This window comes from Phaethon aethereus, assembly GCF_964289735.1.
Source record: "Phaethon aethereus genome assembly, chromosome: 8".
NCBI lineage: Eukaryota > Metazoa > Chordata > Aves > Phaethontiformes > Phaethontidae > Phaethon > Phaethon aethereus.
This window is the reverse complement of record NC_138584.1, coordinates 14,558,402-14,672,413: the sequence shown is the minus strand read 5'-3', so window position 1 is coordinate 14,672,413 and position 114,012 is coordinate 14,558,402. Positions and strand designations below refer to the sequence as shown.

Below are 114,012 nucleotides of genomic sequence, written 5' to 3'. Positions count from 1 at the left end.
ACATTGTTTCACTTCAAAGTGTGCCAGTCTACCTGATTTTGATTAAAAATGCTGTCCCAGCATTTCTCTGGTAAAAGCATTGGTTAATAAAAAACTAAAAAGGAGAGATAGGAGTAGGAAGAAATGTAAACATAAAAGCTGGTTTCCAAGCATACCACCCTGACCAAAATTTAAAGCATTCCTTTTTAAGTGACAGCAAAACAAACCAGAAATAGTAAAGTCAGCATTTAAATGTTTAGCCACCTTCTAGAGCTCCACAGTCCACCCACCCTTCTATTTTACATCGTCAGACCCTGCTCCCTTCCCCATGCCACATACATGCTGCCCACCCATAACCTCACAGATAGATCCCGTGCATAACACTACGTACAGCCTGACCTCCCAAGCATGGTTTCACCTCCCAACTTGCTACAGAAAGCTCTGCTTTTCCAGGAAACTGGTCACCAGACAGGTAGTGCCTGTCCATCAAAAAAATTTTTAAAAAATACTACTTAATATACAGGTTTCAGTTGCCTGGGGAAGCTAAAATTAGTGCAAGCCTCTCATCAGAAATACTGAGTTGCCAATGGCTTGTCCTGCAGCTGCAACAGAAGGTTGTTATAGGTGCAGCCACTGCTGGGCACAGCTCTCCAGCAAGGTCCAAGGCTCCCACCAAGGAACAGGTTAATTCTTTCCACATGAGGGAGAAACTAAGAGCCCTTAAAGAAGCCATAAGTATATAAAAAAAAAAAAGTAGTCACCTAGAAATATCACATGCAAGTCAGATTCTTCCAGTAGTTCTTGGGGGTGAAAAAGTGCCTCATAGCACTACATCCTAATATTCAAAACAGTATGATAGCTTTATTTTGCTAGGCCTTCACCTGGCTTGAATCACTAAACAGATAAAGTTCAGGTTGTGTTATTCTAGTATAGCTGATTCAAATTATGCACCAGCAAAAAAAAAAAACCACCACCATAACTTTTTTGCTGGTCTTCCTCTTTTCAGAGCAGGAAACTGAAGCTACTACCTCATACCGAGGCACTATGGTAGTAATCAGCTGACTTGCAGCCTCTAAAAACTTGGTGGCTCCCAGTCTGAGTGGGTAATAATCTCAAATTTTAGGACTTGTCAGAGATGGATACCTGGAGAGCGGAATAGTAGATAAGAACAAATAAATTTAACTATATTACACTTTCTTTATGTCTCTCCTGGTTTTTTTTGTTTGCCTTGTTCTAGTGGCTTGGGTTTTTTCCCTTATATTTCTCCTGTTATTTGTTGGTTCTGAGGGCAGGAGTTACCCTTCACTCTTATTTTTAATCTTCTCAAAGGTTCTTAACAGGATACACAAAAAAGTGAAAAGAGTAGGAGAGTGATATGAAGTAGTCACGAGCAGTTTTTGTAACAGCGACAGATTCCTACGGACATTCATCCCCTGCCTTCCCCAATGATCTGTGCTATTAAACTTAAATGATCTACGAAATGCGGCAAAAATGCTGCTACCAACATAATATTATTCAAAGTAGTTTAAAAGAAAGGGGACTGAAGAAAGACTTCACAACAGTGAATGTGTAGTAAATCTACAGGTGAAGTTCACTACCAATACATGAAAAGTATTGTTAAAAAAGTAAATAGAAATAACCTTAAGCATACACAACACAAGCAGTAGCTGTTACGTTGGTGTTACAAATCTCTCAGCTAGGAAGCAGAACACCTTGGCATTATTTCAGATAGCCCTTTGAAAATACCGACTTCATGCCTAGAAGCCATGAAAATGATGCGAGATTTAGGACTTACTAGGGAAGGCATGGGGGAAAAAAAAAAAATCAACATACAACTGTGTCATAGCACTTTGTATTTACAACTTGAGTAGAATTTTGTCAGCCCATCTCTGAAGAGACAAATAGAGAAGCGTAATGAAGATAATTAGAAGTGCAAAATAGCTAAATACAGCAGCAGCCATACAGGGAAAAAGACAATAAAGAACAGATATGGAAGACCTAGAGAACTGTGATAAAGGCAGAAAGATAAAAACAAAATACACGTCATTAAGCAATGATACAGAGAAGCAGGCTTAAAACAAGCAGCACTTTCTCACAATGATTAATTAAAAAAAAAAATCTATTAATTGTTTTGCCCTCTCATTTAAGCAATTCATTGCACACTTCATAGATAAAATCCAGTTACTATAAAAGTTCACGGTCCAGCTGCAGTTTCTAGCTTAGGACATCCTTGTACAGATTCTGGAAAGTAGCAAGGAGACCTTGGTGGGAAGAGAAAATATCACTGCAGTCTTGTTACATCTCTCACTGTAAGCTGTCCTTACTACCACTTCTGGAGACAATAGTGGGCTCAGTAGATCTCTGCTTTGCCATGTGGCAATTCTAATGTCAGGTGTACTAAAACTACTCAGTTTGTGCCAGATGAATCTGAACTGTCCCACACTAATACATTAGCTATGTAGCAGCACGGGTATGGGATCACTAATTTGAAGGAACAAAGACACAAAATGGAGTATTCCGGAGCTGTGTGCTTCTGGGAAGCAGGGATGTTCGTCATCTGAGTGCTGCAGTCCCAGAGCTTTCCCCACATCCCATATCAACCAGAATGGAATTACAAAGCAGCAAATAATCTTTCTCATGGCAGTACAGATGCCATGCAAAATTCTAATTCATCAATAAAGCTGACTGATTTCTAAGCTCCAGCAAGACAAAAGTCTCCAAAACAAAGCCAAAGCTGGACTCCTTCTTAGTGCAGTATCATTTGTTCAAGATGACTATCATAGATACCTGGTTCAGATTTTGTGGTTTGCAGGATATAAAGCCACTTCTGCACTGAACGAGGCAGACCTGCAGAAGCTATACAGTCATTGAATTAGCTCATGTATGCGCTAAAACAAGTGGTACCAAGTACGTTCTGAAGCACTTGCCATGTGCTAGTTCTGCTGTGCCACTCCCTCAGGTAAGTGAAGGCAACAGCTCCCCCCTTTACATATACCCCTTAGAGAAGTTGGGATCAGACTGATGCGAGGAAAGAAGTTCTCAGAATTACTAGCAGATCATCCCTCAACCATCCTTCTACTCACTTGGAGTCTTTCTTGCTTCAGCCAGCACTGAAGGTCTAAAATCACCAAGACACTAACTTCTGCACTTAAATGCAGAAGACTGCAGTTTTTCCTCGGTGATTGCCATCCATCTTAAGTTGGTTGTACCCACACAGAGCACAGTTTACACACATGACAAAAGAAAACAGGCTGCAACTTTTCAAACAAAAGCTCAAGCTTAGATGTCAAGTAAACACCCATTTCATAATGTCTATCTGTATGAACTGGCTTGAATTTAAAGATTAAGTTTCTTAATAAAGCTTGAAAATCTTTCTGACTAGTTCATCTAGGAACCCTTCCTGTTTTGGACGTCCTTTATGTCTCAGCCTCTCAGTGAGAGATTATAGCAAGCTAGCAAAATAAAAATGCTGTTATTTGAACAAGAGCGCCACGTAGTGTTACAAACCACAATGGAAAACAAAAAGGCAGGCAATCCCTCAAGCCTTCCCAAACCTGGGTAAAGGAAAAACATGGACATTACACTGAATATGAAGTCTCATCATCTTGTGATTTTTGACAAAACTGAAAATAGTGTAGCTTTCAGTGTAAGGAAGAGAAACAAAGCACAACTTTTCGTAGTTCATTCTCCAGCCTAGATGTCACACTAGCAAAAAAAAAAAATTATTTCAAGTAAAGCAAAGTAGCAGTGAATTCCATTGCATCTGAGCTATTTGCATGTTAGCTTTTGTTCAGAACATATGCAAGAAATATAATTTGTAGATAAATCAAGAGTAGATGACCAGTATTTGGAGGCTGCACCTAAGAACTCCATCAAAAGAGTAGATCACTTGTTGTGAGACTGATCAAAAGTTTCTACTTGACTGGGAGTGTTTGCCTGTCCAGAAGAACCCAAAAAGAAATATGCTGATGTCGATTTGTCAACACAAGCTTAATCTGACAGTAAAAGAGAACAATGAAACCTTCTTGATCTCTTCTTGTGAAGAAGTTTTCTTGACTTCAGTAGGATTCCTTTATGAAGCAATGCAATGGGAATTTTCTTCTATATAATATTTTATCATCCAAGAAAAAAAAAATATATACAGCAGCCATCATTGTCTCTAGAACCAAACTGCCTGTGACCCATTTTCCTGCTGATGTCAAACATTTCCATAGACTCTTTTCTTCTTTTTTTCAAAGGAGTACACCAGAGATTTTGGAAGTCACTAGAATACAATGACACATTGCTTCCTCTTACTAGTCATGCAGGAAGGGGGCAGGGGTGGTGGTGTGAACAAACATTGCACAAAATTAACAAGTCTTTCCATAGAATAAGTTACAATACTGCACATAAGGCCTCACAAACTATGCAATATTGCTAGCAGTGGGAAGGAACAAGTTATCCAAAGAGCAGCTGACAATTTTGCCATCTTTAAAACCATATTAGATGTGGAAAGAAGGATCTCCCTCCCACCCCCCCCCTTCTTGAGGAAAAGAAATCCTGCATTGCAGAGAGAAACTATTTTAATCTTCAATTTCAGTAAGAGTTTCTCCAGGAAGCATTTAGATAGCTTTAATTTGTAAAACACCATCTACAAAGAAAACTGATGATTAATTTTGCTGCTAGGCAAGACTATTCTTTTCTATGTGGTAGTGTTTTCACCTTACTAAAAGAGGCAAAAAACTTTTAAGATATTTACATTCATGTTTAAAAACCCCATGTTCATTGTCACATGCAAATGAAGCAACACATAGTACAGCTATTGTATTACAGAAAGAATCCAGCATTGACTTTAATTTAGACATCAATTGTACCTAGGTTGAGAGATTTTCTTCTATAAACTCATGGTATACAAAAGAGTCCCCCAAAACTTTAGCACTAGATGCGCCTGTGATTCCCAGGCTTTTGAGATCAGAGTTCTCTTAAACACACACAAACCCATGCAATTACTCATATACTTCTTGCCCTTCAGCCTGGGTTTTGCCATATTTCTTCACAGTCCCCCTTCCCTAATCTGCACAACATTTACAGCTTCCAGGAGGAAGGGGGATGATTCAACTTACACTCACATGCAGTCTGCTGCCGCCAGTGCCAAAGGGATTAATCCCAGCTCTAGAAATGTCTTATAGCTAAACGAGTTACTTGAGCAGCCAAAAAGATCAGTGACTACAAACAAACTTGTAGCTTTCTGGCTGTGATTTGTCCCTGCAATAGGCTGTGCTGTGGATTTGGGGAGATGGAGGAAGAGACAGAAATAGGCAGCTTTAGTAAATGGAGAACCACTACCCGATCCACATGTACAAGTATTTCAGAGCTAGCCATCAAGTAGTAGAGAGATGTTGCTGTAATAATCTATACAAAGCCAGGCCTATTTGCTATTCTGTCCAATACTTCAACACCTTTATTCCCAGCCAGCTTAGTAGCCCTAGGCTGAAGATATATTTTGAAGCATTACAACTAGAAATCGATACTTTCCAGTATCAAAAATGAAGAAGTGTGGAAGCAAACTATCCAGAGCTGCAAAAAACAAATGCAAAGCACTGTACTGCATGGCATATTAAGGATTCATTTCTGAGATGCCATTTCAAGAGTGTCCTTCTATACTTGGGCAAAAAATGAACCAAAAAAGTTAAACAATATAGTCTCTTTCCATTCCCTGTGCCAGTTCATATATTTAGATAAATCTTTTGTTGACTAAAAAAATTCCCTCCCATATTCTTATGAAGATAGGTCTGTCTCCTATATATGCCAGCTCAAAGGACTCTCACTTAACATTAACAGAAGCTGCTTTTCCTGAAGTCAAACCAACCCCTAATCTACATTTCACTCAATAGTGCGAATACAACTGCAACATGCCTGAGCAAATATTTTCACTTCCATTGAAGCATCACGTGGCATAAAGCCATCTTATTCACAAAGAAAAGTAGTTCAGAAGCCACAAGCAACTAAAGATAGCAAAACCCAGAAATCCATATGCACAGATAGGTTCTTCCTGTTTGAGTTTTGGATAACTACAACTGGTTTTAATGCACTTGTATTGCAAACACATTTTCTCTTTAAGGTTTAGAGGGACTGAGGGAGATGGGATGGGACAGCACAGTATTTTGAGTGAGGCAAATGGTGGTTTTACTAAAGGACTGAAGTTCCCAAACTCATATGCTTGTCTAAGTGTACTGCTCTTAGAGCAGAGATAATATTTTTTGCATTTAACTGCAAAGATAGACAATAGCATTTAGCTCATGCATCAACCTGCATTTGTGACAGTTTTTCACTAAGGTTTGGGTTTTTTTAATGCACAAAACTGTCATGAGCAGGAAATTGTCACATCACATGCCATTAGAACACAGTAAAGTGAAGTGAACAGATATGATAGATTCCAGATCAATCTTTCCAGTTTTCCCAATAATATTAACAAAAAGTCTAGGTAACTGACTATCAAAACAGCATTTTCAGCACATCTTCTCAGTCATCTTAATCTATAAGCTTCAATCAAGTTAATTACTGCACTTAAAAATAGAGACTTCATTCCTTACTCAGGTGAAGACTCCCATTAAAAGTCCCATCAGAAGACAGCTTTTGCAGGACTGCAGCATCCTTCTATAGATTTGAATTCAAGTTCTCCCTAACACTGAGCATGACGCACATGTGCTATTATTCTTCAATTACATCTTCAGGGAGGTGTTGAGGGAAAAGTTGTAATAGGAAGCATTCCTTGCAGACTTTTCAACTGCACAGTATTTCATCGCTAAATTCTGAATGACTTATTTCATATTTGATTGATTGCTGCCAGGAAGGCAATGAGGAATACCGTATTTCCACAGACATAGATAGTTAACACAATCTGTTTAAACAGACGACCCTGCAAGAAAAGGGGAAGAAAAGCCATAGATATGTCAGTCTTTTTGTTTAAACAAAGAATCATCCCATCTCATAGCAGTTATTTACAGAACTGTGACTTACCTCTGCTTCTGCAGATGTGAGTGACTGCAGTATCTGTACTCTGTCATCCTCTATCACTTCAACTGTTAGTGGGAAGGAAAAAAAAAGTTAAGTCAGCTCTTAAGAGGAAGAGGTTTTTCATTTTAGTACTGCAGAAGTGTTGATCCTGTGACTAAGTCTTAGACAGCATCAAATTTGAAAAGCACTTTGAAGCCTCATTTGACATTGTATGGCCTGTGCTATCATGCTCACAGCACAAGTGAAAACTTATTCTGGAGCTGACCTACAAAAAGTAACTTCTGGACATTGAAGTGGCAAAACATTTTGTCCCATTTGCTAGAGTGAACCATCAAAACACTGAGTTTTGAGCTGAACAAAACATCTGTTTGATCCAACACCTTTTCCGTTTAAGATAACTAGATTTCCTTAAGAAGTATTTTCTATTAGCCAACATGAGAACATTCATTGTTCAGATATTTCAGGTTCATTTCTCTATTTCTAGGAAGTAATTACCGCAATGAAATTTAATTTCACATCTTTTATAATCACTCCTTCTCCACATGCCACCTTACACAGCCTCTTAACTAACCATGCTTCTTCAATTCTGCAGATGTCTCATCCCTGCCTTAGATATAGGTCATTTACATGTGACACTAGCCGGTGAAGCTAAGAATTTCCAATGAAGTTACTACCAGTCGCTTCAATAGACATATTGGAGTCAGGACTTCACCTTCAGTCCCCTGTTCACTCAAAATTGCAAGCATTTATGCTCAAGTTTCTGATCATTTTGCTCATGCAATAACAGCCATACATACCGGCGATTTGTCACAATAAAATGCAGACTAAATGTGCATCAATTAACCTGGACTTCAACTACCCACCTGGGAACAAAATCACGGCAAACGGTGATAGATTCTTGGAAAATACACATTTCAGTCTGCCCTTATGAACTGTGGTTTGAGAAATAAGAGGCTAATACTTAAAATGCACAAAACCAATTTTTCTAGAACATTTGGGTATTGAAAACTGGTTTATTCCCATATTAATTTGTACAGAAAATATGACACTGTTACTTGAGAGTTATTCCCTTTCGGCTTCCAAATTAGAGGCCAAAGAACACCTCTTGAAATTCAATCCACTCTGTTACATTTGTTGCACAATCCTGACCAAGCCAAGTAACAAGAGGAGTTTCGTTGGGTTTGTACCTTTACGTACGAGACAGTAGCTGTGTATTTCCAGAAGAACATCAATAGCGACATGCCAAGCTACAAAACCAATCATTGTATAGGTGTCCCATGGGTCTGGTAGGTCAAGTGCTGGTAGATCCATTCCCAAGAACATAGTCACCACTAGTCAGTAAAAACAAGATAAAAAGACACTAAGAGTGCTGTGTCAGGGTAATTAAAAAACCACTCGACACCTTTGGCAATAGTTTTCCCACGAACTGCCTACAACTACTTGGGGAATGAGGTTAGAAGAGTCCAGGCAAAAAAGCTTTTTTTTTTTTTTTTTGGCAGTGTGAGGTGGAAGGCAGGGAGAAAAGGAGGTGGCCAAGATAGTTTTCATTCTGCTCAGTGCTCTGTCACATCCCAGTCACATAAACACTAGCATTTGTGACTACCAACAAGACCAAAGTCACAACAACATTGGTGCTTAAGCTGAAGCTGCCTGTGGAAACTTGTCACTATTAATAGAACTAAGCACAGCTTCTGGTTCTGTGAGTTTCCCCTCTCCCATTAAATAACATTGAACTATGTTACTTTAAGAACGCTATCCTCAAATCTTCCAAGACAAAAAGAAATAACTCAAAATAGGAGCAGGTCCTCATTAAAGAGATATTTCAGATTTGTCTGTAATCTCTTTGGTTTTACATAGTCATTTTTTCTCCCTGAAGCTGTACCTGATGATCCACTTAAAACTCACACAGGAGGTGGCCATCAAGAAAACAAATCTTCAGAGATGCCTGGACTGGATGTCCATAGATGTTTTAGACGAGCAATAGGCCCAGACAATGAACAAAGTTCCTTTAAATCACTTAAAAGGGAGTTACAACTATTACTCCTACTCACCAGCTAGTATTCTAGCTGTTGTACCAGTACTCCAGTGAAACCAGTTAAACCACTGCCTCCTACAAAACAATGAAACACATTTATTACATGGCGGGGGGGGGCTGTAAATAAAAGAACACTGTTACCTACTTTAAAGATATCTTTTCTATGTAAAGAATTTTTAAAGAAACAGGCATATTTAATTCCTGTGGTTGTAACTTAATGAGTTAGTTGCGAGTACCTTGGTGCATGACGAGATGGTCTGAAACCTGCCATAAGTGGTTGAAATACTGTCAGAGCCATCACAGTACAGCCGAGATAAGGATGAAAACCTGCTTGCTAAACACAGGACATTTTTCTTTAATATCATATCTACATAAAGATATAGAAAAAATACCAAAAAGTTGATAACTTTATTTATACTTGTATTAGTAAGTTACAATGGTGGAACAGCACTGTGTTTAGACTGGCAGAGGCTACAGGACACAGTAAGCTGCCCTGCAGCTCGATGAAGATGGTTTTCTTTGGCAACATGAGACACTGGTAAGTCTGTCCATGGTTTGTGCCACCTTTTTGCTGTATTTGGAAATTCTACCAGCTGAAGAGCAGAAAGCACTATGACTGTAGAAGCTATGCTACAAGCTCTTCATCCTCAATCCTGCGTCTTCAGAAGAGGCCAGTTTCATAAGTCCTCCCAGCACTGGTCTCCCCTCTCACCCTATCTGTTCTAATCTTAACTCTAAAATATTTTATTCAATTTCCCTAGCTTCTAGCTCTACCTGTAACCACATTCTCCCACCTTTAATTCAGATACTCTCTAGAATTTCCAATATCTGTTATCACCCTGCACCACATATTAAACAGGTGACAGCAATACATATACAACCTGTATCTATCTAATGTTCCGGACTAAGCTTAATCACTGGATACAGTTACTCAAGTCCAAGTTAATAACAACACTTACTCCCAGAGGGTTTACCATGTTAATGAGTCAGCAATCCCATCCTCATGCCCCTCCCAAACTCAAGTTCTCTGAGGAAACGGGAAGAAGCCTGATTTAGTACATAAACTACAAGCAAAGACTTTATTTGTGAGAAAGAGGAAGGAAAGTACTGAGGTTTTTCAACTGTAGTTAAAGGAGGCAACATTATTCTTCTGTGTTGCTAGAATTTGAAATCAGCCTACCTAAGGACAGCTTTCTCAGCAATTTCCTTGGCAATAGTTGTAACACATTAGTCATCAGTGGACCTCCTTCTCATTTATTTGGCCCAACATTTACATTTGAGTTAAACAAAAGCACACACTTACTTGGCTCCAACCTCCTCGATAGATAAAAGGCAACACAAAAGAAATGCTTGTAAGCGTGACTGTGGTCAACATTAGCATACGATGCACCTAGAAAAGTTATGTTTGCTTTTAGAAACTTTACAGCTTTCTTAATATGCCAATACATTCAACAGATCTACAGTTAAAAATGTTCTTGACTTTGCTGTTACTAGTAAAGTAGGTGAACTTTTGATTTGTAATTGTTCCATTTTGTAAGATTAAAGAAAGATAAGAATTACACCAATCTTAATCTCCTGTTTCTCGTATCTAGTAGGTTTATAATTCTGCTTACAATAAAGCTAGAAAATACAGCTGGAGATATGGGGAGATTTTGCCCACCTGAAACCACATCTCTTTTCCAAACAGGAATGAATGAGACCAGACAGGTTTGAAGAATCGTGCAACAATAACACCAATACTAACTGTGGTAATCCAAGCAACAAACATTAGCGCTCCTGAAAATTGAAAAGAATACAAGGTAAACGTGCGTAATTTAGCTGCATATGAATACAGCTTCAAAGAGTGTGTAATAGTTTAAGTCTGTACACATATGGTCAGACTTTACCAGCGATAAGTTTTTAATCACCTGGTTCAGACTACAACTTCATAGAATTTATCTTGCTAGAGGACAGAGACATCCATATAAAAGGTAATCACACTATGCCCACACAGCATGACAGAGCAGCTCTGGCTATTGTGCATTTCATATGTGCCAGTGCAGTCAGTACATGCTGGTGAGAGATGCTGTTCTGTCACCAGCCTAGATGTCAGAGGATGAAAGGTGACATTGCTTACAATTTGTTTCACAAAGAGTGAGTGATAGATCTCTCATGGGCCGGCTTTAAAGTCTTTAAAGTGCGAGACAAAAAAAGTCTCATTAAATTCAACGGCTCTGGACTGTCAGTTGAGGCGTTTCTCATTTCAAATAGAATTAAACCAATAATGCAACTAGAACAAATTAAACCAGAGAGAAAGAGGTAAGCAGAAACAAGACCCTATTATAAATTAAAGAGAGTGCAAATGAAGGTTCATTTTCCTGAGTAAAAGTTTCTTAAATGAAAATTAATAACTTTACCCCCTCTTCACAGTTTCAGATCTTGCTAGCCAACAGTATATACAAGATGAGTGCCAGAAGGACAAGAGGAAATACATACTCTGCAATAATGAGGAAAACTTGACACTCCAGACTCAGCAAGACTAAAACTGTAAGACAAAACTAGAAGTCGCAGTTTACCGTGAGCCTTGATTAGTCGTGGGGACCGGGAACCTCCAATATCCTGAGGAAGGCCTGTGACATTGTATATTCCATTGGTGATCAGAGGCTGACGACGATGTTTGTATATTAGTCCACCTAAGCAGTGACATGAAGTGGTTTATTTATAGCTGATGAAAACCACTGCACTTGTAAGTGTACCCACTCCTTATTTATGAATGCAAGCCCTGTTGTGACCACTGAGCATAATCATACAAACTAAATTTCTGACACACAAGATAGTAAGAACCTAAGATGTCATCTAAGCTGTCTTGCATACTTAACGTACAAGGACCAACTCACCCATGCAACAGAAAATAGCTTTCTCCACTACACACACAAAATAAGAGTATTTCCCATCGATGCTAGCTCCATTTTAAAAAGGTGTGGTTAGCTCTCAAGAAGCTAACAGTTCCTACCGTCAAGGGGGCATACAACACACATATATGAGTAAGTTTACTGTAACTTCCAAAAGAAAACCCATGATCCAGAGAAGCAGTAAAGATGACTGGTCTAAGTGCCTCAGACATTGGGAACCATAGTTCAGATAGTAATCCTTACGTAAGATATGGTTTGGCTGAGAATTAGTAACTCAGAGCTGTTCAAAGAAACGCAGCCATATGTAACTCAAGTTTACCTTCACTAGCTTCCCCATCTGCCAGCAAGATGTAGTAATAGGCATCCATATTAAATCTCCCTTTATAAGCAGGAAGACGAATACTCCTTCTGAAAGAACATTGCAGAACACCATCCACAAGCCTCCATGACACATCTTCAAGGGCATTCTGTGAAACAGGAGACATGTAATACACAGTCTTTTCAGACTGACAGAGTAACTGGCTTAAAAGTAACCCTGCAAAAGACAAGAGTGTCACTGTTGCTCTAAGAACAAACAGAGATAACTGTGGGGGAGGCAGGGTAGTGGAATAAAAGTCTCTTGCAGCTTAGAAGGTATGTCAGTAAGCCAACACAGCAACATAAGGGCTGGACTTATTACCACCAATTTTTCCAGCTCATGATGATCTCACCTTCCCACCTTTAACACAGGATATACTGATTGCAGCTACAGCCCTAGCAATGGGCAAAGAAATAATGGGAACAAAGTTCTTCAGTAGAGTAAGCTCCCACCATGTGACTTATTTTTAAAAATTAAATTTAGACTTCCAAAGGTAACAATTTTACCATAAAGTAAGAGTCCAACCAATCTTATCTTAGAGTTACGGATCCACCTTACTATTTAGAGCTGCGGTGCCAAGTAAAAGCACAAAGCAGCAGCATACCATTCATCACTGCAAACCTACGTTTGTGGAAGTATCTTAGTTGTTTTCAAATGTACCTCTGAATACAAAACAGGAGGACTTCGCCCCTTCAGATAGGCAGTGCTTACATGGACATGGTGGCCCTCATTAACACATAGATATGCATCATCACCACCCTGGAGAGTTTAAAAAAAAAAAAAGGTATTTACAGCCCAATAAAAACCACTCTTGTAAGTCTTAAAAAGCTCTTTGATTTAATATATGCAATAAGACTTGAAACAGATTTCTCCAGCTGTCAAGCTATTATTTCCCAGCTTTCAAACACTTCAGTATTAAAGAGGAACCACATTAAGTAAAACAGATTACACATAGTAAGGCACATTATGATTTACACTCCCGTCATCCCAGGGTAGCAACCATATTATCAGAAGTTTCGTTAATTATTCAGAATTTACTAAATTAACAAGACAAGACAGAGATGGATGTTGATATTATTTTAAAACCCTCTTTAGTTAAATGTTTTTTCTTATAGCTGTAAGGACAAAGTATTGTTAAGAACTAAGTGTTCTTGCACTAGGGACATGAATATAAACAGCATCTCCTTTGTGCAACAGTTAGTTTATGGATTATGCATTTGTCAACAGCATCAGCCCTTCACTTCAACACCAGTTAGAAAAAAGGCTCTCTAAACACTTCTTGAGATTGAATGGAGTCACTCCTCTACAAACAATGATGCAATGCAAATAGTTTTCAGAAAGCATAGCCACTCAGTTGCAATAGGTGAGGGGTTTTGTCCGGGTAACAATGAAAGATTTACCTAACCAGGAATTCCAGCCAGCTACTGTGCAATAAGACAGGCTGAATTCTGCTAAGACAGATATTCACAGGGAAATTCTGCTGCAAATAGTCAGTCCTGAGATAAAGCTGAATACCCACCTATAAAAGGCAACCTGTGCTTCAGCACTGTGGGAGAGAAGTTACTTTGTGTGACATCTAGCAGCATTTCAGTGTTCCATATGCATGTTTTTCTAAAGCACCATTCAAACTTTACTAAGATCACAAAAGCAACTAAAGAAGTAAAATAGGACACTCACCATCCACTGGTCATTGGACAATGCAAATGCTAAATATCCTTCACTTGGACCACTCATTTCAATAAAAACTGAACTCTTCTCTTCTTGGAAGGATAAAAAAAAACAGGAAGCACTCTCAGGATCACAGTTTGAAGGGTTCCTAATGCAGAACTTCATACTTCCACAACCTGATGCATTAAACTAGACAAGCAAACAAACAAGTCATAAACAATGAGAGTTTCCCTCTTCTTCCCACCTTGCTACCCCATTCTAGAATCAAGCATACAGGGAATAGCAAAGAACTGCCATCTATGTCTACACACCAATCTCTTAACCCATCCCTACAATTACCCCAGAACTAGTAGGTAAAATGACAGCAAGTTCCAAGCTGTGCTTTTAATCAACTTGAATTTTCACCTTAAAAACATGATAATAGAGTAACTATGAAAAGAAAGTAAAAAAACTTTAGAGAAACTTCCTTTGGTTTAATTTTCAGAGAGGTAGTATCAGCTGTTGGATGAGGGAGAAAAGAAGGGAAGACCAGCTTTTTGTTTCCTTTTTGAAGTAGGAACTCCACTGATACACAATGAGAAAACACATGGATTAAAAGTCACACTTATTCTGGATCAAATAGTGATGCTTCATCAATCCATTCAAGAATCAGTAATGGAAGTCAGTAACACACATGAACTCAAAGAAGGAAGTTTCTGAGACTGTAGTTACTAAATAGGAAGCTGTTAGTCAAGACCAGAGCAACTCTTTTCCCATCTTTCTTCCCAGGTATGCATAGTATTTTCTGACCATTAAGTTCTAAACGTTCTATCAACCTTCTTACCTGCATGTGGCATGACAACTTTAAATCCACACAAGTTCAGGCAACTCAATTAACACAAGAGGGTAACTGTCTGATATCCACATCAGTCTCTGATATGCAAGTTGCTCATCCATCGTCTCTCCTTTTCTGTCAATAGGCTATATCAATGCGATTTCATTGAATTCCATTGATCACAAGCGTTAGACAGCATTATTTACGTTTGTAATTACTTACTGGCTTTGATAAGTAGGAAACCGGGTGTGAAGTTGATATAGCCTCTGATGTTGCATGCAAGGGTGGTGTTGTTGACAGTGCATTAGGCTGAGAAACAATTGGACCAGGAATCTTCACCCAGAACGTCTTGTATTTCGTCACAACTGTGGCTCTTAAACACAACACACACGGTCATTACTAGATACATCAACTGCTGATTGTTACTTAAAAAAAAAGGAAAAAGGAAACACTTCTATAGTTTGAACAACTTATTCTTATGCAGACCTCTAACATTTTAGGTATTAAAGTATGAAAATATCTGAAATCTCAGTGGCAAAATAAAACATACTACTGCATACTCTACTGGATAGAAGAAACATTCATGCCTGTGGCACAGATTACAACTTCAAGAGAACAGTTGCATAGCTTTTATCCATTAGTTCCCAAAAAGCTAGTAGTATAAAAGGAGGGCATACATAACATTTTGTTAGGTACAAGCACAGAAAGAGATTAACCCTGTATATTACAGGCATGAGAACTAAAGAACTACTAAAGAAACTGGCCTCCAAATCCCCTTCTACTGTCCCCACAAAAATCAAAATCATCATCTCCAAAGTTTCCCTAAAGAAAATGTCTCTGCATTAACATAGACTTTGCAGCAAGCAAGAGGTGTTGACTTTTCAGGCCATTAGTCCCAGGATATTTTCCAGTTGCTGGCCAATATTTGACAGCAACAATGGTACAGGTTTACCTTATTTGCATTTTAATAAAATAGAACTAATATTAGATTTACTTACAGAAACTGTACACGTTTTGGTGCATCGCCAGGAGCAATCCAATAAACTTTTATGTATTTCTTTTTTGCTTTACTTGTGTGACTGACAGCTGAATTCTGAAAACACACACATATCAACAGTTACACAGTAGATGCGCAGTAAGGAGATTTCAGCTAACACTGTCATCACAGGCTGCAGCTAAATTCTGAACAGGCACTGCACTGTTTACACTGCACAGACCCAGTGCAACTGGCTTTTCCTCAGCCAGTCATGATCAACTAGGATGAAGGCTACCACTGAAATTTATACATACTAACAAACTTCAAGGCTAAAAGGAACAACTAGAAATATTTCAATCCAGAAGACTCCAGTGATGAGACAGGGCTCCCTGCAGCGTTTATGCAGAAATGGTGTGATAATACTCCATTTTCTGATAGTAAGAGCATGAAGGGACAGTGCAATGACTGTACAGATAGATCAGAACTAGTATTCCAGAGAACAAAAAACAAAAGTAGTCTTGGAGTCACAGTTATTTGCACACGATAAACAGATCGGAGCACTGAACTAAGTCCTCAGAGCACAGAGGGCACAGCCCAGACATCCCCACAGCTTTACAGCACTGATGAATGCATTAATTGAAAGCCACAGGGGGACAGGTAGTATTTTTTTTTCCTCCACTTCTACATCTAGGCAGATTGAGAACTTCATCCACACCAGCTCAGATGACAATGTACATGTTCATGAAGATCAAGCAGGTTGCTGAAACACTAATCAGAGTTCACATCTCTTGCACAAGGCAGAATCAATTTATCTAAAAAGGATATTGAAGATTGTGATCTAACCTGTTACTAAGAAGGCTCCATTAACAGTAACCAACAGAGTAACAGTAAAGATAACAGCCTATTCTAGCATTTGTTTACCACAATAACTGCCCTAAACTTTCCTTGCTGCAAGAAATTTACTCTGCCCTTAACAAGCATGGAAAATGATTGATGACTCTCTTCTTCAAAGCAAATAGAGCATGCCCTCCTCTTTTTAAGTACAATAACCAGGAATACGCTACATTCATTGTGCACAAGTAAAAATTATGTTATGAATGCTGCATCTTCCTAGAGCAGTCAATAGCCTTCAATCACCAGGATAGTTTAAATGGCTTGTAAGAATAGTCTGACAGGGTTGCAGTGATCCATGCCTCTATACTGCAAGTTGGACCAATTTCCGGAGAGACTTACTGAGCTCAAAGAAGATTACATAGTTTAACTCTGTCCTGTTGCAAGCATCGCCTAGTACAAACATCTCAGTGCTTGATGTCTCATTTTAAGACACTAGACTATACCTTGGTGTGGCCACATGTCAGAAGCTGAGACAGTCTCCGGTCAACTAACACAAAAGAACCAATTGCAGGGCTATCCAGGTGTTCTGCATCCCGGGCCTGTATGAAGAATCCTTCAAAATCTGGTCCAGACAGATGAACTGAAGCAAGAAGAAAAATAAGAGGACATTCTTCTCCAGAGGAAGAATGAAATATTTCAACAATGACTACCAGAAGATCATTTTATCAGTACTAAGTGACTGCTAAACGGATCACCTGAACAAGATTCAACTGCTTAGATAGATATAGTACAGCTAACTGACTAAAGACATGCTACAACACAAAGAAACAGTAAATTAAATTCTTTAGCTGTAACTGAAGAGTTACCTTCTATGTTGTCCCCTGGTTTAAATTCAGTCCCATTCACTGTAATGGTGTGCTCAGGTGACAGCTGTGGAGAGCTACCATGACAGGGTATCATGCTAGTGCAGGCTTTTCTTATTTTTCCACTTGGATAGCCATCCACAGATGCATAGAAGCAAGTGAACATCCAAACAGCAAAAGCAAGGCCAGGCAGCTCCATCTATATAAAGTAAGAGTTACAGGCAATTAAATACTACAAACATTTGCATTACAGGTCATCTTTAGAAAAGTCAGTTGAGTACTAAAATTTCAAAACATGTTTAAAACAAAAGCGTGCATGAGAAGACAGCATTCCCAACTGCAGAAGCTAAAAGCAATGTGCACTTCTGATAACTGCCAGACTTCGCAAGAATGTTCACAGATACCATGTTTCAGGCCATCAAGAGTACAGACAGTAGATGGATCCCTCCATCCACTGGGTGAATTATTTCTCTCAGTGCATTTTGACATTACTTTTAAAATTTCTTTTGCTTATGCTTCTCCCATCCTCTGTCTCAAAAAAAAAAAATCCAAGTCCCTTAAACATCTGCATAGGACAGATGGATCTTGGAACATGTTTCATTGATGTATAAAGGTCCACGGTACTGAGGAACTACACAGCTAGTACCAAGTCCACTCTTTTACTAATGATAGCTCCAAATTGTGCATCATTACAGACTGCCTTTTTGTTTCCACAACTCGGGTCTGTTTCTTCACATATGACAAATAATTCCCAGGTAACAAGTTCTTCTTTCTACAGGAAAACTAAAATTGACAAGTGTCAGAAATAGATTTTATACATGTAAAAGAATGGGAATTTGGTATGAAGATTTAGACAAAGAAATATGCACATTTGTTGCAGACAAGTACAAGACTTTTCCTTTAAACTCTTCCTTTTGGATCTTGGACCTCCAGACAATTAGTCAACATCATTGCTTGTTACACTCTCGTTAAGGGAACAGTATGCATGAAAAACATGTGGGGTAGTAGGACCGAAGAGCCTAAAACCGTTATAAGAATCCCCAATTCCAGCATTCATCATATAAATGTTTTTCTCTGCCACAATCTTGTTCTCAAAAAAGCTGTAGTAATTGTTTTGTTACTCAGCAGCATGCAGGGTTTACAGTTGCATCTTGTTTACAGAACGCCTTCGCCCACAAGAAAAAGCATTTGCATATCTAAAAGGCCAGGAGAACAGAGATAAACTTCATTTCAATCCTTAGGCACAAGAAGTGGGCTCTCAGCTCTAGTGGAGTTGATACCAGGCAAGTAGGTCTGCCTCCTGGAAGAGCCATGTCCATTTTGCAGCAAGTGATAAGAAGTGTCAGGTTATAAAGTTCCCTGACAGCACGTATGGACATGAAGATAAGGCACAGAGGTGTTTCAGGCTGAACTCTGATACCTAAAAAGCAGTCAAATGAAGACAAGGCATGTCATTAGTCTTACACACTCTCTCAGAGTAATCAATATTAACTTGTCCAAAGTTCTCATACATTCAGTGCTAAAAACCCACAATATCCAGGGCAAGTCTACATTTGTACTTCAGTATTAGAGCTCCTTGGCAAACTTTACATCAGTAAATAAAAGAAAATCAGAGGTGAAAGAGGGTTGAACAGTTACATTTCAGGAACTAGAAAAAAACCCAAAACACTCAACAACTCCTCCCAAATATTCAAGAAAACATTACGATAATATCTTTAACTTCTAGTTAAAGTAAGCCTTTCCTTCTAGTTCCAATACTTCTCCAAACTGTCACAAATCTACATCAACATGATATTATTAATAAATTAAGGAAGCCTATAGGAAGCTAAAAATTAAGAACTAAGCTTCAGTACAACAGTGGCATTAAAGCAGCTTTTATATGTACCAGTGAAATCTCCAAAACAAGCTGCTGCCAGAAGAGATAAGGCTGTACACCGCAGAGACAAGAAAAAGAGTAGGTTAGTACTCTAGTTTAAGTAGCAGAAGATGTGGCAGGGATTTAAAACTAAACAAGAAATATTCTTTGTCAGATTTAACTGACTAAAAGCTGGCAGAAGAAAAAGAAGCAGCAGAGACTAAAAGAATGAAAAGGCCAAAGTCTGAAAGAAGTACTGTACTGAAGAGCAATTTTTAAAAAGTTTTTATTTTTTAAACAGGGTTAACTTTAAGAAAGCGATCTTCTCTATGCACATTCAATTATGAGGGCTAAATCCTGTGAAGAATAGTGATTTCCATATTAATTTAGCATTCCTTAAACAATACTTATTCAGTTGCCTTGAGAAGTCCCTTTCCTCCTTTAATCTGGAAATACGTTGTGGGACTCTACGTTCTCTACTTCCACAGCAAAAGAGGCAGAGGGAAAATGGGAAGTGCTTTTATATAGCAAATCGTTCTCTGGTTAAAGATTAATTTTGTATTTTCAGGAAAATATCTCCTAAATGTTATTGTAGACAAAACAGTACTTCTCTAGAAGTCATGCTTTAAGAAATTATTCCTTTATTTCAGATTAAAGAACTCTGGACTTTAACACAAATACTATAGTAAACCCCTTTTTATAACACAGTAGAACTTCATATTTAAAATTGTAGTTTGGAATAGCCAAAAATAGAAGTTTACAATCATTTGCCTGCTGCCCCTAATTCAGCTCAGATCTCACTGTGCCTCCCTACCCCCTTTTGCAGCATACACACAGACACCTTCAGCTTTCGGCCTCGTACCAATCATAATGAGCAAAAAAGACAAGGATGCAAAATCTGAGTATACAGGAAGGAAGAGGGGAAATCTAAGAGGTGTGCAGAACTTCCTCATCTAAGCAGGTTAAGATGTCTCCTTTAGTTCTAAAAAAAGTACCCGTTTCAAGAGCACAAAACAGTTTGTCATGCCCTCATGAATATGACAGTCTGGCCAAGAAAAGGAAAAAGTGAGTTAGTCTGGAAAGCTGAGTACATATCATTAGTAGTTCAAAACCAAACAATATTAAAAAAACACCCAGGGAAGCTATCTAGTTAAACTAATGAACCAGCAATAAGCAATTCTGAGACGGTACAAGAAGAAGTATCTTCATACTCAGGCTGAAGATCAACAAGCAATTATATCCATTCTCAGCCAGGTATTTGCACAGTAGATCATCATCTGCTTAGCTAAACAACAACAACAAAAAAACAGTCAAAAAAACAAGGTCAGCTACTGGCAAGCAAAAAGTCACTCCTATATAAAACAGTCACCTATTCTTCTGTAAGATTACATGGTTTCCTCTTTTCTCCCATTAGATTTCTACAGCCATGATAGTGTTATTTCCCTCCAAAAGATGTTCTTAGGAATGACTGCATTTTTTAGACATTTAGCATGTCATATACACCACAATGCAGAACAGTAATTTAGAATTAGAGGAGTAACAATCTTTCAAGTTTTAACTAATCACAGAGGTAAATGAATAAGGGTTTGTAGTAAGTGAACATACAATAGTGTGTAGAATATACAATGTTTTTCCTGACAAGAGGAATATCATAAAAAAGAAGGAAAACAACTAAATCTCACAACTACATACATAAATACAAGGCCAAACAAAAAGTGTTAGGATTAATGGCACAGAAAGGATTTCTTACAAAGAGGTTAGGTTCAGGAAAGCTGAAGTGTGATATGTGAATCATGCTTAACCTCACCACAAAGGAACAAATGTCTTCATTCTTTAAAAGTAAAAATAAACACAGTTCTCCACCTCTATCAGGAAGAGCCTGAGAAACTAATCAAAGGCATCACATCTTACAGAACTGTAACTCATTCTATCATTCTGCTCCTCCCAGGAACATGGCTGAATTTAACAAAAAAAAAAGTTAATTTGAGGTCTAAGATGAATCAGCAGATCTCTGCAAGATAGTCTTTTCTAGATAAGAATAACATAAACTGCATCAAAACCTTAAATCACCAAGTAATGCCACTAAAACTAGATTCAAAATAAGAATCTATGTCAACCCAAGTTTTCTGGTGTATGAGTTGTGAAATAGCCTGCTATTACCTATAGTATTTGAAAATACTCTCAGTTTCCACTATAACTTATTATCAATTGTAGATTTGCCCTTCTTGACAGATTTTGCTTGCAAGTTGTATTTAGAACCTCTGGCCATAGTGGCTTATTTGTAACCTTTTGAAATACAACAACTCATTGGTGACAGCCTATGAATTAGCAGACAGTCAAGTTCCTTGTACTGAAGGGGAATAGGAACAATTGACTTCAGGACTGAAGCATAATGATGTTTAAAAAAAAAGGCCAACATAAAAGCTATTTCCTGCAGCATTTTTCAACTGACAGTCTCCAATGTTTTTGTCAACTTACTACCATTTGAACAGCCTGGAAGAACAACAGGGAGTTTAAGGATTTCTTCACTATGCAGTGACTTGTTTTCCAAGACAAATGCATTACACTGAAGTGCTTGTGTTAACCAAGGGCCTGAGACTACATATAATCTCCTTCCTCTATCTTGCCTGCATGCCAGCTGCACACCATGTGGTAGCACAAACCAGTAAATGCCCCAGTCAAGGTTACAAGGATGTGCTACAGCACATACTAGCTCCATAGCCAGAACACAATCACGCAGCATCGATTGTTGATTTTACTTAGTCTTGTACTACACACAAACTTTTCAATGTGCTCTATACAACCAAAGACAGCATAAGATCCAGAAGTCCCTTCTCTACAGATATAGGTACTACTGCATACCGCACCGTTACAGTATAAGACAGTTATTCAAGCCACTATGTTTCATACCCTTTTTTGGAATGGAAAAGATACTTCAATACTTGTTAGTTTGAAGCATGACTGCAGATTTGTTACCCCTTCCCTCACCCTCCCTACTTAAATCTTCAGTGTAATACATAAGTCACACCCCCGGCAGGAAAGAAAGCTTCAGAACAAGTTTATTTAAAGAAACTTAATCTTTAATCCACCTGTGATTCTAACAGTGTTTCCAATATAATGTCACTCTTGGGGTGGAGGGAGGGAGAGACTTGTGTACCAGAAGCCATTTATAATACAGCCCTCTAATTAATAGAGGGACAAAAAAATATGGAGCGAAAGTCATCTTCTCATCACCCTTGCCTAAGTCAGGCAAAACACTTTAGAAAGAAGTTAAGCTTTTCCAAGGAAGCTGAGTAATCAGAAAGTCAGTATTTATTTCATATGGAACTTGATTATAACTGTAAAATTCAATTTCATATAGAGATTACTCAATGCTAGCATCTGACTTTTAAATCAAGCATTTCTTGAGCCATACTACCAAGTTATTTTATGTTTGCTGGGCAGATCAGAACTCAAGATAGAAGCAGAGTTTTGGTTTGTTTTGTGGGGTTTTTGGTTGTGTTTTTTTTTTTAAATGAGTGCCCTTTTTTGGGAACTTGCATTGCATAGAGCCCACCAGAAATTTGGAGGAAAGTCATGCAGAAAAAAAATCAGAACAGGGGTCCCAAAGGTACTCTATGCATGGCCAGTTATTCCAACAGTAGCAGGATGCAGAACAGTAGTTTTAAATGAGTCAGACAAAAAAACTCACTGAAATTTTGGAGACGAAGTAGCTACCATTCTTCATAGTTATGATGGAGTATGACAGGACAACACCAACTCTATGATAGTTCAAACATCAATGGTTAAAGGCCAAAGTAATTATCTGTGGCTTAACCTCAAGAGACTGCCTGGCAAGGCAGATTGCAAAGAGAAATTCCGATTTGCTTATAATAATAGCTACCAACTTCTGTAAAGTTTCAATGCAACACAACTACACTTGTCTTAACATTTAGAATTTATCATCCCATTCATTCAGAAGTCATGTCCTTCTCCTGCTAAGGAAAAAGGATGAAAGAATAAGAAATGGTTGGAAAAAATGAGTGCTGTAATTTTAGGAATAGAATCTTCAAAAGCCTGAACCAACCATACCAAAATTTAATGCAAATCTTTTAATGATATTTAATATACATGGGAATGTATTCTCCCAACTACATCTCACAATCTTACAGTAACTGGATTTGAATAAACGGAGAGCTGTAAGTTACCCCTCCTGTGTTGAAAACACTCCTACAATCCCTGCACATATCAACAGCTAAGAAAGCCCTAGTATCCTAATACCTCAAGAGCACAATGTTCACACACAAACTCAGGATCTCTTCACAGAAATTATCTTCTTTCAGCTGTTTAACAGAACTTCTTCAGCTGCAGACTACCAAATCTAAAACTAGTTTCAGAGAGAAAGAAGAGATGAGAGGAGGAGGCAAGGCAAACATATTGCCAATTCAAAAGTACAAAAACTATCATAGACAGAACCCTTCTCCTGAGCACCACCAGACAAGAAGGCAAGCAGAAAAGGAAAATGCCATCTGAAGGAGAGTAAGCTGTATTAACAGAAGGCGTTTGTGCCACATCTCTTTAGAAACACCTCTTACAAAGCAAAAGTGGACAGCCTTACTGTCTAAGAGTCACCTTCCCTCCGAGTTCAGAAACAGAGCTTGGGTTAACATCTGCCCATGTAAATGTCATCATATCACAATAGCTGTATTGAGCAAGGGCAAAAAACAAGTAGTGTTCACATTCACAAACTCATTACTTTTGGAACACAAATGCACACGCACACACTCATGTCCACAAGATGACAAAACATACACACCTCAGCCTCTTGGTCTTTCTACTCAGGAAACATTCAAAGACAACTTCAAGGCTTGTCTGTTTCAAAATTAATTTTTGTAACAGTTTAAGAGTAAGTATTTACCTTACAGCCAGTCCTTCCATTAAAGTGACCAAGTCTGAGTAAAATTGCCATTGGCTTTCTACTTATAGTAAGACAACTTATATCACATTGTAACCTCTTCTATTTGACTTGCATCTAACAGTATTAACCTTTATCATACCCCAGATCAGAGGAAGTTTGTCTGAAAGAAGAAACAGTACACACACAAAAAAAAGAAACATTTATAAGAGCGTTCTTCACTGCGGGCACACATCTTATACTGCTTCCCAAGCGAAGCCTCTAAGACGCTACACTTCAGCTAAAATGTGTGAAGTTGCAACGAAGCACTAAGCCTGCAGCTCCCTTTGCTCTGTCAGACACATACTTCCACAAACCTCAGAAAGGAATATTATGTAATTATTTTAATTACCTCCTGGTGCAGTTAAGGGGGGGGGAACCACAAAGAAAACACAACTTTTGATGCCTTCTTCATCAAAGCACAAGTTGGTACAAATTTGCAGTATGATTTTAAAGCTTGTTATATACATTTATTCCCTATTGAAGAGACGCTTTCTTTTAGAAGAGGGATAAGCCCATCTCACAAAAGAATATGGTTAAGTTTGGTGTTTTTTCCATATATCCCAGCAAGAACGAACAAGAAGCAAGGATCTTGCCCTCGTCAGTTGTTTACTTTGATCATTTACCTTTCTGTTGGGCAGTTACTCTGCATGTAATTTTTAAGGCCCCAACCTTGCAAACCTTTATCTATATGAAAAGCCCAAAGTTGCAGGCTGACCTAAGACCAACGTAGTCTGTCACCCCAACAAGCAAACCCTACTACAGGATCAGCATGTTTCCTGTAACAGTGACCATACAGCCATCTCCTATGCACATGAATGAAGAAACAAAATAAGTAATAGTCACATAACATTAAGAAGCAAACAAGATGCAAGAAGAACATGGTTGGTGCGGTTTACAGATAAAATACAAGTAAAATAATATTAAGGCGAGCAGGCTTAAGAGTTTTCTTTAAAGCAGTTCAGAAATACTTGCATGAAAGGCTGCAGCTACAAGGTGCTTTAAAAGCTTCACGAGATTTTAATTCGCTTTAGGGCTGCTGTCGATATTCTACTAAGCATCTGTAGTTTCAAAAGGCTTGCAGTATCCACACGTTTGAGCACTCACTGGCGTCAGTTTAACCAAAGCGCTCTGGAGCTGCAGCGGCTTCTCTAGGACAGCCCTGCCCGCCGCGCGCCCTCGCTCCGGGCAGCCCCACACGCTGCTCTGCTCTCCCGCAGAAAAGGGGAGGAGCAGCGGCGCCGGCGGGAGAGCGGCGGGCGGGAGCAGCGGGAGGGTCGACCCCTTCCGCTGCTCGAGCCTCCCTCCGCGCCTGCGGCCGCTTTCCTTGCCTGCGGGGGGCGGTGCTGGAGCGGGTCAGAGGGGCGGGGCCAGCCAGCAAGAGGCCGCTCCCAAGAGCGGGGCTGGCCCGCGGCCGGGGCCGCCCCGCCCCGCGGCCGCCCCGCCCCGCCCCGGGGGTGCGCGCGAAACGTCACGTTAGAAACGCTCCGTGTCCTGGCGCCGGTGGCTGCCCGGTGTGAATCCCCAGAAGAGCGGGGGTGCTGCGACACGTGTTCAGGGCAGGTAGTTTCTGTGCGGTCTCCAGACATTGGAGAGGTTGATGAACGTCCCGGTTTTGCAACTATGGGTCTTGCCACGTGGCTTTTCCCGAGAGACTGTCCTTGCCAAGGCCCGCAGAGCTCCTCTGCGGAGCTGTTCGTATGCCTGAAGGTGTTCACACACAGAGGCTTGCAAAATCAGGTGTTTCTTGCCAAGAAAGCAAATGAGTACCGGCTTGAACTGGCGTTTTGCTCGCAGAAACTGCAGTTACTTACACAGGCTTCTCCGAGTTCTGTTTTTCGTTGTTTTGTTCCAAGTCCTCAATCGCTCACAAATCAAAGCGGCACAAAAACGTAATTCTTCAGTAAAAATCCAACAGGAGGTTTGCCCTCCCACAGAATATGAATATTGTGTTTGTGTTAAAAAACACCTTGACTGGAGGGCTCTGGTAATTCAGTTGCTTGTTAGTAGGTCTGAGCAGTTCTAGTGATCTCAATACTATTAATTTAGTCATACTTTCTTAAAAAGTACTGCCTACTAAGATACAGCAGACTTGCAAATGCTCTGTTAGTGTTCTACTGTTTGCTCAGTTTCTATAAAAGCAAAATTAACCTTAGAGGTACTCTATAATAGCATCTTATAAGATGCATTTAACATGAAAAACAACAATGAACTACTCTGCCTAATCAGACAAATTATTTGACTGTTACACTTGTATTATCTCACTCATGGAAGTCACTGGGAAGCTGAGATCTAAGTGTACAGCAACTGAAGAAACATAATGCACAATCAGTAGCTTAAAATTAAATATGGATATTTCCCCCTAAGAAAAAAAAAAATCAGTTTACAACAGCCATTCCTAAAGTCCCCAAAGTATGAGTTTGATAAAATTGTAAGCCCAACCACATACATGCTTTATGAAGTGCTTGTGTGTTTCTAGTTAATTTATGCTGATTAAAAACAGTCTTCCTTGCAGATTCATTATTAGTATGGCAAATACTAACATAAATACATTTACAGTATGAAAACTCTGGTGGCCACAGTGACCAATATTCTTGACAATATTTAGGTTCATAATTTACACAGATTATAGTGTAATTAATATGTAAATATTTTCAAGATCTTATTTTAGGGTCTTGGCTCATTGACAGAATGTGGTGTATAGTTCTGAAACATTGTTATAAATATATGAATATATGCAAGGAATTTCCTCATTAAGACCCACAAGGAGGGATGAAAATGCAAGCTACAATCCTGTTGAAAACTGTAATCAGAGTTTAAGAAAACATCACTTATCTGTGAAAGGTAAAGTGGGTAAGGGAGGGAACACTGTTTTGCTTCTCATTTTATAGCTTCTCCTATTTCAGAAGGTGTTAGCTATTGCCAAAGAGTTAAAAAACAACAAAACCAGGAAAACACCAAGAGAATCAGGAAAAGACAATTACTCTCTTAACTACTGAGTACAAGTACCCACACTCCTTTTGCATAGGCAATCATCAATCTGTCTGGAAGGACTCTTTTCAAACATACTAGTATCCTTAAAAAAAAATAAAAATCAACAGTTCTACAGCCTTAATGAAGGTATTTCCATGAGAGAGTACTGCATGCTGATTTGTTAAGTGTCAATATCCAGTATGTATCAAGGAAACAAAATGCATTAGGATATATGAACAATAAAAAGTCCACAGATGCATCTTCTTTGTAACGTGTACTACAATTATGCTTCTGTTATGTGTTCATAATAATTCTGTATTTATTGCAAAGCAGAAGTTTCTAGCTTAACCAAATGATCAGTTAGAGACGTAGAGGGCTGGGAGTTTGTTTTAATCTTCCTGCAAGACTGAAGAGAGAAAAAGTCATGTAATCTACTATTGAATACATCAGAGGATGACAACATCAGAGTGGCAAATGAACAACATAACATCTAACATGAAAAGAAGCTGGTGGTTTTTTTTTTTTTTTTGCATACTTTGTTACAGGACCTCAAGGAAGTAAGTGAAAGCTTGTAATTTTGAAAGCAACAGTGATTTCATAAGGGCAACTTCATGCTGAATATATAAAGGAGAATTCTGTTGCTTAAGAATTGAGGAAACAATTAAGTAAAATATATATAATTTTGGAAATTAAATATTGTGCATTCCAAGGCATATACTGATAGCTATGCTATTTTTTAAGACCTAAGTAATATGAAAAACAATAAGCCATTGAAGCTAGGTCTGAAGAGTACCTGTGTTATTATGTGGCTCCTTGTAATCAACTTTCCTTTTAGGTATTAAGCTAACCTGGGTATTTTAGAAGGTCAGCCCTTGCTCAAGTTTCATATATGTGTGCACTAGGCAATGGTTTCTCTACGTTACTGGCAAGATTATCGTGGTAAAATATCACTTGTGTCAAATCAAGTGATGTGCAAAAAGGCTGGATCCCTGTCAGATTGTTTTGATGATGGATAACTTGGATCTAAGAAGTTTTTGTTACTACTGCTTTCTATTTTGATGTATTGACATGTGTTTGAAGAAGTGCATTTAGATTTGGCCAAACACATGCAGGATACTCGTCTTCCTATGAAGATAACAGTACTGACACCCATATTTATTCACCTCCCTCTTGTGTATCCTACACTGACAAGACTACAGCATTTTTCAAGAACTTCAGCATTATAGTCTTAGCTAAATATGTATTATGGAAATAATAATAATATCTTAGATAGGAAGTTTTTCCTAACAAAGCAATTTGCACATGATTTTTTCTCTGAGAGGGGAATGTTGAGTCATTCAACTATACCTACCATCTAAAAGGAAATAAATGATGATAAAAGTCACAGTGTAGGATGACAAATTTTTCTCTATAATTAATTAATACTTTCCCCTTGAGCTTTGGCACTGTTTCATACTTACCTGTTTCACCAACTGACTTACATTTATCTAGTTTGTAGGTTCATAGCATTCCACCAACCTCCAGGAATATCGTTTTTATGTATATTTCTCTTTGGTCTCCTCTACTGATCAGCCCTTTTTACTTTCACTATTTTTCAATTTTTTTATTTCACACATAAAAATTCACCCTTGGAAACGTATTTATATGAAAATACTTGTTTACCTAGAGGTAAAGGAAAAACGCATTTTACGGCTTTCAGTCAATTACACTAAATAGCCACCTGGTGGCATTAGCCACTAAGTAAAATAAGGTTTTCCATTCCTCACTACACAGAAGCCGACTTTCTTTTTCCATCTCTATTCTGACACATCAACAGCTGAAGTTCACGCACAATAGCTTTCTAGCAAAATGTGTACCGGCTTTGACTTGAAGATAATTAAAAAAAAAAAACCACCGAACTTCCTTGCTTGTCTGAAAGTAAAGAATTAAGTTTGGTTCCTGATATCAAGTCGAGCCAGGTCTGTATAGGTGCTATGATACAATGACAACCTGCCACTTTCCTGACAAAGTCATAGAATCACAGAACACATGGTGTTGGAAGGCACCTTTAAAGGCCATCTAGTCCAACCCCCTTGCAATGAGCAGGGACAGCTTCAACTAGACCAGGTGGCTCAGAGCCCCGTCCAACCTGACATGGAATGTTTCCAGGGATGGGGCATCTGCCACCTCTCTGGGCAACCTGGGCCAGTGTTTCATCACCCTCACTGGGAAAAATTTCTTCCTTATATCTAGTCTAAACCTACCCTCTTTTAGCTTAAAACCATTACCCCTTGTCCTATCACTACAGGCCCTGTTAAAATCTGGCCCCATCTTTCTTACAGGCCCCCTTTAAGTACTGGAAGGCTGCAATAAGGTCTCCCCAGAGCCTTCTCTTCCCCAGGCTGAACAACCCCAACTCTCAGCCTGTCCTCATAGGAGACATGTTCCATCCCTCTGATCATTTTTGTGGCCTCCTCTGGACTGGCTCCAACAGGTCCATGTCTTTCCTGTGCTCAGGAACTAATTTTCCCATTCTTTTTCATCTCATCTCAGAGGTCCTTTCACAGACAACCCGTTTCCAGTTTTTCACTTTTTTCTCAGCAGCTCACACTTTGACTCCTTTATGGCTTATAAACGCATTCTTTGTTCAGATCTGGTATGTCTGTGGGTTTTGTGGCTGCTCTGAGTTCAGGCACAAGCAACCGTTCTGTAGGGATGATGCATGATTCGCAATGCTGTCAGTTGTAGCAGCATGCTAGTTAGTACAAGCCCAGTACCCCTGTGGGAGAACCATGTGGTGATGTTTGAGCATGCTCAGTAGGAATGCTTGCAGGGAGTTTAGCTCTTATTTTAGGAAGTCTCACCTAAATAAATGCTTGCAGAAACTTTCGAAAGCTAATAAACTGGTCAGACTATAACAGAGCTGGTAAAAGGCATATCCAACATAGGACACGTTCTTCATGTGAGAAGAATAAGAGAGGACGTTGTTTCATACCAGCTTTCAAGTCCTATAAACAGCAATCCTCACTTGATGAGCACGGGGGAATATCAAGAGAGGTGTAAAGTGACCCAGTCCAGAGATGCTATGAAAGCTGCCTCCTGCAGAGCCAGGTTAGTACATAGTCTCTGTACAAGCTGGTACCTCCAAGGACATTCCAAACTTCAGGGAAACCTGCTGCACACCACCTGCGGTGACGCAACAAATATGCCACTGACATACTCAGAGGCAAAATATCAATACTGCACTACTGTATGAGACAGTGATTCCTCCGCCAACAAGAATCCAGCTGGAGTGGAGGGCCAGTGGTTTGGGCAGAGGTAGGATACTCTAAAAGGCTGGGCAGCAGCAGCTTGTCCCAACACACAGCAGTAATTGCTAGCTCCTGTGAGTTCACATAGGAGCTGCTGCCCAGTTATGAGCAAGCAACTTCTGATCAGCAATCCTAAGCTCAAATTCATGGCTAACCAAAAGATCTGATGATACCTTTAAGACAAACGTTAAGTAAGGACTTTGAATTTCTTTAGTGATAGCTCAACTGTAAATGTTGAACTAGGTGCACTGATTGCTATATAGCAAAAGAAGATTTGTCAGTCTGAATTTTAGCTTTGTAGCATTCTAGTACAAACCACTCTTGCATCATCTTCCCTGCTTTTCCTGCTAATTTTTAACATGGTGGTAGAATGCAAAAACTGGGTGAAAAGAAGTCTGGGACTGAAAGTGATTTGGCAATGGGAAATCAGGAATTTGTTCCAAGATATGAAGATGAGGAAGAAATGAAAATTATCTTTTAAAAACAAATGCTTGCTGTAGTCATACTTTGGTGAAATATTCTCCTCCTACAACATATTACAGCACAGTAGACTGTTTAAATTGCTAAGGCTTGAATTCTGTCTGTGCTGAAAGATTACAACACAGGCCACAGACCTCAGTATTAGCTTTCAGATATAACCTCAGGTTATGTGGGACTAGTACATAGTTATTTCTTTGCTTAAAAATCAGATGTCAATTTTATACAATAGACACAAGTCCAATCGCTTGTTTACCATTTGAGCTTAAAGAGCTGTCTAGATAAGATTCAAGAATTATTATTTTAATAGACCAGGAAAATATCCATGGTATTCTCACTGTAGTTTGGTACAGTAGGAAGAAGCATCATAAAGAAAATGGAGTGTGCAAGAAACACTCTTTAAATATTTATTTTTGAGGAGTAAATATAAAACTGAAAGAGTAGATCTGCTTCATAAAACATTACTACAGTTCCTCTAGGAACAGATACTTTGAAGTCTTAAATCTCAGCATATCTCACCAGTGTTAAATGGAACAATTTACAGGACAGTAAATGTGCTGGTGTGATTCGACAAGCTGGTGTAATTCAACAAGCTGGTGTAATATGTTCTTCTTGTAAAATAAAAATTGGCCCAGTACATGTGAATTTATTTTACTCTTAATTAAGTTAAGTGGTACAAGAATACCATTCAGACACTTGTTTAAAATTTTTTTGCCAAATCACCACATTTGCAGAAGATTATTAATAATCAAATTAACGTGATGCTGATTAGCTAAAGCAGTCAAATTTATCTTAGGCAATTATATGAAAAGCTACATTTAACTGTAATAATTTTTTTTTTCATCTGTAGAGATAAATGCATTGAATTTTACAGTTTCCTATTAAAATTTAATAGCAGTCTAACTTTATGCAGAAGTTAAAGCAGAGAGCATTGATTGTTTGAGGCCACACAGGAAAAGAATGACCAAGCTGGGATTAAAAACAAACCAAAAATGTTTCTGCAATCCAGAAATTCATGACGACACCAGGTTCATCCTTGAAAGGTCAAACCAACACTGCCAAGTAACTAGAGGAAAGGGCATTTACATGTTCAACAAGAACAAACTGCATAGGCTAGTGTCCTACTCTCTCCATCTCATTTGATTTCTTACTTATATAGACATTTTTATTCCAGCTTGCTATTTATTCACTGCCTATCAGGCTATTGAAATCTGTTTAGCTATTTAGAAGGGATTTTTAAAAAATAAGCTACAGATGTGTACTGCAATATTCTGACCAGTATTTTCTCTCAATACTAGATTCTAATGTCCAAGGCCATATGTAAATTCCTGCTGGGCACATAATGTGTCTAAGAACAGCACTTGTTTTCAGCCACTGCGTCGAAAAGGTCTAACTCGTAGAAAAGACTGCAGTCTAATCAAATTGCAGAGATAACAGTTTTAAAGAAAAGGACCTTTCTTTCAAAGTCAGGTTTGCGTTTCTGGATGAGATCTCCCCATTAGAAGACAACAGCTAGACAGAAGATTAAACACCCCTGAAGCTTCCTATTGTTTGAACAACAGCACAGTGATAATTCATGAATTTACAGGTCATGAGCATGGGTCACTGAGAAAAACTGTGCTATCACTTCAAATTTTATGAAGTCTCATATCTCCTGCATACAGGCCAAAGGAATCTCCTTTTTATTTTAGTTAGATATTCAGTTAAGTTCTGTCTGTGCTAGTTGGCTTTTTCTGTTGTTACTGGGAGCTATTCTGTTATTAAAAAAAAAAAAAGTACTGCCATATATGTACACTAAGTTCCCACACTTTACAGTCATAACCTATAAAATAGGCATAAGCAATATGACGTGAGTGTGATCTGACACCTAGTGAACAGGGTCCGCAAAGTGTATTGAGGCACTGAGGACACTGCTAGGATAAGTGTTCTGTAATACTGTGTTGCAAAACAGAAGGAGGAAAGGGAGGAACTACTAGGAAGGTGTGTGTAAAAGGACTGAAAAATTCTGGTATTAATATATTTGAAAAAGCTAGAAAATTATTTCCTGGTAATGACATTGATATGGTATCCACTCTTATTTTGAAGCAACTATTGACCTTTTCCTGCTGCGGTATACCGTATCACACACAGAGAAACTGCAAACTGCAGATAAAATGGCACTGTGAAATCCACCATTTAGATGGCAATTACTAGCAAATGCCACCTGTGATTGCTTGTTAGCTGTGTCCTATACAATATCGGCAATGCTAAAATGTAGCACTTGTGCATTGATGCTTTGCTGGTGTGGGTCCCACATACAGAAAGCCTGCTCAATTTACATCTGCTAAATTAACCCAGGCCCAAAGACCAAAGGGATGTGCCAGTGTAAGAGTGATGTTGATGGAGAAAGGATTAGAGCAGTCTCCTCTGCTTTCCTGATTAAACTTCATCAAGGGACCTGCTATATTCATTCAGTATCTTTGTAATAGTAATTTTTTTCCATATTGAATTGAAGGCCAATGAAACGATACCATTCTAATTATTAAGTGATTTAGTAATACTTAAGGAACTTTTTTGCTGTGTAGTGGATAAAGTCCTTTTTTTAGACTGTTGACATCTGTTTTAGCTATAGTCACAAATGTTGGTCAAAGTAACTGCTTCAGGATTGGGAATCAGGAGGCTGTATGCTAGTTTGGTTTCCTAATGATACCTCTCTTGAGAAAAAAATCCTTTTTCATAAACTTGGATACCTTTCAAAACCTGTCTAAATGCATATTATAGTGGAGATGTGGCAGTGCAAACATAGTAATTAGAGTAGGGTGAGTTTCTCTATTAAGTAAGGAAAACAAAAGAGCCACATTTTAAAAGATAGTAGCAGTGGCGAAATTGCCTCCAGTAATACCCTTTTGAGTTTTTCTTGCTTTTCACAAGGTATCCAGCATACACTATGGAGTAACTACCTATGCAAAGGACTTGGCTACATAGATGTTACTTGCTCATGTTAGGGGAACTGCACGAACACACAGGGTGGCTTCTACTAGGAATTTTTCCCCAGTCTGTCTAGGGACCCTAATATTATCAGGGCGCATAAAAGTTGATGTGTTCACTTACACCAACATGAAAATCTTTCTCAACAATACAAAAAAATGTGAACCGTAATGAGGAACAAACATATCTTAAAATGTTCAGAGAGAGGAGCAGGTGAAGGAGTAAAGAAAAAAGAATTAGTTACCAAAAGATAACAAACTCAGTTTGAAATGGGTGGAAGTGTTTCCACGGATATCAAGGCCTTTGGAGTGCCCCTAAGTGTATCATAATTGGATGATGATGATTTGAATTGCAGTAAGACACTGTTAGAAGGGTATGCATGGGAAGACTGGAAGTAAATGGTTAAGTCTAAATTGTTTTGCAGACTCCTCCCAATTCCACAAAATATACCACTTTTGGAAAGAAAAAAATAAGAAACATAGCGACTGTAAATTGAGAAGAACAAATTTTTTTTTAAATGCAGTTCTAGGCAATAAAAATAGACTGACCTTCCAAAGATGCAAGGCTGACCTTTCCAGTGGGGTGCAGTTAATGACTTCAGTGGTGAGGGGCCTGGAGCAACTGCCCCAGGTGTTCTGCAATATGAAGCAATGGTAAGGGTTGTCTGGTGACAGCAGTCCAGACGACAGATGACCCTTCAAAAGAAGGGTGGTGGGGTTGTGGGGTTGGTTTGCTGGGTTTTTTTTTTAAACTACCTTACCTCTTGGTCAAAGACAGCTCCCCGGAGTTTGTAGGCTTGTCCACATACTATAGATAGCACTTACACCCTAGCTGACATCATGGTTTTTCGGCAGCGCAGCCTATCAGACGGGAGCCGGCTGCCTGGCCGTTGCGCGCCCGCGCCGGCCCCTCAGGCGGCAGGGCGGGAACGCTGAGGAAGCGCCGCGCGGCGGCGGTTCCGCACGGCAGGGAGCAGCTGGGCACACAGGCGTCGGCCGGGCTATTTCAGGCAGCCTTTAAGGTCACGTTTTCCTCAGCGGAATGCCCGTTAAACCACGCAGAGCTTTAGTTTCAGGTGCCTGGGCGCCCTCTCGCGCCGGTACGCACGAGCCGTGTGTAAGGCGCTGGTGGGGGCTATGGCTGCAAAGGCAGGGGCAAAAGATCAGGTACCACCACGCTGCGCTCACCGAAAGCCCCGGGGTGCTCCGGGGCCCGAACCGGCGGAGAGCTCAGGCCGCCGGCAGCCGCAACAACGCCGGGAACGGCAGCGGCTTCTGAGGTAACCTCTCCCCGCAGGGCGCGCTTCCCGGGGCGGGGCGCAGAGGGGAGGGGCGGGGCAGACGCAGCCTGGCCCGGCCCGGCCCGGCCCGGCCGCCCCGCACCGCTGCCGGGGCGGGCCCTACGCTCTCGCGGGAGCTGAGCCGGCGCCGCCCGTCTCCGTGCGCGGCCGCGGCGGAACCAATAAAGTTTGTTTCAAAAAAAGCAAGAAAAGGGGAGGAAAAAAAGCGGTCCTGCCGAGTCCGTCGCGGCTGCTGGCGAGTGCGTGAGCGACCGTCCGCCCGGCCAGCCCGGGGCTGCCGCAGCAGGTTAGGGCGGACGGGCTGCTCCAGCCCCCGCCCCGGCTCCGCTCGGCCTCGGCAGCCGTCGTCCTCAGCGGGGAGCTGCGCCTCCGCCGCTCTGCGGGCCCGCTCGTGAGTATGGTGGGACGGCTGAGGCGGGCAGCGCTCCCCCCAGAGGCAGGGCGGTGATAAGGGGCCTGGCGGTGACTCCCGGCAGCGCCGGGGCGAGCGGAGAGAGTGACAGGTGTCAGGCTCCCCCCCCCCCCGGGGGCGGCTCGGGCCGGGGGCATCTCCGCTGGCGCTGGCCGCGGGCCGGGCCGTGCTGCGGAACGGGGAGCTGCTCTGGGGAGCTGCCGGTGGCGGTCCCCGGCCAGGGGAGGGCTGAGTGCCTCCTGACAGTTCCTCATACCCATCTCTCCCGTCTCCCTGCCCTGCCGCGCCTCGTCTCCTCACTCTCCTGGGGCTGGGGAACATGTAAGCGAGAGCGGCGGCGTGAGGCGTTCCCAAACGGCCGCCGTCCTCCCGGGGGTCGCCGTTGACCTGTGGGTTTTTGTCTGTCTTCCCTCACGGCAGGGCTCGCTTCTCCCTCCCCGAAGTGAGTCTCCCGGCGCGGGAGCAGCGCCGAGCAGGCGGCCGCAGCCATGCCGAGCGGTAAGGAGACGCGGCTGCTGCACCTCAGCGAGATGGAGAAGCTGGACAAGACGCTCTTCAGGCTGGAGCAAGGTAGGGGCTGCGGCCTCCACAACCTCCTCTCCTTATCCTGTTCTTCCTACTCAGCAGGGAGTCCTCGGGGCCCAGCGGGAGAGAAATGGCCAGGAGCTTGCCACCTGTTTCGAGCAGCAACGGAAAGGGAGCTCAGCCTGCCGTGGTGGTGTTTTGGTTGTTTGGGATTGTTTTAACTTTTTTTCCGTGTTTTAATATGAAACAATTGCTGACAATCTCGCTTCCACTGCAGAGCTCTATGGGCTCCAGTCATGGCTCAGTCTGACTCATAATAATTTTGAGAAATGAAGAGCAGATCAGCTAGGAGCCATCAGTCTTCATGGGAATGAACCGCGAAGCATTTTTTGGACAGGCCCTGCAGGACAGGATCTCTCCTTTTACAACCTGTGCTTCAGTGATCTAAAAAAAGTATTTATCTGCAATGTGTTATGCAGCACCCCATCTTTAATATTTTAACTTTGAAATACATCAGTCATACTAACATTTTGCAAAGCCTGAGGTAATATTTCAGCACATGGCATCTTTAGCTCCTCCTAAATCTTATCTTGCCTGTCAGATTTCTTATAGCTGTGCTATGTTAGTATTCTGGCTGTGTACTTCTAAGAACTTGACATTATTTCTCTCTGAAGGTGTTGTGAAGTCTATTTGAAAACAACCAACCAACCAAACCAAACAAAAAAAACCCCACCCCACTAATTGGTCTACTATTATGCTGGTCAGCAAATTCAGACTATAAAACTAAAGCCACTGTCTTTAGAAAACACTTTTAATGATGCAACAATTTTTATTACTCATGAAATGTTGTGTGTTTTATTACTTTGTTACTGTGATCCAAGAACCTTAGTATCAAAGTGGTTTAGTAGAGGAGCAAAATTTTTGTTCTGGAGAATAAGAATTCTCTTCAACTGTATTGATTTCAAAACTTTCTGACAGTCTAATCTAAGAAAATGTCAGTAGTGAAGAAGGGCAGAGTTGACCCTAACCTCCGTCTTTAATTCATCCTTCCAGTTCTGTAAATTTTGTTGGCAGGAGCCACACAGAAGTGCATGGCTATCAAACATTCAAAGTGCCTCTACTGGTAGCAGTCTCTGAGAGGGCATAACTAATTTTGAGCACAGCATTCCTGATGTCAGTATAACTGTTACAGGAAATAAGATATCAATGACATATACCCCTGTGCTCTAATTTTAGTTATGCCTGTAACAAAATGTCAAGACAGTACTGGGGAGAGTATACGTAACCTTCCAAAAGTGATTTTTTTCATGTAAGATTTTTTTTTTCCCAATCAAATGAGCTTCATTTTACTTGACAGACATTCAGATCCTAAAACCACTGCTTTACATGGTGGTTTTTGGTGCAGTAGTGATTATGTTAGTAAGAGAAACTACGACCTTGGTGAGACTTATATTTAAATGTATTCTGACACTGAATTCTGGTATTAGAGTCCCCATGATTCTACTTAATAAGCAAGTGGCTTTTTTCAACTTAAGATACTAGAACTTGACATTGTTCAGGTTTTTTTACACTTTATGATTCATTATCTGTGTATGAATTATCTGTGTATGAATAACTAACTTTCTTTACAAATACTCAAGTTTCTTTTAGTCCCAATCTTGTAGACTGCTAGGGTTAGTAGGTGGCTTACTACATGATTGAAATTTAATTTAGTAAGTTACTGTGCAAACTCTTATACTAGTTTCAGTTACTTGAAAGGACCCTGTAATTACCATGCACATGATAGTGGCCCTCATACCTGCAAGTGGAAACGTATTCTGAAACCTGTTGACTAAACTGCATTTTTCATATCCAACTGAACAGACCACAGTATCGTTTTAGGTCCTAGTATTTTTAACTTAATTTTGTTCTCATTATCATGGGTATCTTAAGCCTAAATACTGCTCTTTCTATGTGTGTGTGACCTGCAGCATATATGCAAAACTCCTTTTCGTTTGTTGAGCTCTCTGCAAGTTTAACGATTTGTTTGTACATTGTAGATTACACACAAGTATATATCATTTTACAGTTAAAAGCATAAGGAATTTAGTGTTCTTTAGTGAACCCTCAATGGAGAATGAAGGGATTTGAAATATTTTCTGTTTTAAAATGTGTTCCTAATTTTTTTCAGATGTTTTCATGCGTCAGCTTAATATATAGACTTGGTAAACCTAAATACTTAAATACTACATAATCCAAAATCTGCGTAGAATTATGTGTAGTCTGATGATTTGCTGTATTTTGGTTTTGAGACTTTTTATATAGTAAAGAAGAACAAATTGCAAAGGAGATGAATAGTGCCGTACAAGTAAAGGAAAAGGACTACATGTGAAGTGTGCAAAGAACAACGTTAAGAAAGTAGTGAGAGATGATGCTGCAGAAATACATTCTGCCAAAATTCTTGGCAGATATTTGGGTGCACTTCCTTCTTAACTTAATATTGAATTATGATTTGTAATTACAGAATAGAAATATCGGGTCCTCCTGATAATCATTTTATCTTTATTTCTTGAGGTTTTGAACTACAGTTCCGGTTGGGCCCAACTCTTCAAGGCAAACCTGTTACTGTGTACACAAATTATCCAGCTTCTGGAGAAGTGTTTGATCGCCACAAGTTCAGGACACTATTGTGGCATAATCCCACAGGAAAAGAAGATGATTCTGACAAATACTGCAAGCTGGATCTCCAAATTTCTGGGTCATACCAGTACTATTTCAGTCTTGGGTAAGTGAAATTCTATACTTAGAGGCCAATGCAGCCTCCTCCCTTGGTTTACGTTTTAACCTGGAAAAATCACTGTTAAGAATAACAACATTTTTTTCTATGCTTTTTTCAAATTGCTACCATGGGGCCTATCTGAATTTGCTAACGAAAGACAGTAGCTGTGGTGGTTGTTTAATGCTTTCTGATGCAGAGATATTCTGGAGAATATACAGAACAAAGTTCATCAATTTCTGGTGAATGTTGGAAAGGCAAGCCATTTTTACAAGTTTTCAGTCATCAGCGTTTTGAGTATTTGAATGATTAATTTGTACTTTTTTTTTCATCGACTTTGAAGGTTGTTTTCTGTCTTCCTAGCACAGAGGTTCTGGCATTCTTTACTTCCTCCTTTGTTTCAACAGGACAGTACAGAAGAGAATGCCAGTATCTGTAATGATTGTAGTTTGGTGTTCTGAGTTTCTGGAAGATGGGTGGTTAAATTCCATCAGGCTTAAGAGGGTGTTTAGTTCAGGTGTCTTCCTGAGTATGGTCCTCCAAATGGAGGTTTTTGCATAAAAGATGCGCAGTCATGCTTTCTTTGTTTCTGTCCATATCCTAAAGGAGGAACCAGTACTCTCTCTCAGAAAATAACAAAGGTATCTCACTTTTGCAAAGAGTTTAAAGCTCTGTATCTCAATTGTATTCTTGTAAGTCCAGTAGAGGAAATTATGCGTAAGAGATGAACACCTCTTTGGTGTTTCCTGTTTTCTTCAGGTGCCCTGCAGTTCTGTTCCCCACCTGTCCCTGACCGCTGTAACTGGGCTACTGTGTCTTTGAAATAGCTGTGCTTGTTGCATTCTCTTTCTGAAACTGGCTGGTGAAATGGGTGTTTACAATACCAATGAAAATTAATTTTTCCTAGAAATGAAAAAAGTGGTGGAGGTTACATAGTTGTGGATCCTATTTTGCATGTTGGAGCTGATAATCATGTGCTACCTTTGGATTGTGTTACACTCCAGACGTTCCTCGCCAAGTGTCTGGGACCGTTTCATGAGTGGGAAGATAGGCTTAAAGTTGCAAAAGAAACAGGTAATGCCAGTACACATATTAAAGAATATACACTTTTGTCTGATGATGAAAAAACAAAGTTACACTGAAGAGCTTTAGTGTAAACAGCTCACTTGTTCTTTAGTTTGTAGACAAAATATTTTCCACTAGATTCAATTTACTTAACAGATTGAGTCAGTGAAATCATTAAAATATTTGCAGAGGTGCAAAAATTCAGGGATTTCCTAATATGAGAAAGCACTTTTGTTTTATTGTTTTGATTTTAGATAGACTTGGAAGTTTGTAAAACTGATGGGATGATTTTTAAAGCTTGTGTTATGTAGAATTTCAAGGGGCTGATTCACATTAATTTACCCTGGTTATTCTGAACACTATCTTTAAGTACATGTTATAACTGTAACTTATTATGCTCCTTTCAATTAGCTTTCACTGGAATTTGTTCTTCTTATTAAATAAATGGTTTCTTATTACGTAGGTTACAACATGATTCATTTTACACCATTGCAGAAGCTCGGACTGTCTAGATCATGTTATTCACTGGCTGATCAGTTAGAAATAAATCCTGAATTTTCAAGCCATGATAAAAAGTGTACTTGGAGTGATATAGGAGCTCTTGTGGAGAAATTGAAAAATGAATGGAATATGCTTTGCATCACAGATGTAGTCTACAATCATACTGGTATGATTTTTGTGTGTCTTAATAAGTAGATTTGGTCCTATAATTATATTTCATTATTTCCCTTAACTTCCCCCTTGAACCCATCTTTTTAGTAGCTGTTTTAAGCAACTTAGTTGTCTGTGTCTTTGAATCTCTTAAATGCAGGACAACTCTTTACAATTACAACTGATATGTCTCCATAACAGGTGTAAAAAAAATTTAGTATTATTATGGAAAGAGTGACTAGAGCCCTTCTTGGAGAGGGTTAATGAACTCTGCATGTGTCTGTATGTTCATAATGTGCTTATTTTTATGATCTGTGGTGTGCAGCTCCCACATAAATGAATGGAATCTGCATTATTAACTATTTGGTGAACCGAAACTGAGTACATTTTTGTTAAACAGAGTATTATGCCTGTAGCTGCTTAAAAGTAACTGCTTTAATTTGGATTTAACATGCAGACAACAAACAAAATAGGGACAACAAGAGGCTAGGTTAAGCAATGGAGGAAATGTTACAACTCAGTCTGTGGAGAAAAGTTTGAGGGGAAAAAAAAAGATAGCTTTGTGTTTGAGGTGAGATTTTTTTAAGCCTAGACATGCCAATGCATTGAATGCTTTACTTCTCTCAGTTGCTTGAGGGACACTGGGTTTTATTCAGCATGATCTGATGAAATTTAAATTACAGTACTTCATTTGTAATTTTGCTGATTATTTGGGTAATGAGTTTACTTTGATTATGTTTATAATGCAGTTTTCATCTTATGCTGTAATCCTAAAGACACAATTATTAGCATTGTCATAACGGAGAGTACAACAAACAGTTATGTATGCTGATGTTACAGTCCTTTGAGGCTTAAAAAAACCCTACCCACAGATATCTCTGAATTTCAAGCTTTATTTGCTTTAGTTCTTTGGTGTTGACTGCTGCCAAACATTCCTATCCAAACATTCCTATCCAATTGGTCTGCAATGCAGTGTGGGCCCTGTTAGTTGAAAAGTTACTAAGAATAGTTATTGGCTATGTGTCTGAGGCAATTAGGCTATTAAACATTCTTCCAATTTCGGATAAAAAATTTCTTGCACTTCACCAACTAGAAGTCCAGTTTCTCTCACACGTTTGAGACCCTGTCATCTTTTTACTATGTATATTTGCATGCTACAAAGGAGAATGTTTTTATGGACGGAAATACCTAATTCTAAGCTAACTATTAGACTCCAAAATATATTTGACAAGAAAAAGTCACGTTATTTGGCTACATTTGTAGAAGGACTTTTTCAGGTTACATTCAAAGTCCAAAGTAATCCTCATTGGGATGGATGACTAAACATTTATACTATGGTGAAAGGATGTTTAGAAATGTCTTCTAACAGGATAGAAAGTCAAATGACCATGGTCCTGACTTACATGATTAAGCAAGGTATACTTGATGGCTTTGTTTCCTGCTTTCAAACTTTTAAACTCAATTTTTTTCCCCCTTCTTTGTTGTTCATAATCAAGACCTCTTGATTTACAGCTGACTCCCAACTTTGTTAAATGCCAAATTTAGCATAAGCAGGAAGATATGTTGATAAAGGTATGAGTAAGCAATAATGTTGTATATGCCTGTGGAGTTCTTTTGGGGGCTTTTGAAATAAGAAAATAGGCAAATGGTTTTTAGGGTTCTTTTTGTCTGGATCTTGCTTAGATGGAAATTTAACTGTACTTTTTTTCTTGGTATTTTAATTGAACAGTAGCTAAATGTAATTTCTAGTAGTTAAATTAGTTCATTCCTGCACATTAGGGTGCAATTTAATTTAATTTAGAATTAAATAACTCTAAAACGTGTTTCACATGCCCATTTGAAAATAAAAGACACAAAATGTATAGTCAGTTATTTTGAGCAGGTTATGGATAGTTGCACATCATTGTTAATTCTGCAGCATGTCTGCATTAAAAGCTTAAGTTGTCTCACAGTAAATCCTCTAATGCTGGTAATTCTAACAGCTCATGACCCCTCAGCTTACAGCAGTTGTATCTGTTTGTAGTTTCTGCTTTCTAGCTGAGACCACTGTATAAAAATGGCAATGCTTCCCCTCTGTTCCTGTTGTAAAGACAGGCAGCTCACTCTCAATACTAAGTGGTTAAGCTTAGGTGTTTGGTTTTTACACAGGAATGGAGAACAAGCTGCTTGTGCAGTAAAGAACAGCGGGAGATTTTGACGTTAGTGTCTCTGTTAGGCTCTAATGAACGCCAGTATCTATGGCCTGACTTTAAAAGTAGAGTAGATGCATGTGCTAATGTTAATTATAGATCCACCTTTGGCATGTTAGCAGGAGTATCATAGATAAACTTGCAAACCTGGTTTGGTAACTGGGTAGGTAGGCCTTTTTTGGACTGCCTTTTCCTTCAGGGTATTCAAACACCTTCAAATAAGAAATGTTGTGTTTGCTGGCATTTACTTTTCACCAGGAGATAAAAAAAGGAGAGTTGGTTTTTTGTTGTTGGTTTTTTTTTTCCCCTGAGCTTTCAGTGGCTGTAATAAATCATAAAAAGTAATAAAAACAAACTGAAATAAATTATATCTTCTTTATCTTTCAGAAGAGGCTACTATTGAATAATTGCAATTTAACACTTGAGTAAATCCTGCTTCCGAGCACTTGACTAATCACATTGAACACCACTTTTTGTCAGCTTTATGGGGGGGGGGGCGGGGGGAAGTGTCTTGGGCAGTGAACATCCCTACTGATATTAATATTAATATGTTATTAATATTAATAAAATATTAGGTTTGTGTTTAATTTATGTAACAATGAGTTACATAAATGAAAAATGTGAAATTATTTTCTTAAAATGTAATGAATTTTAGAAATTGTTTTCTGTAATTCCTTATCTTAATATTTCTATATTTTTACCCTTATGTCTATTTTCTCCCTAGCTGTAACAAATGTAATTGCAAGTGATGTTTTGGGCAATTTTTTTTCTGTAGAATTAGATTTCTTTTGGTGTTACGTTGTGAATCATTGGAGCTTACCTTCTGTTCAGAAAACATTGTTTTATACCATAATTAGTGGATGGCCTGCTGACCTTTTTTTTTTTTTCCCCCATGCTAACATGTTAGATTGAAATGATAAATTGTGTTTTTAGAATTAACTGTACTTACTCGTGCAAGTCCTTTGTAGTAAATCATGATTCTTGCTAGATGAATCGAGTAAGCTAGTTTTGCTTTTGGAGACAAAATTTTTTTTCAGAAGTAGTATCTGTATTAAAAAAAAGGGAGGGGGGGTGGATCTGGTTGGCCTAGAACAGCCTTTAAACAGCCTGAGCATTATTGCTTTATGTAACTTTAATTTTAAAGTACGGTGTTTTTAATTGTAGCTGGCATTTAAACCATTAAGATCTTAATTTCCACAAATGGTTTGACCTTATAAACATGGAATTTTGCCATGTTCATAATGGTCTTGATATATAATGTAAGAGGGTGTTCAGAAGAGCTGTTCATGCTATACACTGAGAGAGTACACTCTTTTGTTTCCATTTGAAGTTTTTGTTCAAACTTCTTTGAACTAAGCAAACCTGGGTTTTAGGTGTTAGTTGTTCTGTTATAATTTTGGAAACGTTGACGGCTCTTTCTTCATTTTTCCAATATAATGTTATATATTTTCCCTCATGTGAAGTAGTACTACTATTTTTCTCTGCTTTTCTAAAACAATGGATTAATAACACATGATCTATGAAAAATGATTTTTTAAAAAAACTTGTAAAACCTGAGTAGAATTTTTTTGTTTGTTCTTATGCATTCCATGCTTTTTTTTTCCCCCCACTTTTAGTTTTTCAATTGCAGACATTCATTCAAAAGAATATATATGAAAATTATTTTCAGTTAAACAGTGTTTAGGACAGTTCCAAAAATGGAAAGAAATGAACTCTTCAGGATTTTTTTCTTCATTGTCATACTTCCAAAATCAAAATTTTCACTGCTGTATATGTATTTACTCATACTGCTGAATGCACACTACTGTCTATAGTAGAATGTTACAGCCATTTTCTAGTGAAGGCTCCTTACCTTCTCTGAGTTAATTCTTAATGTTCAGCATATCTTCTCGTGCTTGTTGATGCTATGGGGCAAGTTTAGAAAACAGCCACGGTAGAGTGTAGTGTTTGAGCTGAACTGGTGTTCCATTTGCATGCACCAGACAGTGCACTCATCTTCCTGTGTAAGACTCAGTGGCATTGCTTCCCACCGCTCTGCTTCTTATTATGCACACAACAGTGTCACCGCTAATCCTTTCTTACAAGTCCATTTAACTACATTTTTCATTAATTATTTCTTGGGTGGTATGTGTGCACTCTTGCTCACAGGCTATGTGCGTGTAGCATCTGACAGGGTTAAGAATATTAAGAAATAAACAAGTGAGGCCTTCTTAAATCTTGGTTTGGGATGTATGTTTGGCTTTCAACACGCAAAGAGCATTTCATGTCCCTTATTTGATGTATTTCCTGCAACAAAAATGTGGGGTTTTTTTCAAATTTTTTTTAGTGTTTCAGAATTGGTGGTACTATTGTACATGTTTATGTAGCTAACAGTTCCTCTGCAGTCTCTGCAACTGTATTTGTTGCAAAACAAATGGCTATCAGTAATGCACACCTCTGCATAAGACACAATTTTCTATTGGCATGGAAAACTGTAGTTGAAATGTGAGCTAACTATACATGCCATAGTACCTTAACTTCTTGATGTTAAGACGTTTGCACCAAACAACTAAGTGTTCAGCTTGTGTACTTACTTCTTCTTCTTTTTTCCCCCCTCCCTTTCTGGAATAAGCTACAAACAGTGAATGGCTCAGGATGCATCCAGAATGTGGCTATAACCTTGTAAATTCTCCTCACCTGAAGCCAGCTTGGGTCTTGGATAGAGCTCTGTGGCACTTGACCTGTATGGTAGCTGATGGAAAGTGTACTGCTAAAGGGGTCCCTCCCGTGATTGAAAATGATAATCAGCTGAATGTAAGTGAATGAGAACTAAGTTTTAGCTAATGAGCACTATAAATGGCTGAATAAATCTTTAATATTTCTAAGGTTGTGGAAATGCACAAAAAATGGTGTATAGTCAGCAGATATATTTAATGAAATAACCCTTTACTCCCCAGTATTTTTTTCTGAACAATTCATACAAGGACTTAGCTTTTCTTAATTATATTAATCATCAATGTTATTAACTAGCATAATTTTTATTCTTACAGTGTATCCGTAAAATAATTTGTGAAGATATATATCCAAAAATTAAACTATGGGAATTTTTCCAAGTGGATGTTAACAAAGCTGTGCAGCAATTTAAAACCCTTCTAACTCAAGGTAAAGGAAGAGTATGTTGCTGAAGCATGTGGATTATATATATATAGTTCAAGAAACTGATAGGTAAACTTAACAGTAAGCTGGAAAACAAAATAATCCTTTTTTTTGCTATGTGAGAAATACACTGCACTAATTTAAGCATACAAGAATACTTTCAGGGCTAGGAAAGCCTTTGAAGACTTTTCACCCCTTCAAAGCCTTTACCTACCCATATCTGGCTTATACTAGAGTTATAAAAGTTGTATGTCTCTTAAATGTAGTTCCTATTTTTACTTCATGAATACTCTTTCCTATCTTTTTGTCTTAGGCAAAATGAGCACTAAATCTGATCCAAATGAACATCTTCAAATCGTTCAGGACCCTGAATATAGACGATTTGGCTGTACTGTAGATATGAATATAGCATTGGCAACATTCATACCACACAGGTATTGTATTATTGATTACCAGTTAAAATCACACGTGAAGTTAAATTTGCAAAACTGAATAAACGAAATTCTTTTCAGAGATGGGAAAAATATAATCTTTCATTCCTTTTAGTTATGTATACTGCATGTTTTAAAAATAAATTATTCTAATCGTTCTCTGCTTTTAACATCCCTGATAAGCAATGGACCAGCTGCAATAGAAGAATGTTGTAACTGGTTTCGCAAGAGGATTGAGGAACTGAATGCTGAACAATACAGACAAACTAATCACCATCAAGAGCAGGTCTTAAAATTACTGTGTTTTAATGCTGATTTGTTTTAAATTGCAAATAAATGCAGGTGTTTCAATAATGCTTAATTTAATTACTTCTAGGCTGTCAATTGTCTTGTGGGGACTGTGGTTTATGAACGACTTGCTTGTGATGGTCCTAAGCTGGGTCCTATCAGTAGAAAATATCCTTTAGTTACCAGGTATATTTTGTTTGTTTCGGGGGAGCAGGAGGTGGGGTGTGTTTGTTTGGAAACTATTAGAATCTATCCAGGAAAAGTGAGTTCAAAGTTCGTTAAAAGTATACATTTATATGTACAAAGATTTAATTTTTTTTCTTTCCCATGGACCAATGCCACTTAATGAATTGGCTGTCTTTTTTTTAAGCAACAGTGATAACTTTAATAAACAAATGTGACCAGAGATCATGAAACAATACTCAGAGCACATTGAAGCCTTACATAGTGCAAATTGCTCTTGTAGGTGGAAGAGGGGCGGAAATAGGAAGGCGTACACCTTTAAAGTCTGATGTACTTGATGCCACTCGTATCTGAAGAGCTAGGGCTTTAATCTTACCTTACCAGCTGACACCAAGATAGTGGCAACACCTGTCCTTTCTCCTTCAAGACATGCTACAAAATAGAAAACTACTCATCATTTATAGTCTAGCAGCTGCTTTTTTGTTATCTGTTTTAACTACAAGCCAGTTCATAGCAGATATTTTAATTTCAAATATAGCAAATTTCATCTTGGGTTACCTTATGTGTTTTTTTGTTTCGTTTGGGTTTTTTTTAATTGCCTGTCTATTCCATAGATACTTTACTTACCCATTCAAAGAGCTGACTGTGGAGGAAGAAGAAACTATGATACATCAGCCAGATAAAGCTTGTTATTTCATGGCCCATAATGGTTGGGTTATGGGAGATGATCCTCTTAGAAACTTTGCAGAACCAGGTTTGTAAAAGAACTTTGAGTTATCTTGTAAACCTTTTGATATTCTAGCCAAAGCAAAAAGGATTTTATTTAATCTATCTTTTTTCCAGATGTATATTCCTATGAAACTGCAGAATAGCAGATACTCAGTTTATAGCACTTTTATTTCCCATTCAGCATGCAGATCAACTGTAAGAACTGGGATTTAAAGTACAGTTTTGCAAAATTTCAGAGGGAAATTACCAGCTTTCTGTCACCGAAATGGGGACATCCTGTCTGCCCATTTTTGTCATTGTCTTTGTTGCTTACTTTGTTCCAATACCGCTGCTCATTGGCTTTTCCATGAGACAATGACAGTGTGGCAGAAAACTATTGCAATAAAAAGGTGGATAGTATTTTACTGCAATTAGTAAGCAAAAGCTGAATCCTTGAAAGGTCCAGTGAGTGGCAGTTAGGCAGTCAAGATATGACCTTGTTAATTTGGATTAAGTTTGCAGAAGGTAAAATAGGGTATGAAATCACCATGCCCTAAAATATTGTATTCTAACTCCTTTGGGGACAGTATTGATATCCAATAAAAGCAAGGTTGATGACTCGTGTTTTCAGAGTAGTCATTCACTTTGTAAACTGAATCAAAGGGCAGTTTAATTCTAATTAAAAACATCTGTCAAAGCATTTGTTGAGTCTGCTTTAGAAGCTAATCTGATTGCTACTCGAGAGTGATGCGGTGTTAACAAACACCTAATTTCTGCAAAATAATCTACAGCCCTTTCACTGCTTTTTATTTACTTTTTTTTTCTCCTTCGCAAGGATGAAGATAAGTGTTTCAAGGCTGGTTTTGTTCAGTTGCCTTGCAGATAATTGCCTGTTCTGGGCAGACTGTTGTATTTTATTCTTCAGTCACTGGCTTTAGTTAGCATACCTAATTTCCATTACTGAGCTTTCTCTTTTAGTTTGTCTACAGCTTTTTGAGCCCTTTATACTTGTGTTATACCTTTGTTTTATGCCACACATTATTTCAACAGAGAATACAGTGTGAAAAGATGATACATAAGGGCACAAATATAGGAACTGCAAAACAAATGCAGCCAGTTCTGTAAATGGCTCTTAAAAAACCCCATGGTGTACATCCAAAGCAAGCAATTTTTTCTGTCCATGTAGCTATGTTCTTAGTGAAGATAAAAGGTAGGCTGTACTTAAGTGAATGTTTTCTGGAGACAGTGGTGACTTACAATCCCTATTTTTCACTTACTAGCTCCATGCTCTTGTGCATCTTTCATAGTGTAGGCTAAATCACTTAGGTGTCCATAATGTGAACCTTAGAAAAGTAGTCTGGCTGAAAAATAATCTCGTTAAGGCAGGATTGCTTTTCAGCTGAACAAGTTTCCTGATCTAATTCAAGGTTCAGCCACTAAAGTATCTGTGGTGATGTGTCAATATAGCTGGTCTAGGAGTAGCAGAAAGCAGTGGAGTAGCTATGTTTTGCCCAGCCTGAGTGGTGCTGACCCTGTTCATGCTTTGATCATGTTTAGATAAGATGAATATAAACAGACCTTCAGAAGACTGATGGCTCAAAGATAATTGTATTTCTCTGGTGTGGGTCTTGATTACTTACAATTACATCGCTGTGCCTGCATATTACATATTACAAATAGTGTGGGTTTTTTGATGGCTTGGTTGGTTTGTTTTTTAAATGATATTACTGCCATTGTCAAATACATGATTTATATAGGACAGAAATAACTTTTTTTAGATATGACTGATTATTTAAGTCTTTGTCACAGTTAAATCTGTCAGTATATTCTGTGCAGTAAGTATATTACATGTGAACTCAGATTTAAAGATTTATTTTTTTTTATCGATTGCATCAAAAAAGATGGCAAAAAATAGTATATGAAACTAGACTAGATGGAGGATAAATATTTTCATACACAGAAAAATTATTTAGGGACTTTGTCCATTTAGGTGACCTACCTGTTTAAGTACTCTGGAAATTTGCCTTACATCATCACAGTCTGCTGTTAACAGAAGATAAAATTTTCAATTGTGGCTGTGGCAGTTTGTTTATTGTAACACAGTGAGGTGCTTTTTTGAATTGGGCCAGTATAACAACCGAACTACTGATTTTGTTCATTTTTTTGCTGCTTTTTCCTTTTTTCCTCAAGTACAGTTTTTATATTACTTTGAAGAATTAAAAAGAATTTGATTTCAATCTGAAGAATTATTTCAGTATCGCTGAGGAAGTTAAATATTCCCTTGGAGTGGTCTGAAATTATACAACAGTGTAGGGTATATAAATTTTGAGTTGATACGGTTATTAGAATTTTTATTCTTCATCACAGTGTTCTCCTACTGTTCATCAGTAGATAATGAAATACCACATTTTCATTTTGGTGCATACTCGATACTATATCTATACACACCATAGTGAATTTATTTCCTTTACAGGTTCAAATGTTTATTTGAGAAGAGAGCTTATTTGTTGGGGAGACAGCGTGAAACTGCGTTATGGTAATAAACCTGAAGACTGCCCATACCTCTGGGCACATATGAAAAAATACACTGAAATCACTGCCAAATATTTCCATGGTGTTCGTCTTGACAACTGTCACTCAACACCTATTCATGTAGCTGAGGTACGCAAAATTAAGCGTGTTTATTATAAAGCAGCTTCCCTCTGTGAAATAAGTCCTGCACTGTTGCTACAAAATCTGCAGGATCTACATGTTAGAGTTCAGGTGTGAGTGAATCTTCCTCATAGCATAAGCAAGGTTTCTTGACTGGTAATGTTTAGATATGGTTTCAGCTACTTTAAACAGTGAGTATAGTGGTGTAGCTATTGTGTCTTTTAATTCTCTACTTCAGCTGAAATATTGTGGATGTGGATGGACCCGGCAAACTTTTCCCTCACATAGCTATGGACTGTCAGTGTCCCAAATGCCCATTTTAGCTAGGATCATTCCCAAGATTTGGTTGAAAGTCTTAATGTTTCTTTGCCATACATCTATTTTGCTGTTGCTGAATTAAACAGGAAGTGGTTGGCTTCCCAGAATTTTAAAGTTGGTAGAAAAACACCTGCAAAAAGTTTAGTCTGGTAGGCTTATTGCCAAGATTAGTGCTTATTGTTTACCATGGAGCTGACTACATTCAAAAATTGTACTTATCTAGTAAATTAGGTTTAAATAGATCCAGGTAGTGCAGCTTGTTAGTGCTTAGTCTTAGCTTGGTTACAGAGCTTACTTAAATCTGTGAAGAGGTCTCTAAAACAAGTTGATTTTCCCACACAAAACTTTTAAGTGTCTCTTAAATGCAGCCATTTCAAAACTTACGCATTCTTTCATTTATTGTTACTGGTTTTGGTTTGGTAACTTTGAAGGCTTAAACTGAAATTTTCCTTAGAATTTTTTTTTTTTTTTTTACTTTAACTGGTATCTCTTTTATCCAACCTTTGTTTTTGCATTTTGAGTTAAGAGTTTGTTTAAAAATAAAGTTGTAATTAGCTTAAAGTCTTCAGAGAATTTCCTAAATTATTCAGTCCATAAATAATCTCTGTAAAATACAAACATAGTTTTATGAATCTTACCTGTTATTAGTATTTTTAATGAACTGCATATGTAAATGACTCGTTTATGTTTGGTTAACATTTATGTTAATGTTTGCATATACATAGCTGACAATGGATGTCTTGCATTAAAAATGTATTATGATCTATAGGAGATGCTAGCAACAGCCAGATCAGTCAGACCTAATCTTTATGTGATAGCTGAACTCTTCACGGGCAGTGAGTACATTGACAATGTTTTTGTCAACCGCCTGGGAATTACCAGCCTGATTAGAGGTACAATAAGCAGTTGAAAATTATGTAGGATTGTTGTGTATGGTTTGGAGTTTTTAATGTGAAACTAACATTGGTATGCTTTTTTTTCTTACATATTCATGTTTTTTGCTTATGCAATTACCTTTTCTTCATGTACTATTTAACTTCTCCTGTGTTGTATGCTAATTCTTGATTTTGCTTATGTTTGTGTGTCCTTGTCTGTGTAAAAACTTCTTTTGTTCCTTGATTTTGGCTTTCTATTTGTCTTTGCTGCATGGCGTTTTTCCATTGTCCAATCCCTGCCTAGCTTTGAAACTTGTCCTTTTTTGTATCTACCTTTCCCCTTTTCGTGGCTTTTTTGGCTGTGCTTTTTGCAGTACATGCTGGACACAGCTAGAAAATTGCGAGCCGATTTGTATGTAGTGGCTGAACTGTTCACAGGAAATGAGGAGCTGGACAATATCTTTGTGAATAGGCTGGGCATTACCTCCTTAATAAGAGGTAGGCTTGCTATGTGTGTGGTCTCTTTCCAACAAGAGATTATAGATGACATGCTTTTTCCAAGGAAAAGGTTTCTTCTGGATTATGCACTTTTAATTTCATACTCCATGTAATCAGTAGTATAGTTTTTGTATTGTGACTTTTTTGATACTCAGCAAAAAATACAGTACTACTTGTAAAATATGAGAAGACATCCTGCATTAGTTTACAGGAGGTTAAATATTTCACTCTTACTCTAGTGAGAGAAAAGGAAGTTGTAGCACAGTTCTGCTATGCAAGTGCTGCATCATGTCTGATTTTTGCTGCATGAGTTTCTTAAAGCCTATGAGAAACCGTTTCAGATCTCTGCTTTTTTCTCCCTTTTTTCCCTTAGCTTTCTCTACCTTAATATATTACAGTAAATGGAATACTCCAAGGCCCACATTGGAGAATATAGTTATACGTGATTATTTTTTTTTTAAATGATTGAACACACCAAAATAACAACTGTAAAATGCTGAATTAACATCTTTGTGCCTGCTGTACTTTATGGTAGTTATTCTTATGCAAACACTTACCTATTTTGTTCTGTAGAGGCAATGACTGCTTATAATAGCCATGAAGAAGGAAGGTTAGTTTATCGTTTTGGAGGTGAACCTGTAGGCTCTTTTGTTCAGCCACGTTTGAGGCCTTTGATGCCAGCTATTGCTCATGCACTGTTTATGGATATTACACATGATAATGAATGTCCAATTCAGGTGAGCAACTGAAAAAAACCCACAAAGTTTACATTTAATGTTTTCTGAATTGATCGTTCTGAACCATGGGAGAACTTGGTGTAATCTGGATGTTTTTCCTGAGTGATGTTTAGGAAAAACATGTTTCAGATCTTCAAGTCTTCATGCAGAGAATAAAATTTTGTAGAAACTCCCTCTGATGCTCAAGACACTGTATTTCAAGGGAAAAAGTATATGAAGCTACTTAATAAGCTGTTTAGATTCTTTCATTCCACCTACTCTAAGTGGTTCTGTCTCTGCTTGTTAACCTGTTCTCTGAAGCTCCTGTTTTACAGAAGAGAATGAGAGAGTGTGGTGGGAATTTGAGTTCTTCTTTCTGAGGGTTTTCCTTAAGTTTTGGTGTATTTGTAGTAATTTTTTTTCAATAATTCCATTGTGATTGAGAAAATGATGATCATGTGGTTAGCAACTCCTCTGTTAAACTGAGTATATCTTCTGTATGCTGAACTGGGAGAGATGAATTATGTCTTTGCTTCACTATTTATTACCTATTTATTTTTTAACATAGCACCGATCTGCATATGATGCTCTTCCTAGTGCAATGATTGTTTCCATGGCATGCTGTGCTACAGGAAGCACCAAAGGCTATGATGAACTAGTACCACACCAGGTATGTGTCTACAGTTTAACTCCTAAGTTACTTTTAAAAATGTAAACTTTATTCTTGTCCTAGGACATATATTTTCATGGTTTTTTATTTGAAATTCCTATCTGTCATTACTTTGCATTGTCCGACGTCATGTGAAATTTGAATTAATTAGACAGTTGAGACCTCCAGCTGTTGTGGTGGGTTTTTTCCCCCCAGAGTGGTTGACATTTGCTTAAATCTTAATTTCTTTACAGATCTCTGTAGTATCTGAAGAGAGGTTTTATGCAAAATGGAATCCAGCAGCGCACCTGTCTGCTGGTGAAGTAAATTTCCAAACAGGAATCCTAGCAGGAAGGCTGGCCATAAACAGGCTGCATCAGGAGCTGGGGGCTAAAGGCTTTAATCAGGCAAGAATTGAGGGTAACACTGCAATTTCTCCATATTTGTGTTCTAACTGAGCACAGTTGCAATGGTATGTCTTTTCTAGGTGTATGTAGATCAAGTTGATGAAGATATAGTGGCAGTGACAAGACACTGCCCTAACACCCACCAGTCTGTTGTGGCTGTAAGTCGAACTGCCTTCAGGGATCCTAAAACTTCCTTCTACAGTAAAGAAGTACCTGAAATGTGTATCCCAGGTAATCAGATTTATTTTCAAGAGCTGGCAGATGTACAAAAAAATCAGGTTATTCTAATTCCATAGTTTTTAGCTTCAAACACATGAAATCAATATGAGAATTTTCAGGATATAACACTCCTTGTATATGTACTAACATGCATGCACCAGAAGTGGTTAAAGAAACAGTAACGAACTGACCTTGCTTAGGGTTTTCAAAGGCATTCATATTGAGTATACTTCCTGCTCTAAGGTCCCTGTGAGGGTGTGGTTTTGTTTACTGTTTTGTCTGTGAACTGGTAAGAAATAGTTAACACCAAGATGGTTAATTGTACAGAGTTGGGGGAATAACTATTAAGTGTTATACTGGGGGGAAAAGGCTAAAATATCATCGTATTTGTCCATGTCATTACTATTCAGCTTTCTTATATATGACTTTTTGTAGTTTTAAAATAAATTTTAATAGGAAACAGCTTGGTACTGCATAGGTTAACATAAAGATAATATGTAGGTAAAAGATACATAATATTAATGAAATATGCAAAGTATTTACTATACTTAGTAGTAGCAAAGTATAACAACTTCTACACATTACCTGGACATATTTCTGAAGAGAAGCTTTCCAAACTGTTTTTTTAAGTAAACTCAGTTCTTTGAGTGCATGTGTGCCTGTTTTAAGTCAGTCACATTGCTTGTAAACATCTTAACATGTACCTTACTTTGTAGATTACTGAAAGGATAGAGAAAATTAGAGTATTTGAATATTAATAATAAGCTGTTACACTTTGAAGATAAACCAATGTAGCTGCAGTTTGGAAACCAATCTAATACTGTATCCTAAAAGATAATAAGGAAACAAACAAAGCTGGTAATCGGTAAAAGACAGGTTGTAATTCACTAGTAGTTGACTGATTTTATGGTCAATTTATTATAAAGTAACAAAATTGTAGTTTTAAATACAATACAGTGAATGTGCAATGAATGGTTATAGGGTATTTAAAACACTTCCCCATCTGTTTTGTCATGTTTGGTTGTTCTTTAGCTGTACAACGGAGGCTTGGATTTTGACTGTTTAGGTTTATAGTTTAATGTTTTGCTTCATGTTTTCAAAAGAATCACTTTTTATTTGAAGTACCTTAACAACTACAACATGATTTAACTTTTCTTAGGAAAAATAGAAGAAGTAGTACTTGAGGCTAGGACTATTGAGAGAAATGCTAGTCCTTACAAAAAAGATGAACACTTTATAAATGGATTGCCTAATTTCACAATGGAACTCAGAGAGCATATCCAGGTAATTAGCCTCCTTCACTTGTGTTCTGATATAATATTTTGTAATTTGTGATATTTTATATTAGAAAAAAAACATTGAATTTCAGTTGCAAATGTGTTTTCTTTTCTAAGATTAAAGACAGTAAAATTATAAAGCAAGCTGGAACTGCCATAAAAGGGCCAAATGAATTTGTTCAAGAAATAGAATTTGAGAAATTAACACCAGGAAGTGTCATAGTATTCAGGTACGTTATTATAATTGCCAAATGACTGTGTCAGTTAAAACAGAATCATAGGATTCTTTGTTTGAGAGTTGAGAATAGTTATTTTAAGTGCTACATTTCTATAAGTTATGCATTCGTATTTACAGAGTTAGTCTTGACCCAAAGGCACAAGAGGCTGTTGGTGTACTCCGCAACCACTTGATCCAATTCAGCCCTCATTTTAAATCTGGAAGTCTTCCTGATGATCATTCAGCACCTATATTAAAAACATTATTTTCTTCGTGAGTATTCTTTAAGTTTCTGAAGTAGAACTGAGAGCACTACAGTAGGAGCGAAGAACAGTCTGTAAACTTAAAGTGAGGATTTTTTTGCTTGTTACTGTGGATGGATTTAGATCATCAGAGTGCAATAAAAACTCTGAGATATTCTTTTTATATGTATAATACTAAGAAGGGTTAATACTTAAAAACTTCCCATGCTCTTTTGTTCAAATTCTGTGTAATTGCTGCTTAAAGTAGACTTACTAACATGAAGTGCTTGTCAGTGTTGGGGTGTCATTGTTTGGTGTCTGTACTTAACACTGTGTTTCTAAATAAATACCAAAACATCTGAGCAGAACATCTCGGAACATCTGAAAAATCAGGCTCTTAATTTCCAAGATTAAGTGGTGAGAGTGTTATATACATTTGATTACTTTAATGTAAATCTGAAATTGATTTGTTTGTGAAATCTGTTCTCTATTTCCCTACTAATGTTGCTTTTGGATTTGGAATTTTTTTTCCTCCACTGCTTTTTCAGTATTGCATCAAAACTAACTTTGGCTGACCTAAATCAAGTACTGTATAGGTGTGAGGCAGAAGAACAAGAAGATGGCGGAGGTTGTTATAATATACCAAACTGGTCACCACTGAAGTATGCAGGCCTCCAAGGTAGTAGTTTCAGCATTCTTTTTTCTGTCAAGAAAAAAAGTGAAATAGAGCTGCTCGATCTAGATCATACCTTAATGCTGTTTTATGGCTAGTGCCATTGGATAAAAAACAGTAAGTTTTTTTCTGCTTGACCATGCTACTAATCAGGGCTGTACCCAGGAAATCACATAATAAAACAAAAACCCTCTCATGATGCCCTGGGCTACAAAATTAAGTTTCAGTATGTGTTTTAACAGGAATGCCCCTGCTTTTAAAATACAGAAATAATAAAAGAAAATACATATATCTCCAATGAAAAGTCACATTAATTAAGCCCAAGGCATTACTAGATTACTGAGGTGTGTCGATCATTTATCAAATGTATCAATTGTATCATGCTAGTTATTCCACAATGATTTTCATAACTGTCTAGGGTGTACGCTGAGGAAACTACAATTAAGTTGTATCCTAACTCGTTTTGTAGATCAAGAGAAGTAATACAGTTAAATCCAGTTAAAACATCTGTTGCTGTGTACCTTTTCCTCCTGAATTGTAATTGCTGCTTGTGATAATGGTGTGTCTTTTAATACAGAGTTGTGTTTCTATCTGCAGGGTTAATGTCAGTGTTGGCAGACATTAGACCAAAGAATGATTTGGGTCATCCATTTTGTGATAATTTAAGATCTGGAGACTGGATGATTGATTATGTCAGTAATCGTCTGATTTCACGTGCAGGAGCCTGTGCAGAAGTGAGTAAAAATACTTATTTGGTGACTTTGGGGTTTTAAATTACTAGTTTGTTTCCTTTTCATTTACTGGCATATTTTTAAATCAGTCTGTCTATAACATATTTCTTGTCTAGGCAATTTCTTCTACGAGATCAAACCATCAATATGTTTTTCTTCCCTTTCCTCAACCCTATTGAAGAATAGACTGCAAATGGGAAGTGAAAAATATGTAGGGCATGGAGGGGTTGTTAGCTCTTACATAAAGGCCTGCAGGGTTCCTTCCCTGTTTATTACTTTTCCTCCATTTTTTTTAAGTAAACTTTTAAGATTCTAAAAAGAGAGCCTAAGTACTACTATGGCATACATGATTATGATACAGTTATAGTAAGATTGCACAGTCAAGCACTGAGAAGATAGGAATTACTGAAATTCATATTATATGTATAGCTGCATTACAATACAGTCCTTTTCTTTGTCATATTTTATTTTCCTGTACAGCAATTGCTTTATTTATTTGACAAGATGAAGACCTGATTTGGGTAACTTACACCATGACTATAATAATAAAGGCTTTAGCATTTTTGTTTCATTTTGTTCTTGAGGTCAAATTTAGAAGAGAAGAGTATAAAACAGAATTCTGTATAAAGAACAGGTAAGCAGAAGAATGGATAAAGCAGTCTAATGTTGTACTGAAGCGAATGCTGAATCTGACCTCAGAGATAGAGCTTTTCTAAAAAGGGAGATAGTCTGATACTCACCAGATTTACTGCTCTTCAAAGACCATTGCTTATTTTTTTCTGTATATTTTTTTGAGTTCTTAATTCATAGTGTCGCATTCTGTTTTGCAGAAAATGTAAAGTACTTATAGCTATACTGAAGTCACATGAAAATAAACTTTACCATACTTTTACATAACTTTCTCTTCATAATTTTCAGGTGAAAAATATAGTATCATCATATAATCTATTGACGCATACTTTCTTCATCTGAACAGTCTTCATCTGCAAGGTTTAAATCTTTAGTGTCTTTCTAGTAGGTTGTCATTATGTTCTTTAACAGTACTAGAAGGAAAGAAGAGAAATACTTCCCCTTTGTCAAACATTTTGCAGTGAAACAAGGATGGTGAAGCTCCAGAATCCTGAGTCCCAGACTCAGATCTGCAGTCATTTTCACTAGTGGCCATACATAATTTAGCCTTCTGATAATTTTTCTATCCCTGGTCTCAAGCTTCTCTCTTGAGTCCTGTCTTTTTCATGAGAAACCTCCTTCCCACACTTGGGTTGTAGTGATGCCTTTTGAGCTGCAGCTTTCCTTTGCTACTCAGTTGTAATAACTCCTTTGTGATAATTTGTTGTTCCTACAAGACTAGCAAAAAAACCTCTTTATATAGTTCATGTTCGTGTCCATTTATGTCATAGTACAGATACAGTACAGATTTTTCTCTACTACTTTAATAATTAGAGTTTATCTCTCAGCTGAAATTTTGGAGCAGGAGGGTACAGCAGTTCTACCACAAATATCTAGCATGAACAACTTCTTAGACATGAATGACTGCAGGCTAGTGGTGTTATTAATAACTGAAGATAACCTCATCTTTGTGGTGGTCAAGCATAACCTGGGTGCAATAAATGTACAAAAACTATGACAAATACTCTTAACTAGATGCATCCTGAAAGCACTGTTTTTTCAATCCTAGTGTTATCAAGTTCTAATTACATTGTCTTTTAATAGGTTGGTAAATGGTTGAAGGCCATGTTCGTCTACTTAAAGAGAATTCCACGTTACCTCATCCCATGTTACTTTGATGCCATATTAGTGGGTGCATACACAACGCTTCTGAATGTGGGATGGCATCAGATGTCTAGGTATGCTTGGCATATCAGAGCTATAGAGGTATCTGTATATATTTGCACCTTTAAAGTTTTATCAGCTGCATAATGTAATTTGAATATTTTCATACTCGTCCAATGTAAAAGGGTAAAATTGGTAGTGAAGACCAAATCCATCTTCCAGCAGTGGTGATTTGGAAGGCTGAGGGTTCAAGTGTCTATTCAGGTTTGAATTTATAACTACTGTGCAGTAAGAGGAGGAGACCTTAAGCCAGCATTTCTTTGCCAGGCTTCAGAAACCCTTTTTGCTGTAATTTTAGTACAACTGCAAGGATTCCTTAAAGTTCAGGGGAAAAAGAAAATTCCAGAGTGTACTTGATGCTGATGCTTTGTTCAACATTTCTTCTCTAACACGGCTAAATATCCTTCATTAACCGAGCACTTTGCTTAGTTCTCAAAATAACTGTTTAATTTTCAATGTCTGCTCCTCCTTTGTTTCTTGGGAAGGGGATGGAGATTGATTTAATGGATGCTTTATTCTCACTATGAACATTCTGAACAAATCAGTTTTGTACAATTGTTTTGTAAAAATACAGATGTTAAAATGGGAATAGAATTTAGTATGGCTGTGAAATCATGTGGGAAGTAGTATATTTTATGAAAAAATGGCTTGGAGATGAATTAGTCAGGAATGCAGGTTGCATTATTTTAGACAACTTGTTAACTGATATATTGGTTTACAATTTTCTTTTATATATGAATATATATAAAAATGTGGTGATGTTAAAAATACTATGTTTGACAGAAACTTTTGTTCATAATAAAATATCTTTTATCATATTTTTGAGGTCTTAGGCCTGTATATAGGCATCAACTAAACTAAACCAATTTCTTTTTTTACTCTTTTCCCCAGAAGTATTTGACATACACTCCCTTTGGCATTAATAAATTAAAATTTAAGGCTAACATTGGGCACCCATTTTGGGGAAAAAAATTATTTACAAATTAGATCTTGTGTACAAAATGAGGTAATATTATACTAATAAATACTAATATTAACTCATTGTTAGTTTATTATATTTATTATGCATAATAGTTGGAATAGTCTTCTGTAAATGAAAAAGGGCACATTTTATAGACTGATACTGCTGAATGTAAAATTATTTTAATTTAATCATGTTGAATTACAGCTTTGTGCAGAATGGATCAACATTTGTTAAACACCTTTCCTTGGGTTCAGTCCAGATGTGTGGGATAGGAAAATATTCCTGTCTGCCAGATCTGTCTCCTTCCTTACATGATGTTCCCTATAGGCTGAATGAGATTACAAATGAGAAAGAACAGTGTTGTGTTTCCTTGGCAGCTGGTAAGTGAGAACAACATTTAAAAATGTTTAAAAAACATTTAAAAAAAAAAAAGCGCCTTCCAAAATAGTTAGACTGTTTTTAGTAACTATATTAAAATTGTCTCCGTTGTGCTTGGGATCCATATGTCAGCAAGCATGTATAAAATGTAGGTAGCAGTTTTCTTCACTCTTCCCATGTGTTTTAACTTGTGTTTAAGATAAAGATTTGCAAATGTTAAAAATACGGGAGTTCTGTCTAGCAGTACTTCTTGGGGACAACCATTTTGTTACTGCTATTGATGGGTGGGGCAGCTTATAAACACTTTATTTTAACTATATCCATTCTTATCATATATGGAGATCTACAAGTATGTTCTCTTTCTTTCCAGAAGACTTGCTTGAGATAAATATACTTGACATAATAGGTTTTAGTTCATCTTTTTTAAACATGAATTTAAGACTGAACTGTAATGGAGTACAAGGGTGAATTTACTGTTTACAAGTTCTCGGAAAAAGAACCATTAGCAGACCAGAAGAATGCCTGATCTGAAACCATCTCCAAAAGGAAAGAACATAAAAGCAGTCAGCAAAGAGTGTTTGTACCTCTGAATGTTCTGCCAGCATTTGGCAGTCTTTGAATTGGGCACTTTCCTATGTCAAAATTATTATCTGCTGTGTTTAGTGGCTTAGAATGAATTTATTTTTGTTCTGAGTTGGCCCATTCCTTTTCTGAAACCATAGAAACTTTTAACATCCACAGATTCTATGGCATCTGTCTCACTGGGGTGCTTATTTCCTTCTTCTTTTTGGCATCTGTCTTTCTCTCATGGAATTTTACGGCTTTTTGTTTCTGGTTTTTAGTAACGTTCCATTTGCCTGCTTTAGTGTTACCTAGAAGCAGAGAGGCACAATGTTCCCTTAAATTGGTCATAAAGATTAATTATACTAACGGGTTTGGTTTTAAATATTCCCTTCACATATTCACGGATGTTGCATCTGAGATTTCTAACTTGTACATGGATTGTAATTCTCAAGTGCTGTTGCCATATACTATAAAATTGCAGAGGTGTGGAGGCCATATTTGAGTATTAGCAAATACTTTGGAAAAGTAAGTGGTAGAAGGTAAAATGTTTTTCTGTCGGGCATGCACAAGAGACTGCTGTTTTGAAACTTTACCATATGGAATTTTTTGTTAGATTGAAAAAGTTAATAAATGGAAGAAAAAAACAAGGATGGACCTTACTGTTATAATTATTATGCTTTATCAGTCAGACTCATTCTTAAAGTTACATGTTATAATGTATGCAGTTACTGCAGATGTAGTTCCAGAAGCTGCTGGAAGAGTGAATCAGGATTTCTTTTATAGTGGCTGAGAATAATTTTGGGCAGAAGACATTCATAGCTCTCCAGTCTTACTCCCTTTATGCTACTGAGATGGCATGGCTTTCATATGTAAACTCTTGGCAACAAAGTGTTATAAATCTTGTCATAGTTATGGGGTTTTGTTTGTTAGTTTTCTTTCTGCTTCTTTTAATTAAAGGATGGCACTTGGTTAAATTATGAAGTGATTTAATAAAAATTTAAATGTGACTGTTACTGATATGAGAAATTCTGTTGTGTGATCTTGAAATTCTAGAAGATACTGCTCTAAAATGATAAATTTTATTTCATTTCATAAAAAACTTGGTCTAGAAAATCATTTAAATATCTTAATCTAGAAAAAATATAAATGTGAATATCTTATTTCTGGTTATTTTATACATACATGTGTGCTTGGAGTTTTCTGATGTATCAATAACTGAGATGAACAGTGACATCTCAAGCATTGGAACAGGCTGCCCAGGGAGGTGGTGGAGTTACCATCACTGGAAGCGTTCAAAAAACGTGTGGATGTGGCACATTGGGACATGGTTTAGGGGTCATGGTGGTGTTGGGTTAACAGTTGGACTTGATGACCTTGAAGGTCTTTTCCAACCTTAATGATTCTGTGATTTCTTTTTAGGTTTACCTCACTTTTCATCAGGAATTTTTCGCTCTTGGGGAAGGGATACCTTTATTGCACTGAGAGGTCTAATGTTAGTTACTGGGCGCTATCTAGAGGCAAGGTAAGACTGACTTATTCTTAGTTCTTATTGGTTTTGCAGGTAATTAGGAAAAATGGCACGCTTTCAAAACCTGAGATGACACACAAGCTGTTAGAAACAGTTGATGTGCAGTATAAAACTTTAATGGACCTAGACAGATTTGGGAGTTCTTTCTAAGTGGAATTAAAAATACTACTTAAATGATTCTCTTTTTGCTTTCTTAGCACTGATATGAAGCGGATGTTCTGTATAGATAAGGTAGTTTTAACCCCTGTAACACTAGTGCTTGTCCTTCAAAGAAAAAAAAAGTGATTGTGTTTCACATGTACTTGCATCGTTATTGCTGAGCAATAATTTTTAAATTACTTAAAAATTCGAGATAGGAAGAGAATACTATTTTTATCTGAAATGTATGATAGCCTATTTATCATGACTTTTTTTTCTGTAACAGCCAATATTTGTCTATTAATACTAGAAATAAGCTAATTATTGATTGTTACAGTCTGATATCTGTTTGTAAATGTTTAACCTGACAATGAGCCAGATGTAAGCTAAATCTATTGATTTGATATTTCCATTAATCTTTTAATTTGGATGGAGCTTGCCACATGATACAAACATAAAAATAAGTTGTTTTAAATTAGCGTGTGTTTATGCTGTTGTACATTGGGCCAGCTATTACCTTTCTCATGCAGTAAGATCTGCAGTCTACTAGTATGTTTATATTCCCTTTTTAAAGCTAGTTGAAATCCATGTTTTCTGCAAGGTATGCGCAACGGTTCTCAAATGAAACTTCTCATAACCTCAGTTGCTGTCACCTCTCTGTATTTTAATAGGAAATTCCCATCTACTCCTGCCCTCCGTCCCCATTCCACCCCACCCATCAGAATGGATACCAGGGTAATCATAAACAATGTCAATAAAAACCTTCCCTGTGACCTCAGTGGGATTTGGATTTAGGCTCTATGTCACTACCTATGAAAAAGCAAACTAGCTTTTCCGTATTACTAGATGTTGTATGTTTTGTACAAACTGATTTAAATGTATTTACATTGGGGAATTTGTAGGGAATAGATGACTTCTTGAAAGACTGAAAAGATGAAAAGAAGTTCATGCTAAATGAAGTAATGTGTAGCTTTCAATAGCAGACTTTTGGCATCTGTCTTCAAGATTCTGTTTGTCTCCTTGACTTACCTTGCTATTACGGTAAACTTGTATGCTTTGTACTTTATACTTGATCCAGTAATGGCCTTGAGAGTAACTTACTCAAGACTGTGTTTTTCTTTTGTTTTAGAAACATCATTTTATCATTTGGTGGGACTTTAAGACATGGTCTCATTCCCAATCTGCTTGGCCAGGGGACACATGCCAGATACAACTGTCGTGATGCTGTATGGTGGTGGCTTCAGTGTATCCAGGACTACTGTAAAATTGTTCCAAATGGATTAGACATTCTCAGGTGTCCTGTTTCGAGGATGTACCCAAGAGATGACTCTTCTCCTCAGCCTGCAGGCAGTATGGTAAAGTTCACTTCTGATTTAAGTGTTTAACTCAACTATAAATTTTTAATGAAAGGATGTAATTTTTCTAACAACAAGAACCTGTCACTGTCTGTTGTTTATGGTGAAATTTGATTATAGCACAAGAATTCCGTATTTTAGGCATTTCTCACTACATCTGCATCGCATGATTAGACGGGTGCAGGGGGTTGGGGATGCGTAAAAAAAATCCATTGGATTCTAAATTTTTTTTGCTTTTTGTCTTGAAAAAATGTTTATGTTAAAGACTGTGTACAATGTATTGTCATTGACGAAAGATGCTACAGAAAATGTTAGATGATTTTCTTTTTGAAGTATCATAAACTAATGCTAAGAATTGCTACTATTTGCACATTAGATAGAGCCTTTCTACTAATTTTTCTTCTTGCCTTTCACATATCCAAACATGCAATCAACTTAGGATCAGCCACTTTATGAAGTAATACAGGAAGCAATGCAACGACACATGGAAGGCATAAATTTCCGAGAAAGGAATGCTGGTCCGCAGATCGATCAAAACATGAGAGATGAAGGTAACATATATAGAACACTTACTATGCAATTCAAAAGATGATGATTATATTTTATATTTCTTTAGCTATTGAGTATAATTTGAAAAATTAAATTATGTTTAATGCAACTAAAACTATATTATTTTAAATACATTTAAGGTTTTAAAAGTGCCTAATTAGATGTTTATTATCAGCAACCATTGATATGTTACGGTACGAGTTATCTTGAAAGAAAAGTTCACTTAAAGTACAGTTGCCTTCACAGAAACCCACCTCAGATCTCTTGTTGGAGGTTTGGGCTGGGAGGGAGCAGTTGGGTGGTTTTTTTTTTGTTTAAAATACAGACTTCACATGTAATATTCTTGCTTGGCAGGTTTTAATGTAACTGCAGGTGTTGACCGTGAAACTGGTTTTGTCTTTGGAGGGAACCGCTTCAATTGTGGCACTTGGATGGATAAAATGGGAGAGAGCGACAGAGCTCGCAACAGAGGAATTCCAGCTACTCCAAGGTGCAAAATCCAGGCTTCTGGGGGCATTTTAAAATTATTTTTTAAACTGAATTTCTGCTGCAGAACTACTATGCCTTCCATGAACACATCTGAGAGGTGCTCTCTCAAACATTCTAAATGTTTCTGCCTACTGAATATTAATGGTCTTTTTTTTTTCCTTTGTACTTGTTTGAAGAAAAAATGTATGTTCTTACTGGGTGAAGCCATCAGCTTCTGGCATGGTCTTAGCTCCCTGCAGAGAGTCGACTTTTGAGTTCAAGTAGTGAAATATAATATAGGAAGAACTGTATGCTTGTAGTACTAGCAGTACTTTGGTATTTAGATTTATTATAGGAGATATCTATTGGAAACTATTGTGTTGTTTGAATACTTCGTATTTAGAATTCAAAAATATCTACATCATGTAAGTTTTTAAAGTTGAAATTAAATATAGGCTCTTTGCTATCTGCTAGCAGACTGCTGCAGGCATCCTTGCTTGAGTTTACTACAGCATTAGTTTCAAATCAGTTGTCATCTGTGGGTGAGAACTGAAGGAAAATATTATCTTGCTTTTGATAAGTCAGGCATTTTAATTGGGAACCAGAAGAGGTTGAGGTACCTGCTCTGCTAAATCAAGTGATCCTGGAGAAAAAATTTACATCAAGCAGGCAGTTAAACTCAATATGATATAATATGAAATTTATGCATACGGTGATTATCTGAATATCACCTGAAAAAGAAGCAAGTCCAAGAAGTGCATTTAGTGCTTATTTTCATGCTTCACTTTTGACTTGAGTGATCTGTTATGGCAGAAGTATTACCTAGGTTACCAAAGTGCATGTGGAGTTGAGAACCTCTGTACTGAACACAGTTTTAACATCAGAGGGCTAAGTTGTTTGGGGCTGATCTTCTCTTCATGTTCTAATCACTGGTATAAAATTAGCTTAAATCTATGCAAATGAACTGGGTACAAGAATACCACTTCAGTCTATTGTACAGAAAAAAAGTATCCGTTAACCAGTTTACAATCAAGTTTGTTCCCTGACTGTTAGCTGATTTAAAAAACCTCACCTCATTTCTCTCACCTTTCCTCAGTTGTTTCTTCATCAGATGGAATCCTACTGATCTAAATAAAAGTAAATTGACACAGTCTGCTTATGCTAATGTTCTTTTCTCTTACTCTTGGACCTTCATGAAACTCAAAAGTACCCTGTAAAACTGGGTGTGCCTAAAAATGGCAGATAACTTTATCTACGCCAAAGCTTAAGATAATGCATCTAGGGGAAAAATAGTCTAAACTATGCCTACATAGTGCTGTCAGAACTGAATCACAACACAGGAAGGAAATCAGAGTCATTGGTAGCTTTCTGAAACCATATCTTAATGTACAGCAGCAGCCAAAAAAGCTAATAAAAAATAATACTGGGCATCATCAGTAAAGGTTTTTAGAACAAGACAAAGGGCATCATTTTGCCTCTTTGTGAAACTTTGCACCTGCAAGATGCACTTGTATCTTGAGTATTATGTGTAATGTTGATCTCAAGAAAGACATAATAAAGGGTGATACAGAGAAGGGCACCTAGCTGACTTGCAAGAAGAGATTGGGATCTCTAAGGACTCCTCGTTTTCAAGAGAATATGGGTGAGAGAGGTATGACTGAAGCTTAGAAAATCACCACAGTAGTGATGATGATGGAGCTGTTATTCACAAAACACTGCAATGCTGTAGAACATTGGGATGCTCATACAGGAGAAGTAGGGGAATAGTAGGAGAATAGGGAAAAATGAAGTGTCTAAATAAGATACTTACAGATTTTTTTTTTTTTCAGTTACTGAATTTTAATAGCGTCCTTGACGTAATTCTTGGGCTTTTTTTATCATTATTATTTTAGAGATGGCTCTGCAGTGGAAATTGTTGGCCTTTGCAAGTCAACTGTTCGCTGGTTGCTGGATTTATCTGGGAAAAACGTGTTTCCATTCCATGGAGTCACCGTAAAAAGACATGGTAAAAACAGGCACATCTCGTAATTGTATTACTGGAGTATAAAAATAACTAAAACAATGAAATTATGGCCTTATAACATCAAGGATTATTATCAAACTATTCAAGAAGGTTTAGGGGCAAAAGGGGAAAAACTTGGGAAAGTATCTTGTATGAGTAAAATCTTCTCTTACTACAAAAACTTACTAAGAGTTGATATTGTCTTGTCAATATTTCAAATATTTTATTCCATGTATTAAGGTGTGGATTGCAAAAGCATTTTGGAGCCTAAAAATACCATTTCTCAAAATGGATGTGATAGGATTATTATGTATTAGGATGATACACATCATTCATTTCAAGAATGCTTCTTGTACAAGAAGCTTCATTACAAGACACTTTCTCTTTCTTTTTTTTTTTTTCTTTTCAATATTCACAACACAGAAACCCTCTTGTGAATATTTACATAAATATCTTTACATGTCCCTTATGTTTCAGAGGGATACTGCTCTGGTTACAATCTTACTTTACTTTGAGCTTACCCAGCCCAAGTGAATATACATGCTCTGCAAAATATTTTTACTGTTCAGTAAAGGATAATTAATTGGAAAACAATTAATTTCATGGTTCTCTTATTCTGTTTTAGAAAATGCGAATGTAAGTGTTTGGATTTTTTTTTTTCCTGCTGGTCCTAGACAGTACGCACTCTGAGGTCATGAACTTACCTGTGACTTCAGGATCTCTTAAAATATATGGCTTTAGTAAGACAATTCAGAATTCAGTATACAGCAATATTATAATCCGTTGATGTAGAAATAATATTTATAGGACTTGTCTTTTGTTCCAGAACCATAAGAAACGTTTTTAGATTCAATGTGATGGTGTATACTCCCTACTGTTGTTAACCTCATGTAACTCAGTTTAAATTTCATTCATCTACTGATGAATCTATTTTAAAACCAGCTTTAATTTACAATCTATGCCTTGTTTCTTAAGAGCAGGCTTAGTGTTAGAGTTTCTAGCGTTTTTTGTTCCTCTGGCATTACTGTGTTTCAATTTTCGTAGTATTGTCCTTTTTGCTATACTCCAGTTGTAGTTTAATTAAAACAGGTAATATTCCTGTACTCATGTAATGGAAAACTAATGTGCAATTCTTCACTATCTTTGGTTCTCTCATAAAAGCATTGCTTATTTAAGATGTATGTGTATCTCAGGAAGATATCCCTAGCACAATTCTGCGGACTAAAACCTGATGTTTTTCTAGTCTCACTTGAAGTTTCGGTGAGCTGTTCCTGTGAACTGTAGAGTTGGCCTAAACGTGGGGAATGACCAGCTGGAGAGAGGTCATCCTAGGTCTGCTCCTGTTGTGTTGTCAGGAATTCAGGAGGAGAAAGCTTTTAGAAGTCCTAATGTTTTGACACTCTTTGAAGTCTTCAAAATAGCAAGAACATGTATAACAAGTACTATAGAAAAGCTGACAAGTTACCATGCTGAAATGTCAATTAAAATTTTAAACTTACTCAATTAAATATTTACTGTAGGTTACAGTGCCTCATACTGTTTGCTCCTAGCTAATTGCAAATTAGAAAATGTGTAAAAAAAGTTCTGTGTTGGAGTTGATCTGCATTTTGCAATGCAAAGACTTTTTTGCAATGTCTTTATTGTATTAGGGGTATCTTATATAAAACTTCAATAAGCAAAACAGTAAAAATAGATATAAGCATACTTCTGGTGTTACCATTGTGGCTGTTTCCAGAAAATAAAACCTGTATGCAATATCTTACAGGAAAGGAGGAGACTATCACGTATGATGAATGGAACAGAAAAATTCAAGGACACTTTGAAAGGCTGTTCTTTGTCTCTGAGAATCCAGCAGATCCTAATGAGAAACATCCAAATCTTGTCCACAAACGTGGAATTTATAAGGACAGCTATGGAGCTTCAAGTCCGTGGTGTGATTACCAACTGAGGCCAAATTTTACAATAGCAATGGTTGTTGTAAGTGAGGGGGAGTGGGGGGAAGCATTTGCACTTAAAATTTTCTTTATTATTGAACTAAGCTTGCATTGTAAGGTTCAGCTGCATGGCATTCTATCACGAACATATGTTGCTTAGAATAACTTCTTGAAAGCTTTTCTTTTCCATGCATTTAATATTGGTCTTTCTTGGAGTATGTCCTAAAAATACATCCTTGACAGGACTTACCTAAATGAAACTGCTGTCCAGTGTATATAGGACAATTGGCAGTGTTCACTGTATTCGGAATGTCTTCTAAGGTTAGGTCTGGGAGGCCGCTTTTCCTGTCAAATTAGCCAAAAAGCATGGGTTGTTTGTCTTTATCAGGTTTTTAAAAAGCTTCCGTAATAATACTTGGCAAGTATATTTAAAATAAAACAAAAATTAAAAAAACATTGGATAGCTTCTGTCTGCTTGCTTTCTCTGACTTGTAGGTTCCAGAAGTTGATTCAATAATAAAAAACTTAGACTTTTTGTGGTCTTTAACACGTGTGTACAGTCTTATGTGTGTACATGCACAGAATTTACTCATTAAATCTTTATTATTTTATTAGGCCCCTGAGTTGTTCACACCTGAGAGAGCCTGGAAAGCTCTGCAGATAGCAGAGGAAAAACTGCTTGGTCCATTAGGCATGAAAACCTTAGACCCAGAGTAAGTATAGTAGAGATAAGAATAAGTGTTAATTACAAGACATGACAGTAGGAATTATTTGACACGTGGGGGTAGTATTTCTCTTGTTAAAATCCTCATGTAAACCTGTGAAATAAGGCTGCAATAAATACTTCCAGAACAACTGTTTTGCTGTTTTAAAGCTACATGCAATTCCTTTTATTTGTGTAGACAATCACCAGGTGTCTTTGGATACTACACAGTAAGCAAGTCAAATGTGCAATCATGAAAGATGTTGGACTTGCATCTTTTATACATACTTAATATATGATACGGTGTATACGGCTACAGTTTGAGTAAAAGCGTAAGGGCAAAATTATGAATTCAAATCATTCCAAGACATTAACCATCTGCCTAACTTAATTAACATTAAATGTAAATGCCATGACAAATTTTTGTCTCACTTCTGCTTTCCATTTGTATCATTTCCATATGTATCATTTTTCTTAAGGCTTTGTTTGCATAATTTATTCTTTCTTTCTTGCAGTGATATGGTTTACTGTGGAATATACGATAATGCTCTTGACAATGACAACTATAATGTAGCCAGAGGTTTTAATTATCACCAAGGACCTGTAAGAGCCAGTTTCTTCAATTTTAGAAAAAGTCTGTCACCTTTTCAAACTGACAGCTATAATAATAATCTTTTCATTCTTTGCTTAGGAATGGCTGTGGCCAATTGGATATTTTCTTCGTGCCAAATTGTACTTCTCAAAGCTCATTGGTCCGGAGATACATGCAAAAACTGTAGTTATGATTAAGAATGTTCTTTCTCGCCACTATGTTCACCTTGAAAGGTAAGACACCAGTAGCACATTCAAAATAATCAAGCTAGTGATATCCACTATCCAATTGCATGTAAAAGTACAGATCTATAATATAAACAGCATCTCTTTTCTACATATAAATTTCACCACTATATGTGCTATTGCAGATCTCCAGTCAGGTGTCAAGTACAGCTGAGATCTATAAAAAGCACTAGATTGCAGAATTACTAATACTTACCCACGTAAAGACTGCATGAAATAAACCTTATGTAAAAATCAGGATCTAATTTCATGCAAAAAATTAATTTTCAAAAAAAAAGTTGGTGAGTTGTTTTTAAAAAATCAAAGTATTTCAAAACTGTGCAAAATAAAATAATTAAAGGTCTAGTAGTGACATTAATATTGTGGCAGATAAGCTGATGCAAAATATTGATAGGATTTCTTGTGTTATAAATGAGGAAGATAGTATGACGGTATTTCAAAATCTTAAATGTTCCTTTGTATTTTGAGTTGTCCCTCTTAAAAAAAACAAACCACCAAACACACGCTATTTTTCCCTGTTTTGTGTCTGTTATATTTTTAATTCTTAAGGATTTGAGACAAACAAAACCAAACAAAACAAAGATCTTGTCCTTGATATCTCTTCCATATAATCTGTTTTGCAGTACATCGAATATGCATTTATTTGTACCCAAAAGAGTAACTCATTAGGACTGGTCATGACAGCAGGGTTTGTCTGACCACAAGAGGAAGAAAAGGGATTTGTTAAGCAACTTTTTGCCTTAAGTAGTGTCTTGTCCCAGTGTCTTTGGGTATTAGTGTTTGGTAGTTGGTATTACCAAATAAGTTGCATTTTGGTAACATTCTTTGTTTCTTCTGCCTTACAACTGAAGTAGTGTACTTTTACTCTGTTTTGATATTTCATTTGTGTACAGAATTAATAATGTAGGCTCAACTTATGAGTATTTCTGTATTTATGTTAGTTTGTGGAGGGGTTTAAATCCTATGGAGGGGAAAAAAAGGCTTATGTAGTCATGCTGACTTCCAGCCATTATCACTTTTTATCGCCATAATCCAGTTTCAAGTGTAGTTTGAATACCATTCAGTTATCTCAAAGATCACTTGTATTCTTCCAACTGCAAAACTACCTGAATGAGAAACAGGAGCAACATGCCACTAGTGTAAGTTCAGATATTATTAGTGGCAGAGAGTTCACTTTGAAGGAGAGGCAACCCCACAAAAAACTACAATTCCCAGCTGCAGGGGAAAAAAAAAAAAAAATTAAACTACATCTCAGTTACTAAAGAACATACTGTGCCTGTAGGACAACACACCTTTAGTCATGGTTTTCAGTTTCCTACAGAGTTAATCTTATAAAAGATTTTAAAATTACATGTTCTTTTAATTTCAATGTATAATCTAACAACAATACTCATTTGTTTTTTCTTCTATCAGATCATCCTGGAAAGGGCTTCCAGAACTGACCAATGAAAATGGACAGTATTGCCCTTTTAGCTGTGAAACTCAGGCCTGGTCGATTGGTGTTATCCTTGAAATCCTTTATGACTTGTAAAAGTTTATTTTGATTGATTTGATGAAACTTCTGTGGTCTTATTATTGGGCATAAATGAACACTTGGCTTATTCTGCAAAGGAAATATCCTGTTCTGCACAATCACTTAAGCTGCATCCTGGCTTTCAAAGATGCTGTATGCCAGCAGCTCCTAGGCCCTATAACTGTGTGGGCCTTGGGTTGTTTTTTGAAAATCAGGCCATGACAATAAAACAAAACTGCAGTGCACACTTGATGCAGAAACTTTTAGTAAGGAGCAATTTTAAGAATATGCACAAACATAATTTTTAGCTTTGGGTTTTTTTAGACTTTTCAAATCAAAATCTTAATGTAACAAAGTGAGGTGGCTCTTTCCTGAGCTAAAAATAAGTAGCACAGCTCTTATGTTTTTTGTGTGGTGTTTTTTTTTTTTTCTTTGTCTCTTAGAGTAAATGGATGTTTTGCAAATGCATGCTTAAAGGGGAGTAGACTAACCTATAGCTTTCTGAGTTTGGTATACTTTGTGCTGTAGCGAAGGCATAATATGTTGTCTCTGAACTGTACTACGGGGATTTTTTTTTTGTGTTCAGTTGAACACTCCATTAAGCAGCCACAGAAATAAAGTTTACGAATACTGTAATAAACCAAACTTTGGTTATAGATAAAATTTTCAAAAACTTTAAACTACTTTGAGAGTTAACTCAAGCAATAATGAGGTAATATCCTATGCTAATCCATTTTTAAATTTATTTAAATACTGGAGGCCATGCAGCAAACCTGTTTCTTCATTTAAATCTGGTTTTGACCATGAGGAATCCATAAGAAACATGTGCATGTGCTTACAATGCATAGCCTACAAAGTTAAGGGAGGCCAAAGATACAGAAGTCAATGTGCTTGACTGCTTAATTAAATTAACTTATTGAAGAGGTATGGTCACCTCAGCCCTTTATTCTTAGGAAAATCCTGGCTCTATTGAAGCAGGTGGAGACACTTAACATCAGTGGGAAGAGATATTAGCCTACCACTGGAGAAAATGAGGTTTCAAGGCCTTTTGAAATTACACCAATAAGAATAAGCATGCTACCTCTATGTGTTGTTCTTTGGGAGCAGCATCCAGTGAACATGATGCAAAACACATATGTTCTTTCATATTTGGATGCCTGCGTGCCCTTACTGAGTTCAGTTCAGTGTTCCCAAACTGAAGGGTGGTTGACAGAAGTGCAGTTGGTAATTCTCAACTCTATTCATGTGTGTTTTTTTTTTTTCCATCCTAGTGCAATAAACAGGCAGAGAGTGAGGCTGGCAACACTTCCCACATCACGGCAGACAAACTGATATTGCATTTCTTAATGTTAGACAACGTATGCTGAAAAATTATATACAGGATGTAATTATAATGCACTAATAACACGTAGGTCAAGATTTTATTATATGTGTATTTTCAAGTTTCTGTACCCTGTCTAAAGTACAGTGCAAGTGTGCTGTCTTGTTCAGGAAGATGTGTTATAGATAGATACATTTAAGGGCAAGTTAATAGGCTGAAGATCAATGAATTGTAAGAAGTGGCTATATTCACACTGTTTATTTGAAAGGTTAATAAGTGTTTGAACGCTTGCCCAAGTGTTCAGTACTTACAAGTTATGATTAGGGAAGTGTTCAGTACTTAGAAGTCACACTGTACCTCAACTTTCGAGCTGCTGCAGTACATGGGTTGGGAAATTTTTATTTTCTGACACAATGCATGAGACCTGTCATTTGATCAAAAATGTTACTGAAATGTCATGCATGGTCTATTTTTTTAATGTGCAAGAGGCATATAAAGTATTTTTCATAATGTACTGAACTTTCAAAATTTCTTGATATTGAGGTTTATGTCCTACTGTATCACTAGCTTTTTACTGTTTTCCTGGATAATTATTGCTTGTTTATTATTTCCAGGTATGTGTTATAGCTCCTGTGATTTAGAAAGGAGGAACAATATGGCAGAATAAATTGTTCTTACTTCATGGAAACATTTTTAAATTGGAAGCGCAGCTTAAGAGCTATGACTGTTGAAAAAGATTTCCACAAGGTGTCAAATTATATACACTGGGAATAACAGTCTTTCAGTGTTGGTAAAAAAAAAAGTGAGAAATTATTCATCAGAACCTTCCTACATTATTACAGATGACTTTCCATTATTTTGCGAACTGCACTGCTGATAGAGACTGCATATTTGTCACTGCTAGGTGGTTTTTTCATATTAATAGTAAAATTTTAAAGATAAATCACCATTGTGTACACAAATATACATATGTTACGGAATTTCTAAACATGCCCATTTATAATGTTGCTTCTGCACTGATTAGCCTTAGTGACAGATAAATGTTTTAAATAGGAAAAAAATATGTATCATATTGGTTGACTTTGCTGTTAAGTAGCAACACAAGTAAGATTTGAGGTTATAACTGTTGGAGGGTGGTTTATTGATTTTGTTTTATTTTTGTTAGGGTTGTTGGTTTTTTTTTTTTTAATAACAAAGCTACTCAACACTTTGTCAAGCCGGACAGTTTAAAAAATGAAGAGGGAAGAAAGCAGTGTTAAATCTGGCACTTACGTGAGCTGGTATTCATCCAGATAAACTCTCTACCTAAGTCATTATCACCTAGAAATAGCTGACTTATGTTGACTGATCCTGAACTGTATTTTCATGCATTAGTATCATTTGTATTATGTACTCAAAAACTTCTAGTAATGCAAAGATATAATCAGGAAAATAGGTTATAGAAATAAACTAATATCTTTCAGAAATAAACTAAAGAACTTAGTAAGAACTGTGAATCCATTGTGTTCCAGTTGGTGTGTCTTGATCTATATGGTATTCGGACATCTTTTTTTTTTTTTTCTTCCAGTTGAAATAATTTTGACTGTTACCAGTGTTTGTACAGTTAATGGCTCTTGATTTATTCAAAGATGATTAACTTGAGAATTCAAGTAAAATAATGTATCATTCTCACACTGCGTGTTGTAATGTAAAATGGAAAGATGAGTTTTAAATGTGTCTGTCTAGCACAGCAACAACTGATTTTAGAAAATGTCATTATTCATTTATTTCTGAAATGCACAAAATAAAATTCTTTAATTCAGAGTTAACCTTTTCATGTGGTTGGTTAGAAAAAAGCCAAACACTAGAGATGCTGCTGCTTTGTTCAGTTGCTGGTAATTTTACACACAGGGGAGAGATCATGAACACCTCAGGTCAAATATTAAAACCAAAAAGTGCTAACAACAATAATCAACTCATTAAAAAAAAACCACATAAACTTGAGTCCTATACACAGATTCTTATGTTAGTGTCAGTCAGCTGTCACAGCTGGGTTTGAGTGGAACTGGGCTAGAAGAGCTCTGCATGTCCCTTCTCCTATAAATTACTATGTAATTTTAAGTCATGGCATTGCAAATTCTCTAAGCGAACAGTCCTCAGGTATACTGCTTAACAGCTGCCCAAGTGCTACACAGTCATTAGTTAACTTTCTGTGCAAAAGATCTATCACTGCAGAGGAGGGATTTCACTTTCCAGCTGTGCTTTGTAAAAATCAAAGTCTGACAGCTCAGGTGCATGGGGTAGGAAGAATGTTTTGCAACTCCCCTGTTTCATAGCATGCTTTATAAAATCAGGATTTTTCTAATCCTCTATGCAAACATTTTCTTTAAGAAAGTAATTTCTCTTTTCCTCTTGTATAATACTTTTAATGACATACCCTATTTAAAAATTGCCAAGGAGGATGAGGGTGGGTAACCTCTGCACCCTCACGGCAGCTAAATGGAGCAATAAATGGATGGAGTGTTAGTGGTGACGGGGCAGGTTTCTGCTGAATGCTGCTTTTGAGACCGCAGGTAGCGATAAACGCACCTGTAGTGGGGATCCTTGACATCTGCCCGCGTTACCGTAGGTCACCCCCGAGAGGCAGCTGCTCTCAGCGCCTGCGCCAGGGCTTCCCTTTCCCAGGCGACGGCGGGCCGGAGCGCGCTCTAAGCGGGTAGCCCCGCAACCCTCCTCGGGGGCCGCGGCTTTTGCGCCGGGCGGCAGCCCGAGCCCCAGCGCCTCAGTCTCCGGCTGAGCGCCTGCCGCGCAGCGGGAGAGGCGAGGGGCGCGGTGTGGGCGCAGACTGCCTGGGGGTCGGACAGCTCCTGCTGAGGCGGGACAGGCGGGGGTGGGAGCCGCGCGTGGGTGCTGTGGGCCTACAGCTAGGGGTAGCGCCCGCTGGGCCCGGCGGCGGTGGGAGCCCGGTCAGTTCGCTGGCTCGGCGAGGCCCGGGACGGGAAGCTGGGCCGCAGGGCCGGTGTGCGCCTCAGCGGCGGCGGCGTGCGAAGCAGCGCCAAGTGGGTGACCATCAGGCTGGTAGAGGTGCAAATAACCATAACCGTGTGCTCAAACCAGCCTTCAGCTGCGTCTGCCATTTGCTGCGGCTACTGCGCCGCTGGGCATTAGTTAACTTTGAGAAGGCTGTTCGGGTTACTTTCCTGAGCGAGCGTCCCGTTGCGGGCACAGCCCGTGCCTACCCCTCCCGCCGCGGGGTAGCGCCGCGGCTCGTAATCAGGGCGCAGGGACGGGCAGAACACGGCCCTGCTGGAGCGCCGCGAGCCCCGCCCTCAGCGCAGGGAGGCCTCGCGCGCAGCTGCCTGAGGAGCTGTTGCAGCGCGGCTGCTTGTGGGGGAGCTCCAGGGCGGCCAGGGACACGGCTGAAACTTGCGCTGACTGACAGAAAACTTCTTTTTTTGTTTAAAACAAGAAGTGCCTGTAAACCGTAAAAAGGAAGGTGGATCTGCCAGTGAGCGTTTGGTTTGTTGGGCAAACTTGGGGAGCTTGTACACCTGCCATTTAATGGAGCTGCATGAGGGAGTGCTCAACCCTCAGAGTTACTCACAGCCTGTGAAACTTACCCCTGCGTTGGGTATTTCACGGAAGGTGCTCAGTTATGTTAAAGCAGAGGCTTCCTAGCTCTGAGTTTGCCTAAAGGCGCAGCTGTCCAAGCAGAGCAATGGCCATTTAAACTGGGGAAAGGGAATGTTGATTCAGAGCATGAGCAGCACATGCAATCCTGAGCCAGGTTACTTCTCTGTTACTTACTTTAGTAGTCGCTGTTCTTCACAGGGTCAAATTCCAAAGCAGAATTAGCATGCAAACTTGCCAGCAGTTGTGGTGGTAGGGAAGTGAACCTGAGAGCAATATGGGAAGAAAACTCGGTTCTGTTGGTTAGTCAGGTGCCGCTGTTAGCCATCTGTGCTGTCGCAGTCTCCTGGGTTTCTGTAGGCAATGACAAGAGTCCTGTTGCCTGTGATATATCTGTCTCATTGTATAATGCCTCCCTGAGTCCATTTCTTTCAGAAATCTTTAGCTTTTTGTGGTATGCCTGTGCTACCTACAACCTTTCATCCACCGGTGGCTGTTCACCCTGTATAATAATCTCAGAGTACTATACACGTGAATTTTGGTGCCATTGACTGTATTTGACAAATAGTAAAATTGTTGACCTCGATTCATGTAAGCGTATGTCATTTGTGAGGCCCAGGAGCACTTCCCTTCTCTGTGTCCATGTGTGTGCCATAGCAGTATCTTTTCAGTCGCAGACACTGTTCTCCCTGTAGTGCCTTTTTGCAATGAGAGTGGAAGCTGTCCATGAAGGAAGAGAACTGTGTTGTGGCCTGGCAAGGGCCTTAAGTTGGATGACTCGGGCTCCAAGTACTAAGAGAGGTGAGTTGCTTGTATGAAATTTTCTAAATACGGAGTTCTGTATTTCTGAGTTCTAAGTCTGGCTTTGGCACGTACACTGGAGCCTAATTTTGTGTAGTGATGAGAAACATAAGATGACATCTTCTAATCAGTTCTAAAGGAAGAAAGATATTTGCAGTCACTTAGGACTCACAGACTTGCATGTATAGTTATTTTAAAGCATGACAATCTAAATTGGGGTTAAATGATAATAGTGGAAGTCTCTTTTTTTAAAGTGTTTTTCAGTCACAGTCACATAAAAAATTCAGGAAAGCTGAAAGAAATATTGGTTTCTTGCAAGTGGCATCTCAAGGGAAATGTTTCTACAAAATGAACAATCTGTTCTTTGTGGGGTACATTCAGGGGCTGTTTTTTAAATTTCTTTGTAATTGTTCTTACGGCCATTGACTATAAGGGTCCTATGCACAGCCTAGACTTGGAGAGTGGTATCTGCTCTAATAACATGCGATGAAAAATTGGTTCCAAATGCAAAAGTAAGGCTCACAGCTGCTTGCGTAACACCCTGAAAAGTAGCAAAATAATGAGGTAATATTGTCTTGGCAAGAACAGTCGTTGGAGGGCATTAGTACGTTAACTATTGTCGAGATGTTTTGTAGTATTGTGCCTAAGGAGAGTTTGGAGCAGAATTTTGAAATAAATTGGTGTATAAATCTTGTGGCTGTGAATGATTGATTTGAATATCATGGGTGATATGTTAGAAAGGATCTTACTTTAATGTATGGTAACCTAGAGACTAGCACTGTGGCCTGGCTTGAGGCAAACATCTTAGTAGAAAGTTGGGGATGATAGATCGGGTAAGAATGATGTTTTTTTAACACAGCTGAAAGATTAACATTTCCAGCTTCATAGCCGAGGGCGGTGCCAGTTCGCTGCCTTCCCGTGTTCAGACTCATGCTAAGGCCAGGCTGGGCCATTCGGTTCTGCGGTTCTTCCCTCTTGAGAAAGTCCCTGTATTTCTGTACAGCCACACTCACTTGTCTATGTTTTAATGACTGAAGTCTCCGTTCCCACTGGTGACAAGCGTAATAATTTTTTTAGATGTTCAGAAAATGTTTTGTAATCTATTCTTATATAGGGGAAGAGGAAAGGAATACATCTCTGACAGTTTGATGTTTTAAAGTGATAATTGAAGCTAATGAGTAGATCTCAGTATTAAAAAGTTCAGGAATCTGTTTATCTGTTTTATTGCAAAGGTCAAGAATCTATTTATCCTAAAGAATGGGAAATGCTGGGATATGAAGCTAGGTGTATGTTAGGCATTTATTTATTATTTGCATCATAGTTCTTCTAATGATTCTGTAATTGCTCACATTTGTGTCTGTCTCCTTATGTGTTTTGTTTATGTACAAATAAACTTAACGTGAAAACTGAAAATAATTCTGCCTGGGCAATCTTTCGCTGTAACTGTGATTATTTGAACTTCAGTATTTTGTTACATGGATTTTTTTTTTTTTTAACAGCATTCAGCTTGCCCTAGAAAAACACTGTGTGCAATCAATTGCAAGCCAAAAATGATGAAACTGTAATTGAGAATTAATAATTTGGGACTTAAGAAAACTGTGTAGTGCTTAGATTTAGTTGCCAGAGTTTGTTTTGAATGCCTTTGTTCTTACAGAGTATAAAATATTCATAGGCCTGAGATTTATGTTGTGATATTGTTAGCTAAAGATAATTGTAACGCTGCACTCTAGGAATGAAAGCCAGTAATGGAGAAGTCTAGATAAGAATACCACAGTAGGAAGGTATCTAGAAGGGCTCAGGCACTGAGACAGAGTAAGAAAAAAGAATACACAGTGACATGAAATGGTAGATCACTTTAAGTGTCTCAGAACACCTTTCCATATAATAGAAGAACAAAAGAAAAAATACGGAGTCTGTAGCTGAAAAAATCCAGGTGCATCTGTCCTACAGCTTTAAGTTCTGGCCATCAGCTTTATGTGTTTTTAATGGGGTACAGTTTCTAGCAGTTATTCCAGTGGCTGAAGCTGGGTGGGAACACCACATTTTCCAGGTAATATTGTGATTTATAAAGCCTATAATCAGACCTACTGTGACAGCTGTTAAAGAGGTGGTTTTGTTTTCCTGTAATGGCTGTCTGGCTAGTACTGCTCCAGGCCTCTCCCTAGGCCTCTGGGCGCCATATTGATGCCTTTGGTACAGTTAGGTTACTCCACAGCTTTTCCCAAGGTCTCCAGGCACCATTCAGTTAAATTTAAGCACCAGATTCTGTTATCAGCTGGATCAGAGTAAATATACGGTAATTTAATTTCCATGCCTTGAGTCACTGCAGGTTTACTTGTGTGTAATTTTGGCTTTAGATGGTTTATACACCTTTACAAAGAGCAGTTAAAAGTAGAAATCAGAAATATTAATGCTGTAAGCCATTGTTTGTTCCAGGGTAGGGGAGCCTACTGTGATTGCATACATTGTCATGATAGGTTCTTTAAAATAGTCATATTTAAAGGGTTTTTGCCTTCCTTGAATTATAAAGTCAGTATCTTTGTGGGAATCTAACAGAACAGACTCCAAATTCTGCTGTATTCCCAAAAAGCTGACAGAATTTTGTACTTTGGATTTATCAAATTGGAAAAAACATTCTGTGCAAGAATATTAAAAGCAAATAAAACCTATTTGATAATAAGGTATAAGTCTTAGTAGGAGTAGGCAGGTGTTAGTCTGATTATTTCTGTCATTGTTTCAAAGCTGACCTTTGCACAAAAATTCATTAAAAACATGGAGGGTCTGGAGATTTTGTGCTTGTGTTGTTAGAAAGTTTGTTCTGTCTGTGCTGGAAGATTGACTAGACACGTTTGAAAGTTATAATACTCAAAAAGTAAGTGTTTATTAGTTTAGTAGCTGAGATGATAAACCTTCAGTCAGGTAATTAGACCTTTCTTCCAAATTTACGTTTTATCAGTGATGAAGTAATTGTTCTAAACTGAATGTTGCTGTTATATGTCATCGTGCTTCCTATCCTTCTCCCTGATTTAACTTAACAGAAAAGTCCCCATTTAATTGCAGGGGGTGGGTGTTTCTATGACCGCTACCAGAGTTGAAATCATAAAGCACGTGAACATTTGTCGAGAGGGAGAGCCGCAGCATTGCTGTTTTGAAGAGAATCTCTTGGAAGGCTCTGTGTGTCAGTCCATGCTTCAGTGCCTCAATTTTAACTTAAGACTGATCATTTGAAGAGCAGCTTGCTGCTTGGTGGTTAGTGAATCCTTCAGGAAAGTCAGAGATGAGATGGCTAAGGGCAGGATATGCGGGAAAGGGAGACGGACTTGTACTGAGGACATCAAACAGGGACAGGGAGGGTGTTTCCTCAGCTGTGGAGAGTTTCAAAGGGAGGAGGAAGGAAAGGGGCTTGTGTGGCTGCATGCTGTAGTACAACAAAAATGAGGGAGAGGGGGAAGCTGCAGTTTAATGTTAGTCTGGGCCTACTGGATGGTCTGTATGACCCTGTATTTCAGTGGAGGGCAGAAGGAGGAAGCTGTTCAGAGTTGGAGACTTCTTTAAGAGAATATCTGATGCACAGCAGAGCAAGGATTCAGGAACACTGCCGACATTCTTCTTTTTTTCTTCGAATTTTGTTTTGCCATTTTTGGAATAAATTAGAATGTTTTCTAGGTTGTACCATTTGCCCTGATTTTTCATGGTCCTCTTCTGAAAAAAGTCATTAAATGTAATTTAACAGCCTACCGTTCAGTAGTATTATAACAAAGGTTTATTATGTCATAGAAGTTTTTAAAAAGAACAGGCATTTTATTTTAAGAATTTTTTGTGTTTTTTAAATGTACAGTAATATCTTAGCTCGTTACATTCACGTTGTATAAAAGAAAAACGATTCAACAGTTTGTTAGACTAATAAGAGATCTGTTTGTAATTGGTTTTGTACTACAAAGTCTTTCATCAGAAAGGTTTTTGACAAGTAAATTAGCTTTTAAAATTTAATTCTTCAACTGTATCTATTTCAGATTCTGTAATCCTGAATAATATCACTGAAATTATTAAACTGAGGTTGCTTAAACTACCTCTGTTAATGTTGCATTGAAGTAATGGCTTTTGTCTTCTTTTTTTAATAGATTAATTCTGAGATGAGGCAGCTGAATGCAAAAAGCAGAGACTTGAGTCACAGTTTGAGAAACCTTTGCAAAGTAACTTTTTTCAACAGTTTAAAAAATTTTATTTATTTTTTTAACATGAGTAGAGATTAATGTAGGGGTTTTTTTCTAGTTTCACTTATACTGTAAGCAAATAAAAAAATAGTGTTTTGTTCAACAGGAAGCACACCATTCAGCCTGGAATAAAATAAGTCATGTGTGAGACTTAAGAAAAAGTCAGTAAAATGAAGAACAAGAAGAGTATTCTCAAGTTTTCACAAAGTGTCCATTAATGTATGGGCTGAGGCTGTACAACAAAGGTAATCTGCAGTCTGTTACCATGATGTTAATAATTGTAAGAATTGAAGAGTCCCTTTGATAGAGAGAGCTGTCCATAGACGTAGTATGTCCTGGCAGGCATCACAGTCATAGGGCTTTAGTGGTATTATACCAAAATGGAATAGCAGTCTGACCAGGTGTTCTGGACCACAGAAGGGAAGTGTGACTTGAGGAACTAATTGTAACCATGGATACATTTCCAAACTTACTTCAATTGTCATCTGTTTTTCCCTTTTGAAAAATAGATACTTTTTTATATTGAAATCTCTGGGGAAAAAGAACTCCTCTAGAAGCTGAAAAAACATTTTCCACTTGACTGCAGTCAAAATTCTGCATTATCTTTTCAGCACTATTTTTAGCTCTTCAGCCATTTCACAATGGTGTCTTAAAGAGGACTCTCAATTTCTCCATTCTTCGCTTCACCCTTCTTCACTATAACTAAAATACTACTGTGAATTTCACACAGAAACCAGCAAAATCACTGGAAACGTAAGTACTACATTAGACTCTAAGGTTTTATGTGCTTGAACTTCACAGTTTAAAGTCTTTTGATGTCATATACAAAAGCAACTCATAACAGTAATTACTATAATAGTAACTTTTGTCTCAAAGTTAATTCTCAGCGTTCTCTATTTAATTTGCTATAATTATATGTACTGCTAATAAATATACTCTTTCAACATGTATATATATTTGATGTATGTATGTTTTCAAACGGGAAAGCAGTAGAAGTCAAGGATACTGCAACATCTTTTTTAGTATTAATGCTTTATTAAGTATTGTATTACATTAAAATTTTGGCATGAAACTCAGACATGAGGATGCTTTGAAATGCTAAACAGTTGTGACATTAGTTAGAACACACCATTCACACTAGTCTGTTTCCAGTGCTAAGAATTTAAGGATTGCTCTGAATTAACTGAAGAGATATTTGCATAGTATGTAGGTGTCTCTGTGGCCTAAACTTCCTTTCTTGGAAAATTGTGACTGCTGTACCCTGAGAACTTTTGGTAGCTTCAGGACATGCGGAAATGGATGACAGCTAGTGCTAGCTGATTGACACACTTCTTTTTGGAAAGTTTTGATTTAGGTTTCCTGCTCTGTCTTTTTCACTGCCCTTCCCAGTTCATCAGTAATCGTTCTCTGCTGAAAACAAGAATGCTGCTAGCTGAACTCCTGCTTGGCTGAACAGGTATCTTCTAAACAAAGAACCATTGATTTTGCTGCTGCTGTTGGATGTGCTCTCTAAATATTGGTACTTTCACTTCTGGTGGTACTACTTACAGAGTGTTAAGTTTAGCAGAACACAGACATTTAAAAATAGGAAGTCAAGAATTAGTTTCCCGTCCATACAGTGTTCATGTTGCCTGCTCAGATCACTTCCACAGCGTACCAGTAACACTAACATTTGTCTGAGCACTGCACTCATCAAGAGCTACTTATATCTACTCTATCATCAGGACTGTCATGAGGAGTGGTAAGACCTTGGATTCACCCTCCATTTGTTCTTGATATATAATCTTACTGTACATGTGCCAGGGATTATACAGCAGTTTACACCATGCCCAGTCTCATGATGCTTTGCGGTCGACCTGAAGGTCTGCTTGTGTATGTGCTCATTTGCTGTCACATCTGTCACATCATATCGTGATCAGCCATAACCTCGCAGCCTATGCTCATCTCTGACTGTGCTGTGTTTAGTGTTAATATAAGTCTACAGGTTGTAGCAAGAGCAGGAATTTGTGCAATATGGAAAGCTAATACAGAACATGGTTTTTAAATTTAACATGAGTACCACTTTGTTAGCGTACGAACTGGATATGGGCCAACAGTGATAAAGACAACTGAGAAAACATGGATTTAACATAGGATTTTTTTTTTTAATGGTCATTAAAACATAGGTGTCAAATTAGGTAGAGAACTAAGAGCACTTGTGGATGGTCTTGGAGATTGCATAAAGTTGTTGAACTGCAACCAAGAGATTGAGATTTATGTGTTTGGGTGTGGGTTTTTTTGTTGTTTGGGGTTTTTTCTTTGTTTGTTTTAACTGGACTAGGAAGAACACTTATGTATGAAATTCTTGCGGCGCTCTCATCTTCTTCAGAATAACACAGTGGTTCTTAAAATAAGCAGCTTATGTCTGTGCAGCAATACTGTCTCTTACTTTAAAGTACATAACCATTCTGAAACTCTGCCTTTTATCCATAACTATTTGGGAGTTAAAACATTATTTTACTTGTAAAATTTGAGTACTGAAACGGTAGCGTTATGCTGATACATGCTGCTATTTATTTATTTACGTATGTAAATATATTTATATATGATGATACCACTACACAGATGCAGTGTAACTTCCTCTTGGACTGGAAAGCAAAAAATAGTTGTAGGATTAAATTATCATTTGGGTGTATAGCATTTAACTGTAAGCCTGTCAAAAAGCAAAAGAAAAATCCCTATCTTGTGTTAGCAAGATAGCATTGAGCAATTTTCTGGGAATGCTAGAGCTTAATGGTCAGTAGGAACATAAAGCATTAGATCACAAGAGTCATGGAGCTCACTTCCCATTTTTGTCCAAATTATCTTGTATCTTAAGGCTATGCAGAGCTTTCACATTCCGTGCAGAGGGCTTTTAAATCTTATATTGTGAAGTTAATGCCTAGTGCTTCTTTGCCCTTCCAGTAGAATATTCTGTGGCTCTGAATGTTCCCTCCATTAGAGTCACCTCCTTCTCCTCCCTGTCCTCTGGCTAAATGGAGGAGTGAATTACTAAGCAGAGGAATGTAACACTTCCAATTTGCCACGTAGGTGGTAATTGCTGCATTCCCAAGAGGTTACCACAGCAAAACCCTCAGAGATACACGTACCTCAAGTAGAAAGAAAGTATAGCTTCACTTCCAGAGCTTGTTAAAGTTACAAATCATGTTTAGTGTGACACTTAGTAGACTTTAACTTAGCTATTTCAACGCTGAGGAAAATCCGAATAAATAGGTATCTGTTTGTTCAGGTGGCTGGCTTCGCACACTAGTTCTCCCTATTAGCCATAATACAAAGTAATTACTATGATCTCAGCCATTTCCTTTTCCTCACCTTCCTATTTTCCATTACATAACTACAATTATTATTGATTATACCTAATTAGGATTCATTGTGCTTCAAAGACATAATACTTGGTCTCTGCCTTCAAAGGTGATAAACTTACATTTAGGCTTAACACCATGAGTAATAGCAAGAGACAAGGGGACAATTAGATGGAAGGACAAGAGTGACCACTTCAAAAACACATGATCTTTGCCTTAGTTAACTAGCTAGGTATTTGTAATTAAGTAAACTCTGAGTTCAAAGCATTTTCATGACTAGAATATGGAAGGGAATACTACTAGTGTGAAGTGGTTTATTTATTTATTTCAAGTTATCTTGAGGGCAGCTGTATTTATCCAATGTATAGAGCATGTGCACTTCACCAGTCTTGTAAACTGGATGGCTGGCATACACACCAGGGCCTACTTCTTTTCATTTCACGGAAAGGTACCCTGTGAGTCATGCTTCCCTGTGAACAGACTCTGTTTACATACCTGTCCCTCACCTATTTGGACCTCTTTGTTGCTATGCTGTCTTCAGTTCATTTCTGCATTTTCTTCTCTGCTTCAATCTCTGTGTGCCACTTAAACCCAGGGTTACGTGATAATGAAACTATTACAGGAATTGGACTTCTTTGTATGTTCCGTTCCCAATGACCTCCAAAACAGATTCTCCTCCTCAAAATACTAGGAGTTCGGTATATGCTTATGTTATTACTTCATCTGGGAAATCACGTCATTTTTGATATGTCACTCATTTTGCCATACCTTGAATACTACATGGGAGACCAAAATACCTGACAGTCAAGTACTTAAGAAAGATTCCGTAGTCTAGTAAAAATTATGTCATCTCTGGCTTGGTCCATAGGATGGAGAATTTTGGATGTTCCAAGGCCTGGTTTGTTAATCAAGCCTCATGACTGAAATTTTTGCCAGAAGAACATGAAGGTTTATAAGCTGACTTTGCAAGCCAGGAAGTTGGTATAAGCCACAGCTCACACAGGAGGACCGTGTTCTATCTGATGGAGGAGACAGTGATGTTGTAGGAAAGTGATTAAGAGTGAAGGAAAGAAAAAGTCAAAAAGGAAAGGTTAAGAGGCCTTACTAGGAGTGTTTCGTCTTCAGCCTCTGGGTCCTTTGTCTGATATTGAGCTATCTGTGATGAGCAGTCTTTGCAAACCAGGCTCTGTAGCTACTTGCATGTATGATGGATTAGCTGTTCTGAGACTTTATCCATTACTGCACTTCTGTCTATTGCCATGCAGTGGGAATGCCAAACAGAAGCCAGATCGTTTTGTTTTGAGAATGAATTGGTGGGCGTTCTGGGAATGATATTGGTAGACATTAACTGTCTGAACCAAACAGTTGCAGACTGGTGAGCATAGATGTGCCTGAAAACGTAGCTACACTAAATATACTGCACTTCTAACTATTTATTTCAGATATGATTCCAGGCATGCTTAGTATTATGAAACAAAATGGAAGACATTGTTCCAGCTCTGGGAAATTACTATTTATAGAAAGTATGTTGGTTTTTTCCTTATAGTAGAGAGATTACAAATTCACCATGAAAAAACGTTAAGAATATTGAACAGAAATTGTTACCCGAGTATTGTTTAAAGTGTTAGCTGCTGAAGGAGTGGGACTTCACCTGCTTCTGCCCTTGAAAGTGAAAACTCAGTGCAACCCTGGTGACATAGCATCATGAGAACACATCCTGCGGTGACTTCTCACTGCTATGCAGAGTGAAAGGAAGGGCTTGGGAAACAGTCAGGGAATACCTTTGAATCTATCTAGACTCTGACTGACTGACAAGTCCTGAGTGCCAAGACACATATTCCAGTCCTGACACATCTGGAGGAGACCACTGAATATTAAACAATAAAAATCAGCTGATTCTACAGAGAAAGGCCATAGTTAAACTGTTTCTGTGTGGGCTTCTCTTGTGCCTTCTGAGTCCCTGTCAGGATATTAATATATTTGTGTTAAGGCAATATCTAGAAGCCCCAAGGAGGTGTTCTTGTGCTGAGTAGGATGACATAAGCAGTCATAACCCTTGCTCAAATAAGCATACTACCTCTGATCGCAAACATTGTTTTTATTTATTTAATAGGTGTCTCTCTATTTTCACAAATTTAAAGACTCCAAGTGCTTGAAAATGTTAATTCATTATCCAGTGAAATTAAAACCCCTTTAAATAAGTCAGGCTAGTAGGAATTTAGCCCAATAGATACATGCAGCATCTCCATGTTACCCACTTACTCATCAATAACCTGCAAAGGTTTTCAAATTTTTCAAAATGTTTTTGCTCAGCGTCCTGATTTTGGCTGGGGTAGAGTTAATTTTCTTCATAGTAGCTAGTATGGGGCTGTGTTTTGGATTTGTGCTGGAAGCAGTGTTGATAATACAAGGATGTTTTAGTTACTGCTGAGCAGTGCTTACACAGAGTCAAGCCCTTTCCTGATTCTTACCCCACCCCACCAGCAAGTAGACTGGGGGTGCACAAGAAGCTGGGAGGGGACACAGCTGGGACAGCTGACCCCAACGGACCAGAGGGATATTCCATACTGTATGATGTCATGCTCAGCATATAAAGCTGGGGAAAGAAGAAGGAAGAGGAGAACGGTCAAATTATGGCATTTTGTCTTCCCAAGTAACCATTACACGTGATGGATCCCTGCTTCCCTGGAGATGGCTGAACACCTGCCTGCCAATGGGAAGTGGTGAATGAATTCCTTGTTTTGCTTTGCTTGTGCGTGCGGCTGTCACTTTCCCTATTAAACTGTCTTTATCTCAATCCATGAGTATTCTCACTTTTACTCTTTTGATTTTCTCCCCCATCCCACTGGGTGGGGGGAGTGATCAAGCGGCTGCGTGGTGCTTAGTTGCTGGCTTAAATGGGTTAAATGGGTTGCTGGGGTTAAATGACAACACTCAGTCTTTAGTATTTGGACGTTTTAATCTACACTTGAATTTACAAAACATATTTCCTTCATCCAATCTGAGACAGGCAGACTAGGTTGTAAGGGAGATTTTTTCAGTTTTCAAGTACATTCTTTAACTTCCTCAGGACTTCTTAGGAGAGAAAAGGAATGTCTTTTTAGGCAATCACATTCACCAATAGCTCTTTACTAAATTCTTATTTGATTAAACTCAAGTTAAGCTACTGATGCTTTTAGGAGTAGGTACACCTTTACAAATCTCCTTGATTCAGAGAGCTAAAGATTCTACTGGTGATTGTTTATTTTAAATTAGCTATGCTGGCTTCATTCTTTTATCAGAAGTAACTAGGTAACAATGATAGCATTTTTCCCAAAGTCTGTAATGTCTGAGCAGACATTTTTTGGATGCTGTCTTTCTTGGACTACTCTGTTGTAATTGTTATTTTGGTTCTATATTTTTTCTAAGAAGTCACTGTTATTGTGGTGAGAATGGAATGCTTCTCTGAGAAAGCAAGCCATAATAAAACCACTTTCTTCAGTTATTATTTCCTCTGTGGTTCCAGTTGCTTCATATTTGACAAGATCTGCACAGTCATATAGATGATTATTTAGGGTCATCTTTTGAAAATGTTAAGTCAGATCCTGTAATCTTATACATAGTTCTGAGCATCAAAAATTCTAGAAGTAATCCAATAGCAATTACTATAAATAAAAAAAAAATGTTTGAGTTATGTTTGTCTTATGAAAACTTGGTGAAGATAAAGATAGAAATTGTATTTCCTGACTGACCATTTTATACGTTGGTTTTAAAAATATGTCAAATTGGTGTTAGGATATGATTTCTTGCATAATAATGCTCCTTTGGGTAGTCTAGAAGTAACTTAAAAGCTGAGGATATGAAGAAATTATTGGCCATCAGCAGTAGTAGATCTTAGCTGTGCTAAGATGTACTTGTGCCTAAAACGTGAAAGTAGCTCACATCCAAGAAATAGCTCTAGTTCCAAGACATTGAGAAATCTTAATCTATATTAATTAATTAGTTGATCCACCCAGCAAGTTTTTTCTTCTGCTGCTTCAAAAGATGAATAAATGGAGATGAAACAATTATTGTTATTTTCAGTTGGACTTAATCACATTTAATCAGTTTAGATATCGGTGTGCATCAGACTTCTTATAATTTATCAATACAGAATAAGCATACCATGTGTAGTGCCACTGATCAGTGCCATATGCCTCTTCCTACATCATTTGTGTTATTCCTCATCATTTTCTTAAAGTACATCTCCTGTCATCATACAACTGTCAAGTGCTTTGGGATTAATCTACTTCTGGAACTGTAAAAATGGTTTGGGTATGAAGTTGAACGTGGAGTTATGATGCAATGCCACCCAATGAAGCCCTTGGAAATAATTATCACAGGACTGATTTCAGTGTAGCAAGCTATCTGCAGAAATGATAATAGGCATTGCTCAAGCCTGTCACACCTAACTTCTTGTTTCCCAGGCCAAATAAATAGCCTTCTTTGCACATACAAGTGTATCCACACCCCTCCTGTCCCATTATTTCTGAGCGAAGAAGGGTCCTTCATCTAGATTAGCAGATAGATTGAAGCAGGCACCCTCCTATTTTCATAACACTAGGTATCATTTTGATATGCTTGCAAGTGGAGAGGATAATTAGCATTACCAGTACTGTCAGTGACACTGCTGTTACTGGTTCCCAAGCTTCATTTTTAGGAACCTGCTTTTATTCAGTACCAGAAAAAAACAGCTACTTAAAACTTCAGTTAATGATACATATTCTGTCACATTCAATTCAACCTTTTATAATTTTGTAGAAATAGTTTTGTTAGGAGAGAAATATTCTAAGAAGTAGTTGTAGATTCTGTACTTATTTACTTCTAGTCTTTCCAGTATACTGAATGTGCTCTACAGATAGTTTATGAGGTTTAGTCTTCTTAATGAAAATTACATTAGGCCCTCATATAGTATATGCTATGACTTTAATTTTCATTCTTTAGTAGCACTTCAGTTTTGTAGGATCCACTGGCTTTCTGTGTGTCAAGCAAACGATTTCTTGAAAGGTTTCATTTTTTTCTCATTCCAAGGTCCAAAATATTATCAGTAGGTCATAGGTCATTAAGTAGGAAGTAACTCAGATTACTAAGGTGTGTTGCCAACTCTCCAACAGTCCAATTCAAGACTAATGCTATCACCTAGAACTTTGGAATGCAGCAAATAACTGGCTTTATTGACTGTTGATGAGCTTGGAAAAAGTTTATGGTCTAGAAGTATCATCAGTTCAGTGCGAGATTCTGGAGCACAGAGCCAGGAAAGAGTAGATATCCTTAGGGTGCTGCAGAATCTGTTGCTAAAATTAATTGTAGGGTAAGCCTAATGAAACTGTTCAAAACAGGATATGGTGAAACACAGAGCACTCCCTCAGCTCGCTCACAAATCCCTCCCTCCTCTTCTATATTCTCTCTCAAAATAAATAGCTGTGGATAGTTGGAAGGAAAGTGCCACTAATGCTACACTTTCCATTTTAGTTTCTGGGTTGCTGTGGTTGTTAAATACTGGAGACTGGGACTTGCATAGATGTGATTTTTCATCTGTCTCCGATCTGTTTGCTCTCTTCCTGATTTTGGAAACTATCTCAGTTGTTATCAACCATTTATGTTTGCTTAGGTAGAAATGATGGTTGGACTTGATCTTAAAGGTCTTCTCCAGTCTTAACGATTCTGTGATTCTGTGAAATTCAGGGTCGTACTGGACCAGTATTTCTTTAGGACTGTGAGGATTAAACCTGCTCCCATGTTGCAATTATAAACTCACGGTTGCACTCTGTTCCAAACTTTGCACTGTAGTGAAAAATGTCTTGCTTAGCAATGCCGCAGCCTGTGTAGAGTATCTAGGTTTTGTCTTACCCAAAAGTTCAAAAAGCTTTATTTCGCAAGATTTCTGATATACAAGAAGAGGGTCAAAAAGGCTCTGATTAAAATAAGAACCTACCTAGAAGTTCGTGTCTTGAAGGCATTTGAACATATGCTTCCTGTTTTAGTGGTAAGTGGAAAATACTAACATTTCTTAAATGTATTAGCAGTTCTAAGAAATTGGTATTTAATGGTGTGAACGGTCACTCTCAACCAGTTTGTCATTTCCACATGCAGCATTACAGATCTATACCTGTAGCATGGCTAACATCCTAAGCCAAAGCCAAGGGAATGACTACATTTTGGTCCAATCTCATTTTTGACATGAGGAAGTTCTACAGCAGAAGAGTCTCCCCTTTAGCTATAAAAGCAAAAGCACTGAGATTAGATCCAGGACTGTACATGCAACCATGCAAAGCTGAGGTTTGAAAAATAATAATCACTATTCTCAGTATTTAAAATACAGGTGATGTTTTCAATTATTATTTTTGCATAACTAGAGTGAAAAAAGGAAGCTGATATTCTTATGTAACCACTTTTCTTCTGGCTCTTAAGAAATTCATTATTGAATCATGAGAATTGACAATACTGTGTTGCTCAAATAACAGCTGATTTAAACTTTTTTTTTTTTTGCAAAAGCCTGTCAGTTGGATGCCTCCCAGTGAATTTGCCCAGACTTTCTGTTTATTTTTTAATGCTTTCAACTTCATTTGCATGAAGCTGACACAGCATACTGAGGAACACATATAACCTAACTAGCTAGTGTTTCTGTAGCAAGGGAATGAGAATCAAGGTTACCATTAACCAAGAGGCCAGAAAATTTTGTGATGTGTCTCAGCCAGCATCATAACAAATTAAGGGACATCCCAGTTCCCTAGGGTTCCAAGTCATCACCACACAGGTCAGTGTCAGCACTTGAAATTTGGGTTGCACCCTTCCAACAAAGTGGCCCTCTACAATTAAAGGACACTTAAATACTTTCAAAGTATAAGTTATAAGTGTATAAAACTTTAGGTACCTTGCAGCTAACCATGTAAACATTACAATTTGAGATTTATTACGTATATGAATTATAAAGTAAGTTAATTTTTCTACTCTAAACTTACTAACACCATACATTACAAATATAAATTCCAATGAAAGTTAATATTTATGCTCTGAAATTATAAACTTCCTATAGTTACCCATTAAACATTTAATATTGATACAGGAAAAAGGAAATATAATTCAGGGGGTAGCTAGGCTGTTGATCGTTTTGTTGGTTATCTATGACTTGCTCTTGTAACTGTCTGTATGGTGGGTTTATATGGGGAGAAAATAGACAACTTATGACTTTCAGACCTCTCATTTCTCTTACCAAAAGCTGAGTGGGAAAGACCTGCATTTGAAGGTGGTGGTTCATATTCCTCTCAGTCTTTTAGAGCTACTTCAGGGTCACTCAGACATGAAGCTTTGAAAATGTTAAACTGGTAATTCTGTATTGTTTACAATTCTTACTTCAAGGTCTCAGTCCAGTGGAGGAGTTGCTTCTCTGGCTCCCTTTCTCCCTTTTTACTGTTCTTATTTCAACTGCTATATGCACCTACCTTCTTAGCAAGGCACAAGAGTTTGTGCAATTTAAGAGATCCACAGTCTTGGCACAGTAGTTTGTGTAGCTGCATGGTATGGTATGTCCTTTATAATTCCACATAGTTCAAATTAGATGGAAAGAGAATCAACTGGGGAGTTTGAGAATGAGCTGGGCATGATATATAATATTATATCCTTTTTTTCCAGCTATAGAACCAAATACGTATCAAGAGCAAGATTCAGGGGAAAATAAGTAATCTGTAACTTCTTCCTTTAGTGTTTTAAATGCCTCTTCACATTTTCCTAAATCTTCTTACTAATTTGCATGAACTTGTGATACACATTTTTCTTTCTAACACTTTTTTTTTTTAAAGAGTGGTTAATTTTTACTATATTTTACATATCAACTGTATGGTACCTTGTCCCTGCACAATCCTTCTGTGAACATTTCAATAGAAGAAATAGGCCAAATTTTAATACTCTCAACCATGCCCATTCCAGTTTATCCACTCCCAGGTGTACATCTTCTAATGCCTACCTTAGTTATGCCAAGCTCACATTTTTCTCTACTGAGTGTTAGGTCCTGCTGGCACACACTGCCTTCTCAGTTGAAAGTAGGGCTCATTCTCAGTTCTAAATCTCTGTGTTGTTATAAGCAAGTGTAGATTTGTACAAACCTGTCAATGATGTCAGCTTATACAGTGTAGTTACTGCATTCCTTTAGCTGAAAGCGAATATTTGGAACTTACATGCCCTGACTTAATTTTAAAACTACGGATTCTAGAGTATAAACACATACTAGAAAAGACTCATCTTTAGTGGATGATCAGTTTTAGGTGTTAGGTGGTAGGCCTTGTCACAGTACGTCTATTTTTCAGCAATCTGCAAAACAGGTGAATCCTTGTTTTAAAATCTGGAGCAAAGTTAATCTAAGAGTTTTCAGAGGTTTAATGCTGTCCGCTGTAGTATATCTGCTATAGTTTGTCTTGCAAGAGCCTGTATTGAGCTCTTTAGAAGACTTGCATATTAAAATTATTCTTGTCGCAAAGGCATACCAGAGCACAGAAGCAGTTAGAAAACAGTAAGAGAACAGGACTGGTCCATTCACATATTCCTACATCTAATTTGTAGCCTTAACATGATAATTCATAATTTGTCATCTACTTAATGTACTGCTACTAACAGAATTTGCATTATTCAGGTACGACCAAGCTTAAACAACCACAGTGGTCCTGTGTTGAAATATGAATTTGTAACACTCATTTCTGATTTTTTGAAAACTGCTATAGTAAATGGTAAATTTTTTCTTCTTTTGGGGACTTTGACTAATTATCTTATGTGTGTTTCCCAAAGTGCTGGTTGTAGAATGAATGTTTTAAGATGTTGACCCACTACATGAGTTCTGGCCACTTACATATCATAACTGATCTTTTGTTTTACTTGGGTTGATGTGAGTGAAGTCATTTGGTGATGGAACTCAAAAGTGCAGCTACCTACAAATCTCTTTGAATGATGTCTTTTGGATCCACTCAGAATTTCTCACTTTCCAGCGATACAGCAATTCAATAGGCACTAGTGTGGTGTTGTGGAATCTCCTGATCTTTAAGGTATAAAACTATGAAATGTGATTTAGGTGTGAGAGGATCCTTATTCAGATGTGTTACTGTGGACAGGTTGCAGAATGGTGTAATGAAATCTTAAAAATGGATTAGCTAGCTAGTTGCCCAGTGTTTGACAGAACAATATGTGAACTTCACGTTTATCCCAAGATCTCATATTTTTTTCTGAAATATGGATCTTCTGTGGACAGATAATGTTTCCTAGAGAAAATTCAGTTAAATTTCTAAAGCATTGTGAATTGAATGGATTAGATAGACCAATGCTACAGTTCTTAGTGCCACTATCATTAGAAGACTTTACTTCTGCTATGGTTGTAATAACATTCCTAGTAAATCCCATGAAAGCCGTGCCTTACCTTTGGGAATATGTTCTGTGGACAGTGATACAAGAACAGCTTTCTCTGTCTCCTATATACTGCTTTCTCTGTTATGTAACGCTGTTCTAATTCCTTGTTATTTAGTAACATGCATTTGATGAAAGTGAATGCTTGATTAAGTTCCTTTTTCAAGTAAAAAGGTGACTTGTTATTCCTATAGTCAAGGTACTGGCTGTGGCTATCAAGAATTTTTAAAGGTATCAATAGTGGGGTATTAGGTATTTCCAAACAGTGTTTATAAACAGATGTATTTAATTCAGGTGACCATTTAATATGAAGAGGAAAGCAACACATGTTCACTGATATTTTACCGATATTAAAACATCACAGAGGATTTAGGTGGCCAGTATTAATCCCTTATCACAAATGAAATGAGGATTGCATTGGAGGAAGCAAAAGTGTCAGTTTCAAGTTGTTGCTCAAAAATTGTTTGAGGTTGTAGAAGATAGACATGACATTTTTCATGTTATGCTGGCCAAAAGCAGTATAGAAGGTTATTTGATGTCGCATCCTCTTCTCAACTAAAGTAATATAAATCTAAAAAAAACCAAACCCAGGAAATATTGATGAGGAGGGAGAAGATGAGACACTGGAGAGAGGTGAGACTTTTGGAAGTTAGAACTACTGAGTATGTGTATCTAACATTAGGTACCTACAACCATAGAGAAGTTCCAAGTGTTTTTTTTAGAGATTCTAAGCATCTGTGGTTCCCACTGGCTGAACGAACTAGATATTTTTTCATAAATGTGTTCCGAATCCGTAGCTACATTCCAGTCTAAGAGCATGTGAATGCCAGATATGTTAGTTTAAGACCCATTGAGTATTAGAGGAAGAATCAACAAGGAACTAATATCTGTACTACTGTCTATGACTCTGATCTGTCACATGGTGGGATGTACTAGCCTGCAGCAGATTTCAAAGCCTGTAGGCATGTTTCTAAACCTTTTGTAGGCTGATGCTTGCAGTTAGATTCGAAGACTAGAGAAAGGATTTGTCATTCTCTAAAGAAGGTATCTCTTTCCACAGAATGACAGGGTGTTAACAATTCATCTTGACTTTGGGATCCAGACAGTATGCATAGATACCACAAGTGAAATAAAACACAAATTTCTGTGTGACTCACTCGGTCAGCCAGGCTTGTCTGTGTAATGCAGAATTGTGATATTGATATTACGGAGTGACTCTTCTAAAACCTTCCCACCAAACATAATCATGGTATTACTGTGTAGTCTGACAGCAGCTTCCTTCCATCCAAGGAGCTCAGCACATTTCACAACCATTAAGACTCCCAATGAAATAGTTAAATATCATTATCCCATTTTCTAGATGAGGCATATAGAGATTAATGACTTGCTAGAGTCACACAGGAAATTTGTGACAGAGCAAGGAATAGATGGCAACTCCCCCAGCTCTCATGCCTATTCTTTTGTTTACAGAATTACTCTTTCTGTCCCTAACGAAAAGGCACTCCTGGTTTTGGAGCAGCACTAATTGTTCACTAATGCGTGAACTGAAAAGATGGATTATGGAATCAGTTAAAAAAAAAAAATGCACAACTCTGCTTCTTTTCTACTACTATAATGAAGGAACTGAGCTATTAGTGGTATAGGAGTGCTTTCCAGTAGAGACAGGTTATAAATAATGCAAGAATCCTAGACCTGAAGTTGAAGAAAATGAGGGAGGGGAAGGGGATTTTCAGCAGTTTGATGCAGCACCAGAAAGCTGGTATGACCAGCATAGAAGAGACAGCTGTTAATCTGGTCTTGAGTCTTGAACGTACTGATTCATTCTTGGGCTTCTTGATTTGGCTGTGGCTGAATCTCAGCATTTTGTTTTAAACTGAGCAAGATGCAGTGTTCACTGTGTGGGTCACAGGGGATGATGGTGGTGTTTTCTCTTCCCCAGTGTGTGAAAAAGGCATAGATCACTTCTGAGGCCTATATATGTATCCATGTTAATTCCTTTACTGTATATGAAGATGCCCGTATTTAATTGCTGACTCATGGGCAATTAAACTCCAGTTTCTCAATTTACAGTTTAACGCAGATAAAAAAGCAATGTTTCTCTCTTTCCCCACCCAACATAGCTAACTTTTCCTTATGGGTTAACCACAGTCTCCCCAAATTCACATTGACTATTTTTGTACTTCGCAGAGTTGGTTGCTCTATTTATTATCTGCATGTCGATGTTACAAAAAGACCAGCATTCAGAGGAAAGACTGTTTCCAAAGATGCATATGGAATGCAAATTAACATAATGTAAATTAAAAGTAAATAAAATTACCAAATGTATTTGTACTATCAAGGTCTTTTGAAATTTCAAAGTGTACAATTTAACAAACTACTAAGCAGTAAAAAAAAGAATATTCCATTGTTATGTGCACAAAGGAGAGCTTTGAAATGAGATTCAGGGTGCTTGTTCAAATTCAGGAACAGAAAAATTAAAATGAGAAAGTGAGGATGATATGAAGAAATTTCTTAAGAAAGTTTGGGCAACTGAATATCTAAGACAAAGCTCAGGTTTCTGCTTTACCAGCAATAAGAAAGAGGCATGATGTGCATTTCCGTTTTTTATCACCCAAAGACATCACCTGAATTAAGTACACTAACTATTCTGATACACAAACATACAATGAAACAATAATGTGTGAAATGTATCACATAAATGCTTACACATAAAAAAATCATCAGAGGTTTTGGTTGGAAAGTTACTGTAAAAGTGAAATACTTTAGCATGTGTGTTTTAATTCTTTAAGATTATTCTTGCTATTTTTTACTATACTTAGAGATTTCCATCTGTAGTATAACACTGTCTATACAAGAGGTGTTATGCTATTTGTGATTTGTCTGTATGTGTATATAAATACATACATAATATGACATGAATTGTACAAAACTTTGAGTTGATTTATATTGTGTAGAGAAGAAAGGTGGGGGTTTTTAAGTACAGGAGTAGAAATTGGGAGGCTTGTGTCCTGTGCGTGTTCTGAAATACGTATGTAACTTTGAAAATGATTACTTCACGTATTTATCGTATGGTCTATTTATGCATTATTATCCTGCCTAGCTACATAGTTTTAAATTAGAGGAGTCCATTAGGAGGAATTCCTAGCAGAGGTGAAAATAAAGTAGAATCCTGGAGTCCTAAATGAAATGTCAGGAAAGCCATTAACTGGATATCATGCTCAGCCTGACTCTGTCCTGATGAAGTTTCTTTCAGTCAAGGTTAGGGTGGAAGATGATACTTATGAAATCTTAAAGATGCTGGCCTATGCAGAGAAAGGGGTTGAGTGAACTTTTCAGGGAGTGTCACTGAGTGCTGACACGGACTGACACATACCATGAGTGGCAGCAGACTTTCTATATGACCTTGGCCGAGTCACTTAATCCCTCTGTGACTTGGTTTCCTCATCTGCAGAATTAGGTACAAATAATAATACTTCCCTGCCTCATAAGGAGCTGTGGGGATTACTTCATTACTGTTTGCAAGGTGTGTTCAGAGACATAGAAAAGATGCAGTCGAAATGTTATTATTTATTGCTGGAAGCCTATACAATATCAAATACTTTGTTGATCATGTCCTGGAAAATATATTGTTAACTGGGTATTGCTTGGGAATCTGATATTATCAGAAACTGCATGAGCCCATCATACCTTCCCTCTTTCCTCTGCTTCCTTCCTTTATGCTCTTGTATCCAAGTAGTTGTGAACATGTTGTTAGGCAAAATCAGTCAACCTCTCTGCCTATCAAAAAAGTATGCCTCTTTCTATGATGGCTGCTTTTTGGCTTCTATGAATGATGAACCTGAGACCCCTCAAAGCTACAATCACATTCTCTTACCTAGAAACATCCTGGCATAAAGATAAGTAATAAACTTCCTCTAGTTACAGTTTCAAAGAAGTGAATCCCAAGTATTTAAGTTGATTTTGAAGTCCAGAGGAATGTCCACTGTGTGAGCACCTCCCTCTTGCCCTAGGAGATTGAAAGAAACTCTTAGAAACTGCATCTCTATGCTTCTTAATACCAGACCTGTGCATTGTCTGATCACATGTGCAGTTTTCATGGGTATCCGATACGGACATGCAACAACGTTTCTCTCAAATTAGCCAAAACTCAATTAGCCTAAGCAGTTACATTTTTTGAATGAATGAAAGTGCACCAGAAAAGTGAGTTTATACCAGTCAGTGCTTTGTATCATGTAGCTATGGTATTTTTGACCATGTACTGGTGGATTGGTAGAAGCTCTAAAGCAAAACTTACATTACCGAACCCTAACTGCTTATTCGTGAGTGGACCACACGTGCATGTGTATGCATTGCATTAACTCTGCTATACAGGTAAATCCTCCAGGCCACAGGGACTTACAAATAGCCTGTAAACATATTTCAGCTGTGCTTGAAGTATTCTGGATCCACAGATACAAATTACATACAAAGAGTATTTTTCAGAAATACCAGTGCGTGATACGTGTAAGAGAGACCATTTAGCTTCTCTGTGACTGTGAAAACAATGAATTTTGATTGTTAATGTTAAGGCTCCAATTTTCTTTTGGACTGCATATCTTGGTAGTGGGTTCCCTCTTCTGTAATGTCTTCCATTCCATGAACAGATGTTTACATTTACTTAAATCTGAATATAGAGTCTGGTAAATCACTAACAAATGGTAGTCACTGTGACTTATAGGAAGTATTGCATATGTTTGTAGCCACACCCAAGCACTCACCTTAAAAGTACATAGGGACAATACTATTTGTTAGCTTGCACAATGCATGAGATAAGATGACGCAATGTTCATATGTCATTGCTGTTGTATGTGCTGTTCACGTCAGGTGTTTCTCCTGAGCAGCACATAAATGTATGGCATCGATAAGCTATGCAGAGTCTTTTTCGCCCTCACCACTACTGTGGCAAAAAAGTTCGGTAGAAGTAATCCATTTGATCATTCCCTTTCTACTCTTTTGTGGTCAAGTCAAACCTTTTTTTTGCTTGCTAATTCTCATGTAAGGCTCCCAGTGACATCATCTAACTAGGACTTTCGGGGTGTGGACCATTATTGTTATTTATAGAGTAGCAGACTTACACTAATGTTTGCAGGGTTTAAATCAGACGAAAGCGCTAACATGAGCAAAGACAGGAAACTGAAGACAATAGGGAGTTGAAAATTTTTAATATATGGGAAAGGATAATTTTCACATCTTCTGTTTTTCCTAGAAAAATGTATAAATTACTGGGTTGCTGAATTATTGGATAGTTACACATTTATCGAGAGTACATTTAATATATTTCCTGAAAAATATAAAATATACTATGTAAATTTTCATTTGCTTTTACAATGTACTATTTTAATGGTTTTTTGCGGTTTTTTTCTGAAGAACATCACTATAGTTACTTATAGCTAGAGCTAATTTGAGCAGTAATTCTACTGTATTATATGTTGGTGTATTTTGAAGAAGGGAATATAATTATTGAATGTAGAAAGTATAATGTTCCCTTATAAATAAAAAATGTGGCAATACTTAAAGGCCTTGGAAATATATAAATATTGACACACTAGTATAAGGCAGAAGAAATACTGCATTTGAAGGAAAAGTAAATAAATATATCTCTTCATATAATCATCATGATACAATTCACATAACCTACTGAGAATTCTCACCACTACATTTAGACTAGAATGTGTTTCAAAATAAGTTCAGTTGCGTACTTTCCAGTTACAGAAAGTAGGCAGGAGGATTGCAGCAATGATAACATGTTCTTAATAGGACTAATACTGTATGCTGAGCAAACCACTTTCATTTGGAGATAAAATGTAGGATATTACAGAAATTTCTTGTGATTTTCAAAGTAGGTGTCAGGAAAGCAAATTTTATTTTTAACATTTATAGTAATTTTTCTTGGCCTTCCCTCTTTGAGTGAGGAAGAAATAAAGAAAAGGACTCGGAGATCTTGGAAGGCATCTGGCACTTAGGAGGAGGCAAGGATATTCCGTAATAATTGCTTTCTTTGCCAGAATTACGGAAAATAGTGTTTGGAAGAAATAACATTTCTTTCTCTCCCTTCCCACTCACTTCTGTTGTTTCAGAGAGTCAGTTTGGAGTACTCAGCAAAAGATGTATATGGTTATAATCTTACCTCTTCATATTCATAAGACCACTTCTTATGCACATTTTCTCTGAAATAATTTTGGAGTTGTTACTGTTTTATCATTCATTGTCTCCCAGCACACCTGAGGTATCCAAGCAAATAGTTTGTCAATTCTCCTGCAAGGTCCAAGACTTAGTGGTATATCAGTACTGCATACTCAAAACACCAAAGCAGCTTGAGAAGGATACCAGACCCTGACGAAAATAACCCTGACATCTTTTGCCTTGTTATTTATGTATGTGTGTTGACATTATCTGAAGCTTTGTTATGCTTTTTAGCATTTCCAGTTGCAATGTAAGTTACTGGATCAAAAATAATCCTTGGCTCAGAAGTTGCAGAGAGCAAGCTGAAAGCTGTTGAGTGTCATGAAGGCAGGTGGAGGTCCTAATGACAGTGAGGAAAAAGGGAACAGGACGCTTCGTCTGACTTTGTTTAAACAGCTTTTAGTAGAAACAAAGTATTTCTAGAAAACTTGGCCAGGGTTTGCAGTCCTTTGTTCAAGAGGATACTTTTTTGCTTAGGTGAGTAGCTGGCTTCCCATTTGTCCACCATGTACCCTTTAAAATTTTCACCCACTGCCCAATAAGGATCCCCTTCCTTTCAGTGTTCTGGACTGTGGCCTCTCTCCCGTGTTCCCTGGCTTGTTCGTAACATTAGTTAACTCACCCTTGGTGCACAGGTCTAATGTGGTTACTTTAAAGAAAGACCAGCTAACTCTATATGGACTACCATACAACCAGAGATCTTTTAAAAAAAAAAAAAGTGGCTAAGATTCCCACAGGAATATGCATTGAAGGCATTCTAAGCACCGGGGAAGTCCATGTGCATACAGCATAGGGTTGATCTGCACTTGCACAGTAGTTTCAGTATGTAGCAAACTTTGTAATCATGGTTTCACCAGAGTCAGGAATTCACCACTAGTTCAGTCAGTATTTATGATCTCAAAATTGTCCTTTCAAGTGTGGACACCTGAAAAAGACTTTTTTTTGACTGACAATTCTAGAGTACAAGTAAATTAATACTGAATCAGTGTCCTATGTTTGTTCAGTGGAAATACACAACATACTGCTTGGAGTTTAAGAGCTGGGACAGCAGGTTTACAACTCTCAACATTGTAAACTGATGGTCTGAATCTTTACCAGCTTATTCAATATAGTATTTTATCAGTGTTACAGCCAACATAAGCATATTGCTTGTCTTATCTATGCTTCTTTGTAACCATAATATTACCTAGATTACAGCAATTCATTGCCTGACATTTATATATCTGCCTGTCAAACCAAATGTTTATGGAGTACTCATTGCTGCTCAGAGTAGCCTGGAGTAATAGTTCTGATCGCTCTGGTTACCTCTCAGTATCTCCTTGCTGGTAGTGAAGGAGGGCTTGCATATATGGGTTTGCAAGATCCCATCTCTTTGTTTATGTGTTTCTAGTGCAATCAGTTGACATTCCTTTACTGTGTTATTTATTTGATGGTGTTACCAGTATGCTGTTGCATTTGTGGTGTGTAGCGTGCATTTTCATTGCTATTTATAACATTGGTATCAATGGCAAGTTTGGTGGTACAATAAGAGAGGAAGATTATGATCTCTTCCCCAATGGATAGTAGCAGATAGGAAGTAATGTCTTTCATAATTGAATAAGGTAAATAAAACGCTACTCATTAATTAAAGGTGATTAACTGAAAGAGAATACAGTTAGTTAAATACACGAAATCTTAAAAATAGATAAAGTTCTTAAAATACCATTAGCATTTTGAATTTTAAGTACATTTTAAATGCACAAAAATCAAGAAGTTGAAGAATTTTCTTGTGAACAGTCTTTGGTTCATGGATTTCCTGGTTTTCCCTGGTTAAATAGAAATGTCTGTCATATTGTTAAGATTCTTGAATGCGTCCAGAGGAGAGCAAAAAAGCTGGAAGGAATGTCCTATGAGGAGCAGCTGAGGACACTAGGTTTGTCTAGTTTGGAGAAAAGGAGGCTGAGGGGTGACCTCATTGCTCCCTTCGGCCTCCTGAGGAGGGGAAGTGGAGAGGGAACTGCTGATCTCTTCTTTCTGGTATCCAGTGATAGGATGTGTGGGAATGGTTCAAAGCTGCACCACAGGATGTTCAGACTTGACATTAGGAGACATTTCTTTACCGAGAGGGTGGTCAAACACTGGAACAGGCCTCCTAGGGAGGTGGTCAATGCCCCATGCCTGTCAGTGTTTAAGAAGCATTTGGTCAATACCCTTAACATGCTTTAATTTTTGGTCAGCCATGAATTGGCCAGGCAGTTGGACTAGATAGATGATTGTAGGTCCCTTCCAGTTGAAAATTCTCTATTCTGTTCTGTTCTATTCTATTGTCATCCAACTTTTGGACTTCTCCAAATCTTCTGCAGAGACCTTGTGAAAATGCTTCTGAAAAGAAAAGAAAAAAGTTTCATTTTTAGTACAGGTCAGATGCAATAACCACAAGGTACATGAGAGAAAACAGCCTCATTAACTCTTTGCTCTGAGAAGGTACTTGGCAGTATTACGACAATTGGAATTTTCTATGTATTTGCCAACTGTAAGAAAGGAGCAAAAAAGTGAAAAATGAGCAGCAGAGTACTCTGAGGTCAGACTAAACAGATTAGTATAGAATATTTTACCCAAAACGCTCATGAAATATAAGTCTTTTGTATAGCATAATTCTGTAGATTTTAGTCAACATGTTAGTTGAGGCTGTCAACCTTCAGAGGACTTACCTAGCCCAGATGCCTAGTTAAAGGTCAGAGGGGGCATGATTCACCTGTGAGGAGTGTGTGTTGTCATCGCCCCATCAGGGCAAGAGAGTCCCACCTGCGGTGTCCTAATTTCCACGGCAGTAGCACGGCTGGCCCTGATTGGCCGCGCTGGCTCCCCGCCTCACTGCGGATTGGCCGAGCCTTCCGCCTCCTCTCTCTCATCTTGCTGCGGCACCTGTGCTGCCTGGCCGCAGCTCTTCCACACTGACCATAGAGGGACTGGAGGATGCCCACGTATCAGCACTCAGTCGATAAGGTGTGTTGTTGGGGATGTGGTGGACAGGGTGCACGCTAGCTGGTGGTATTTCTTCCTGAAGAGTAAGTCTGTGGCTCATCAAGAGCGTTGAGGAAGAGAAAAGAAAGGAGAAAAATGCTCATAAAGAACGGGACTAGAAAAGGGGTATACAGGACTGAGTCTTAAACTGTTGGCAGATTGGACTTGCCAGGACTGTGTTTTTCAAATTACAGAAAAGTATTTATCATATTAATTAAATGCTCTATGTTTAAAGGCATTTAAAACAACTTTTGTCTCTATTCAGAAGTTTGCCCAAGGCTCTGAAGAAGCAAACCACCAAAGTGTCTCTTCCTGAGTCCACTAGACTTTGAATGCAGTAGGCTAACTAACTAGCACCCAGGGATTTAATTGTTGGCCTGAAGTCATATTAGACTATATGTGGAAAAGGATTCTTAAGGTAGCAGCTCAGGTACTGCAAAGATGAGGGCTGTATAGCCTCATAGGAAGAAGGTATTGTATCTGTGACTAAAAAAAAGAATTAGAATTTTTCCATCACATGAATGAACTGAGGATACAGTTAATTTTTTATAATTGTATCCACTTAGAAACTTGCAAATAATATTTATTGGCCAGAATTCCCTATGCTTCTATTTTATAAATATTTACTTTTAGTTTATTTAAATTTTTCGTAGAGAAAAGGTAAATTTGTGATGCAAGATAACATGATTGCATTGAATATGTATTGGAACATGGAAATCATTTTCTGCTTCTGCCTCAAGTCTGGACTTGGAATTTTGTAAGATGTTAATACTTCTCTCTTCCTCATCTAAAACCTTGTTCCAAGGGATGGCATCATGAGACTCTTAGGATAGCTCTTGAACTGTTAAATTGGACAGCTGATGCAAAGAGAAGGCATCTCAGGTGTGTTTCAACTTGCAGTGCTTGTGTTTCTGGCTCTCTTCTAGCTAGGAAAAAAGGAAAGGAGGTTTCAGACTGGTTTTCTTTCATCGCAGAGTGCAGCTCCAGACAATTTTCCAATCCCAGCTGAACTAGTGCGAAGGACTCTCTGCTTTGAAATAGAACATCTAATTAGAAACAGATTTTTTTTTTTCCCATCTCTCCATGAGTCAGACAAAGATTTCAACAACACGTAGACTGGTTCATATTAAATCACTGTTTACCACATCTGTTAACATAATAGCATGTACATGCTGTATTTAAAATGTAATGAGATGTGGGCCATGTCAAAATCGTCACCAGAGATTGTATAACCACACCCAGTGTACCGATACCAAAACATAATGCTTACCAGGATCCCATTCAAGTGACATTTTCATGACACTTTTTGGAGGGATAGTCTTCATCTGCTTTGAAGACATGATAACTTGCATATATAGCTTTCCTGATTGCTGCACTTGCTGGTTGTGACACCATGCAAATCTTCATCATCTTGCTATAGGAAATCTTTCAACACTCCACAGTCACCTGTTTTATTATCTGGCTTTCTAAAAAGTTAAGTTCAGAGTTAAGTGCATGGGTGTTTGGGATTATGTTCTGAAGTTTTCCCCCTCTGCATCTAGATGCTTCTGTTACTTATTTTATTAGCCCATACAAAACCAAATGCATTCATGCACAAATTAAGATACACAGGTAGATGATACAAATTGAACATATCTCTTGCGTTGTGTTTGAAATGCTTTAAAAAATGTCAAGTAAATATCTCTTCTTTGTGTTACAGCTTATTCTATCACACGAGGCAATCCTGGCACAGACAGTATGAAAAATAGCATTATTAAATACTTCTTGTGATTTCACAGTTGTATCAGCATTTTTGTAACTGGAACAGTGAGATATTCATAAGATATAATAGCCTTACAAATTATGTGGTGCCATGGTTGAATGATTAGATTTTGATCATGGGCCATAAAATCTAGTATTAAACACCTGAGAACTGCTGGGAAATGTTTCCTTTCTTTCTTGGAAACAGTTTGCTATTGGTGTCAGTACTACAAGTCAATTATAAAGAAAATACATTTTCTTTTCACTGACAATCCTTGAAGACTGGACTTCAATCCTGCCTCTCAGTTATTTTTGTAAACTTCTGTACTGGTTATAATTTATTCTTAACCCAGAAGAAGCATGCACTAACAATTTAGTATTTTTAAATTTTTCAGAATTTCCAAGGGGTTTTATGGAAGTCCTTTTCCTAAGTCCTTCAGGAAACACATATTTTGAAAAACTTACAAGAGTTCTCTAAGGCATTTAACAATAGATTTCTTGGCTGTCTCTTGGAAGTGTGAGTAGGCAAAGCAGTCAAAGAGAGCATGCTAGTCATGGTTATACCTGCAAAAAGCAGTTTGAGAGACCAAGGATTGTGTCTTAGTTCTTGAATAATGAAGGAGCTGAGCTAAATCTGCCAGCTCAACAACGAGGAAGTTTGTTTAAAGCCTTTTCTAGTCCGAAGCTCTAATGCAGCAGACATGGCTGTTAATGGATTGCTGTCATGTAACCAGAGAATTTAAACTTCATTAATAATTCAGTAATTTTAAATGGAAATATTTGTGTCACTTATTGCACTGTTCTGCCAGGGTATATAGGTATTTTATTTTAATTTATTTTCTTCAAAATACATGAATGCAATGAAAGCCCGGCTTTTTATGCTTGTCCTGTTTCTTACTCTGGACAAAAGCAGGTATTTGTCAAACATGGCAACTACTAAAAAGAAGTTACTATAAAGTATATTGATTTTTTTGTCCTACAGATGAGGAGACACTCCTGCTTTGCTTTTTTGTTTTGTGGGATATTTTTGCCCAGAATCCTTGGTTTTCCACAGACAAATAGCTCAATTGATTGTGATTCTCTGTTACCAAACTATGAAGCTGAACCACAGACATCTGCACCACCATATATTATTGCTGTGTCTTTTGATAACTTTGAGCCAGGAAATGAAATACAGGGTAAGTAATCTGAATGACATAAAATCTTTACCTGTCTCCCAGAATTGCCAATCTTCACTAAAATTCCCTCATTGCCCTCTCAGTCTAGTTAAATTTATTTTCTATTTTCAGTCTTGTTCATCTATACCTGTGATATTAATCTTTTTTGAAATGTTTTAGAGATATATATGCATATACTTGTATAACTGAAAATATATTCTGTCTTTTTTCTTTTCCCTATTAAATATATCTTAACTTCATGCTATATTTTTTGTGACAAATTTAAAATTAAATGGGACAGCTGATGAAATTGGACTAATAATTAGTTGCTCTTTAACTTCGTATTTGAGTATTTGCTGTTCTATCAGGCCTCTACAGAGGGATCCTACTCATTAGATGTTCACATGCTGTCATCTTACAGGAAAATAAAAATTCAGGGTGCATTGTAAGACAACTCAAGAGTGAGACATTTTGAGTCATCCTTCTAAGAGCTGCATCCCAGATTTTATCAAACTGCAGGGGGTGGAGCTAAAACCACCTTTTTATCTTCCTAATCCCAAATTGCTGTCTGGATGGAACACCTTGACAGCCTTGTTTTGCCACACAATGATGCCATCTCATGGTGCTGTCACACTTTAAGTGGCTTGTGAATGCTTCTTTTCCTAACCATTTGTTAGAAGAGTGTGGAAGTGAGTTGTAACCCATTACATGTCCCTTGCTGTATCTCAGTAGCTGAAAAAGAGCAATATTCACTGAGTAGCTACTGTCTAGCTGGGACTGTTTTACCTGAACCTAGTAGCATGCATGTGCTTCTACAGACAGTGATATATAGGGACAAGAATGGAGAAGCGTTAGAGTCCTATTATAGCTGCCATTCTTGGAAAAACATGTGTGAATAGCTCCTTCAAGGATGGGAGGGCTGTTTGATTACTGATAGCTAGTTGTAAACAGTATTGCCAGCAAAATGATGGGTAGATTTAAGTATATGCAGACTGTTCTCTGTGAGGTTATATGGGATTTACCATCACATAAACATTGAATCCTGTTGAATCTCAGGGGCTAATAACCTTACCTTTTTTTTTTCCCCCTTTTTTCCTAATCGTGCTTTTCTTTCTTTAGTACTGCTTTTCTGTTGCTTCAAATTGTAAGCATCCAGTACCTGGTCTCAGGGAGCTGCATTAGGTTACCCTTCCATTGTGTATGTTGCAGTTTCACCTGTGACATGCCATGTGCCAACACTCTTACAGTCGCATCTGTGCTTGATTTAACACTGCATTCAAGTGTTGGATGTCATCCCTCTTGTGACACCTGTGAAAAGTTAGTGCATTAGGACTGCAAGTTGATGACATGTTGGAAGGCTAATTGTGCAGGTGCTTGGAAATGTTAAATTGTTGAGGTATGATTGGTCCTTGCCTTGACTTCTCTGTCATTCCCTTTGGGCATAAACCTTTATTGTGATTTTATTAGCAAAAGTGCCTAATATTGGTGTTAGCAGAGCAAGTTTATAATAGAAAATAACAAATTTGATTGTGCCTCTTGAAATTTACTTTCGATTTTGATATAGACAAAGCATGAAACTTCTCTCTTCCATATTTTTCTGACCTCCTTCAGAAACAAAACTTGAGTAAAATTGAGTAGTTCACCATTATTAATTTTTCATACTTAATACAGAACATGAGACAAACTGTCTAGCTTCTCTTTTTTCCAACTGTAACACATTAAAAAAAATGGATCTGCAATTCAGCCTTAGGCAAAAGTTAATATTTTCTTTTGAAAGAGAGGTAGAAAGAAATTGAATTCTCTTTCTCCTGTAGCTATTTTGACTTTGTAGGCCTAATTAGACAGAAAATAAATAACCTTTTCAGCAGCAGGACCACTGGCCAATATTCTGAGTATGTGTGGGGAGCAAGTGAGATTAATAAGAAAGTTGTAGTCATTTGGTAGAGCGGAATTACTTTTACAATTTTCAGTTAATGATATATTTCATGGTACTTTACACAGAAATGCCTCTCCAAATTTATTCCTTTTCCTTTATTGTCATTTTCTTGATAATTAATAAAAAGTGTAATAAATCCCAACATTTTTAAAAAATCATAAAAGGTTTTAAGTAATTTCTGTACATGCAGTCTTGTTCTTTGGAGTGAGGGAAATTAGTTGTTAAACATTTAAGAGGTTTTAGTTGTGTAGGAAACTTAAATTTCTCAAAATGTCTGTTTTCACAGTGACTCTAGAAGCACTTAAAGATGTTGGTTTTAAAGCATTTAATCTACAAGCTCGAGAAATAGAAGGAGATGTTCCTGTTGGTACTTTTAAAATTACAGATCCAAACACTAAAGGCTTGGAATGTCATAATGTGACGGTATGTGTTCAGTCTTTGGAATACTTACTTAGGCTTGGTTGCCTTTTAAATACTTTAATCAGAATTGATTGAAGAAGTGAGCGGTTTTTTATATGGCAAAGTTATTTCATCAGTATAATTTAAAAATTTAGACTTTCTCAAAAAAAATATATATATCTTCTATACGTGATATGAATCTAACGTAGAAGCTATCTGGCACTTTTTAGGAGGACATCAGTGTTACCTGTTGTAGAGACTGTTCGCCTAATAATATAGGCAAAAGTCACTTTTATATTTTCTGTAATTCTGTGTATTTCTTTTTAATTGCAGAATTCAGCAGTAAGTCATGCGAATTCAGATATAAAACAGAAAGTTACAACAACATGGATTGCTCCACATGATGTTAGAGATCTTCAATTTATGTAAATAATTATTTTTCTTTTTGCCTTGAAATTTTATTTCTATGGATTATTTTGACATGGATCTGTGTTGCTGTTTCTGATGTTCTTGTCTTGCCATAATCATGTTTTTTTTTAGTTTGTCATAACTTCTGACTGTGTCCATTAAATAACATGATTTCCATTTCAAGTTATAATTCTAAAAGGTAAACACTGTTGTACAGATGTTAACTATGTAAATAATTTCATTAAGCACAGTGTTATTAATGGATCTTTGAGTAACGACCTTTTACACTTTCACCTCTTTAATTACAAGAGCAACCATATGAATGTAACTAGTTCCCTGAATAAGTGAAGTTCAGAATGTTGAATTATAACTTTTTTCATTTTGAACAGTGGAAGATTAGTAGTTTGAAGCAAATGCTGGTAAGATAAATTTTAAAATAAGTTTACGACCCATAAACTAACTGCTGAAAACAGGAGAAGAAAAATTTATCCTACATTTAGTGCTACTTTTCTTGCAGATTTGAAGCTTGTAAAAATATCACCTGGTCTAACAAAATGCATGCTTGATGTAATTGGAAAATATCTAAATATTTGATACCTTGATGTTGTTTGAAGTGTAGACTTACGATAGGGGCATCTTGGCCTTGCTTCATTAAATGGTGAAGAATACAAAAAGGGGCGAAAAACCACAAATTAAAAACATGATCCCTTCCACTTATTAATGCCATGAAAATCAGTTCACTGTCATAGATATAGATTGTCAGAGCAGGAAAGAGGTATGACATTTTTTATGGACATATGAGTTGATATTTCCTACTGGAGTCAGTGCTTCTTCTAGTGTTCATGTCTCTCTGGCTCCTTCTCAGCATCTATTTTATTTATCTTCAAAATGATCGTTGATAAGACAGTAGCTGGAAAAGTGTTCTGGAAAATGTTGATGTTCTTTTCAAACTTGTACTGTATACCCTTAAAATGAAAATAGAGTGGATTTTCTTGGCTGGGGGAGCAGGGAGGAGAGTTTATTGGTATTTTATACTGAAATATTTTGATAGAAAAATAATGATTATTTTGTTATCTTTCCAGTGCAACTGTTGTTCAAGATCTAGAGAAATTTTGGGTTGGAATTCAAAGCAAAACTCTCACACCTACACATTCAGTGTCAGTTAATGGGACAGGAAAAAGTAAGAGGAAGGTATGTTTTGACTGTATTTGCATACTAGAAATTAATACAGTAAATTAAAATATCTTTAACTTGATACAAGACATACATTCCTTGTCATGTATTCATTAACTAAGATGGCCAAAATCATTAGATATTTGCAACAGTTTTAATTTAACTGCCTAATCCTCTTCCTAAATTGATAGGAAAACAAAATAAATATTATTTTTCCCCCCACAGAAGTAAGGAAACTAATAATCCAGTTATCAAAACAATCCTTAGCATGAACACAAAGAAAAGAAAATTGATCATAAGGAGAACTCTACTGTACTTCTGGTGTACTGTGCTGTTCTTAACTGCTGCCTCAGTTCCTGGGAACTATAGCTGTGTAGAATATTCTTAGAAATGAGTTTGTTTATTTTTTGGCCAAGAACTATGCTTAGATTAAACATCTTAAACACAATAGTCAGCTAAAGTAAAGAAAGTCTGTTCATATCTACTGTATTGTTTCTTGACTGTAGCAACACTGATTGATGTCATCTTGAGATCTAACCAAGAGTGAACACCTGTCTTTTGTCCCTCGCTTTGCCCAATGTATTTCCTATTTCCTATAAGCTGCTTTTTTTTTTTTCCGGTAAATAAATTGTAAATGTTTCCTCATTTTTTTTCACAGCTTATGATAGAAGTAGAATGTAACAAGGTAAGAGCAACTTTTCTTCAATTTGCCAATTTTCAGTTACCTCGATTTTAGAAGTCCTGTCCTACTGATCCACTTGTTTCACAGTTGTAGCATGAAGATTCTATCATACCATTCAAATTGCTTTCCTGGAGAGATCTCACTTATGTTTACAATTTTTAATGCAGTTTTGAACGTATTTTTATTTTTAACTAGTTAATGTCAGTTCTCAGATCAGCCTGTTACAACGTGTAAGGTATTGTAAGCAATTAAACACTTCTTCACTCAGACTAGGAATTTGAACTCAGTTGTTTTCCTGTTTAAAATAATTTGGTATTTATACATCAGTCAATAAGCAATAACTGGAACCTGTACTTTTTTGCAGCGTGGAGGGACTTACACAACACAAGGCCGATGCATCATGGTAAATATTCTTTCTCCAAGCACTGACATACTGCTAATTGCCCAGGATCTCAAGACCTGCTTCTAGGTCTTGAGATCTAGGTCCTTCTTCTCAAAAGCTGCTTCTAGTCATATCTATATCCCTCTTATCACTCAATTTATTTTTCTTTTTGGCAATTTACGTTGGTTGATTAAAATCCCAAGTTTTTGAAATGGTTGTCAGATTTGTTACCATTTCCTCCTGCAGGTTCTCTCTAGGTAATCTGCAGTAACTTTCTAATAGAAGTTTTCTTTTTTCTGTCTTCACTTCTTAGTCATAGTGCTTGTTTGCTTTTCGAGATCACTTATTTCAACAGCTCTGAAACCTTGCCTTCTGCAAATCATGATTTAGGTATAAAACTTAACTATTTGATTTTTTTTTTTTTCCTGAAAACTATCTTTTTCAGCTCAGTGAAGAAGCCTCTTTTTCTTCTTTCCTTCCTCCCCACAAATATGCCCTACATTTTGTAGTGTCTAGTGATTACATAGTCATATCAGTAAAAAGTTTTCATCTAATTTTTAATGATCTTTACAGTGTAGGTTTCCTCCTCAGTGGTGCATATTAAGTGTATGAGGCCAGATAAAAAAGGGTGCAAGCAGCAGAACTATGTTAGATTTATAACAGGTGCACCAGTTGGTATAGTTTTGATTATTTGGCTTTAAAGATCTCTGAAATAATTGTAATAGTATGGAATGAAGTCACAAAAAACTGCTTTGTGTGTTCTTCCTTTTAGCACCAAGTAGATCTTTCTTTCCTGAATATCACTTGTATAAAAATCCATTTTCTGCAATATAATAAATAGCATTTTAATTTCTTTACAGGTTGGACCTTCCAGTTCCTCTCAGAACAGCTATTCAGGCAGTCAGGTAAGAGTCCTAACTTCCAGCATTTGTACATTTTCCTTTAGTAACCTTGAACAACTACAGAATACTGAGGTGATTTAAGACTGTACTGAAATATCATCTCTGCTAGTTAACACAGAATGCCCAGACTACTTCATCCAGTAAACTGTATGTTCAGTGCCTGGACTAGGTTCAACTACCTACAATCTGTTGAACTCTTAGCTTGCTGCCAGTATTCTTACTTACAAGATGCTTCACCGCCTCTGATTTCACACGTTAAGGTTTTTTACCAAGCATTTACTTGATCCTTTTAAGAAAAAAAAAAAAAAAAATCTTCCATCTTCCTAGAGGATTCCTACCGGTGTGTGCACGTGTACATGCAAATACAGTCACAAACCATTTGTTTTACAGTTTGAGAAACATCTGGCATAATGAAAATGAAACTCTACTTGTTGATTTATTAGGTGTTTTTCTTATTTCTTTGATAATCAAAATAAAAGGACTAATTATACTTGTGTTTTGCTGTCTTCTCCACAAAAAAATTGCAAAATTTCTCCAAACTTCACCAGATATTCATTCATATATTAAAACTCCAGTATAATGTTTGTATCACTTTTAATACCGGATTATATTTATAGTTAAAAGTTTGGGGATTTCACTGTCTAGTTAGCCTTTTAAAACTTCTCGGCAATGTATGTCTGCATTCTCACTAATGACTTTCACTTCTTTAATCACATAAATGTACACTTGGCTTTTAGTTAATTATCTCCACTACCATAATGTGCCTATTTACACTTGAACTGTGGGATGCTTTCTGGTATGTCTTCAGTTTCTTGAACTGAGCTTCTCAAGGATATGTTTCTTACTACTTGCTAGTGATTATATTTATTAGTAAATTATCTGGTAATATTCCATTTGTTCAATCTTCACTACTTGTAAGTGGAATTACCAGACTGAGAAATAGCAATTACTTTTATGTATATACAAAATCCTGCTTTTCTTCATTGTATTTCTTTCATATATAATACATACTCTTTTCCAAGAGTTTAGTTTCTCATCTTGTCACATAACTTCCTGTAAGTTACTAATTGTTTCTAAAATGTAGACCATTTAGTAAAACAACTTGTGGATTTTGAAAAGTTACATGACTACTGACAAAGTTACATGAAATCCAGATGATGACTAATGTCTCCTACTAAATGAGAACTGTTACAGTCAGTTGCCAGTGAACTGGTAACCTCTGCACTTGCTGATTCCATATTTGCACATACACATTGTCAGCTGCATAGTTTTTCATGCCATAAACAGCAGGGCTTTTTTTTCTTTCTTTCTGCCCCCTCCCTTTTTTTACCTGGAAATAATTTTCTTCTGTTTTTTTATTTCAGAGTGGAGTAGTCTACACAATAAGCAAGAGTGGATGTGGCCCTGTAAGCACTTTTTTAACGTTTCCTTTTTTTTGTCCCCAGTGTAACTATATTTATAGTAACTCCTAGCCTTCAGTTGCATTATTTATATGAGTGTTCATGTGGGAGTTTCTGTTGCAAAAA

The 114,012-nt window shown here is 37.5% G+C and overlaps 2 protein-coding genes across 2 annotated transcripts; one reads left to right on the top strand and one right to left on the bottom strand.

The window, feature by feature from the left end:
• Nucleotides 1-6,784: 6,784 nt before the first annotated feature.
• FRRS1 (ferric chelate reductase 1) lies at nt 6,785-24,259 on the bottom strand (the record flags this gene model as incomplete). Its single annotated transcript, XM_082002701.1, has 16 exons — nt 24,167-24,259; nt 17,418-17,613; nt 17,055-17,191; nt 15,740-15,834; nt 14,964-15,114; nt 13,937-14,116; nt 12,920-13,018; nt 12,221-12,368; nt 11,566-11,682; nt 10,671-10,786; nt 10,314-10,400; nt 9,247-9,344; nt 9,027-9,085; nt 8,163-8,306; nt 6,979-7,040; nt 6,785-6,877 (listed from the first exon to the last, which is right to left on the bottom strand). The coding sequence occupies exons 1-16, from the start codon at nt 24,215-24,217 to the stop codon at nt 6,785-6,787; spliced, it is 1,833 nt and encodes a 610-aa protein (XP_081858827.1). The 5' UTR covers nt 24,218-24,259.
• Nucleotides 24,260-36,109: 11,850 nt separating this feature from the next.
• Nucleotides 36,110-73,298, top strand: AGL (amylo-alpha-1,6-glucosidase and 4-alpha-glucanotransferase; the record flags this gene model as incomplete). The annotated part of the gene is made up of 33 exons (XM_082002932.1): nt 36,110-36,191; nt 38,700-38,910; nt 39,809-39,975; nt 40,430-40,633; nt 45,418-45,599; nt 45,836-45,947; nt 46,255-46,375; nt 46,556-46,658; nt 46,749-46,846; nt 47,458-47,597; nt 50,025-50,212; nt 51,771-51,894; nt 52,468-52,631; nt 53,179-53,280; nt 53,514-53,666; nt 53,747-53,897; nt 55,045-55,169; nt 55,280-55,392; nt 55,518-55,652; nt 56,170-56,300; nt 56,892-57,028; nt 58,739-58,872; nt 60,027-60,202; nt 62,184-62,286; nt 63,560-63,785; nt 64,225-64,336; nt 64,689-64,824; nt 66,695-66,807; nt 68,570-68,781; nt 69,354-69,451; nt 69,957-70,044; nt 70,133-70,266; nt 71,692-73,298. 33 exons carry the CDS (start codon nt 36,110-36,112, stop codon nt 71,807-71,809), a joined length of 4,593 nt encoding a protein of 1,530 aa, XP_081859058.1. The 3' UTR covers nt 71,810-73,298.
• Between the last annotated feature and the right edge of the window lie 40,714 nt (nt 73,299-114,012).